Source organism: Capra hircus, chromosome 6 (genome assembly GCF_001704415.2).
Source record: "Capra hircus breed San Clemente chromosome 6, ASM170441v1, whole genome shotgun sequence".
Taxonomy (NCBI): Eukaryota; Metazoa; Chordata; class Mammalia; order Artiodactyla; family Bovidae; genus Capra; species Capra hircus.
Genome location: NC_030813.1, coordinates 68243116 through 68367165, shown reverse-complemented (window position 1 = coordinate 68367165; position 124050 = coordinate 68243116). Strand labels below are relative to the sequence as shown.

The 124050-nt window shown below is 42.1% G+C and overlaps 1 protein-coding gene and 1 long non-coding RNA gene across 6 annotated transcripts; one reads left to right on the top strand and one right to left on the bottom strand.

Annotated features, from left to right (window-relative positions):
• Nucleotides 41441-118066, bottom strand: DCUN1D4 (defective in cullin neddylation 1 domain containing 4). 5 transcript variants are annotated; one of them, XM_018049447.1, is made up of 11 exons: nt 117810-118065; nt 94847-94917; nt 94636-94675; nt 84849-84963; nt 81717-81808; nt 72414-72484; nt 67580-67671; nt 60777-60885; nt 47089-47193; nt 44910-45012; nt 41441-43707 (listed from the first exon to the last, which is right to left on the bottom strand). In XM_018049447.1, exons 1-11 carry the CDS (start codon nt 117832-117834, stop codon nt 43652-43654), a joined length of 879 nt encoding a protein of 292 aa, XP_017904936.1. In that variant the 5' UTR covers nt 117835-118065; the 3' UTR covers nt 41441-43651. The 5 variants fall into 5 exon arrangements, with proteins under 5 accessions (XP_017904936.1, XP_017904935.1, XP_017904939.1 ...); XM_018049446.1 differs by having other exon boundaries at nt 41441-44798; nt 117810-118060; XM_018049450.1 differs by lacking the exon at nt 117810-118065 and adding an exon at nt 117338-117460 and having other exon boundaries at nt 41441-44798.
• LOC108636223 lies at nt 118230-119879 on the top strand. The gene is made up of 2 exons (XR_001918191.1): nt 118230-118560; nt 119456-119879. It is a non-coding gene; the product is annotated as an uncharacterized LOC108636223 (long non-coding RNA).

Sequence of the window (124050 nt, the reverse complement as noted above, 5' to 3'; positions counted from 1 at the left end):
GTTGGATCTCCTTGTAGTCCAAGGGACTATCAAGAGTCTTCTCCAACCCACACTTCAAAAGCATCAATTCTTCCACACTCAGCTTTCTTCATAGTCCAACTCTCACATCCATACATGACCACTGGAAAAACCATAGCCTTGACTAGACGGACCTTTGTTGGCAAAGTAATGTCTCTGCTTTTGAATATGCTGTCTATGTTGGTCATAACTTTCCTTCCAAGGAGTACGTGTCTTTTAATTTCATGGCTGCAATCACCATCTGACTATTTTTAAGATTCACTAATTAATAATATTTGCCATATTTATTTTTTCTCTCATACACTTGTGTGCACACACACTAAAACATATACATGTATTTATATATATTATATAATTATATATTTAATATATATTATTTATTATTATATATATGCATTTCAGAAATGTGGGTGAATATGTCACAAATATCTTCAATATGAAAAAAAAGTAAAACAGTATTATCTATGATTCCAGACTCTATGGACATCTTGTAGATACCAAAATCATAACTACATTTTTGTCTTGCCTCCACATCAATTTATTAATGTGGGTCACATTCAGAATGCCATCCCTCAGCAAGGGGAATGAATTTCTGTTGGCAAATGATGAGAAATAATGTTGGTAATTATGCAGGGAATAAATTCATTTCCCCTCGTTTTTCTTTCTTTCTTTTTTTTTAGCTTTGTCATTTCATTCTTTCTTACAGCTGGTGTAGGTAACTGACCTGACTGGGGAAACTCTGTTCCAACTTGGAGCAGTTTCCAGGAGAATAATGAATCAGAGATGGCAGAGCCCACCATTGATTCTAACCTTATTCTGTAGAGGAAGAAAGTGAAGCAACAGATTAGTAAACTGCTGTGCCCAAGGTCACCCAGCTAGCCCTTGTTTCCAACCAGAATTCACTCTGGATGTCCCCCACCAGTGAGGACGATCCTTATCCTTGCCTCTGTCGCTGGCTGGCTTGTCAGGGAGGCCCTGCCACCCAGGAGATGTAGAAAACATTCTCTTCAGGATGTCACAGTATCTTCCAGGTATTTCTTCTGAAGAAGACTAGTGCCTGCTGCAGCAGACGCCACACCTGGCATCCTCCCTGCCCCATGCACAGGGCTACGGGGTGGTACCCAGGGTGTAGCCCCAGGCTGTTGCAGCCCCATCTTCACCTTCCTGCGTTCTGGGATGGGCTCCACGGAGCTGTCTTCAAGGGTCAAGGCTTCCTTCTTCCTGCTTCCATCACTCCCTCCAGGTCCAGGTGAGCCCTGAGGTTCTCCCTCTGGGGATGAACCCTCACACTGCCCTTCCCACCCTGCTCCTTCCCTCAGGTGAGCTGGCTGTACTTGGCAGCTAGGACCCTACGGGTGGTAGCAGCTAAAACGGCCCTCGGTTGCTCCCCCCACCACCAACTTTTAAAAAAATCTCAAACAGCTGGAGTGCGTTTGTTTGGTCTGGAGTTATTCCTGCTACAGACAGCCGCCACCCAGCTGGCAGAGGCCATTCGCTCTTAGAGCAGCCTCCCTGCCTCCTGCCAGCCCCATGTTAGCTGCACACACCGATTTTTTTTTTCTATTTTTTAAATGACATGTAGTTGATTTACATTGTTGTGCTAATTTCTGCAAAATGACTCACTTAAACACAGATACGCATTCTTTTTTAATCTCCTTTTCCCTTATGGTTTATCCAGGAGATTGGATATAGTTCCTTGCTGTTTATCCATTCTAAGTGTAATAGTTTGTATCTGCCAACCACAAACCCCCCAGTCCATCTCTCTCCCTTCCCCACTGCCGCTGGGCAAACTCAAGTCTGTTTGTTACATGTGTGCACGTGTTTCTGTTTTGTAGACAGGTTCATTTGTGCCATATTTTAGATTCCACACATAAAAGATATCATATGGATAAGGTATTTGTCTTTCTCTTTAATTAACGTTGCCAGGTTTAGCAAATAAAAATACAGGATGCCTAGCTGAGTTTGCCTTTAAGCTAAACAACAAATGTTCACCAACTATGTAGGTATGTCTCATGCAATATTTGAGACTTATTTATACTAAGATATGATTTGTTGTTTAGCTGAAACTTGGACCCAACTGGGTGACCTGTGTTTACCTGTCAACCTTATTTTCATATTGAAATAAGAGGAGCTGAAAAATCTTCTGCAAGGTCCTGAAAGGATCTGCAGCTCCAGCAAGGGTGCAAGGCAGTGCACACTGCGAGCTATGTTTGCTGCCACGAGACAGTGATTAGATGTCTGGTATGTCCTACATGGGGCATTACGCACATGCCACCTGTGCTTGCAAAACTGCCTCCTCAAAGCTAGAAAATGATTTACAAGTAGTAAAAATGGAAATTCACTCACACCCAAATCCAGAGGGCAGAAAACCCAGAACAAGTTCTGCCCGCAGTTGCCAAGGAAAAAAAAAAACAAAATAAACCATGACAAAGCCAAATAGTTGCAAAAACATTCCCTTACACAGAAGCAAAGAGTTACTTGTAGGGAGAGTGGGTTTGTAAACTCTTGCCGTTTCCATAGGAGCCTCTCCTAAGATCTTCCCATTCTGTAAACCCTGCCACTAACGGTCACTCCAAGTATTCCACCAACTCCCCGACCTGCTGGCTTCAAATCGTATCAGCTTTTACTTTGGCTGACTCAGCAGCCTGGAATGACTCACTTTCAGTTAAATCAGTGACACATTTAAAATATTGCCAAATTCAGACTTAAACTGAAGAAAGTAGGGAAAACCACTCAACCATTCAGGTATGACCTAAATCAAATTCCTTATGATTATACAGTGGAAGTGAGAAATAGATTTAACGGACTAGATCTGATAGAGTGCCTGATGAACTATGGACAGAGGTTCATGACATTGTACAGGAGACAGGGATCAAGACCATCCCCATGGAAAAGAAATGCAAAAAAGCAAAATGGCTGTCTGGGGAGGCCTTACAAATAGCTGTGAAAAGAAGAGAAAAGCAAAGGAGAAAAGGAAAGATATAAGCATCTGAATGCAGAGTTCCAAAGTATAGCAAGGAGAGATAAGAAAGACTTCCTCAGCGATCAATGCAAAGAAATAGAGGAAAACAACAGAATGGGAAAGACTAGAGATCTCTTCAAGAAAATTAGAGAAACCAAGGGAACATTTCATGCAAAGATGGGCTTGATAAAGGACAGAAATGGTATGAACCTAATAGAAGCAGAAGATATTAAGAAAAGGTGGCAAGAATACACAGAAGAACTATACCAAAAAGATCTTCATGACCAAGATAACCACAATGGTGTGATCACTCACCTAGAGCCAGACATCCTGGAATGTGAAGTCAAGTGGGCCTTAGAAAGCATCACTACGAACAAAGCTAGTGGAGGTGATGGAATTCCAGTTGAGCTATTTCAAATCCTGGAAGATGATGCTGTGAAAGTGCTACACTCAATATGCCAACAAATTTGGAAAACTCAGCAGTGGCCACAGGACTGGAAAAGGTCAGTTTTCATTCCAATTCCAAAGAAAGGTAATGCCAAAGAATGCTCAAACTACCGCACAATTGCACTCATCTCACATGCTAGTAAAGTAATGCTCAAAATTCTCCAAGCCAGGCTTCAGCAATACGTGAACCATGAACTTCCAAATGTTCAAGCTGGTTTTAGAAAAGGCAGAGGAATCAAAGATCAAATTGCCAACATCTGCTGGATCATGGAAAAAGCAAGAGAGTTCCAGAAAAACATCAACTTCTGCTTTATTGACCATGCCAAAGCCTTTGATTCTGTGGATCACAATAAGCTGGAAAATTCTGAAAGAGATGGGAATACCAGACCACCTGACCTGTCTCTTGAAAAACCTATATGCAGGTCAGGAAGCAACAGTTAGAACTGGACATGGAACAACAGACTGGTTCCAAATAGGAAAAGGAGTATGTCAAGGCTGTATATTGTCACCCTGCTTATTTAACTTCTATGCAGAGTACATCATGAGAAACGCTGGACTGGAAGAAGCACAAACTGGAATCAAGATTGCCGGGAGAAATACCAATAACCTCAGATATGCAGATGACGCCACCCTTATGGCAGAAAGTGAAGAGGAACTAAAAAGCCTCTTGATGAATGTGAAAGAGAGTGAAAAAGTTGGCTTAAAGCTCAACATTCAGAAAACGAAGATCATGGCATCTGGTCCCACCACTTCATGGCAAATAGATGGGGAAACAGTGGAAACAGGGTCAGACTTTATTTTTGGGGGCTCCAAAATCACTTCAGATGGTGATTGCAGCCATGAAACTGAAAGACACTTACTCCTTGGAAGGAAAGTTATGACCAACCTAGATAGCATATTCAAAAGCAGAGACATTACTTTGCTAACAAAGGTCCATCTAGTCAAGGCTATGGTTTTTCCAGTGGTCATGTATGGATGTGAGAGTTGTACTGTGAAGAAAGCTGAGCACCGAAGAATTGATGCTTTTGAAGTGTGGTGTTGGAGAAGACTCTTGAGAGTCCCTTGGACTGCAAGGAGATCCAACCAGTCCATTCTAATGGTGATCAGTCCTGGGTGTTCATTGGAAGGACTGATGCTGAAGCTGAAACTCCAATACTTTGGCCACATGATGTGAAGAGTTGACTCATTGGAAAAGACTCTGATGCTGGGAGGGATTGGAAGTGGGAGGAGAAGGGGACGACAGAGGATGAGATGGCTGGATGACATCACCGACTCATTGTACTTGAGTTTGAGTGAACTCTGGGAGTTGGTGATGGACAGGAGGCCTGGCGTGCTGCAATTCTTGGGGTTGCAAAGAGTTGGGCACGACTGAGCAACTGAACTGAACTCAACTATTTATGGTATTTATGGCAGGGCGACTTTGGCTCCCTAAATTGTACACGCACAGATGTGGAGACGTGCTTAAATTTACCTCTCCATTCAAGGGAAATCTCTCATGTGCAAAATGCCATGAGGGCCACTCCAGGGGCCGGGGCTGGGATGATGGGATGAGAAGCTGGACAGGCAGGAGTGTGAATATTCTGTCCATATCGTGAAGTGACTTATGGGTGTATGCCAGATGAGTGTCAGTGTGTTGTTTAAATCACTTATCTAAATCAGTCAGTTCAGTTCAGTCGTTCAGTCGTGTCCGACTCCTTGCCACCCCATGAATTGGAGCACGCCAGGCCTCCTTGTCCATCACCAACTCCTGGAGTTTACTCAGACTCATGTCCATGGAGTCGGTGATGCCATCCAGCCATCTCATCCTCTGTCGTCCCCTTCTCCTCCTGCCCCCAGTCCCTCCCAGCATCAGAGTCTTTTCCAATGAGTCAACTCTTCGCATCAGGTGGCCAAAGTATTGGAGTTTCAGCTTCAGCACCAGTCCTTCCAATGAATACTGAGGACTGATCTCCTTTAGGATGGGCTGGTTGGATCTCCTTGCAGTCCAAGGGACTCTCAAGAGTCTTCTCCAACACCACACTTCAAAAGCATCAATTCTTCGGCACTCAGCTTTCTTCACAGTCCAACTCTCATATCCATACATGACCCCTGAAAAACCATAGCCTTGACTAGATGGACCTTTGTTGGCAAAGTAATGTCTCTGCTTTTTAACATGCTATTTAGGTTGGTCATAACTTTCCTTCCAAGGAGTAAGCATCTTTTAATTTCATGGTGCAATCACCATCTGCAGTAATTTTGGAGCCCCCCAAAATAAAGTCTGACACTTTTCTAAATAATGTGTGTTAAATTTAATTCAAAAGTGCTAAATGTGATGGGCTCCAGTCCTACGTGGTCATTAGAGGAAAAATCATTTTACAGATTCACAATCAACATTTGATTTACATTTAGTAATGAAGATCCAACCATGCAACCCAGCCTAAACCTAGAGATGGCAGCACCTGGGGATTTTGTCTTCAAGCACGTGATGTTACAAACTGCAATATGTGAGTGAAACTCAGCCCAAGGAGTTGGGGGCTGGGGCTCATTTCCCTGTGCATGGTCACCACTAAACCACCTGAAGGGGTTCTTAAAAAAGGGAATCCTGGCCCAGCCGTGACGGTATAGTTTGCTCTTTTGCTCTTCTCCATTAAACACAGCTGGGACTTGCACAATTTTCATGGGGTGTCCAGATCACGTCATTGTCCTGCAGTTGTTGTTGTGTTAGTTGCTCAGTTGTGTCCAACTCTTTGTGACCCCATGGACTTTAACCCTCCAGGCTCCTCTGTCCATGGGATTCTCCAGGCAAGAATACTGGAGTGGGTTGCCATTTCCTTCTCCAGACTTAGTGGAGTAAGTTCCTGGAAAAGGAACAGTGCCCAGGGTCAGGAGTGAAGCCAGTCTCTGTCTTCTAAGTTTGCTATTAGAGAGTTTCTCCAAGCGAGATGCCAGAACCACAATGTCCAGACCTTCTAGGACAGCAATCCTCAAGTCCCCACTGTGCAAACAAATCACAGAATCACAAGAGACCTGGTTAAGATGCAGAGGTGTCAGGCACCCTAGATTCTGCATTTCTAACTTCGCCCAGGAGGTAGGTAAAGACCACACTTTCAGTAGAAGGACCTCAGCATCGTCCTGTAGAAAACCTACCAAATGGGTTCCCTACTTGGCCCATGTCCCTACTGTGACGTCTGTGCTGCCACCTCCTGGCCACCCCTCACCGAGCTACTCTCCTTTCACTGCTGCAGCCACACTGGCCACTCTTGGTTCCCAGAACACGCAGGGCCTCTTCCCACTGCAGGAATGGGCACTCGGCAGTGCCTCTGTGTGGAGTGTTCCCACCAGGGCTTCTTACTGTCATAAAGATCTTAGCTCAGATCTCACCTCCACAGATAGGTGTTCCCATCTTATCCTATCTAAAGTAGCACACCCCACCCGAAGCATTCTTTATCACATTCATACCTCCTAAAATTATCTACAAAATCATTGCTTATTTAAATATTTCCTTCTATATTATCTCTCTTCTCAATAAGAACAAAAATCATTTTTGTCTTGGTCACTAGAGCACCCCTGTGGACTGGGGACAGTGCCTGGCACACAGTAAGTGTTCAAGAAACATTTTTGACTGAGCAAATAAATTTCAACTGAAGCCCCCAAAAGTGCTTTTCAACATATTTCTGTTAGAAGAGACACACATGTTAGTGATGGGAAGGTGGTCTCAGACTGTTCACTTTCCAGAACTCACTAAAGAAGAATGTAGTTAATCTCTTTTACTAACTTTATGTGATCTCTTGGGAAGCATCGTCATGATCAAGAAAATTTTTAAAGTAGAAAAATGTTAACTATTCCTGACTTTCAGTCTAACTTTCCCTTTACTTAGAACACTTTCATAGAATTTCAGTAGAAAGGGTGACCAATTACTGTCTCTCTGACAGTCTTTACCATTGGAAGCAGGTTGTTTGGATCTAGCTTTTAGATGCTTTGGTAAGTGGAAACCCACTTGCAGATGTATTTTAAAAGGGTTTGGGTAAAGATTCCTGGGATTTCTAGGTCCCTGGCAGTATCTACCCGCATCTCTCTTGAGTCTAACATAATACCTTCCTTAGCCTCGTTTCATGCTTTTACCCAAGCCTTGAACTTGCCCTGGCTTCCCAGGACCCCACCTGTATTTCTGCATGACCCATACGCCTAATGCAGTCATGCTTCAGTGGGAGCCATTTATTATAGTCCGTCTTCAGTCCCATCAGGGAGGATGTGTTGAGCTCCTCCTCAAGGGCCAGGGGCAGATTTCTATAATCCTCCCTGGGTCTCAGCATCTCAGTATTCAAACCTGGCACACTGAGGACAGCCAGCAACCGAGGGCCTCCCTACATCTAATTGTGAGATCTTTCATCTGTCTGCTTACCTTGAAAAATCTTTTCAAGGAAGTATGTATAACCCTGGCATAAAAAAATTATCTTAAAAACTTTAAAAGTAGGGATAGTGAATAATTCATGTTCATCCCACTGCTCTGTTGGAGCTCATATCAAATCACAAACCAGTCTGCAGCCAGGAAGTCAACAAACAGGTCATTGTTTCCAGAAACCTGTAGCCACCTGAAACCCTGTACACCTGTACAAACGTGTAACCTTTGTACACATTCAGGCTCCACAGTGGCCACTGATTGATCGACTGATTGAAGAAAAGTGATTGAAGTTTTCTACGAGAAAAGCCATAAATGCTCCCAATCGCTCCCTCCTCCGAGCTCACCAGGTGCTCACAGGAAGGCTGGGGACGGGATGGTGACCGTGATTGGGGTCATGACTAAGGAACACTGAGCTTCGGGATCGCCTGCTCTTTACCTTCAGGGAGAGGCTGCCCTGTTCCTCGGGCTGCTCCTTGCACGCACACCCCTGACGTGGCCTGAGAAAGGGGCTGAGAGCTGGGGCTCCTGGCACTCCCAGTGGGAACGTGCCAGCACCCGCATGATGGATCACCTCTCCCAACAAGGCCAGGAACAAGTCCTGGAGGCCCCACCCAGAAGGTTCTTCCACGGAACCAGGCCTAGGCCACGGGCCTGCTGTTGAGCAGGAGATGTGAAATAGTGGAACTGAAAGGTCAGAATTGCCCCTCTGGCCCTGAGGGATTGTAGGCGGTGATAAGAGAGGAAACAGGAGGGGAAGAATGAGATGAGGAAGGAGGAACTTAAGCATAAGTCCAGGGAATGCTGAGGGTGTCAGTGAAGACTCTGGGAGGGGGTCCCTCAGATCCTACCCCCTTCCACACACCTGGGGCTGCCAGAGCCCAGGCGCCTCAGCCACGCAGCAAGTCCAGGAGGTAGGGGCTGGAAGCAAGCTTTCCAGAGCTGCTCTCTATACTGCTGTGGTATGGTTCAGATCAGACAATCCTGCAAGGGCCCAGAAGAGGGTGCCCTGGACAAACGTGCCTCCCTGGACTGCTATGGCCACGTGCTCCTGGTCCAGCCATGCTGGACCCTTTCCATTCTTTGCCCAAATCCAGCAGCACGTGCCCACCTGTAAGTCTTGGTGTCTTCACCCGTGGTATAGGGATAAGAGTGGCACTGACCCCACAGGCTTATATAACTTCTTTGCACTTTAGTTTCATCATTTGCAACATGAAGATAATACTACTATCTATTTCAAATGATTGATCTAAGAATTAAATGATTCAGCATTTGTAAAACATTTAAATCATGTCTGGTACCAATAAGCACCATACAGATGTTTATTGTCCTTGTTATTCTACTTCCAAGTTAGATTTGTTTCATGAACGTTCCTGTGTGAAACTTAGGAAAATTTCATTTCTCTCAGGAAATGAAAATATTCCAGGGTCACAGAATCATAGCCTTTCAGAGCTGGAGTGAATTTTTAAAAATTAATCAAGCCCCACCCTTTTGGATTTTAAATGATAAAAGTCATCTCAGTGTAACACAGCCAAGGTGAGCTGGCCCATAATGCAGAGCCCAGACCAGAACCCAGTTCAGAGCTCTTTCCAACACACCACTCTCTGTCTGTGCTTATCAAACCAAGCACCACATGTCAGGGGCCCCAAGCAAGTCAGAGCCTTTATTGCCACAGTCAAGCTTGGTCCAGAGAGCAACACAGAAGCATAAAAGAATTTGGAAATCACTCCCCAGTACCACCACTGCTTCACTGTCTTTGAGATACCTCTAGAAACCTGATCCCCTAATCCTATTAATAGAACCTCTAGAGCTATTGCTGAGTCCCCTCTGGGCTCCACCCACCACAGCTTTCAGTGGAATTCCAGGGATTCAACAGGAATGTTCTTCCAGTTCTTCAAAAATGAGCTGTGTTTATGCTACCTCTTAATTCTCCCTAAAAAGTCTCTTGCCCTGGGGAGAGTTTATGTAACTTTCTGCTAAGGTCAAAGCACTGTTCTCTTTCGGCAGCTGGACATTAATTGGTCATCGATCTTTGAACTATGCTTTTTCAGACTGCTGCACTGAGAAAAATGAATAACATCCGTCTTTTGGAGTGCTTTCTGCAAAAAAAACCTTTCTCAGGCATCCTTTCTCTCCTTTGCCACTACCACCCTCCTCTAGGTGGGCCCTTTTTACACTCCCGGGTGATTTATCACAAGGTGCTCTAGTGTGCTGGTAAGGAGGACAGCTTCAGGGTGAGACCTGGGTTTGAGCCCTGGCTCTGCTGTTAGTGTGCAGGGAATTGCTTTGGGGGTTTAGCTTAAGTCCTTTTAGCAGAGACACAATGGTGCTGGCTCTGGCTCCAGTCTGTGCACACACAGAGCAAATTTTTTGCCTCTCTTCTCAGATGGGGCTTACCACCACCCCCAGGGCAGGAGGATTCTCATGTTTAAACTGTGATGGTTGTCTCTCTGATGGAAGATGCTGCCTACCACCCAGTCTTCATGGATGCTCTCCAGACCTTTCACTGCTTTTTCTATTTCTTATTTGGCTTTCAGCTTTTCTTGTCTGTCAATATCATCACCTCCCAATGGAAGAAGGGAAAGTAGGAAAGTTGTGCCCAGGAAATGCCAAAAGGCTATTAAGCATGATTATATACCAAAGCTAACTTTTCCCTGAACTAACTAGTCATTTATCTGGTTTGCTGGCTTAAAGAAAATCCGCTTTGTGATTTGCTCTGAGCTCCAACAGATTGGAGGAAGGAAGACTGTGAGTTGTCATTACTTTTAGACTTTGCAAAGTTATTCACTTATGCCAAGACTCTGCACATTTCCTTGAAAAGAGAGAAGGGAGAGGTGTTTTTCCACCTGTTCTTTCCAACTTACTCTTTCTGCCCACATCCTTACCACAGCTTACCTGGCTCTTCCATGATTTTCCTGTTGGCCAACTGCTGACCATCCCTCCTCCCTGATCTTCCCTAAACCCATACACCTGATCTGAGCCACTTTGCTTTCCATAGAGAATTTGTTCCAGATACAAACAAATTTCCTCCCTCTTCAGTTCAGTACAGCAGAGTTTGGAAATTTTTTTGAAAGACCTTTATTAAGAACCTAATGGGCAAACTAGTATTGAGCTGGTATTCACCACTGTGATCCAGCTGGTTATAAAGTCACTGAAATATTGCAAATGACATTATTTTATAGAGAGAGAGCCCTAAAGACTCCACTAAAAACTAGAAGTGATCAACAAATTCAGTAAAGTTGCAAGATGCGGAATCAGTATACAAGAAGCAGAAGCATTTCTATACACTAACAACAAAATAGCCAAGAAAGAACTTTAAAAAAAACTCATTTATAATGGCATCAAAACCAGTAAAATATTTAGGAATAAATTTAATAAAAAGGTAAAATATCTGTACACTGAAAACTATAAAACATTGATGAAAGAAACCAAAGAAGACACAACTAAATGGTAAAAGATTCCATGTTCTTAAATTACAAAAATTAATATTATTAAAATATCTATAGTACCCAAAGAAATATAGAGATTAAATGTAATCTCTGTCAAAATTCAAATGACATTTTTCACAGAAATAGAAAAAAAAAATCCTAAAATTTATGTGGAACCACAAAAGACCCCAAATAGCCAAATCAATCTTAAACAAGAACAAAACTAATGTCATCACACTTTCTGGTTTCAAAATACACTACAAAGCTATAGTAAATCAAAACATTATGGTAATGGCATTAAAAACAGACATATAGACCAATGGAACAGAATAGAGATTCTAGAAATAAATCTATGCATTTTCAGGCAATTGATCATTGGCAAAGTTCCCAGAATACACACAGGAAAAGAATAATCTCTTCAATACACAGTGTTGAGAAAACTGGATAGCCACATATGGAAGAATGAAACTAGACCCTTATCTCATACCACATAAAAAATCAACTCAAAATGGATTAAAAACTTAAATATACCTGAAACTGTAGAATTATTAGATGAAAACATAGGGGAAACACTTCTTGAACTGGTCTGGACAATTATTTTTTTGGATATGACACCAAAAATCATAGGCAACAGAAAAAAAATAGACAAATGGGATTCCATCAAGCTGAAAAGCTTTTGCATAGCAAAGGAAACAATCAACAGAGTAAATAGACAACATGAAAGAGGAAAAAATATTTGCAAACTATACCTCTGGTAAGGGGCTAATATTGAAAATATAGGAGGAATTCAAACTACTCAATAGCAAGAAAAAAATAACTCTATTAAAAAGTAGACATATGATTATCTCAATAGATGCAGAGAAAGCCTTTGACAAAATTCAACATCCATTTATGATAAAAACCCTCCAGAAAGCAGGCATAGAAAGAACATACCTCAACATAATAAAAGCCATATATGATAAACCGACAGCAAACATTATCCTCAATGGTGAAAAATTGAAAGCATTTCCTCTAAAGTCAGGAACAAAACAAAGATGCCCACTCTCACCACTACTATTCAACATAGTTTTGGAAGTTTTAGCCACAGCAATCAGAGAAGAAAAAGAAATAAAAGGAATCCAGATTGGAAAAGAAGTAAAACCCTCACTGTTTGCAGATGACATGATCCTCTACATAGAAAACCCTTAAGACTCCACCAGAAAATTACTAGAGCTAATCAATGAATATAGTAAAGTTGCAGAATATAAAATTAACACACAGAAATCCCTTGCATTCCTATACACTAACAACGAGAAAACAGAAAGAGAAATTAAGGAAACAATTCCATTCACCATTGCAATGAAAAGAATAAAATACTTAGGAATAAAGCTACCTAAAGAAACAAAAGACCTATATATAGAAAACTATAAAACATTGATGAAAGAAATCAAAGATGACACAAATAAATGGAGAAATATACTATGTTCATGGATTGGAAGAATCAATATAGTGAAAATGAGTATACTACCCAAAGCAATCTATAGACTCAATCCAATCCCTGTCAAGCTACCAATGATATTTTTCAGAGAACTAGAACAAATCATTTTACAATTTGTATGGAAACACAAAAAAACCTTGAATAGCCAAAGCAATCTTGAGAAAGAAGAATGGAACTGGAGGAATCAATCTGCCTGCCTGGCTATACTATAAAGTTACAATCATCAAGATACTATGGTACTGGCACAAAGACAGAAACATAGATCAGTGGAACAAAATAGAAAGCCCAGAGATAAATCCACGCACCTATGGACACCTTATCTTTGACAAAGCAGGCAAGAATATACAATGGAGAAAAGACAATCTCTTTAACAAGTGGTGCTGGGGAAAATGGTCAACCACTTGTAAAAATGAAACTAGAACATTTTCTAACACCACACACAAAAATAAACTCAAAATGGATTAAAGATCTAAATGTAAGACCAGAAACTATAAAACTCCTAGAGGAAAACATAGGCAAAACACTCTCTGACACAAATCATGATCCTCTATGACCCACCTCCCAGAGTAATGGAAATAAAAGCAAAAATAAACAAATGGGACCTAATTAAACTTAAAACCTTTGTGCAATGAAGGAAACTATAAGCAAGGTGAAAAGACAGCTTTCAGAATGGGAGAAAATAATAGCAAATGAAGCAATTGACAAAGAATTAATCTCAAAAATATACAAGCAATTCATGCAGCTCAATTCCAGAAAAATAAGTGACCCAATCAAAAAATGGGCCAAAGAACTAAACAGATATTTCTCCAAAGAAGACATACAGATGGCTAACAAACACATGAAAAGATGCTCAACATCACTCATTATCAGAGAAATGCAAATCAAAACCACAATGAGGTACCATTTCATGACAGTCAGGATGGCTGCTATCAAAAAGTCTACAAACAATAAATGTTGGAGAGGGTATGGAGAAAAAGGAACCCTCTTACACTAGGGAATGCAAACTAGTACAGCCACTATGGAGAACAGTGTGGAGGTTCCTTAAAAACCTGGAAATAGAACTGCCTTATGACCCAGCAATCCCAGTGCTGGGCATACACACCGAAGAAACCAGAATTGAAAGAGACACGTACCCCAATGTTCATCACAACACTGTTTACAATAGCCAGAACACGGAAGCAACCTAGATGTCCATCGGCAGATGAATGGATAAGAAAGCTGTGGTACATATACACAATGGAATATTACTCAGCTATTAAAAAGAATACATTTGAATCAGTTCTAATGAGGTGGATGAAACTGGAGCCTATTATACAGAGCGAAGTAAGTCAGAAAGAAAAACACCAATATAGTATATTAACACATATATGTGGAATTTAGAAAGATGGTAATGATGACCCTATATGCGAGACAGCAAAAGGGACACAGATGTAAAGAACAGACTTTTGGACTCTGTGGGAGAAGGCAAGAGTGGGATGATTTGAGAGAACAGCATTGAAACATGTATATTATCATATGTGAAATAGATTGCCAGTCCAGGTTCAATGCATGAGACAGGGTGCTCAGGGCTGATGCACTGGGATGACCCTGAGGGATGGGATAGGGAGGGAGGTGGGAGGGGGGTTCAGGATGGGGAATGCATGTACACCCATGGCTGATTTGTGTGAATGTATGGCAAAAACCACCACAACATTGTAAAGCAAATAGCCTCCAATTAAAATAAAATTTTTTTTATAAAGTAGGCAAAGGACCTAAAAAGGCATTTCACAAGAGACATACATGAAAAAATACAACATCCCTAATCATTAGAAAAATACAAACCGTAAACCACAATAAGGTGTAACTTTCATCTGTTAGAATAGCTATTTTCAAAAGACAAGTTTTGGATGCAGAGAAAGGGGAACACACATATACTGTTGGTAGGAATGTAAATTGGTACAGCCATTATGGAAAACAGTATGGAGGTTCCTCAAAAAAATTAAAAATTGAACCACCTGCTGTCGACAGAAAAAAAAATGCACAACATGAGAGTTATAAGTTAAGTTTATTTGGGCACAAAATGAAGACTATAGCCCAAAAGACAGCATTTCAGATAGCTCTGAGAAACTGCTCCAAAGAGGTAGGTGAAAGGTCAGTATAATATACGACTTTAGTGTAGGGGGTTATATGCAGTAAAATGTACACTTTGGTAGAGGCTTGCTGCTAGTCATGAAGAGCAGAGGTCATCATTAATGATTTTAGTGCTTTTCTAGATATGAGGAGGTATAAGAATTGGGCTCATAAAATTGTCTCCTGAAAATATCTAACCATCTGAAGGTTTGTTCTGCTGTTTTTTCCCAGAGAACACATTCCTGATCTCCATCCCCAACTCTGTTCAGAGTGTGTTGAAGATTAGCAGTACAGCAGTTTGTGGCTTAATCCCTGCAGAGGCAGATTGCTTTGCGACCCCATGGACTGTAGCCTGCCAGGCTCCCCTGTCCATGGGATTTCCCAGGCAAGAATACTGGGATGGGTTGCTATTTCCTTCTCCAGAGGACCTTCCCAATCCAGGAATCAAACCCAAATCTGCTGTATTGGTAGAGGTAGATGGCAAGGGCCAATTTTTAGTTGGCACTATGATCCAGAAGTACAACTTCTCGGTATATTTCCAAAGGAAACGAAATTGAGTCTTGAAGAGATATTTGCACTCCCCTGTTCCCTGCAGCATTATTCACAATAGCCAAGATATAGAATCAACCTAAGTGTCCATCAATGGATGAATGAATAAAGAAAATGCGGTGTATGTATACACAGAGGAATATTATTAGGCTTTGAAAAAGAAGGAAATCCTATCTTTTGTGACAACAGGGATGAACCTAGAGGACATTATGTTAAGGGAAATAAACAAGGCACAGAAAGACAAATGCTGCATGATCTCACCGATATGTGGAATCTAAAAAAAGTCAAACTTAGAAGCAGAGAGTAGAATGGTGGTTGCCAGGGAGTGGGGAGGGGGGTAGAGAAAATGAGGTGCTGTTTGTAAAAGGGTACAAAGCTTCAATTCTGCAGGTTGGATAAATAAATTATGGAGATCTAATGTATAGCATGGGCTTCCCTGGTGGTTCAGCTGTAAAGAATCTACCCGCAATGCAGGAGGCTGAGGTTTGATCCCTGGGTCAGGAAGATGCCCTGGAGAAGGAAATGGCAACCCACTCCAGTATTCTTGAGGTTGTAAAAGAGTCAGAGACCACTTAGCGATTCAACAACAACAAATATATAGGATCGTGACCATAAGTAACAATTGTATACTTGAAATCTGGACAGGCAACATGTTCTCATCAGACACACACAAATAGTAATTATGTGAAGAAATGGGTATGTTGAGTTGCCCAAGGTTATCATTTCACAATGTATCCATATATCAAAACATCATAATACACTGTAAATATTTATAATTTTTATTTGTCAATTACACCTTAATAAAGCTAGTGGGGGAGGGTAGGAAATTAAAACACTAGTATCCATTCAGCAGCTTCCCCAAGATTCCTGAAAGTGAAAGTCATTCAGTTGTGTCCTACGCCTTGTGACCCTATGGACTTCAGCCCACTAGGCTCCTCTGTCCATGGAATTCTCCAGGCCAGAATACTGGAGTGGGTAGCCATTCCTTTCTCGGGGGGATCTTCCCAATCCAAGGATTGAACCCAGGTCTCCCCCATTGCAGGTGGACTCTTTACTGACTGAGCCACCAGGGAAGTCCCACCAACAAAGGGAGTTGTTGTTGTTCAGTCTCTAAGTGGTGTCCCACTCCTCGCAACCCCATGGACTGCAGCACACCAGACCCCTCTATCATTCACTATGATAGAGTGAATGGTAGCGTCTGTTCAAATTCACATCCATTAAGCCAGTGATGCTATCTAACCATCTCATACTCTGCCATCCCCTTCTCCTTTTGCCTTCAGTCTTTCCCAGTATCAGGATCTTTTTCAAACAGTCGGCTCTTTGCATCAGGTGGCCAAAATATTGGAGATTCAGATTCAGCAACAGTCCTTCTAATGAATATTCAGTGTTGATTTGATCTCCTTGCTGTACAATCAAAGGCAGAGCACCCACTAAAGCAGCAGGGGGCGCTCCAGATCCCTGCCCCAGCACTCAGCCATTCCACTGATTAATGTTTGTCCTTAAAATAGTTGACTGTTACCCCATGCTAAGAGGAATAAATAAGATTACACATTTCCAGAGTTAGATTCCTCATCTGAAATTGAGTGACCAGAGACGGGCAGGCTCCCACTGCCTAGAGGACATAGCCAAGCTCCTCCTAGAACCCTGCCCTGTCCCAGGTAAACTCCCTGTTGGTTGAGGACAAGGACATTTCACTGTTCCTTCTGTTTCTCGCCTAGAACCTGGGCTCCCTCCTAGAAGTATGAGGCCTCCTGGTCCAGTGATACCCAAACAGCCACTGACGATCAGTGTCCAACTGTGATGAGGTTTTACCAGCCTGCTGAGACATGAGCGAAGCAAGAGACACATCTATATAGAGTGGGGTTTGTTTTGAAGAGGAGAACAATGGTCTCTTTTATTTTTTCACTTTTAACTGTTATAAAATACATAACATATAAATTTTTCCATCTTTCACATTTTTAAGTCTACAGTTCAGTAGTGTTAAGTATACTCACGTTATCATGCAGAGCTTTTTCAATGTGCAAAACTGCCATTCTGTACCTATCAAACAATAACTCCCATATCCCCCTCTCCTTCATCCCTGGCAACCACCATTCTATTTTCTCTAAAAGTCTGATAACTCTAGGTCCCTAATATAAGTGGAATCATACAGTATTTGTCTTTTTGTGACTGGCTTATTTCACTTAGCATAATGTCCTCAAGTTTCATTTACGTTGTTGCATATGTCAGAATTTCATTCTTTCTTGATTTGTACATTATTTGGTATCTATATACCACTTTTTATTCATCCATTGATCTGTCAGTGAACAATTTGGTTGCTTCCACCTTTTGGCTATTGTGAATAGTGCTGCTATGAATATGGGTGTACAAATATCTCTTCAAGACCTTGCTTTCAATTTTTACAGGTATATATATCCAAAAGTAGAAAAGTTGGAGCATATGAAAATTTTAATTTTTTAAATTGTTTTCTAGAACACCACTTTACATTCCCACCAACAGGGAACATGGGTTACAATATCTCCACATTCTTACCTACGCTTGTTATTTTCATTTCATTTCAAGAATGGGTGTGATCATATAGGGTGTGAAGAGAAATTTTCATTTCATCATCTTTTATTATAGGATTGTGTATTTTCTTTTTACTTTTTTAAAGATTAAAATCATCTTTCATCAAATGGCAGCAATCATAGATGGTATTTTTTTAAAAACAAACAGACAAATGTGTTCTCATTTGAAATATTTATACAATAAATATTCCTCTTTTGGTCCAGAATAGCCAATAAAGTTTAGTATAAAAGGCAAACTATGCTACTCTCTGCCACTATACTAATAAACAATTCCCAATCTAGGGAATGTAAAGAGCACATACTAATTTGCACGGCCTGTCCTGTTTTGAAGTACCCTGGCATTGTTTCAGTATCAGGTACATCTATACTCCACATATTTGAACACATTTTAGCAGGCTTTTTTTCCATATTTTAAAAAATTGTTTTACATTATAGTTTATCACAGGCCATTGTTCCCTGTGCTATACATTAGTACCCTGTTGTTTGTTCATTCTAAAAGAAGGTATTCTTTTTAATATCCTTACATGGAAACTTTTAAAATTGACATTACTATGTTAAATCCAGCCATTTTTTAAAAGAAAAACTTCAGATCAAAACATCCAAGTCTAGAAACTATTGGGCAGAAAGAACAATAAATGCACTAATACTTGCTTAGGGTAAGAAGACGATGGATTTAAAATACAGAAAAAAGAAAGAAAATAAGTGGATTGTAAAACATATGCAATAGAGACAGAATAATATTGCTTAGCTGGAAGCCAGTCCTATTCCTGCTAATCTAGGAGGGGGAGCAGATGGTATTGGGGGAGTGCCCAGCCTCCCCACCCCATTTCAGGAAGACTGTGAATTGAGAATGGATGCAACAGAAACAGGATGATCTGTCCAACTGGCTACCATTGATATTCTTCATTTCATATTCCTCTTTAGTTTCTTTCCCCATTGAATTACTTGTGGAAAACTGCCCTCTTTATGTGGCTGGTAACTACACTGGAATTTATTTTACATCCCAGGAACTAAAGGAAAACTGCAGGTGTGTTTAGAAAGGCTATGCTACACAGAGCCACCTTCATACACAGCAAAAAGTCCAGAAAAACTAATCTAGTGCACACTGATCAGCTTTATAAGACCTCACGTATTATCCTATTGTAGACTTAAACTATCTAAATTTCTGTACCCTGTCATAATTTTTAGCACCAAAGAGAGAGAGAGAGAAAGAGATGATTGATTTTATATGGCAGAATTTATAAGGGATAATATCACATCATTGCCCAGAGTATCAACTCAGCTAATATAAATGAGATGAAGCCTGATATCAGAGGCTGGGTTTTTTTAACCAGTAAGAACACGAAGAGATGAATCGGTGTGTCTGCTTAAAAGTTGTTATCTTGAAGGCTATAAATGTATTTTAATGATTTCTGAAATACATTCTTTTGAATGATTCCCCGGGTAGTAAATTGCCATGCACTCGGAATGGATGTGATTTCTGGAAATAACTAGAAGTGATTCAAAGCCACATCTGGTGAAGATGATTGGAATCACACAGGGAAATGCTAGTTTCATCTAAAAAGGAGATATGGTTACAAAATAATATAGCTGGTTTGTAAACCTTTGTGAAGACAATTTCAAAAGAATTCTGGAAATGTGTGGAGCAATGAAAAACATTATCGGTAAAAGTGTAGGTGCCTAGTTTGACTGCTCTGTAGAAAAACCAAGTTTAAACTCTGCCATTACTATCTGGGGGAAAAAACCCAAAAACTTTGCTTTCCAATGATACTGCCTAACTACTGCTCATGGAACGCCAGACACAGGCTGGCAACATAGGCCATGTCTTGGCCTACACTTCTGTTTTCTTTGGCTTGGAGAGTATTTTTAAACTCTGCATATTTAAATTGGGATATTTAAATTTTTTTATTAATTACAAATTTTTATTTTATGTTGTAGTTGATTTACAATGTTGTATGATTTTTGAGTGTACAGCAAAGTGATTCAGTTATACACGTCTATTTTTTTTCAGATTCTTTTCCCATTTAGGTTATTACAGAATATTTAAATAGAGTTCTCTGTGCTATACAGTAGGGCCTTGTTGATGATCTGTTTTACATATGGTAGTGTGTACATGTTAATCCCAAACTCCTAGTTTATCCCTCTCCCTCTCTAAACCTTTCTCCTTTGGTAACCATAAGTTTGTTTTCTAAGTCTGTGAGTCTGTTCCTATTATGTAAATTTTCTGAAAGTTTCTAAAATCTCAGTTTCTGACTAATCATGGGAAATCAGCAGAATCGTGCTATCATTACCAGGCATGCTCTGGCACCAGACTGCTTGTGTCTGAAGCTCAGCTCAGCCACTTTCCTACTTGTTTGGACTTCAAATTATTTAACCTCTCTGTGCTAAGGACTCAAAGCAACTCAAGTTATCATCTTCATCTGAAAAATAGGGATAGTAACAGTAGCTCCTTGTAGGGTTACTGTGAGCTTAAAATGAGATCATCTATCTGCCTCCATAAATGTAAGCTATTCCCTGGGAACACCACACCCTCTTTTCTGCAGTGGCTGCCTGTTCATACGGAGTAAACATTCTCCATTTCACACAGTTCCCGTGAGGTCCACTTCACCCACTCCAGTAACTCCCTGGCCCTTGTGGGCACCTGCAGTTTGCAACCTCTGCCATAGAAACATGGATCTGGCCAAGCAGCCACAGTTCAAGATAAAGAAAGAACTACCTCCTAATCACAAAGTTAGCTGACGGCTGTCCTGGCCAGCTATCTGCCCGTCCATGGCCACTTCGGGTGCTCCTCAGTCCTGTAACCTTGGTTCTCTCCGAGCCCTCCAGCGAGTTACAGGTGGCCCACAAAACTGCTTCAAAGCCATGTGGACTTGCAGAGTTAATTGGATTTTTTTCTTTCACTTGTAACTGATATTCTTCCTAGGTTAGGAGAAACAACTTAGACTTGCCAATAAAAAATATTTATATCTTTCCCAAATCTAAATTGTCTCCTTTCTGAATAAAATTTTAATCTGTTGGAAAGTAATGGAACTCTGTCTGGACTGGTTTGAGCAGCCTCACTAGAATGATTTCATCTCTGATTTTTATCTCCTTTCTTTCCCTCTGGTCAGTGTCTGGGTACATGAGGAACACACTCTGTTTTGGAGGCTTTGGGGAGAAAATGTTCTCAAATTAGGCTTTGCAAGGGGACTTCCCTGGTGGTCCAGTGGCTGAGACTCTGAGCTCCTAATGGTGTGGAGCCAGGTTCGATTCCTGGTTGGGAAAATAGATCCCACATGCCGCAACTAAGACTTGGAGCGGTCAAATAATTAAATGCTAAAATAAATAAATAAATAAAAGACTAGGCTTTGCAGAAGGTGTCACTGGACCGCCCAGTAGCTGCACATCTTATTGTCATTCTCTTGCTGTTCCTCACTGGCCAGACCCTGCCCAGGCTCTCACAAACACTAAGGTTGGCCTGATTTCCCTGCACTTCTAGCCCTAAAGCCCTCCATCAAGGGTCACCCGGCCACATAGTCTGCTTTAGGGCAAGATCTCCAGAAGAAAACCTTAACCACCCTCCACATTTGCTGCCTGATCCTGGGGTCCCGAGAAAAAAGATCCTGTGGTCAAACTTAGAAGCCAGTGTATTATTAGCAGGGAGACCTGTGTGTGTGTGCTAAGTCATTTCAGTCATGTCCGACTCTTTGCAACCCTATGGACCATAGCCTGCCAGGCTCCTCTGTCCATGGGATTCTCCAGGCATGAATACTGGAGTGGGTTGTCATGCCCTCCTCCAGGGGATCTTCCCAACCCAGAGATTGAACCTGCATCTTTTGTCTCCTGCATTGACAGGCAAGTTCTTTACCACTAGCCAGCTGGGAAGCCTAGGGGGGTCTGCAGATGGGGAACAATCCCTGGGAAGCCACAGTGAGAGGAAAAGGTCACTGAACAAGGACAAGGGGGTGCAAATACAAGACGATGCTCGAGGAAACATAGCTGGCTGCCCAGGGTCGTGGATGTCTCTAGAATGGCTGCCCAGATCTTGGAGTAATTAAATAGTCAAGAATGGGGGAGGAAGGGGAGAGGAGGAAGGGCAAGGAATGCATTTGCGGGCTCCTTCCATTTCCTGTCTCCCTGTTCCAACTTTACCCCACAAATCAAAACTTTCCTGCACGTCTGGGTTGCATTCCCCAGACCCGCTGTGCAGCACTCAGAGAAGCCAAACCCCTGTGAAAGCGTGCTGAGCCTGAACTTGAAAATGGTGGGGCTCTGGCTTCAGCTGGAATGGCTTCCACGGGACCCACATTTCACCGTTAGAGGGTGAGGTCCATAGCGGGCCCAGGGCAGTCGCTCGCTCGGGCTGCACATTGCTGGCCCAGGCTGGCTACCATGAGAGAAGAGCTGCAGAGGGTGGACAGGGTCCAGCACAGCTGGCCGCAGCCCTATGACTGGGCCCAGGGGTGGGTGGCCAAGGCAGTGCAGGGAGGCACATAGGTTGGGTCCAGTGCACCCCCTTCTGGGCCCTTGTGGTACTGCCTGGTCTGAGCCACACCACAGCCTACAGATAGCAGCTTGCTTCCAGTCCCAACCTCCTGGACTTGCTGCATGGCTGAGGCGCCTGGGCTCTGGTAGCCCCAGGTGTGTGGGAGGGGGTAGGATCTGAGGGACCCCCTCCCAGAGTCCTCACTGATGCCCTCAGCATTCCCTAGTCTTATCCCTAAGTTCCTCCTTCCTCATCTCATTCTTCCCCTCCTGTTTCCTCTCTTATCACCGCCTACAATCCCTCAGGGCCAGAGGGGCAATTCTGACCTTTCAGTTCCACTATTTCACATCCTCCTGCTCAACAGCAGGCCCATGGCCTAGGCCTGGTTCTGTGGAAGAACCCTCTGGGCGGGGCCTCCAGGACTGGTTCCTGGCCTTGTTGGGAGAGGTGATCCACCATGCGGGTGCTGGCACGTTCCCACTGGGAGTGCCAGGAGCCCCAGCTCTCAGCCCCTTTCCCAGGCCATGTCTCAGGGCTGTGCATGCAAGGAGCAGCCCGAGGAACAGGGCAGCCTCTCCCTGAAGATAAAGAGCAGGTGATCCCGAAGCTCAGCGTTCCTTAGTCATGACCCCAATCACGGTCACCATCCCGTCCCCAGCCCTCCCTTGAGCACCTAGTAAGCTCCAGTGAAGAACTTGTGTGCATGCTAAGTTGCGTCAGCCACGTCTGACTCTGCGACTACATGGACCGTAGCCTGCCAGGCTCTTCTGTCCTTGGGATTCTCCAGGCCAAAATACTAGAGTGGGTTGCCATGCCCTCCTCCAGATGATCTTCCCAACCCAAGAATCGAACACCATCTCTTAGGTCTCCTGAATTGTCAGGTGGGTCCTTTATCACTAGCGCCACCTGGAAAGCCCCAAAGAACCTGCTGCTGCTGCTGCAGCTGCTAAGTCGCTTCAGTCGTGTCCCACTCTGGGCAACCCCATGGAGAGGAGCCCACCAGGTTCTTCTGTCCATGGGATTCTCCAGGCAAGAATACTGGAGTGGTTTGGCATTTCCTTCTCCAAAAGAACCTGCAAATTGGTGCAAATTCTGTAGCTCCAAGGAGTTTTGTATTTTTATTCTAGTCACATTCAGCCCTTAGAAATTCATTAAAAACCTTAGTTGAATTCTTACCAACTTGTATCTAGAAGCATCTGCCCTGGTCAAGCAAGGGCTCACAGCCCATTCCTTCTTGGAGATGCCTGTTTCCCCTCAGATTTTTTTTTCTCTCTTTTTTTTAGCCAAGCAGCTTGTGGGATCTTAGTTCCCCAACTAAGTATTGAACCCAGGCCACGGCAGTGAAGCGTGGAGCCCTAATCACTGGACCACAGGGAATTCCTTAGATTTCAAGTTAGTTGGTTAACACAACCTCAACTCTCTGACAGATTCAAGAGAAATGAATATGCAGATTTTCTGCCCGATCATCATATATTTGATTAAGGTCTAAAACACTAGAGAAAAAGATATGATAAGCCAACTGAATAACACGACTCAGTAGTAAATGGAGAAACTGGAGAACAAACCATCAAACAGCAAGAGAAAGCTCTTGTTTTTGTTTTCTTAAAACCCATATTAACTCTTGTATACTAAGCTGTTAAGAAAATTCTAGCATCTGCAGAGTTTCGCAGTTCAGCTTGAATTGAGCTGGGAATAAGTGAGTGATGTGGATGATGTTTTCATTAGAATCCTCTCTGCATTATATAACTTATAACCATGCTCATTTACCATTTAAAAATATTTTAAAATTAGAGAAGGAACACATTTTGCTAGTAAGTCATGAGCAATAAGCAAAGCATCCCAGCCACATGTTGTTGATTGCTGCTACGATCTGGGGACACAACATGAAAACAATGGAACCGAAATCTGTCTCATTGAGAACACTGGAATTCTCCAAGAAACAGAAATTAGAAGTCTGGGAAGGGCTGGCTCCTTATAAACTTGGCCTTTCTATGCCTCTTCTTAACCTATTTGATGACTAAAAATATTTGAATTGTTTGTGGCACCAAGTAGGCATTTAAAGGAATCCATAAAATTAGTATTCATATAATTAAGCTGTATGAAATGAGACAGGCTAGCAGGTCTCACACATTGAGATCGCTGCCCGGACAAGCAGAAACACCACAACGGTTACCATTCACACTGGCTTCAGTCAGACTTCATCCCAGCAAACCCTTTGCCATCTGTTGACACCCAACAGTTAACCTGGGCTGGAATCAGAGTTCCCAGACAGGCTGGCACCCCTAAACAATCCGAGCCGTGTCAGGGTTGACTTATCTTCTCTGAAGTCACTTTCTTTAATCAACCATTTCCAAAAACACATTTACAAAATGAAATGAGTCATGAGTACATACGTGTAATATTTTAGCTGGTAGTATATTCCTTGGACACATAGTTGCTTAGAACTTAATCTGAAGAAGGAACTAGCTTTCAGTCACTACAAAATTGAGTCAGATTAAGCCAAAATGTGAAACTTTGGAAATGCAGAATGTTCTTAACAGCTTAAAGGAGGTGGTAGAGTGTCAAAATCTAGATTTCTGGTCCCCACATTGACCCAGTTGCTCATTAGTTCAGTTCAGTTCAGTCGCGGCTGACTCTTTGCGACCCCATGAACCGCAGCACGCCAGGCCTCTCTGTCCATCACCAACTCCCGAAGTCCACCCAAACCCATGTCCATTGTGTCAGTGATGCCATCCAACCATCTCATCCGCTGTTGTCCCCTTCTCCTACTGCCTTCAATCTTTCCCAGCATCAGGGCCTTTTCAAATGAGTCAGCTCTTTGTATCAGGTGGCCAAAGTATTGGAGTTTCAGCTTCAACATCAGTCCTTCCAATGAACACCCAGGACTGATCTCCTTTAGGAGGGACTGGCTGGATCTCCTTGCAGACCAAAAGACACTCAAGAGTCTTCTCCAACACCACAGTTGCTCATCAGAGAGACAAAAACCAAATTCATAGAATTTCATGTATTTTCAAATAAAGAGATAAATAAAAACCAAGAAGCCCTGACCAAAAAACAAACAAAAAACTGAATGGTGTCCCAGAGGAAAGTCACTGTTACAAAATGATGTGTGCTGTGCTTAGTCATTGGGTTACAACCAACTCATTGCGACCCCATGGACTAGAGCCCATCAGGCTTCTCTGACCATGGGGATTCTCCAGGTTAAGAATACTGGAGTGAGTTGCCATGCTCTTCTCCAGGGGAATCATCCCAACCCAGAGATCAAACCCAGTTCTCCCTCATTGCAGGCGGATTCTTCACAGTCTCTAATCTGCCCCTTTTCCTGAAGAATTAGGATTGGAAACAGATGGGGTCTTGAGCAGAAGAGGCTTAAAGAGAGAGCTTCTATTGCTTCTAGAAACAGGTAGTTACTTGCTGTCACAGCCAAGCTCTCCTAAGGTCAGAACTTTCTAGCAGCCTCCCCTAATTCTAAGCCTCCCCCTCGACTAGGCAGGAGGAGGAATTATCTATTGTAGAGCTGCCAAAATAAGGGCTTTTCATGCAGATGAGTTTCTAACCACGGCAATGGAGAAAACAAAAATATTTTCTTTGGACGGGAAAAACATTCTACCAGAGCATTAAAAAAAAAAATTGTATTCCTTCCATCACATTACTGAGATGTGTGCAAGACCAGTTTGTAAAGTTGCTAATTAGCCTGGAGCAGCTGTGTGGACAGACGTTAGGAGTTTGGGCCCTGCGGCCAGATTGCCTGGGTTCACATCTTGCTTCTCTACTCCCACACCGTGGGAAATTGCTGCACCAGTCTGTGCCTCTGATATTTTCATCTGTGTAATGATAAAAAGGTTATCGTGAGGATAAAATAAGTTATTGCTTGCAAAGTGGGGCTGGGTCGTAAAAAGAGCTCAGCAGGTATTATGTATAATTATTTTTTTTTTAAAAAGATTTACTTATTCAATTTTTTTGGCTGCTCTGGGTCTTCATTGCTGCATGTGGGCTTTCTCTAGTCATGGCGAGCAGGGGCTACTCTTCGTTGGGGGTTCATGGACTTCTCATTGTGGTGACTTCTCTTGTTGCAGAGCCTGGGCTCTAGGGCTTCAGTAGTTGCAGAGCCTGGGCTCTAGGGCTTCAGTAGTTGCAGAGCATGGGCTCAGAAGTTGCAGCTCGCAGGCTCGGGAGCACTGGCTCATTAGTTGTGGTGCACTGGCTTAGTTGCTCTGCGGCACATGGGATCCTCCAGACCAGGGATCAAACCTGTGTCCCTTGCATTGCAAGGTGGATTCTTAACCACTGGACCACCAGGGAAGCCCCAGGTACAATTACTTTGGTGGCAAACTTCTTTACATGCCTCAACTGCTTGTGATCCATGACTGCCTGTTAGCAGAGGAGGAGAGTTTCCATTGGATATTTGTTAACCTGAGTCTTCTTCAAGGCCCTTGTCCCATAAAGGATTTTCTTTAATTGTCTTCTCATCCTTGCAAGATTCCTGGCAGCCCCATGGCTCAGCTGTGACAGCCGAGGGATCATTTGGATTCTACACATACCACAGACATTGCACCCACTTGCCTGATTCGTGAGTTGTGTTGGGGTTTATACATTCATAGGATGAACTGCTGCTGCCTTTCAGAAAAAGAAACCAGGGCAGTACTTGTATGGCAGTGCAAAAATTTTACAACTTCAGTAAAGTGGACAATTTCCTATTCTATCATGTTAATATAAATTCTTTTACTGAAGCAGAATATATATATAACTAAAAAGGGTACAAATAATGGAGAGCTCCAGGAGCAATTCCAAAGTGAAAAAACCTAAGACATTCTAAGACAAACAAGTCACTACCAGAACCTTAGAACTTCATCCCCACCGCCCACCTACTCTGGCTCCAAATGACGATTCTTCTCTTCCTCAGAGGAAACCTCCTCACTTCTGACCCTGCAGATTCGTTTTCCTGGTTTTGAACCTTATGTAAAGGGAATTACAGAGAATGAACTGCATCTTGTTTCTTTCATCTGGTAGTGGAACGGTAATAATCACACAGCATATAGGGGTGGTTTGCTTCCATTTCAATATCATTTGGCACACAGACTCGAGCATTTCTGATGAGTTATACCTAGGGCGGAAAATGATGAATCACAGGGATTATGTATGTTCAAATTTAGTTTGTATGTTCAAATGACAAACGATTTTCCATAGTATGGATAGCAAAGTGTACTCACAACAGCCACGGATAAGAGTTTCAGTCATTCAATCTCCTCACTAAACTGGGGGTAGTCAGGCATTTTAATTTTCATTGTAGCCCCTCTAGGGGTTCTAATTTATGTTTCCCAGACGATTAACTGTATGGATCATCAGACACTTAATTAGTGAATATCAGATGCTTTTGTTAAATATTTTTTCAACTATTGAGATTATACGATTGTAAATACAGTAGATTGCATTGACTGATTTTCAAAAGTTTAACTTTTCACTCTTGGAATAAATCCAGTTTGATCATTATCAACTTCAATTTAATATTTTGTTTAAGATTTTGCCTATATGACACAAAAGAAACTGATCTAAAGGATTCTTTCTTTTAAAGTCCTTAGGTTGCACTGACATTATAAAACAAGATTCAAAATGTTATCTCTTCCTCAAATGTTGGGACAAATTCATTGATGGGGTTCTCCAGGCTTGAAGTTTTGCCTCATTTTGTTTTGTAGGAAGGTTTTTCTGTTGAGAAACAGATGAATCAGCATCCCAAATGCCCATTTCTTTTCCTCTTCTTGTTATTATCCCCCTTCTCAAGAGTAATCCCCAACATGACTTCTGAGACCATTATTTAGTCTTGCTGTTGGTACCTTATTGGAATCTGTTAAGCAAATCTGAGACTTGTGTTTTGAACCAATATATGGTTACTTTTGGTATTGTTTTACATACACGTGAAAAAAATGCCTATTCTGAAGCTGCTGAAAGCTGTGTGCTACGTAAGGCAATGAAGTTTGACAATTTTGCTCCTCAAATGTTGAATATCCTTAATGTCTATTTATCTGCTTATTCTATCAGTGAGAGATGTGATAAAAGCTCTAACTATGTGGGTTTAATTTTCCTTTTGGTTCTGTCCCTTTTTGTTATATTTTCTTGATATAATAAATTGAATGTATCAATAGATTGATAAAGCAAATTGAATAGATTGAATATATCAATAGATAGACATAACAAACTGATAGATTGAATATTTTACTGTTTTAAAATATCTCTCCTTACGTCAGTAACATCAAAGTAGATTTCAAGGCAATGGATATTACTAAAGATAAGAAGAGATATTTCATAATAGTAAAATATCCAGTCCATCAATCTAGCATGAACTGCTAAATGTACTGCAGAACTGCTGGGAACATATTCTTTTGATTTTCAGTTATCTGAAATTATCTTTATTTTCCCTTTATTCTTAAAGGATATTTTCAATGGAGTAAATGTTCTGGGTTAACAAATTTATTTTTCACTTTGGCACATTTAAAGTATGGTCCATCTTCTCAGCTTCATTATGTTTGATGAGAAGTGGTGGTTCTTGAAATGGCTGTAGCCATTGTTATTGCCACTGAAGCTGTTGTTGCCAAAGAAATGTATTTTTACCCTTACTGCCTTTGCAAATTTTTCCTTTTTTTTTTTTTAATAGCAGTATAGTTGATTTACAATGTGTGTTAATTTCTGGTATATAGCAAAATGATTCAGTCATATATATATATATATGTTTGTTTTTAATTTGTTGATAATATTTTGCTGTTGTTACTTATAGGTCTAGCCATTTTTAAAGACTTTCTGTGTTGTTTTTTTTTCCCTAGAAGTTCTACTTGTATGTACTTAAGTCTTGTTCTTTTATATTTGTCCTGCTTGGGTGTTTGTAGGGCTCTAATTGGGGCTTGTCTTCTTTCATTACTTTTTGGAAATTACTGAACATTACAGTCCATGGGGGTCATGAAAGAGTCAGACACGATTTAATGACTAAACAAAAACATTTCTTTAAATACTGCTTGCTTCTACTTTCTCTCTCCTCTTTTCCCAAGACTCAAATTATGTGTATTTAACAGCTTTTCACTGTGCCACACATCTCTTAACTTGTCTTCATATTTTCTACATTTTGAAAGTTTTTCTGTGCTTTCATCTGGATTTTCTCTGACATATCTTCTCAACACTAATTCTGTCTACATAGTGTTTAATCTTCTGTTAAACCCAATCCACTGAGTTAATTTCATCTAAGTGGGTTTTCCAGTTCCAGAATTTTCATTTTGAATCTTTTTTATAGTTTCCAGTTCTCTGCTGAATTTCCTGTCTTACAAATATTCATTTAATTTAAATTCCATGTCAGATAATCCTAATATCTGAATCTCTTATGGGTCTTTTTTCTACTGATGTTCCCCCTTAAAAAAATCTTGTTCTTTTTATAGGCTTGTTTCTTTTTTTTTTTTTAAGTGATTGCTAACACTGGGAACAAGAAATTATAGACATCACATGAGGTTCTGTATGATATTTTTTAATAAAAGAAAGCTTATGTCAAGGCTTCAATAGTCTTATGCTGCTGCTGCTGCTGCTGCTGCTAAGTCGCTTCAGTCGTGGCTGACTCTGTGCGACCCCACAGACAGCAGCCCACCAGGCTCCCCTGTCCCTGGGATGCTCCAGGCAAAAATACTGGAGTGGGTCACCATTTCCTTCTCCAATGCATGAAAGTGAAAAGTGAAAGTGAAGTCACTCAGTCATGGCCGACTCTCGCAACCCCATGGACAGTAGCCTACCAGGCTCCTCCATCCATGGGATTTTCCAGGCAAGAGTACTGGAGTGGGTTGCCATTGCCTTCTCCCAACAGTCTTATAGATATCCAAAAATAGACATCAAAAAGCTGAGCAAAGGCCTGGGGAAATGGGTTATGGACCTGAAACTGGGGACCAAGCTGTCCCATCCATCTCAGGGAACTGCATGTCCCATATCTGCTTCTTGCTCCTGCTCTTTGCTAATCAGCTTTTATCTCTTATTTATTAGCATATTGTTGTTGTTCAGTTGTTCAGTCAATCCAACTCTTTGTGACCCCATGTACTGCAGCATGCCAGGCTTCCCTGTCCTTCACCATCTCCTGGAGTTTGCTCAAACTTATGTCCATTGAGTCAATAATGCCATCCAATATAAACATCGTAAAATGTCAACCCAAATCTTCATGACATTATAGATCTCATACTCACTTATATCCCCTGGAGAAGGAAATGGCAACCCACTCCAGTACTCTTGCCTGGAAAATTCCATGGACTGAGGAGCCTGGTGGGTTACAGTCCCTGGGGTCGCAGAGTCGGACACGACTGAGCGACTTCATTTCACTTCACTCACTTATATCTTCCTGATGGACTCAGTATCTTAGTTCAAATTTCTGAGGAAGAGGATATAAAAGACTTAGCCAAGTCTGTGGCTGATTGGCACCTGCTGGAACAGGTCCAGTCACCATAGGTGTAGAGGTGTGAACTCACATGTTCCAAAAAGGCAGCAAGATCAAGCTTAAAAGTAAGTCTCAGCAGGGACTTGCCTGGTAGTCCAGTGGTTAAGAATGTGCCTTCCAATGCAGGGGATGTGGGTTCAATCCCCAGTCAGGGAACTAAGACACCACATGCCATGGAGCAACTAATCCCATGTGCACTCATGCCACAGTAGAAGGGCCCACATGCCACAAACAAGACCTCAGGCAGCCAAATAAATAAATAAATAAAATTTAAAAAGAAGTCTCTGTAGAAACCAAAGATACTCATATCTAGTATGAAAACATTAATGTCAGCATCACTAGATTTTGTCATTTTCATTTGGGCTTCCCAGGTGGTTCTAGCGGTGAACCCGCCTGCCAATGCAGGAGAAATGAGAGATATAGGTTCAAGCCCTGGGTCAGGAAGGTCCCCTGGAGGAGGGCATGGCAATCCACTCCAGTATTCTTGCCTGGAGAATCCTATGGACAAAGCAGCTTGGCGGGCTACAGTCCACAGGGTGGCAAAGAGTTGGACACAACTGAAGTGACTTAGCATGCATGCACACACTTAATCTGTTAGCTTTTCTGAAGATAAATTACATCTCTGCTTTTAATTTTAATTTTTCCATGAGTGAATAGAATTTTACTTTATATATGTATCCCTCGTGGATGACATATTTTTCCAAAGAGAATTTACTTCTGGTTCTGTCAGGCTGTTAGAGGCTATTACCTTAATTACATGAGGGACTGAATTGATTTGGAACTGAGTTTAAGTCCTGTGAGTACTGGTCTATTTCTAGATCATCCTTATTCATAGACAGCCTTGACTCTCACAGATTCTCAGGGTCCTAACCTTAGATCTGGTGACCAGGGTCCATCCTCCTTGGCATACTCTAAACTCTGGGAATTTTGTCATCTCCCTCCCCATGAGACCTTTAAAAGGTCTGAGCCCCTCAGCTTCAGCTTTCACTTTCATACTTGGAAACTGCCTGGAGGGAAAAAAGATGAGCCTTGAATACCAGGCTCATTTCTCTTGGCTTCTTTCTTCTTCTAGAGCTTTGCCTAACAAATGTTCACTTCCTTAGTAGCTTTTCAATTCCTTCAAATAGATTTTTAGTATTTTGCCTAACTTGTCTAGTTATTCTTAGGTTGCAGGAGGTTGTCCCAGACAACTTAACCACTACAGGAAGCCAAATTGCATATGTCATCCATGTACTTCCCAAGAATGTTATCATTTTAGAATAAGAATTGGTCTTATTCCGGGGATCTTTGGTCACTCCATATTATGGAAGATCTTATAGCTAACTTTTTTATTAATTGTCTCACCTGATGCTTTTTCTCAGCAGCTTTCTGAAAATATAAGCCCATATGGCACATTTTCTGCTCTTGCCCCTTGTCTCAAAGAGAGATCTCAAGCTCAGGGTGAGCAACCTGTGAATATGGAACAGTGCTATCTAAGCCTCATCCAGCTTGGGTGGCAAGTGGGATAATGATGACAATGCTTCTTAACTGTGTTGTTGTGCCTCTGACAATGTCATAGTCCTGGGGTCAGGCCACAAGATCCATTCTTCCATTTCCTTCCACTCACCATCAGTTCTATTTCTAGATCTTTCCCCACTGGAGTGATTGTCTCCTACCGAGAGTCTTGGTCTTTTACATGCCCTTCCTCTAGGACCTCCTTCAACATCTCTTGTATGCCAGGCAGGAATCTGGCCCTGGAGCTGGACCAGTGGAGCACCTCTGGGTGAGTCCTCTTTACCTAAGTGGACATTAATTGTCCTCTACCTTAGTATATCTCATTCTCTGCCTTGGAAAATTTGACCTCCTCTGATGCTTGTTCCAAATAGTACAGAGTCAACTAGTATTCCTGGTACTGTGATTCTGAGGCACAGCCTACCCTTGTCCCACTTTTCCTTTTTATTCCACCAGCTGATCCCCTCCAGTGCCCCCAAATAATCTCACAGATGCCATCCTCCATTGTGCCTGCAGCTCAAAAGCCATAGAAAGCTCTGGCTGATTACACCACTCCATGAACTTATGAAGTTTCCCATGCCTGCTTCAGTCTTCCCCTGCCACCTTCTTATCAGTCAGTTCAGTCGCTCAGTCATGTCTGATTCTTTGCCACTCCAAGGACTGCAGCATGACAGGCCTCCCTGTCCATCACCAACTCCCAGAGCTTACTCAAACTCATGTCCATCGAGTTGGTGATGCCATCCAACCACCTCATCCTCTGTAATCCCCTTCTCTTCCTGCCTTCAATCTTGCCCAGCATCAGTGTCTTTTCCAATGAGTCAGTTTTTCACATCAGGCGGCCAAAGTATTGGAGTTTCAGCTTCAGCATCAGTCCTTCCAATGAATATTCAGGACTGATTTCCTTTAGGATTGACTGGTTGGATCTCCTTGCAGTCCAAGGGACTCTCAAGAGTCTTTTCCAACACAGTTCAAAAGCATCAGTTCTTCAGTGCTTAGCTTTCCTTATGGTCCAACTCTCACATCCATACGTGACTACTGGAAAAACCATAGCTTTGACTAAACAGACCTTTGTTGGCAAAGTAATGTCTCTGCTTTTTAATACACTGTCTAGGTTTGTCATAGTTTTTCTTCCAAGGAGTAAGCGTCTTTTAGTTTCATGGCTGCAGTCACCATCTGCAGTGATTTTGTAGCCCAAGAAAATGAAGTCTGTCACTGTTTCCATTGTTTCTCCATCTATTTGCCATGAAGTGATAGGACTGGATGCCATGATATTAGTTTTTTGAATGTTTGAGTTTTAAGCTAGCTTTTTCATTCTCCTCTTTCACTTTCATCGAGAGGCTCTTTAGTTCGTCTTTGCTTTTTGCCCTAAGGGTGGTGCCATCTGAGTATCTGAGGTTGATATTTCTCCCAGCAATCTTGATTGCAGCTTGTGCTTCAAGCCTGGCACTTTGCATGATGTACTCTGCATAAAGTTAAATAAGCTGGGTGACAATATATAGCCTTGACGTACTCCTTTTCCAATTTAGAACCAGTCTTATAGCTCAAGTATAACCTTCTTATACTTGAGGTCATCCCACCCCAGTCTAGTGACTATTACACAGGGATGGGGCTGACCGCAGGACTGGTCTGGATTTGAAGGCTGGTAGGAATGGCAACTCAGCTCAGCTATGGAAACTTCCCACTTTGTTTTTTATCATCCCTTCACCTGGAAAACAATGCAACGTATATGCAAGCCTTTGGAGATGTACGATAGTTCAAGATAGGGGAACTGGGTTCGTTGGGTCTCCCTTATTTCTCAAAAGGCATGTCCAGAGATGGGTGGTCTCAGCAGTCTGTAAAGAGAGAGGAGTTTCCTAGGTCAGAGGAGGCTGACTTCCAAATCTTACTGCTTTTCATATCAGTCGGGGGCTGGAACCTGCCAGCCACGTCACCTAGACTGAATGTCCTAGATCCATCACTTCTTGCTGTGCCAGTTACACAGCCTGCTGCTGCTGCTGCTGAGTCGCTGCAGTCATGTCCGACTCTGTGCGACCCCATAGATGGCAGCCCACCAGGTTCCCCCATCCCTGGGATTCTCCAGGCAAGAATACTGCAGTGGGTTTCCATTTTCTTCTCCAATGCATGAAAGTGAAGTCACTCAGCTGTGTCCGACTCCTAGCAACCCCATGGACTGCAGCCTACCAGGCTCCTCTGTCTGTGGGATTTTCCAGGCAAGAGTACTGGAGTGGGGTGCCACTGCCTTCTCTGGTTACACAGCCTAGTCTCATTGTTACTTTTCATTTCTCTCAGGGCAATGAGACCTATTTTTTAATCATCTGTTCTCATTCTGTCCAGGGGCTCTTTCAAACTTTCATCTCTCTACCTCTTCTCTTCCTCTCATTAGAAATCTTTGAATCAGTCCCAGAGAAAATGAAAACCAAAGGCGAGAAACCTTCACGACCGCCTACCCATTTACAAGAATCTTCTGTCTTCTGCTGTCTTGGGAAAATTCGTCCAACTTGTCCCGCTACTAAATCTCCGCCTATGCTTTGGAATCCTTTCTCCTTATTCCTTCAGTCTTTTACTCCAACATCATCTCTTGTCTCTCCTTTATCTTGTCATCTTAAAAAACAGTCACAACATAGAAATTGAGTCAGTCAGTTCAGTTGCTCAGTTATGTCTGACTCTGCGACCCCATGAACTGCATCACGCCAGGCTTCCCTGTCCACCCCCAACTCCCGGAGTTCACCCAAACCCATGTCCATTGAGTCAGTGATGCCATCCAACCACATCATCCTCTGTCATCCCCTTCTCCTCCTGCCTTCAATCTTTCCCAGCATCAGGATCTTTTCAAATGAGTCAGCTCTTCGCATCAAGTGGCCAAAGTACTGGAGTTTCAGCTTCAGCATCAGTCCTTCCAATGAACACCCAGGACTCCTTTAGGATGGACTGATTGGATATCCTTGCAGTCCAAGGGATTCTCAAGAGTCTTCTCCAACACCACACTTCAAAAGCATCAATTCTTCAGCACTCAGCTTTCTTCACAGTCCAACTCTCACATCCATACATAACTACTGGAAAAACCATAGCCTTGACTAGATGGACCTTTGTTGACAAAGTAGTATCTCTGCTTTTTAATATGCTGTCTAGGTTGGTCGTGTTATAACTTTCCTTCCAAGGAGTAAGCGTCTTTTAATTTCATGGCTGCAATCACCATCTGCAGTGATTTTGGAGCCCAAGAAATAAAGTCTGACACCGTTTCCACATCTATTTGCCACAAAGTGATAGGACCAGATACCAAGATCTTAGTTTTCTGAATGTTGAGCTTTAAGCCAACTTTTTCACTCTCCTCTTTCACTTTCATCAAGAGGCTTTTGAGTTCCTCTTCACTTTCTGCCATAAGGGTGGTGTCATCTGCATATCTGAGGTTATTGATATTTCTCCCAGCAATCTTGATTCCAGCTTGTACGTCCTCCAGCCCAGCATTTCTCATGATGTACTCTGCATATAAGTTAAATAAGCAGGGTGACAATATACAGCCTTGACGTACTCCTTTTCCTATTTGGGACCAGTCTGTGGTTCCATGTCTATTTCTAACTGTTGCTTCCTGACCTGCATATAGGTTTCTCAAGAGGCAGTTCAGGTGGTCTGGTATTCCCATCTCCTGCAGAATTTTCCAGAGTTTATGGTGATCCACACAGTCAAAGGCTTTGGCATAGTCAATAAAGCAGAAGTAGATGTTTTTCTGGAATTCTCTTGCTTTTTCCATGATCCAGCAGATGTTGGCAATCTGATCTCTTGTTCCTCTGCTTTTTCTAAAACCAGCTTGAACATCTGTAAGTTCACGGTTCATGTATTGATGAAGCCTGGCTTGGAGAATTTTGAGCATTACTTTACTAGCGTGTGAGATGAGTGCAATTGTGTGGTAGTTTGAACATTCTTTAGCATTGCCTTTCTTTGGGATTGGAATGAAAACTGACCTCTTCCAGTCCTGTGGCCACTGCTGAGTTTTCCAAATTTGCTGGCATATTGAGTGCAGCACTTTCACAGCATCATCTTTTAGGATTTGAAATAGCTCAACTGGAATTCCATCACCTCCACTAGCTTTGTTCATAGTGATGCTTCCTAAGGCCCACTTGACTTCACATTCCAGGATGTCTTGTTCTAGGTGAGTGTGAATGATCACACCATCGTGATTATCTGGGTCATTAAGATCTTTTTGTACAGTTCTTCTGTGTATTCTTGCCACATCTTCTTAACGTCTTCTGCTTCTGTTAGGTCGATACCATTTCTGTCCTTTATTGAGCTCATTTTGCATGAAATGCTCCCAATGGACGGAGGTTTGTGACATTGTACAGGAGACAGGAATCAAGACCATCCCCAAGAAAAAGCAAAAGAGCAAAATGGCTGTCTGAGAAGGCCTTATAAATAGCTGTGAAAAGAAAAGAAACGAAAAGCAAAGGAGAAAAGGAAAGATATACCCATTTGAATGCAGAGTTCCAAAGAATAACAAGGAGAGATAAGAAAGCCTTCCTTAGCAATCAATGCAAAGAAATTGAGGGTTATGTTTTATCTGGCGGGAATTTTTAGGATTTCAAGCCTGGAAGACAGTATCTCAAGTAACCCTGAAATAACTGTTCCAAGCAGGCAGGGGAAGGAGTCAGGTTATATAGAAGTGTGCAACAAACGTCAAAGATTATTGTGAATTAAGGAAAAGCAGGTATCTCAAATTAAGGAATATAGCACTCATCTTTGTATGGGAAGATGCAAATGTCTGGGTACACTGAGATCATTCCTTTCATATGCATCTCAGCTATCTGAGGCCAGCATCCTGCTTTTGGTTTTTCACATCCTTAGTTCCTCATTCACCATTCACTGTAGAGTATCAACAGTCAACAGCTGCTGGATTGCAAGCATTCTTCTCCCTTTTTGAGCACTCTTGGGGCTCAGAAATTCACATCTGGAAACCCAAAATCACCAATGGCTGCGGCATCCTTGTTTACTGATATGGCAGGGAATACTCTATTTCACATCTTGAGAGTATTTCAAATCCAAAAAAGGAGGGAAAAGTGGATTATTCACTGATCATAGGAACATGTAACTGCTAGAACTCATTTTTAAACTCATCTCTATTGATCAATGACAGTTTTGTATCGGGACCCACATGTGGTACTTCGACTTAAAAGTTTTAACCGTATGTTTGGTCTTTGTCCCAGTTCCTGACACAGAGCTCCTAAAATACTTGGGATTTCTCTAAGTGAATAGAAATTATGGTACCTTTTGTTATGTCAATGAGATGCCTTTTAGAAACCCCCTAATGGGGCTGCTTGCCAGGGGAACCAGCCCTATGATTAGAGGGTTGGAATTTCCAGTCTAAACCCCTCATCTCGAGAGAAGAGCTGGAGATTGCATTCAGTCACCAATAGCCACTGATTTAACCAATCAGGGCTGTTATGAAGCCTCTTTAAAAACTCAAAAGACTTCAGAGAGCTTTCACGAACACGTGAAGATTTGGGGAGAGTGGTACACTTAGGAAGCATGGAAGCTCCATGCCCCACATACCTTGCCCTTTGTGTCTCTTCCATTAGGCTGTTTCTGAATTACATTCTTTTATAATAAACTGCTAACGGAAGGAAGGGGTTTCCCAGGTGATGCAGTGGTAAAGAATCCACCAGCCAATGCAGGAGACTCAGGTTCAATCCCTGGGTCAGAGGATCCCCTAGAGAAGAAAATGGCAACCCACTCCAGTATTTTTGCCTGGGAAAACCCATGGACAGAGGAGTCTGGGGGGGATACAGTCCATGGGGTCCCAAAAGAGTCTGGCAAAACTTAGTGACTAAACAACAACATGGGAAGCGACTATTACTCTAAGTTCTATTAATCACTATAGCAAATTAATTGAACCTAATGAACAGTTGTGGGAGATTTAGCAAATTATAGCTGGTTGGTTAGAAGCACAGGTGACAACCTGGACTTGGAATTGGCATCTGAAGCAAAGTAGGGGTGCAGTCTTGCAGGACTGAGCCCTTAACCTGTGGGATCTAACACTCTCTCTGGGTCAGTTCAGTTCAGTCGCTCAGTCGTGTCTGACTCTTCGCAACCCCATGAATCGCAGCACGCCAGGCCTCCCTGTCCATCACCAACTCCCGGAGTTCACTCAGACTCACGTCCATCAAGTCAGTGATGCCATCCAGCCATCTCATCCTCTGTCGTCCCCTTCTTCTCCTGCCCCCAATCTCTCCCAGCATCAAAGTCTTTTCCAATGAGTCAACTCTTCGCATGAGGTGGCCAAAGTACTGGAATTTCAGCTTTAGATCATGTCAAAACTGAATTGCTTGGTACTCTTGGAAAACACCCACACACCAGACCATGCCTTTGGAAGCCAGCCACAAACTTCTGAAATTGGCTAATTAGCAACAAATAGCCTTACTCCAGTGACCTCAATTCCTTGACTGATGCTCAACAAATCCCTAAAATGCTCACTTCTGAAAAAGTGGCCAATCCTGAACTCCAGTTTCTCCCAAACTCTAATAAAATTAGCAGGAGAGCAGCACCAGTAAGTTCATCAGAGAACCCAACAGCGCACAGAGTGCTTACACACCTTCATCCTCCTCCAGGCCAACTCTCTCCACACTGTGTGAGCACCCCAGCAAGTTCTGGGTAGACACATCCACCTGAGTTTACACCACGGCTCCCCTACCTTCCAGCTATGTGACTTAGGACCAGTCACTCAAACGCTCTGAACTGCTGTTTCCTCTACGTATTTCCAGGAGATCAGGATACAGCACATGGTGTGACTGGCCGCCTTCTCTTCCAAAAGGAGCTACATGATGTCATCAAGTCAACAACTGGCCTTCTCGACTACATCCCTTGAATCCTTACAGCCTGCTGATAACCAGATCTCAAAACAAAAATCCACACATAAACACTTAACAATGGTGTGCTAAAGTAATGACAATCATCGTGATGGACTAGAAAGATTCTGCCACCTCCACTGGTATCTTTGTGTACACTGCTGCACCTCCTTAGGGACAGTTCTTGGATGAGTCCCCACAATGCCCAACTCTCCAAAAGGGACACTCAGTTCCAACTGAGTCAGTATCTTTCTGGCCTACCATGTATAACTGATAAGGTGCCACTTACACCCAATCACCATAAGACCTTCCATCCAGAGGTGAGGTGAGGCGAAGTCGCTCAGTTGTGTCCGACTCTTTGCGATCCCGTGGACTGTAACCTGCTAGGCTTCTCCATCCATGGGATTCTCCAGGCAAGAATACTGGAGTGGATTGCCATTTCCGGTCCTCCCTAATTCTTCAGTCTGTTGATTTTCTATTTATTCCAGTCCCCTCTCTGCACGCTTAAAAATTTGATTTTTATGTTCTCAATTTCACATAGGAATTCTGCCTCAACATACAATTCAAGTTAATAAAGACAATGATTAAACAGAATCTGAAAATCAACCTTCATGGGGGAGTAATAAGGTTTGCAAGGATTTATGAGCACTTTAAGACATGCAGAATAGGTTATTCAAAGGTATCTACTATTTTATGGAGTGATTCTGGGAACTTATGCGATGAAGTAATAGCTGCTCAGTCATGCCCAACTCTTTGAGACCCCATGAACTATAGCCCACCAGGCTCCTCTATCATGGAATTCTCCAGGCAAGAATACTGGAGTGGATTGCCATTCCCTTTTCCAGAGGATCTTCCTGACCCAGGGATCAAACCCGGGTCTCCTGCATTGCAGGCAGATTCTTTACCATTTTGAGCTACAGGGAAGTCCTCCATGATAGGATAACCCTTGTCCAAATCCTACTCTCGAGGTAGGATATGTAGGAGCCAACAAGTAATGAAGCCAAAATAAATAATGGGCCATCAAGAGGAAAAAAAACACAGTGGCTTTCAATATACTATTAGAAGTTAGACCAAAACTCTTTGGAGAGTTAGTTCACTGGTAACAAGTACAGCTACAGCTCTCTTTAATCATCATACATTTATCGTAAGACTTCTACAGAACACTAGTTTGAATTTCAGATATTCAGATTAGGCAATTCTGAGATGCCTCTGCTGGAAAGTGTCAGAGGGAAAACCAAACCTCTTCAGCATGCTTTCTCAAGGCCAGAGTTCTTCATAATCCACTCTCCAGGGAGCAACTGCAAAAGAATTTCCTTCAGAGGACTGAATACATTTCTTTGGGAAAAGAGATTTACATTTTAAATGATGTTTAAAAAAAATTTCCATTTAATTACTACAGTCAATTTTTGTTTTTCAGTTTCCAATTATTATTCTCAGCACAGGCTACTTACCATAATTTCTCAGCAAGTACACTTCTATACATGGGATGATTTTATTTTTTGTTAAGGCAATTGAAAATAAATGTTAGGAACAACTGGGGGTGGGGGTTGGGGGCGGGGAACCCAAAGTATTGTCTGTTGAATGTGCCAGAAGCGGTGAACATGCCTTATTTTGGAATACCTCCTGCACCACAAGCTTAGCTTAGGTACACAGGGCCAGAAAGCTTGATGTATTGTTTGCTCACCTGATAGGTTTCTTTTTTCTTTCCTTTCTAGCTATAACAAAGTTCCAAGGGCAATTCTTTTCTAAAGAAATCACACAAGCTTCTCTCTAAGCTTCTGCCTAAAAGTTATTCTTCCCACCAGAATTTGGGAAGAACATTCAAATGAGTCATTTCAGTATGATATAACCACGTCACAGCATCATGGGAACTAGGTCCTACCTTTCTATAGGTTCAAACAAATGAAGAAAGTTCAGAAGGAGATGCTTCCCACCTGACTTTTGTAGCCTTGGGGCCGACTTGATGATACATGAACTACTTTAAAACTACCTTGTGTGCTGTGCTTAGTTGCTCAGTCGTGTCTGACCCTTTGCGACCCCATGGGCTGCAGCCCGCCAGGCTCCTCTGGGGATTCTCCAGGCAATAATACTGAAGTGGGTTGCCATGCCCTTCTCCAGGGGATCTTCCCAACCCAGGGAGAGAACCCAGGTCTCCTGCACTGCAGGCGGATTCTTTACTGTCTGAGCCACCCAGGGAAGTTTAAAACTACCTTAAGGGGTTTTTTAAAGAGAAAGCCACGAAAAGAGAAAAATAAACAGATCAGTTCTGAAACCAAACACAAATAACTTTTTTATTTATGGGGTATCGTTTTACATCAATTCCATTAAAACCTAAAACCAGTTTGCTGTACTCAAGTTAGGTGGCATAACAATATTTCACTTAAGCTGGGAGTCACAGACTTGCACACGTTTATGAAGGTGATGCAAATACTGACGACACGAAGCATTCACAGTTACAGGTTAGCTGCAGTTCACTGACAGTAACCCCCGAGAGAAATGACTTCATGAAAAGAAGCAACCCACATTTTGGTCTCATTTACAGACACCCAACAATTTAGTTGGTCAATGGATTCTATACATTTATTATACAACATATGAAAGAATAAAAGATAAGGCTTACAGAGGTATTTTAGCAGTTGTAAGAGTAAAAACCAAGGGCACAAACTAACTTTTAAAGCTTTCTGTATAAACTTCAAAAGCACTGTTAAGATGGAGACTGAGAGGCAACAGAAGTCTGTTGTTAATCCAGATCCTAGAAGTCTGTCTAGTCAGCTTTATAAAAACTTAGTTCAGAGGTCATGCTTCAAATAAGCTGCACGTAACGTTATAGAGGGTGATTATGGCAAATAAAATAATGCAATTTCTGACCTACCGCAACAGTAAACATCTAAAAGTTGGATTCCATTATCACAGAGTATTGCAACGTGGAGGCCAAAACACGACAGAAAGAGAGAAAGGGTGGAGATGTAGGTGATAAAGAAAAACCAGAAAAAGGCACCCTCATTTACTTAGCATTTGCCCATAAATAAGTGCTTGGTGACTGCTCAACTTATGTAACTTAGGGAGATTTTTATGAAAAAACATCTTATTACTTCTGGCTCTTCTTCCCCTTAAAAATAACTGCATAAAATCACAGAAACCAAGGGCAAGCACGCTGCAGTCACATTTATTTTTCAAGGGAATTCAGAGATTATTTGGCCTTTTCTAAATAGGCAAGATCATCCTTTTGGAATACTTACTTCCATGTTACACATCATGAAATAATTTTTGCTTAGCTTTTCCAAAACCCCTGTCATCAAAATGTTCATTGTGTGTTAAAATGTAACATTTTCCCTGTAGCCACCCTCTTATTTTGGGATTAACTGTGCTTACTGTTAAAAAATTTTCCAGTTTCCTACAGTACCTTTGAAAATAATTTCATTGATGATTTCTATTTGCTTTAAACAAAACTAGAGTTGATCGAATTTAAGAACTGCTGCCTTTAAAGTGTGATTTGTTAACTTCATGGGATCCTTTTGAAAATGAATCAAGTTCTTTACAGGCTGGAACCTGCCTATAGCCAATTGCCAACGGAGTTAACAGGCACCCGTCGGAATGGAAGCCCTTTCAACACGCTGGTCTCAGGAGCTGTGCTTGCGGTCAACGTCTTCTGTTCTTTTCAGGGATGAATTTGTGCAAACTGGTGTGAATGTGTAAAGTAGAAGGGGAGTCTACAGCTTCTAAACAAGGAATGATTAAGTATGCTTAATCACTACAGAGTTTTTCAAACTTCTGGTTTATTTCACAGCAAACCAAACCTTTCTATTTGGTAGAAAAAGGAAGTGGATTTCATTCTACCAGATCATGATTTTGTATATGCACACACACTGTATATACATACAAAATTCCTGTCTTTGGTGGTTCAGTTAGGGAAAAACAAAATATGAAAATCTGAACACTGTTTGCAAAGAAACTATGAAATCGTGGTCAAACAGTAGCATTGTCTGTGTGCTTTACTCATATAATGCCATTTAAAGGTTCACATTTGACCCAAAAGGTTTTGGGGCCAGGTTTTGAAATAATCTGAACCTCTTCCAACTGTCACATGTTCAGTCATGGATTCTGCTCACAACTATGCATTTACTTGCTCAAATGCACCAGTAGCTTTTACTTGGTTCTAAGTCATTAGACTGTCTAATGACGGTCTAAGTCATTAGACTACTGTGTTCTCACAAAACTTTAGGGACTAAATTAAGTCATTCAATAGCACCAGAGAGTTGAGGGAGAAGCATTTTTTTTATACATTTCCTTGAGAAGGGCTAAGACAAGAAAAGAAAAAAAACAAAAACATAAAATACAAACCTAAAAATACCGTCCCGTTTACTCCTGTTTCCTTACCCACATAAATAATGGCTATCACCTCTCTGTACATATTACTCAGGTAATGACGAGCGGCCCCTCCAGGAAAGGTCCTACCGTGTAATAGAGTTTTTAGCTCAATGCTGGTGGTGTCGTGTCCACTGCCTGCAATGGACATTCTGCCAGGAAAAGCCTAGCATGAAAGAAACGAAAAAAGGAAAACAAAACAAAACACCTCTCACTTATAGTATAGTTCTTCCCCCAACCCGCCCCCGCAAAACTAGAAAATCAGACACCATGAAAGCTTAACTAAAAATTCAAGCCACAACTAAAAGTGCTCTGCAGTTATAAATTGCCAGCAAACCATTAGGTTTTCATGGAGGCGGCAAAATAAATTTTACTTGGAATGGCATAGAAAGCATCAGCAGACCAAACACTGACTAGAAGAATGCAAAAGGTGGGGGGGAAGCACTAAAAAAGTGTACAAGGGTTTAAAACCAATGGGAAAAAAGGTGCAATTGTAATTTGTTCATCTGTACCTATATTCAAACTATGACAGCTTTAACATTAGAAAATCAAAACCTATATACTGCATGGTGGAAATGATTTGTGGCATGGTATGGGTCTATATGTTCAATTATTCTAACTTTCATCATTTCAAAATGCTAATATTTAAGTAAACCAAATTAGATTTGGCATAGCGCCTCTGAAAAGTTACGACTCCCACCTCCTTCCAAAGTTGGCCTCTTAAATAATAAGGTTAATTCTGGCAACATTTGCATATGGTAATAGCTGTTCTGTCTTGTGTTCTGAAATGCTACATTTTGAGACCAAAGAAAAGTGTAATTGGGTCATTTGAAAAAAGGGACTAGAAATATGCCACAAAAATTATTTTACAATACATTTTTGCAGAAATAATCTCTAGGTGAAGCTTTGTCTTTTTATACACATATACAAAATTTAAACAGCAATATACACATAATCACAGTGAGGACGTTGGCAAATTCACCAATCTGTAGTGTAAATACAAACTGCAAAGCAGCCTTCCAAGAGAACAATGCTACACAGCAAGCAGAGCTGGCCCATTCAATAGCAAACACCAACACGTCCCTGCCAAAGGGAGACAGTGCAAGAAAAGCAGCATGCGCTTGGATACAAACAGCAATTTATGGCTAATGGTTGACATAACTGTGGTAACAGTGACTCTCTCGCTGCTATGCATAAAGTCCTAGGACATCTGTTTGTCTTTATACCACTCCACAAACTCGTCCAACAAAACTGGCCCTGAAGAGAGAGAGAAGAGAGGGAGGGAACAACACAGCTATGAGACTTCTCAGAGGCTGAGGAGCAAATGCGCGGGAGACAGGGGGAAGACGACACCAACCCAGTACTTACACGCTCCATCTTCATCATAGTTGCTGAGGTCAAGGTTAATTGTTCTGCTAAACTCTAGCACATTGCACCACTGGTCTTTATTAATAACTTTATATTTTGATTGCTGGTGGAGGAAAAATAATATGAATTACTAACACAACAAATCAGACAGTTTCAACTACTGTGACAATCAACTTGATAACAGCTCATGAAGGTCCATTTGAAGGGTGTTAGGCACCATGCTAGGAGAAGGGTGAGAGGTGGCGAGAAGGGAACTTTGGATGACAATTTTAATTACAAAAATATTATGGGGGCTCAACATAAAACAACAAATGCATCAAAGAAACACATCTTTACATCCCTAGAAGTGAAACTGCTAGATGGCAAAAGCCCTTTTATGTAAAAGAGGGATAATATCCATTTCACAGAGATGTGGTAAGGCTTAAGGCAGATAATTTCTATAATTTATGAAAAGCACTTTATTGAGTGTGTGGCACACGGTAAGTGCTAAATAAAGAGTTGCTCCCATTAACAGGCCCTGACATGAACATCATGCTTCCTGTCAAGCTGTCAGCTAACGGCACATGCCACTGTGGGTTTACTCAACGAGACCTTGCTAAGGGCTGCAAGCAGTCTCAGGACTAGGTGGTCCAGCCACTGAAGAGTTATTGTTCTAATAATTAAAAACTTGAGTCTGATCATAAAAGGACTAAGAACAGCCATGAAATAGTTTTTCTCTTCCTCCCAGACAGGAAAAAGGACACATGCATATTTCAAAATACAGTATTCCTGTATAAAAATCTAAAAATAAAACCCAGTCTGATAATTCTTAAATCTTTGCCACTGAAACCGGGAACACTGGAAAACAAGCACATAAAAAGCAAGAGAGTTGAGCGAATGGTTTGGAGGATGCAAACACAAGAAAAGCTCAAATGAAAGGATTACTGGGTCCTTTTAAAAGAAAAATGCAAACTGGTGTGAGAGAGAGAACAAAGCATAGACTATAAGTGTAACTTTCTAAGCAACTAAAAGCAAAACCCAGTCACTGAAACAGTTGATGGTGCTCCTGGAACTGTGTGAAGTCAAATCTGCTGTAGTCTTTTAGCTATAGAAGGACCTTCACACCCAGCCTTAAATTCTTCCCAGCCTCCTGAGATCAGGAGCCCATTGCTACTCACTTTCCAAATAAAGCTAACATTTTTGAGGATTGTCAGAGAAACTGGAAGAGATCACTGGTATACATGGGCTGTCATGTAAACAAGTGCTTCTTATATTAAAAACTTGTTTTCATACCTTTCTTCAGGAATCCCAGTTAATAATGTTAAAAGCAAATTTCAATAACAGTTCTCCAAGGAGCCTGTCAGTTAGAAGTTTTTCTGGACCATTACACCAACAAGTTGTAAGGAAAATTATTTCAAGAGTGAAGCTGGAGTCAGGGTAAAGTCCAGGAATTTCTCCAAGATCCAACACCCTCTTCCTTTCAAGCAAAAAGCAATTTTTAAAGGGGTTTGGGGACTGGAGGGCAAGAAGGAGGCTATATATGACAACCCAAGTAACTCAGACTTTCAGCTCAAGTTCTTCCAGGTCTTAACAGTATTATTACATTGGCATCAGAGCAGTTCCTAATAACCAGCAGCTCAGAATTTCTCTCATTAATACTTAGAGCAAACAAACGATAACAATGGAGGGAAGTGCTGGGTTCTTTCAAAAACAGACATGAAGAAAATTTAAACTGCAGGAGATACCATATGAAGGAACTGGCCACTGAGACTGAAGCTGCTTGGAGATGAGAGTGGGTAAGGACTTGTTACAGACTGAACTTAGTGAGAGAGTGGATGGCTGTTCTCTAACCTTCACTTCATCAAAGTGGAGCTTCATCTAAAGCCACAAAATAAGGTAAAGCTTGTCCCACTCTCGTTATAAAAAGCAGGAAATCTAAACACAAACAAAAGGGGGAAGAGAGAGGAAAGGCCAGAGCTGCGCTGTCTGGAGCATTTGCAGGGGGGCCGGGGGCGTGTGCAGTGCACACATTGGGGACGCTCAGGACTCGGGAATGTGCTCAGTGGCAGCAAGTGTGTTGCCACAGTTCCTACAGGCAGAGAAGTATGACAAAAAGAAAAGTACAGAAAAGGACCAAGTAAAGCACACTTGGTAGTTCTAAGCAAGCAAACATACATTCCATAAAATAACAATTTAGTACCTCTAAGAACTGGTGAAAAACTGGAAAAAGGGGCCAGATTTTTCCTAGTAACAGTCCCAACATGCACTTGGCAGTGTTTATGTCTAGGCTTCGCTGGTCCTTTTCCTGTTTAACAAACAAAAACAAGGATGAGCCAAGTGCCCCCAAATAATCTGTTTCAACAATCCAAATTCCTATTTCACTTCAGTGAGGAATCAGTAAACAGCTCCTGTATCATACACCATAAAAACCCTGAATCAAGACTAGGGTAGGGGGGAGGGGAGGTGGTCAGACATAATGGAAGGATTAAACAGTTTTGTACTATAGAGTTTGACTGTGAGAAAGATTCATATCAATTAAATGATTACCCTAATCTATGATTATTTCATGGGATATGATTGTTACCTGTGATTATTCCTTGGGATAAATAAAAATCCATAACTCAGTCACTAGCTGTTTGACATTTATGATTATTATCGACATCATAATTACTGATCCCCAAAACCTTTAACTTAACTAAATAGAGTTTAAAGGTTTCAAATTTCATGCTTAGGAATCAGGTTTCCTTGAAAAAAAATCTTTCTTCCACCAATTTTATTTCACTGGTAAATGTTTTTTTTGTACCTAAAAATGATGGACTTCAGTGGAGCTCATAATGAACACTGGGGCACTGGAGAATCTTCCATCCCCCACCCTGGGGGAAAGCAGTATATCCACCTGTCTACCAGCCACAGTGCTTCTTACCTTAGATCTGCTGCATGCGACATCTCCTAGCAGAACACCCCTAACTAACAGCCAAGTGAAAGACGACATTGCATGAGGAATCCAGAAAAGACATTTACATAAACCTGAATGTGGGCAGAGTAAGCTCCTTCTACGGATATTTACAATTAAGAATGCTAATTTCTCACTGATCTTTCTTACAAGATTCCATTTGGGAACTAAAAAGTGGGCAGTTTCTATGTAAAAGGACAGAGGACCTGGGACCCTGAGCGGTAACCTTAGACATCAAATGCTAGCTAGCCTCGTCATGGTATCTTAGTTTCAAAGAAAGTTTGCAAAAGTATCTTTCTACAAAGGGAGAAAGTGCCTGGCTGTTTCATGTGGAGTGGAATCTCAATGTTCACCAGATTAAAGGAGGATGCATGACCCCGTGCCAGCCACATATGCAGCCACACATACCTCCTGATAAAACTGTTACCTCAAGGATTCTAACAGTGAAGTGCTCTTGAGTACAAGGAGAATTTCTGGCCCTGACATTGATTTTAAAGTAAAGGACTTAAACAACACAGCAAACGTAAGCGCCTCACTCAATAGCCAAGAATGGAGATGTGCGACGGGTCTGCCTTTTGGCCCCAGTTGTGCGGCACGACGACCACGCAACCACAGGCCGGGTCAGATGGCTCTCAGTCACCCGGCCCTGTCCTGGCCACACAGCTGAAGTCTGAGGCGGGCTCCACAGTTCAGGGCAAGGAGGGGCCTGCCCTCCACAGCCTGTCCTGCCCTCCCCTGGCCACGTGCATGGCCCTGCTCAGGGGTGCAGGGCTCACTCCGAGGAGAGGACAACAGTGGGAAGGGCGCCCTGTGGGGGCCCCGCTTCTGCCCCTGAGCCTCCTGGGGTGTTGCACTGCATGGCTCGTGCTTCCGCAATGCACTGTGCAAGGAAACAGCAGACTTCCTCTTGTCCTGTCACGTGGGTGCAGCAGCAGCAGCATTCCCCGCTATGGAGCACCCTCCACAGTCCCATGGAAGAAACCCAGGGACCTGCTGGAAACGCACACGGCACCACGGGACCGGGCACCAGTTGAACAACAGCTCAGGCAACGCTGGGCTGAGGGCATGGACGCTCTGGAAATGCTCTCCCTCTGAGGAGCCTGTAGTCACTCACTAGACCTAAAGTCGCCAGTCTTGCCCTGATACACACTATGCCTTCTTCCAACACCATCCACGTCCCCATCACAATGGACATACACTAAGGTGACAGAAAAGAAGATACAGAGGACCTGGACAGACTCTTGGAAACAGCGCAACCATCTGACAAACTGGTGATCATGAAGGATTTCAATGCATGTGTTTGGCAGTGATGCCAAAACATGGAGGGAAGGCATCAGACTCACAGGGCCGGAAAGCTGAACAGCACTCACTCACTCCTGCTCTGCCAGGGTGCCAGCCAGCAGCTCGCAATCACTAACACCATCTTCTGCCTAGCAAACAAGAGAGAGATATTATGGAGGCACTCTCAATCTGAACAGTGGCATCTCGCTGATCACCAATGTTGCCTGTGGGGGGATGTGAGGCTACGTGCAAATGACTATGACTGCAAACACTGCAGATTCCTGGGGACAGCACAACTGAGAGATCCCAGAGCAAACATCCACGAAACAGCAAAATGGAGACACGCCCGGGGGTTCTCTGACAGTGATCCTAATGGCATTCTCAAAGGTGTTCCCAACTAAGTGAACTGAATCTCCCAGGATGCTATGAAGCAGCCATCAACACTGAGTGTTGTTTTTTTTTTTTTAAGTCACCTTAACAAATCCAAGGAATACAGCTAAAAACATCTAGAAGCCCTTTGAAGGAAATTCAAATAGTACGCTGTCAACACTGACCCTGTGACTCTGCTTATGGAGCATCAGGGTGCAATAGGCAGACTTCGGCATCTCAAGGTCAGAATCTAAGCAGCAAGTACCTTGAGACAGACTGTCCAGTGTCAACCAGAACCCCCAAAGGCCCATCAAGGCTAAGGGGAAAGCAGCAGAACAGCTCTCCCTGCCACCTCTTGACCCACAATGTGCAGGTATGGATTTCATGAAGTTTCATTTTTCTAAGACAACAAAACAAACAACTTTCATTGTATCTATCAAATACTAATAGGAACCAAGCAGGTTCCACACACACACACCAAAGATCTATTAACCCCCTACAATATACCACTAGATTCTGCTTTGTGGTCTTCCTTAAACACACATTTTTAAAAGCAGTTACAGATGTTATTTGCAGCTGTAAAACCAAAGGATCCTACTCAGAATATTCTAAAAAGCTATGTTTCGTATATGGAATGAGAATGCACTCCTCAAGCTAAAGACTACTAACCACTAATGTAGTGAATAATGAAGTTTTATCAAGTTCTGATTTGACGTTCAACTTTGAAAACAAATAGTGTTTTTGTTTATGTAAGACTGTTCAAATAGAGGTCTTCCTGTAAGATGTGAAAGTTAAGCTTTTTTTTTTTTCTTAAATGGCACAAGTGACACAAACTAAAATAAAATAATCAATTGTAAATATGTAAATATAAATATTACAAAAATGATTCTCCAAACATCTAGGTATTCAGATACGCTATGTCACAGATCTCTGTCAGATGACCAATTTCCAATTTTCCCGAAGTTTTAATAGCTTAAAAACTTGCATTTGAAAAAGGGGAATGCGTAATTACTAAAATTATAAAGAAAAATATCTTTAACGTTAAAAAAGACATCCATAAGATTTCGAGAGAGGCTAGAATATATAAGAAACAATATATAAGTACCCATGATCACAAACATATTAAATGGCGACAACCAAGAAATTGGTGACAATTTACATGAAATCAAAAGACTGTCACTGAAGATCTGTAATACAATTCACAGAATTTTTATTTGAAACCATGGGGATTACAAAACATAAAGAGACAAAGCAGTCTTCCTTATCACAATTCAACAAACATAAGGCAAAAACAGAGTGCTAAAGAACTTGAATCAATGTGGTTGTCTACAAAGCTGAAAACACAGCAAATCAGTTTTTTGAATGGGAGTTGTTTTTTTTTTTTAATTACACATTAGAAACAAGCAAAAGGTCTTAAAACTCATGAGTGCCTTTTCACTGGAAAGCGTAAAACTAAAACAAGATGCTTAGAGAATTCACCCAGGATAGTTCTCAAAAAACAATGTTTGCAAGGCAATTACTCAATTAAGCTCAACTACTGACACTTTCTTTAAAACGTAAAGAGAAACAAAAAAGATCTTTCAACTGGCACAGCTTTTCCACAGTCATTATATTTGGTATAGCTTCTATTACTGTACTCTTGGAAGACAAGATATTATTTGAAACCTGAGGTTTGTGCGTGTTAGTCGCTTCGGTTCAGTTCAGTTCAGTTCAGTCGCTCAGTCGCATCCGACTCTTTGCAACCCCATGAACTGCAGCACACCAGGCCTCCCTGTCCATCACCAACTCCCAGAGTTCACTCAAACTCATGCCCATCGAGTTGGTGATGCCATCCAGCCAACTCATCCTCTGTCGTCCCCTTCTCTTCTTGCCCCCAATCCCTCCCAGCATCAGAGTCTTTTCCAATGAGTCAACTCTTCGCATGAGGTGGCCAAAGTACTGGAGTTTCAGCTTTAGTATCATTCCTTCCAAAGAACACTCAGGACTGATCTCCTTTAGAATGGACTGGTTGGATCTCCTTGCAGTCCAAGGGACTCTCAAGAGTCTTCTCCAACACCACACTTCAAAAGCATCAATTCTTCGGCACTCAGCTTTCTTTACAGTCCAACTCTTGCATCCATACATGACCACTGGAAAAACCATAGCCTTGACTAGATGGACCTTTGTTGGCAAAGTAATGTCTTTCCTTTTTAATATGCTATCTAGGTTGGTCATAATTTTACTTCCAAGGAGTAAGCATCTTTTAATTTCATGGCTGCAATCAATATCTCCAGTGATTTTGGAGCTGCCCAAAATAAAGTCTGACACTATTTCCACTGTTTCCCCATCTATTTGCCATGAAGTGATGAGACCAGATGCCATGATCTTAGTTTCCTGAATGTTGAGCTTTAAGCCAACTTCTTCACTCTCCTCTTTCACTTTCATCAAGAGGCTCTTTAGTTCCTCTTCACTTTCTGCCATAAGGGTAGTGTCATCTGCATATCTGAGGTTATTGAGATTTCTCCCGGCAATCTTGATTCCAGCTTGTGCTTCTTCTAGCCCAGTGTTTCTCATGATGTACTCTGCATAGAAGTTAAATAAGCAGGGTGACAATATACAGCCTTGACGTACTCCTTTTCCTATTTGGAACCAGTCTGTTGTTCCATGTCCAGTTCTAACTGTTGCTTCCTGACCTGCATATAGGTTTCTCAAAAGGCAGGTCAGGTGGTCTGGTATTCCCATCTCTTTCAGAATTTTCCACAGTTTATTGTGATCCACATAGTCAAAGGCTTTGGCATAGTCAATAACGCAGAAATAGATGTTTTTCTGGAATTTTCTTGCTTTTTCCACGATCCATTGGACGTTGGCAATTTCATCTCTGGTTCCTCTGCCTTTTCTAAAACCAGCTTGAACATCTGGAAGTTCACATATTGCTGAAGGCTAGCTTGGAGAATTTTGAGCATTACTTTACTAGCATGTGAGATGAGTGCAATTGTGCGGTAGTTTGAGCATTCTTTGGCATTGCCTTTCTTTGGGATTGGAATGAAAACTGACCTTTTCCCGTCCTGTGGCCACTGCTGAGTTTTCCAAATTTGCTGGCATATTGAGTGCAGCACTTTCACAGCATCATCTTTCAGCATTTGAAATAGCTCAACTGGAATTCCATCACCTCCACTAGCTTTGTTCGTAGTGATGCTTCCTAAAGGCCACTTGACTTCACATTCCAGGATGTCTGGCTCTAGGTGAGTGATCACACCATCGTGATTATCTTGATCGTGAAGATCTTTTTTGTACAGTTCTTCCGTGTATTCTTACCACCTCTTCTTAATATCTTCTGCTTTTTGTTAGTCGCTTAGTTGTGTCCAACTCTGTGACCCCACGGACTGTAGTCTGCCAGGGTCCTCTGTCCCATGGAATTCTCCAGGCAAGAATACCGGAGTGGGTCGCCATTTCCTTCTCCAGGGGACCTTCCCAACCCAGGGATTGAACCCATGTCTCCTGTGTTGCAGGCAGATTCTTTACTGTCTGAGCCACTAGGGGGTTACAAGCACCTAAGTAATGTCAATGAAGAAAAATTCAACCACTATTTCTAATTTTATGGCTAACTTTTATTGAGAACTGAACCAGCAACTGTTTTAAGTGCCTTATACTCAATATTAAAATAATAAGGGAGGCTATTACTATATGCCTATTACGAGAGGCATTATTATAATCCCCAATTTATCAATAAGGAAACGGAGGCACAAGAGTTAAATGACCGCCAATAAGAGCTGGGTCTTGAACCAAGAGTCTGATTCCAAACCTGAGCATTTCACCTTGTACCCATTTGCCTCCTTCTCAGCTCTTCAGAGTTCAATTTACTCTGCAAACAACTGCTGAGCAAATTCAGGCAATAACCAAAGGGTAACCTTAAAGGTAAAGCCAACAAGATGTTCACAGTAACGAACCTGGGATTATATGACCATATTTTCTTCTACTTCTGTCCTCACCCATGTCCGCCTTCTGTTTTCCTCATAATTTACAATAAAAGTATAAGAAGTCGCAAGGAGTGTGTGTCCGTGTATGTCTGGTGTGTTGCGGGTTGTGTGGAGAGGGAAATCAGACAAACACATTGGTTAAGAAATAAGAACTGACTCAAGTTAGAAGAGGAAATGAATCAAATGGTCACAGCAGATCTCAGGTTAAAGTTAGACAGAGTTCTCTGGTAACAGGGTGTTGAACATAAGACCCAACAAAATCTTCCTCAGCAAATTCTATGAGTAACATCCACAACCATTCCACTAAATGGAAGTGACTTAGACATTAGCTCTAACATGTGACCTCTTAGCACCTTCCTGAAACACCTCAAAAACTAAATAAAACCACAGGCAGTTGGAAAAGTTGGGTGCATCACGGGACAGGCTGCGAGGACTAATTTCTAACAACAGATTAACCATCGCAAGATCACCTCTCAAGAAGGCGGGATTCCCACTAGTACCTTCTGCCTCCACAAAACCCTGTGATACAACTTCTTAAAGCTTCACTGCAAGGGCTGAAAAGCCAGGACTCGCCCCTAAAGAAATCTCCCATCCTTCTCTTGCTCACTGCCCTTCTTCTCTTTCACCCCGCCAAAACCCCCCTTCTACCCATCCAGAAGCCTCTCTGCCTCAGTCACTCAGAAGGGCTCCACTCAGCTCCCATCTCTCCACCGAGCCTAGAAACTTCCCTCAGTCCTCCCTGTCATTCTCGCCTTCCTGCACCTAGGCTGTGGGATGCGCTGCTGGAAGACCTCCTCAGTGGGTCATCAATTCATGGTGTCAACTCTCAGCCAGGCTAAGATGCTGTTCTTCTCAGTGCCTCACTCAGCCCAACATTCACCCTTCTCAGAACCCCAAGAGGCAACTCCCTCTATGGCTTTCAGCACAGTACCTTGTCTTTGCCCCAGAGGATACAGAAAAAGCAAATTTAACTGATACATAAGAACTAGCATCAGAGCAACCAAAAATATCACTCTATTTAGTCTTTTATCTCATTTCTTTGTCCCATCTTATTCTCACTAGGTCCTTTTAAAGGAATCAAGACAAAAATGACTGTTTTACTTATAGGAATCCATACAACATGTGTTTATATAATAAAATTTATATTAGGGGAAAAAACACTAAGCATAAAAATATTCAAGGCAAAATTCCACTTGCAGAAGAAATGGCCATTTCAGCCCAAGTCTCTATCCCCCCACCTTCCTGGAACAAGACACCACAGGACGGGGTGGCAGTTTGAGTCAGGAAGGTGGTGTGGCTTGGGGACAGAGCTCAGGCCCTCATGCTGTCCCCTCCTCTCTGGCCCTCAGTCTCACCGTCTGCACAGTGACAAGACTGAACCCAGGTCCTCCATAGTTTCTTTCAACTCTAAAGTGTTGTGCTTCTCTGACATCTGTAAGACTATATGTAAGCTCAAGCCAAAGTAAACTTAGGAGAAAAATAATATAACTTTACAATCAAGTGCTATTTTTAATTGGCTACAAGGTTCTAAGGTGAGGGCGAAAACAAGCAAATCCTTAGGACTATAATTTTGGTGGAGAGATGTTAAAAATGGGCATTTTATCTTTTCCTGGTATTGTACTATAGTTTCTTCCCAGGTATATTAAAGGGTGAAGTCAAAGTGTAAGTTGCTCAGTTGTGTCTGACTCTTTGTGACCCCATGGATTGTAGCCCACCAGGCTCCTTTGTCCATGGGGATTCTCCAAGCAAGAATACTGGAGTGGGTTGCCATAGCCTCCCCACCAGGGGAATCCTCCCAACCCAAGGATTGTACCAGGGTCTCCTGCATTGCAGGCAGAGCCACCAGGGAAGCCCCAAGAATACTGGAGTGGGTTAAAGGGTAATTCAGAAAATTTAACAAATGCTATTGTATGGCCTTTGAGAAAAAGAAATGAGCCCCCCAGTGACACCAGCATACTGTGTGGAGGTGGTTTCCAGGCTACAGCAAGAGAAGGGGGAACCCAAACCCAGCCCGGTGGGACCCCAACTCACTAAGCTGGAAAAGACAGTTTGTGGATTTCGAGGAGGCATATAATTTGTGGGACAAAATACCAGCGAGGTAGAACTGCACAGAGAGACCTGGGGACCCACACTGTCCCCCAGTTGCTGGCTGAGGACTTGTCTGTGCACATGTGAGAGGAAACCGCCTGAGTCTAGGGAAAGAAACATTGCAGAAGAACTTGCAGAAATTCCCAGAGCTCACACATGGCTGGGAACAGCCTGAATTCCCACCAGGCACAGTCGAAAATTCTCAAAATACACAGGGCCTTGGGTGGAATCCTCAGGAGGGTGTTGTCTTCCTGGTAGGGCTACGTCATCCCTAGACTGAGGCTGCTCTGGACTAGTCCTTTCAGAGGAACAACATGATTCCAAGTAACTTAAATACACACCAGGAAAAAAATTTTAATCCAACATTAGTTAAAGGAATACAACAAACTCAAGCAAACAACAACAAAAAACAATCAGCATCCAATCAAAAAACAGAAAAAAAAAAAACCTATCAGGAATGCAAAGAAGCAGTAAAATATGACCCATAACTAAGATAAAAATTTTAACCAGAGAAAGAGATAAAGGCATGACAGATATGACAGAACCACAACACAATGCTGTTAAAACACCTGTCATAAACACATCTGAGAAGTTTAAGATGGTATAAGAAAATATTATCATGATGAGAGAAATGGATATAAAAAGTCACAAACAGAATTTCTAGAGATGAAAAATATAGCATCTGAAATGAAAATATACCAGCTGGGGTGAGCAGAAGAAAAGATTAGTATTAGAAGATACAGTAATAAATATTACCCAAAGGGAAACAAAAAGAGAAAACAAAAACAAAAAAAACCGTAACACAGCATCAGCAGCTTGTGTGACAGGATCCAGCATCTAACACAAGTATAACTGTAGTCCCCCAAGGAAGAGAGAAGGAGAACAGGAGAGCTATTTGAAGAAATAACAGCTGAGAAATTTCCCAATTTAATACAAACTGTTTAAGTTCAAAGGCCTAAAAACTCAACAAATCCTAATCAGAGTAAACATAAGGAAATTATGTTGAGGCACACCATAGTCAACTTGCTGAAAATCAGTGAAAAGAGAATAAAAGCAACCAGAGAGAACAAAAGAAGACACCATGTTCAAAGGAATTATGAATGACATCAGACTTATCATCAGAAACTGCACAAGACAGAAGACAATGAGAGCTAGCATTAAAGCACTAAAAGAAAAAAACGGTCAATCTAGAAATCTTTTATCTAGATAAGTACCTTCTAAATTGAAGGCAAAATAAAAGCTCAGAAACTCATCACCAGAAAATCTGTACTATGAGCAATGCTGAAGGAAATTCTTTAGGCAGAAGATAAATGATACCAGATAGGAATCTGGATCCACACAAAGGGAAGGAAGCACAGACAAGTGGTATATATCTGGGTAAATATAAAAGACATTTTTCCCTGGTGGTCGAGCGGCTAAGACTCTGTGCTCCCCAATGTAGGGGCCCGGGTCCAACCCCTGGTCAGGGAACTAGATCCCATATGCTACAGCTAAAAGCCCATATGCCACAACTAAAGGTCCTGCATGCTGCAACTAACACCCAGTGCAGTCAAATAAATGAACTTTTTTAAAGTTGCTTTAGAAAAAAAAATTTTTTTTTTGCTTATTTAAAGCAAAAACTATATCAATATATGCTATGAACTGAATATTTGTGTTCCCCCCTTCCAAGTGATGGTAATAAGAGGTAGGGACCGCATGACTGTGGAGGAACTCCCCTAAAACAAAGACTGCAGGGAGCTCCCTCCTCCCTTCCACCATGTGAGGTTACAGCAGAGACACACCTACCCTGCTAGCACTATGAGCTTGGACTTTGCAGCCTGAACTGTGAGAAATAAATTTCTGTTATTTATAAGCTTCTGAGTCTCTGGGACTCTGCTAAGCAGCCTGAAGAGACTAAAGCAATCTACCGTGAGATGTGCACACATGCGTAAGTAAAATGTGTGACACAGCAGCCACAAGCACGGAAGGGCAAAATGAAAGTGCCCTGTCACAAAGGCTCTAGCGGTATACGCGAAGTGGTATAATTAGTGGGAGATAGACTGAGAATTTAAAGATGTGTGCTGTACAGCCTGATTAATCACAAAAAACAACACAGAGATGCAGATAATAAGACAATGGTGGAATGGAATGATGAAAATGGAGTCTAAAAAAATCCAAAAGGAGTCATGAAAAGAGGAAAAAAGAAATAAACATAGATGGAACAAAAAGGGAAATGAACAGCAATACAGGAGGTGTAAACTTAACCATATCAATAAACACATTAAATGCAAATGGTTTAAGCATCTCAGGACATATACTGGCAGCCCCAACTATGCCTATGCTACCTAAAAGAAACCCACTTTAAATATAAAGACACAAATAGGTTTATAGAGGATGAAAAAAGACATATCACACAGACTTTACTTAAAAGCAGAAACGGCTATATTTCTATCAGACAAAGTAGACTTCAGAACAAAGAATATTATCAGAGATAAAGAGAAACATTTCATAATGCTAAAAGGTCAATTCTTCAAGAGGACAGAACAATACTACATGTATCTAAATCTAGTCTGAAGCCTTGAAATACGGTGAAACAAGAAAAGACACAAACAACAGAAGTAATTACAGTCAGAGTCCAATATTCGTCTCTCAGCAAATAAGAGAACAGTAGGCAGAAATCAATTAGGATACAGAAGACCTGACCAATCCTACCAACCAACTTGACCTAATTGACATTTATACAACATTCTACTGAACAGCAACAGAATAGTCATTCTTTGCAGGCACACATAAAATATTCATCACAGCAGACCCATTTGGTCCCATTTCAGACCATAAATCAAACCTCCATACCTGATACCTGTTAGTGGACTGAGACTACACAAAGCATGTTCTCTGACCATGGCAGAATTAATGATAGATTATTTGGAAAAATCCTAGTAGTTGGCAAATAACACAACACACTTCTACATAATCAATGGGTCCCAAAACAATCACAAGAGAAACAGGAAAATATTTTGAACTGAATGCAAATGAATATTTAACACCTCAAAACTTGTGGGATACAGCTAAATAAAACAAATTCAGTAACAAATTCATCTTAGGGCATATTTTAGCTGAACTGAATCTATTTGGTAATGATGTGGCTGTTATTCAGCATTACATAATGGGGCTTTACATAATGGGGCTTAATTCACTGATATTTATTGATACTCTCCTTAAAAGGCAAAGATTTTTGCAGGCTGCTACCAGAGACAGGAAGAAAGAAAACACGCAGCCCTTAAACTGTCAGAAAAAATGCAGGCCTGAACCCAAACTCCCAGGCCAAGCTAGAGGGGACACGAGGGCCATGTAAGCAATGATCCTATGTGACGGTGGAGCCAGGCGGCTTGGCCCAGAAGCTGGTGATGGAGCGAGCAGCAGGGATACAGACAAGGCTCAGATAGCGCTTGGCACGGCACAAGGCAGGGGCAGGTGGTAGGTTCAGCAAACAGCTAGTTCACAGTCAGCAGAGCACAGGCATCTTGCAGAAGGGGAAGCCTGGATGGGACTGGACTGCAACGGCCTGGGGGAACCCGGAGATGGGACCTGGAGCCAGAACCCGAGTGTGGTCCTGGACCTACTGCTGCACAACCAGGGGCCCCCAGTTCACCCCACTCCTTGGTGAAGGAGAACAAAGCCATCCCATTCATCACTCAGCTGCTAGGGAAGCAACTGTGACGTCCACATGGTGATTGAAGCGCTATATTCACATGGAGGCGATGGTGCTCATGGCTGAAGGTGGACAAGTGGCCCAAGGCTGCGGAAAGACGAACCAAGCCCTGCTGGTGTGAGTGCCTGGTGAGAAGGGAGAGGGCGTGGACAAGAGGCCGCGGGGGCAGTGCCGGCAACAAGCACGGCCTCAACCCTCAGGATGTAGCAGAGGCACAAGAGAGAGGCAACGGAAGGAGCCTCTGTGCCCGACCGAGATGGGGACAGACAGCGGGTTGAAGGAAAACTGGACCCAGTTCTAAAGCAGCGGATATGTGGGGAAATTTCACTTCCAAACAAGGAAGTTAGAAAATACAGTTGTTCTGGTGAAAAGGCAAGATGCTTCTAAACAAAACTTCACCCATATGATAGGACACCGCTGACTCAGGGAGGAAAAAAATCTTGAGAAGGAAAACATTTAATCCTGGAAACTATGTATCTACTCTAAAAGCATCTGATCGACAGCTTCTAGATATAATTATACAAATGCGATTGAGTGAAACACTGCATCTGAGTTTGACCGTATCACTTCTAACAACTATACATTTTCATGCGTGTCCTAATTTTATCTGAGGCTGCAAAAATTCACATGTGAGGACACCACACTGAACTTACTGCTGTGCTGTAGGTGCACCAGATCTCGACAGCAAATAAATTTTTGGCTAAACTAACAGAGCCAAAGCAAAGAAAAAGTGAAAAGATCCACATGGTGGTAAGAAAAAAAAAAAGCACTGTTAACTGAGTTCTCTGCTTAAAAAAAAGAAATCATTAAAAAAAAATCATCAGTCAAGAAAGCCTAATCACCTGAACCCACCAAGCACATAAACAGAACAGAAAATTACCATCCTGCAATAGAGCATAATCGTTATGTTTGGGCCATGGACAGTGAATGAACACAATGCTAACTGGTGCCCAGGATCTACTCACTACCTGTGGTGACCAGGCTGAAAAATACAGCTTTGTTTCACTCTAGTAGAACCACCGTCCCAAACTTGGCCTGGTTCATTGTGTGACAAACAAGATGATCATTTTTCAAATGATGGCTAGAAACTATATTTGAATCCTGTCCATTGAAATTAGCTTATATTTGCAATTCAAATGATTTTCAGGTTTGATCCAGCACCCCAAGTGAAACCGGCTTCAACCTGACTGCCTTATTCCAGGAAACTCAATGGGCGAAGGTTTGCTGTTTCGTGAGAAGGAAAAGCTTTTCCAAGCTTACCTAAGAGCTGTTTAGAACAATGTCTATGATGTACCCATTTACAATTACTTCTAAGCCAATCACATGAGCTATTAAAGGCCTGTCACTAGAGCTTTTTGTTGACATACTACATTCTTGCCCAGACTCAGCTTGGGTAGAAAGTCTATGTGTAGAGAGAAATTCTAACTAGCATCCTGGGAGTAGCTTACTCAACTTCCTTGCTGTAGCATGTAAAACAAACCTCAAAAGGCAGTGAAAGGGGGGAGGGGGGAGAGAGAGAGAAACATCTGGATAGGATCCAGAGGACTCACCCGTGCAAAGTCAAATGCATATCTGTAAATAAGTTTAAAGTTTGTAGAATCATTTAATAATGATCTTAAGTAATCCAAAGTATTTCTGAGTTTTTCTGTTGTATCACATCTAGAAAAACAGAATAAAGGCAAATTATAACCTGAGTTTTTTCTGACGTGGGGCAGTAATATAAAACACAATCCCAAAAGACAATAAAAACGCTGGAGTTGGAATACGTCCACGATGAGCTTTTTTTCCTATGCTTTTCAAGAAATTTCGAATGTACGGAAAAGCTGAAGGTCCTGTAAATAAGCACCCATGTGCCCATTCCCTGGGTCCACCATGAACACTGTCCCATCTGTGCTCTCACACACAAGCACTTTTTTCTGTGCCTTTTCAAAGTAAGTTGCCAACATAATGCCACTTTACTCCTAAATGCCTCAATGCCATCATCACTCTTAATATCCCAGAAATGTTAACTTTCTTAGCTAATGTATGACTCACGTGCAGATGTCCCAATTTTCCCCCAGCTTCTATTTGCCATCAGAGATCCAATCAAGGCTTATGCACTGCTCCCAGGTGTCTATCTCCTTAGTCTCTAGAAGGTAGAGACTTTTTCCTGCCTTTTTTCTGTCTTTCTTGACAATCTCATTTTTGAAGGGACCAGACTAGTTGTTTTGCAGAATCTCAGTTTGTCAGATAATTTCCCTATGATTACACTTAGATTAAGCACTCATGGTAAGAACACTCCACGCTATGTGCTTCTCCTCCCACGAGGACAGTCCGTTCCATTACTGGTGATACTAAGATGACTCATTTGGTGAAGGTAGTACCCGCCCATCTCCACTTAAAGGTACTCTTGGCCCCTCTAAATGGTGTGTAACCTCGAGGATGATACCTTGAGACTGACAATCCTGTTCCTCAACAACCTATCACCAGGTGGGTTCACCATCTGTTATGATCCCTGCCTAAAGGAGTTTTACGTTTGAGGATGCAAAATGGTGATTTTTCTAATTCTATCATGCTCTTACACTTACAGGCCAGAACTTTTCTATAAAGTTCCACTCACCACCTTTCTTAGTTCTGGACTAAAGGACTTTTGCCTTTTACTCAGGGTTATAATCTGTTACTGTCCTCATTCTTTATGGTGCACAACTGTCCCTCCAGTGTCGTTCTGACACGTCCCCACCATCAGTCTCTGAGCGCATCCTCGCTTTCTGACACAAGATATTCTAGTTCACCTTGTACTAGTCTCTCTACCCTAGACTTGAAATCAGTTATTTCTCCAGGAAGCCCTGGTGATGACAACCTGTTTTCACAGGTGACACACTTTATTTTCCTCATTCAGTCACTGTGTTGTGTTCAACTCTTTGCAACCCCATGGACTGCAGCACGCCAGGCTTCCCTATCCTTCACCACCTCCCGGAGCTTGCTCAAACTCGTGTCCACTGAGTCAGTGATGCCATCCAACCACCTCGGCCTCTGTCATCCCCTTCTCCTCCTGCCTTCAATCTTTCTTAGTATCAGGGTCTTTTTCTTAAGTAGCATCACAGTCTTTTTCCTAAGTAGACTATTTGGCTATTTTTACAAGCTAACTTTCTGTTCCTAATACTAGCCTTTAAAATTGAGAACCAAGAGTCATCATTTTCACTGGCAATATTAAAGATGTTCTATGCTGGATGTGTTTCTTTGTGTTTCCCTATAGAGCTTTTACCTCCTACCAAGTACAGATAATACATATTACAAGTATTAACAATGCAATGATTTTACATACTTTATTAAACCAAAATATAGTTCATTATAGAACACACTGATTTATTTTCAGCACTAAAATTGTGAAATTTCTGCAATTTTTTGTAGCCATCTACAAAAAGCTTCCCACGATCTACTGAGATGATAAAATATCTAAAAGTCGAAAGTTACAGTAAATGTTTCACTTCTGAGTTTACAAGAATTTAGAATATCCTTGACTTCTTTGAAAACTAAAAAAAGATTAAAATTAGGCTAACTTTAGAAGTCAGAAAAGGCTTCTTTAAGGAACTGACTTGTAGGGTGAGAGCTGAAAGATAAATGGAAAATAGATGTTTTTGGAGAGGAGAACCTTCTAGATTAAAGGAATAGTATGCATAAAGGTCTAGCAGCATGCCAAACCTAAAGACTAAAAGAAAATCATGTGACTAGACTGGGTAGAGTAAAAGGGAACATGGTCCAAAAAAAAGCTGAAAGAGAAGTAGGGCCAGACCATAAAGTTTTTGTGGTCCACAGTGGGTTTGCTTGTTTGGAGTTTTTTTTTGAATACCTAGAAACAACAGAAGCTACCTCCTATCACGAGGGTTACCATGATCAGGCTTCCATCTTGAAAAGCCTACTCCGAATCTCTGTGGAACAAGGTTAGGGATGGGGGGGAGGGGTGGAGACACTGAGTGATAGCCTAGTTAGACAGTTAGTGCCAGAACCCATAGGGTTCACAGAGGCTAGAAGGATGCATGAGAAGGCAGTACATGGGAACCTGCAAAGCAGGAGTAGGAGCAGAGCTTACTGTGTATTGGGCTCTCTGCTCTACGTTTTGATTTTCTTACCACAGATATATGAGTAATATTTTCTAAGTAGTAATATGGGGGAGGAGTAAAGACAAGGGAAACAGCTAACCCCAAAACACCTAAGGCTGGAATTCCCCTCTTCATTTGGAAAAAAGGTTAAGGACCAAAACCACAAGAAAGTGGCCAGATTTGGGCCAGTTGGTTTAGTTTAGCTCTGCCCAATGAAAGGAAGAAGAGTAGCTGCTTGTTTCAGCAGATTCTAGAGCAGGAACCACTGCATAGCTGAAAGAATATAACGCAGCTGCAAGGTGAACGTGAAGTTCTACAGCAAGCTGGGGAGTAAGTCCAGCCAACACTGGCAAAGATGTCCTGACACTGCAAGACACACAGAGCTGGCCTGGAGAGTCACACATAAAACGCCCAAAGTAAACTTTCACTTCATGTGTCTATTAAAGAGAGGTTAGAGATGATGCTGTCAATAAAGAGTTTAGTGCTAGTATTAGTCGTTTAGTCGTGTCCAACTCGTTGCGACCCCACGGACTGTAGCTCACCAGGCTCCTCTGTCCACGGGATTCTCCAGGCAAGAATACTGGAGTGGGTTGCCATTTCCTTCTCCAAATAAAGAGTTTAATCTGCTTTAAAAGGGGCCTGGTCCCATAGAGCCCGTGGACTAACCCCCACCAGGGATCCAGGCCGCTGAGTCACCCTGTCTGAACCATACATTGCCATCTAGTGGCCACTCAACAAGGTCATCTGCAGACAGCTCTGTTCCAACAAAGATGTGAAGCAACAGGCTTGGCCTGAGACTTCGGAGAGCAGCCACATCATTCAGCCCATTTCCCCCAGCTTTCCTGTGTACCACATACAAGAATGAGGTTGTCACAGAGTGATAGTGCCGCGCTGCTAAGGGGCATCATATGCCACAAGATAATATGCACATATTGTGGAATCACTGCTTATTTCAACTGTGCTGCTGAAACATAATCAGAAGTAACAAGAATGAGAATAATCTTCAAAGGTTGTAAACTCAAAGGTAGTTCTCTTCTATTACTCAGGGACAGCCTTCACCCCTTCACTTAAGTCAGCCCAGAGGTATTTTTCCAGCCCATCATCAGTTCTATGCAGTTAGCTACAAGGCTAACATACTTTTTTGGTTTTGTTTTGTTTAGCTTAAATGCTCTATAAGCTTAATTCATCAGAGGTAACCTTAAACCCACATGCTGGAACAAGACAAAAAATAAAACAGTCAATTAAAACAAGAGCTGGGAATTTCCTGGCAGTCCAGTGGTTAGTACTCTGTACTTTCACTGCCTGGGGTATGGGTTCAATCCCTGGTCAGGGAACTAAGACCCCCCCCCCCCCACCAAGTAACATGGCAGGGCCAAAATAAAATAAGAGCTGTGCCTTCTTTAAGAACCATCGCAAGAGCCTGGAGATAAATGTTCCCTTCCCCAACAGCTGCTGTCGCTTCTTCCAAGAATCACGAAACACAGCCCTGGAGAGGCCAAGCATGCAGCTCCTCCAGACAGCGTCCAGGAGACTGATTTCTGGGTGCCCCATATTCCATCGCGTCAACCTTCTTGGTTTTAGGGACACTACCAGAGACATCCAGGAAGTGGCAGATTCAAAACTCCCTGGTTCTAAAACCCCTGGGCTTCCTATTTCTAGCATGCACCCACAGTACAGTAACTTCAAACAAAAAAAGTCTTTTTTTTTTAACTTTAATTTCCACTTGAGTCCAAAAAAGTTCACTTGACAGGTTTAATAAACCCAAAATGAGAAAAAAGGAAAAAATTCCAAATAGAAGACAAAATAGATCATTCAAAAGATGGACTATTTTCCATCTTTAGAAGATATAAAAGACTGGCCTCTGAGTTTTCTTATTTATTGGGTGCAAATACCTTATAAATACAAGTAGCATAAACAGAAATGACCTTATTACTATTGGATGTTTTGGCTGAACATTGCTTCCAAGCTCCTGCCTCAAATGGACTTTGTCTTGTTCCTGGCTTTTGTTTCCCCAGGACCTAGAATTCCGTGCTTGGCACATCACTGCCACTCAAATATTTGCTGAACAAATGACGGATCTAGGGAGGCAGGAGGGAGAGGGGGGTGGAAATTCATAAAACTTGAAATTGCACTATTTTTGAACTACAAAGAACCTTAGAGGTTATTGTGAGTAATCATCTTCACCTCACTGATGAGGAAACTTACTCTCGAGTTTCACATCACAAAAAGAAAGAAGATTCCTCATTTTTTTTTTTTTTTGCAGTGGATCAGGTTTGTTACTACACATTAAACCTCAAGGACTAAGCGGCAGCATTCTCTGGGAATCCACCTGCCACCACTTGTGTCACACAAAGTGTCAAGCAGAGTCCCAGCAAAGAGCTTGTGGAGCACCCCCTACCCCGAGAGCATACATGCAAGGCCTCTTTCAGGAAACTGCAAAGTTCAGTTCCCAGACAACGTGATCCTCAAAACATGAGCAAGGCCTTGCACTGGGTAATATTCTTCTGTAAAGGCAAATGTAAAAACGAACCTAGAACTATATAAAAATGGGATATTATACCCTCTTAAGACAAATGAAAATGTGCCTGAAAAAATGCTGATGATACCTCCTCTAAAGCCTTGAATAAAATCTTGATTTAACCTTGCATTCATCATTACAATGGTACTTAAAAAGGACCAGCCATCCTGTGTTCTATCCGGAAAGCAACAGAGAGAGGCAGCGAGGAAAATGATGCAAGAGTTAGTAGGCTTAACATCACGGAAGATGTTTCCCAACAGGATGAACACAATCCTATGAGATCCCAGAGACGTAACCCCAAAATTCTAGAGCATGCTGAGGAAAGTGTATTTGCAAAAGGGTGATTTGGCTTTTACCTAAAATGCATGTGTCATGAGATAATAGCTGTTAGAGGAAGAATGTGACTGAAGAATCAGAAGTCCTAGGTTTTCTTCCTACCCCTAATCCCATCGCAAATCACCTATCCCTTTGAAGCCTCTGTCTCCTCACTTGTAAAATGGGCAGGATGAAGTCTGATCTGTCAAGGTAGGTGTGAGGATCAAATAAGAGAACAGTGAAAAGGCCTCATAAAAGTGTACTAAAGCACAGCGAAAATAAAGTATTGTTACCAACAACAAAGGGACAATGATATTAAAAGTTGACAAATTTCTAAATTATTTAAATAAAACCATTAAGCCACTCAATTCCAATTTTAATACAAGTCTATTATTCCTACTTAAAGTAAAAAGAAAAAGCCATTCCAAGTACTTTAGATCAGTTATTCAATACTATCCTAAGAATTAGCACTTCCTCTTTTAATACCATTTGAAATGTTTCATCATTCACCTCATTTGTATCTTTCAGTGGATAAAAGAATGACAATTTACGTTTTCCTGAGTGAAACTCTTAGCAAACACACACACATGAACACACACACAGAGACACACATGCATGTAAGCACCAAGTGAATACATAAAACCACCGATTTTTTCCTCAACTCTGCACCAAGTAACATAAACGGAATCTTTATTATTGCTAATATTTAATCACTAGAGTAATGAAATTTTAAATTTTCACAAAGCTAATGTGAGAATATATTGAATAAAAGATAAATGTCTTCACTTGTAAGTTATACTTCACTCAACTGTTCTCACTAACTATAAACCAGATGCTAACACTATGATTTTAAACCTATGCTGTCGAACATGGTAGCCACTAAACATACACAGCAACGGAGCACCTGAAATGCAGCTAATGAAGACTGAGATGCATCATAAATGTAAAATATACACCAGATTTCAAAGATTCAATACGAAAAAAAAATTAAAATAGCTCAGTGATTTTTAAAATATTGATTAATGTTAGGATGATAGTATTTTGGATATTCTGGGTTAAGTAAAATACATTAAAACAAATTTTACCTGTTTCTTTTTCCTTTTTTAAATGTGGCTATTAGAAAATTTTAAATTATATATGTGGCTCACATATATGAGAAAAGGATGATCCATTTCTATTGAGCTGCTTTTGAAGAATACTAAAATACACAGTGTACATTATATAAAAACTTCAATTGCTAAAATTTATCCATAATAGCCCTCCTCCACATATGAAAACGGGGCTTGGTCTTCACACCTGTGACCACAGGTGAAGCTTGCCCAGACCCCCAGGCTTTCCTCCAGTCACCCAACCCAGATGAGGTACCAGAGGGAGGCCATCACCCAGGGGAGAGCAAGGACCCCCACTCCCACTCCCATCCCAGGGCAGCCTCGGGACTTACTGTAGAGAAGTCATTCCTTTTAACCATTCCTGTAGAGTAAAATAACCCATATTTTGTGCATCCAATTTCCAAGCTAGGACAAGCATAACTACCTGTTTAAAATAAAACAAAGCAGAAAGACCAATCAAATCAGGAGAACATATCTCAGCAATTAAATACATTAACATCACACCAAATGTTCACAGTAGTTTAGTCACTGAAATATGAACAGGGTAACTTGAAAATGAGTTTTAGTTTGGCAAACATCTAGAAGTTTGATAATTCAGTCTGCTGATAAGGGTTTGGACAAACATGACTTCTGTTGATGCCTGATGGTGAAAAGTATAAAGGGATTAACCTCTCCAAAGGGTGGCTCTGCAGTATCAAAACTGGAACCAGCAGTTCCACTTACGGAAGTTATCTCATAGATACACCTACACATGTAAACAAAGCTGAACAGGCATCAAGACTTACTACAGGACCACCTGTAGTAGTAAGAGACTGAGAACAACCAAATACCTGCTAGTAAGGGACGACTTAATACACCTTTGCTAAACACATTCTATACAAAGGAAAACAATGTCACTATGGAGACAAATGAAGTGGGGCCATCAACACAAATACGGAATAGTTTCCAAGATTTAAGTGAAAATGAAGAGAGATGTGCAGAATAGAGTGTTAAAACCCAAAAGGTAGGTGGTGGGACAGACAGTGGACATATCTGTAAATTCAACTCTAAAAGGGGGTAGATGATTTTAATGTAGCCCAACATTCCCTGGTGGCTCAGACGGTAAAGCGTCTGCTGCAATACGGGAGACTTGGGTTCGATTCCTGGGTTGGGAAGATCCCCTGGAGAAGGAAATGGCAATCCACTCCAGCACTCTTGCCTGGAAAATCCCATGGACGGAAGAGCCTGATAGGCTGCAGTCCATGGGGTCACAAAGAGTCGGACACGACTGAGCGACTTCACTTTCACTTTCCCAACATTCCACGTCTATGGCGCTGTGCCTGCAACAAGCTCAGGTTGAACAGACTGCCACTCAGTCACTTCTCAGTGGGCACCATCCTTGCTTTTAGTGGATCTTCTGAAACTCTGCTGATGTGAGCAACTGTGGCAACTGGTTTGCGGCACTGCTCACCACTTTTTCACTTAGATGTTTTAGAGAAAAGGGTGGCACCAAGACAGTTATGGTGAGTTTAATAAATACCTGAAGGTATAAAAGACAAAATTACATTTTGAAGATGCCTCCAGCTGCAAGCTCTCTGGGGTTCTTACACAAGGACAGAGCTGAGGCCTTCTAGATTAGGGAGAGAGGAGGAGGCCCTCCCCCCTCATCTACCTCAAGACCCAAGGCAAGATGAGGAGTAACTGAAAAACAAAGCATGCCATTCCTGGAGAGGTGACGAAGCAGGACGGGGCCTTCCTAGGACCAGCCTGCCACTCTGCAAGGCTGGCAATCTCTGGACAGTCACTCATAGAGAAGGGAACTCAAGTTCTCAACTGGAGATCACACATACCCTGAATGGCTGTATGTCTGTTTGTTGCAATAAAAAAAAGGGTAATGGGAAGAAAATACATGTCCCTATAATACAGTTGGCTGGGGACAAGCAGACGTGGCATTTGGCAGGTAATCTCATTTCTTTACACCAGAAGAACTGCCCCACACCATTAAACTGCAATCTGGGTCAGATGGTGCCCAACTGGGTCAGATGATGGTGATAGTGAGAGGAAATCAGGGTGATATAACATAAAAAAAATGAGGCAAGCCAGGACATGGAAGCAACCTAAATGTCCACAGACAAGGGAATGGACAAAGAAGACATGGTACATATACACTTTCTAATTCAAACTTGATATGTTCTCAAACAGTATCTATACGCAATCCTCTATTAGAAAAATTAAATATTCCACATAAACACTTGTTAAGTTAAAAAAAAACAAAACAGTTATGGCAAAGGAACACACACACACAGTATGCCTGTCATGTGGCCAAACAGCCAAAGCAGTTACCACACGGGAATTTCTTTACACAAAACAGACCTTTCCCCAGGACAGCCAATAAGAAGCTAACTAAAGAACTTTATTGTTACCTTAGTAAATGAAAGCTGACCTGAATTTTACAAGCCTGCTTAAATTTCATAAGCTATAAATATCAGGCAAGGGGAAGATTTTAAATACTTTGAAGTGCTCACTTATCAATACAGATAAGCCTTTAAAAAAAACTATTTCAATGTTTGTTTTTCAAATAATTTCTAAAACTGGGATGCATCCATACCTGATGGCTTATCAGATTTACTTAATACTTTTCCCTTTAAGTGAATAAAATAATAAAATTTCTATTAGTGGCATCTTAAATTGAAATACAATAATAAGTACTTGGGAATAATAGTCTGAATTGGGTCTTTTAGTCTTCTATGCGATTCAACATTTCAAGATTATTTCTATTCCTACAGAAATGGAGAACCAAAGACTCATAATTACCAGAAAAGATAATAATAGCAACTATTTTTTTACTGAGTACTGGAATTTGGGAGCTTCCCAGGTGGTACCACTGGTAAAAGAATCCACCTGCTAATGCAGGAGATCAGGGTTTGATACCTGGGTTGGGAAGATCCTCTAGAGGAGGAAATGGCAACCCACTCCAGTGTTCTTGCCTGGAAAATTCCACGGACATAGGAGCGTGGCGGGCTACAGTCCAATGGGGCTACAAAGAGTCGGACATGACTGAGTGACTGACACACACACACACACACACACACACTGGTATTTGGGGGTGAGGAACTTTAAAGAGCTGGGCCTCGCTAGTTTTTTTGCTTAGAAACAGCTGCAGCACTCCTCTCACCCAACAGGCCTTTCTCCCCTGAGAGCAGATGCCCACTTAATCCCTCTGACACCTGTGGCCTGACACCTCCCAATCTCCCCACCATCAGGCCCTGCTGCCCATCCCCCTGATTACATGCTGACTGCCGTTCCTTGGGTAGAAACTTGGGACTCCTCTCAGAGCCAGCTCACTCTCACCCCTCTTACACTACCCTCCAGAAAATACTTGTCAACCTTAGACCATTCCCTGTCAGGAAACTTCCTTCTTAAAGACAGTGAAATGTTCTTTTCTGGCTATGTTCTTTTCTGGCTAAGGACCAGATTAAGCAAAACACTACTGACCCAGCTGTCCCCAAACCTCTGCACCAATCTGAATAATGTATCAAGACATCTGAACTAGAAAGATGGCTTAATACACAAAGTTCAAAAAATTAAGATCATGGTATCCAGTCCCATCACTCCATGGCAAACAGGTGAGGGGAAACTGAAAGCAATGACAGATTTTACTTCCTTAGGCTCCAAAACCACTGTGGACAGTGACTGCAGCCATGAAATTAAGACATTTGCTCACAGGATGGAAAGCTGTGACAAACCTAGACAGCATATTAAAAAGCAAAGACATCACTTTGCTAACAAAGTTCTGAATAGACAAAGCTATGGTTTTCCCAGTAGTCATGTATGGATGTGAGCTGGACCATAAAGAAGGCTGAGCACCAAAGAATTGATGCCTTCAAATTGTGGTGCTGGAGAAGACTCTTGAGAGTCCCTTGGACTACAAGATCAAACCAGTCAATCTTAAAGGAAATCAACCCAGAATATTCATTGGAAGGACTAAAGCTCCAAAACTCTGGCCACCTGATGCAAAGAGCCAACTCACTGGAAAAGACCCTGATGCTAGGAAAGACAGCAAAAGGAGAAGAGGGCAGCAGAGGATGTGATGGTTAGATAAGCATCACCAACCCGACAGACATATATCTGAGCAAACTCCAGGCGATAGTGAAGGACAGGGAAGCCTGCCATGCTGCAGTCCGTGGTGTCGCAAAGAGTTGGTCATGACTTAGCAACTGAACACCACCAACCCGAACCAGATCAATATTAAAATTAAAAATACAAGGCAGAAATCAGTCCAAAGGCTCTTTAGAAAATTTAAAGTGTTACTGGGAGGAAGTGGGGAAGATGTAGGCATAGAAATGGTAACAAAAAAATTTTAATAAAATTTCTTTGTGAAATCTCTAGGAGCATGACATATCAGCATGGGTACCAGGTTATCTCACCAATACTCTGATGAAAGGGATGATCCCTTGGGAGCTCTACCAACATATAAATTCATTGAGGATGAAAGAAGTATTTGTTAAACTGGGGGCTGTAATATTAAACTGTATAGCTAACGAGCCAGGGCATTTGTATAATTTTTTATTTTACAGTAAGACAGATGTGGGAATAGGAAAAATATTCAATAATAACATGATGATAAGAATTAGGCAAAAATAATTAATCATGTAAAAAACTTCTAATTGAATTTTTTAAGGGAAATACTTAGCACTTTTACACTAAAAATCAATCACTTTCCAAGCTAAATTCAACTGGAAGTGAAGGAGCTATGAAAAATCCTTGATAATTACAACCTATTCAAAACTCTTATAAATAATTAATTATTCAAAGTCCTGGGCAAATTCTGTATTAGTCTGGAACAACTACAGAGGAGGACAAAGATACACAATGCCATCAGTCCCCTAGTTATCTGTCATCAGAGGTACACACGCACACTCCACTTTTTAAACGTCTAGTTTAGTTACCTGATTAGTGAAATTAAAGAAATTAAGAAATTAAATGAGAAAAAAAAAAAAAGACTAACTATAGTTATACCATATCAACTGCAAAAAAAGTTTTGCTTTACAAACCAATTCAGAATGGAACTTATTTCTTAGATTGCCTCATAAAAACTAACATATCCTTACTTCTTTACTGTTGCATTATTTGTTGAGAGACAAAATCAGATCAACTGAGTTGCCCAAATTAGTAAGTTAGACTTACATTTTCTGGCTCAACACCAATGTCTTCACAGAATTTCTCCATGCCCTCAGGACCTACAACATCATCAGTACCTGTGATGAAATGCAATTTATATAAAGTAAATCTAACCATGTACAGATACTATTACTACTACTGTAGCATTATACTGTTAAAATACTTATTATTAAGATCAAATAACACCTAAAGACCATAAACCCTTTCTGAAGGAAGAAATTACCAAGCGTAAGTTGAAAAATATTCTGGAATTTAAGTTCTATCTTTAAAGGATTCTGCTTTGCACAATCATTTACATCAATTTATGGCCAAGTCCTTCAACCTACAAATAGATGTACATATAATTGATATCTAAAGATAAGGTTATAGGTATTCAATTTCTATTCTTTAAAGTAGCTTATAAATCTCTATCCTTATTTTGATAATAATTTCAACACATAAAATAAATTTTGGAAACACAGTAAAAAACCACCTAATATTCTTTATAAAATTAACTGGGAAGTAATATAATTGTTTCTTTTACACAGAAAAAAAAAAAAATCAAGCAGTCTTTTTGTTCTACACAAGGCAATAGCCCTTTCTTCACACTCCATGTTACTCTCTCTTCCTGAAAGAAATGTCCACACATCCCAGCTCTATCGCATCCCCACTCATTCTTCAACCACAGCAACTGTTTTCTGTTCCTCTCCCTCCATGGAAACTCCCCTTGCCAAGGCCACCAATCAGCTCCTATTACCACATCCAATAGACACAGTCCGTCTCTGTTTTATGCGGCTTCCCTGGAGTAGCTGGGATTATCCTTCCATAGTGTCTCAACCCGGGTCACCACCTGAAACAGAAGGCCTCATCCCGCAGCTCCCTCTTCTACATTCTCAAGAGTCAATCAATGGTCCAGTGTGTTGCCAATTTTACTTTCCAAATATTTCTTAACTGCTGACTTATTATTCAGACATCATTCTCTTACTTAGATGACCATAGCAGTACCCTCAGGGTCTCCCTATTTCCAGAGCCTCACCCTGCTCTGACTCACCCTGCACACAGCCACCTGGAGGGTCCACCTCAAACATAAACTCCATCCTGCCTTAAAATCCTTAGATTTTAAGTTCCCTGCTATCTATGGATGAAGTCCAAAGTCTCTGGCATATCAAATAAGGTTCTTTATGATCTATTGCCACCCTTCCTCTTCAGCCTCGTAACTTTCCACCTTCAAATCAAGTTTCCCAGAAATAAAAGAATCAAATAAATATTGCTGAATGAATAAAAATTAGGATCCAGAAATACTGATCCATGGTTTGCTCTGCACACATACGCTGACATGTGGTACTAATACATGGTACTACACGTGGTACTGCTCTTGGGGCCTCAGTCCATCTCCCTCTCCCCTCTTCTCATGTGAGCTCCTTCCATCTTGAAAATGGGAACCATACAGGCAGTCCTCCCAATTTCCCCACCAATGGAGGTCGGGTCACGCAGTCCCCATGCAATGCTAGGAATACTGTATCCACATATGCATCAAGTCCCAGCTCATCTACCTTTCCTTCTAAATTCCAACAGAGTAAGAGCTATTTATTCTTCTTATAACCTCAACTTACTACCCTGGCATGAAGTAGTTGCTCCATAAATTTTATTGAATGAATGGAGGGATATCAGAATGCAAAAACCACTCTACAATCTTCCACAGCCTTCAGATGTACCAAGCTGCCAAGATCAGCAGAATCCATCTAAATGCCTTTGTTATTCAAATATTATCAACTGGGCACATCCTGGAGCTATTCACTGTAGAAGTAGCTGATGAGGAATAATACATGGTCCCTGTCCACCAAGACTGGAAATAAAGCACAAGAGTAATTTTAATACAAAGTAATACCTAGATCACCAAGTATAAGGGGGTTAGTCTCAACACAGAGTTACAATTAAAACCACCTTGCACACTTGTTGGTCAGTTCTGTGTCACTTTTCTCCCTTCTAGTCCTTGGCTTCTCTTAAAATCCAGACTCAGGCTCTTCCACATAACCTAGCTGGAGCAAATACTTTTTCTGCCTGCTTTATTTGCCTTTTAATCACAAATGTGTTATTTCATGACAAATAATTTCCTTTCACATAGTTCAAATCTGTTACCTTTTTGGGGACTTTCAGTTTTTTTCTCCTTTTATTTTACATGTTTTTCAATGTATCCTTCATTTTGTCTTATTACAGGAAAATCAAATAAAACTTTACTTAATTTTTAATTTAGATTTTTGGGCAACATTAATACATACAATGATATGAAATTTCAATTAAAACTGAAAATAAAAGTGCTGAAAAAGCAAAAGTTTTCTTTCTAACCTTTCCCTACACCCCAGAATTTCTTTAAAAATCCTTCCTCAAATAAGCTATTTTATAGAATTTTAGCTACAGTAAATAAATATATACATATTTCTGTAAGTTTTTCAGGCAATTCTCTTTGGCCTCCAGGTGCACAACAATCATTTCATCTTCAATGAATCATTGTTTTTGCCTCCTCCTTTCCTGTATTTATGCCCCTTCTTTCTTTCTCTTATCTAACAGGATTAGCTAATAATCTCCCAAAACAATGGCAAATAAGAAAGAGTGAGAATAGGCACTCTAATCTCAGTCTTGACTCAAATGGGAATACAGTTAGCATTTTATCATTTGGGTCTGTGTGTGCACATGGGCTTCCCAGGTATCTCAGTGGTAAAGAATCTGCCTGCCAAGGCAGAAGACCCCCTGGAGGAGGAAATAGCAACTCACTCCAGCATCTTTGCCTGGAAAATCCCATGGACAGAGGAGCCTGGTGGGCAACAGTCCATGAGGTCACAAACAGTCAGACATAACTGAGTGACTATGCACACACACGTGTGTGCATATACCTACATGTGCACACTCGTGTGTATTACACAAATGATACATGAATACATTCATATGGTGAAACGTTCAAACAGAGAAGTCCAAGTGAAATAAAGAGAAAGCCTGCCTTCCTCTTCTCCTTACCAGGCAGGCATGTATACTCTTGGGCCATTTTGCTATGTATTTGTGTATGTGCAAATATATAGTGAGATGTGGTTCTGAACTTGTTTATCTGCACGCATGGTTCAGACCGTATCCTGCTTTATTTCACCATCTGGTAATTTTCCTGTGTAAACACCCAGCTGATATTCTGTACACTGCTCCACTGTAGGTCACTGTGTGTGTGAATTCCATGTTTCGTAGTCCTTATCCTCATTCCACTACCATAAAGTATTTGGGCTACGAGATTAAAGAGCAATGATATCCGATGGAAGTATTCATCTATTTCTAGCCTGCTAAGAGGTTCCGTTTGTAGGAACAGATGAGTTTTTAGTATCTACTGAAAGGACTCATTGGGAGGTGGTTACACAAAGCTGAGGAAAAAAAAGGCACTTCATAATCTTAAAAAATTTTTGTCTTTGGTTTCTATACTTTTGTGATCTAAAAAAAACCCTCTGCTACCGATTCCTGAGCCTGGCAAGCCACCTGCCCTTCCCCTGCCTGGGCACAGGGCCTGGGGGTCTCCCAGCTGGCTGTCCCACTCACACGCCCTCCAACCCCACCTCCCCTCCCTGTCAGTGCTCATCACAGTGACGGTGCTTCTCCACTTGTCTGTTTACCACACAACAAAATGAGCTCCAAGCACAGCACTTCGGCCGTCCACACACACTCCACAGCCTGGCATGCAGCAGGCCCTCAGAGGTTTGCTGAGGTACACTGGGCAGTGGTGACATTAAGTTTCCCATGCTTTTTTCTTTTTTTTATATTTTATGCAATGCCATATGCATCTGTGTATTTTATAAAAAGCAAGGTTTTAACAGCATGGTTTGCAATGGCACGACTTATATTACTTTAATATTTTATCCTAAAAAAATTAAAACAGAGCTTATCAGTCAACATTACTTAAAGGCTACCCATAATCCTGTTATCTCCAATAACTTTTCCTTTTTTCTCATTATCATTCCCATGCACATTTAGATCTATTTGTAATCACATTGTTCATTGGGCTTATGGGTGTACTGACACTAGACTTATCATTTATTGGTAGAATTGAGCAATCTTAATCTAACAAAAGGGCTTCCCAGGTGGCTCAGCGGTAAAGAATCCTCCTGCAATGCAGGAGATGCAGGTTCAGTCCCTGGGTTGGGAAGATCCCCTGGAGAAGGAAATGGCAACACATTCCAGCATTCTTGCCTGGGAAATCCCATGGACAGAGAAGCCTGGCGGGGTACAGTTCGTGGGATCACAAAAGAATCAGACATGACTTAGCAACTAAACAACAATCTAACAAATAGGCCACTCGCTAACACAAAGTAGATTAAAAGTAGGTTTGAGGGAGATGGTTTAAAAGCTATGGAATGCCCTGGTGATATGATACTAGAGGTCCATTTAGAAGGTAGATATACTGACAATAATCTAGAAAACAATAGTCCTCCCACTTTCACTGCTATTTTAAGCAGGGGCTCCTAATTAAATATATTTAACTATTCCATGAGGGCCCAAGACCATCATGGTACAGTTTCCGTAATCGCACCAGGCTGCATCACTGGGGCGAAAGGGGCCACTCTGTCTCCTTCACCGACAGCCCACTGCTCCTGATCCCTAGCCTCACTTTGCTAAACCAAAACACAGCTCTGCTATAGGATCTAATTCAAAGTAGAGATGAAGAGCCTACAATCAGGACTTGCCGAACTTTTAAAACTCACATGTGTGAGCTTCAGTGTGACTTAAATGTTGGCATTTGGGTACCTGCTCTCACCTCTTATTCTTAGATATATTTCAGAAGGTGAAAGCCATCAGATCAATTATTTATGTATAGCTGGGTATTTAATGAGATTCCAGCTTCAGACAGAGGTCTAAACAAGACACTCCCCCAATCTCGCCCTCAGCAACACTGTCTAAAGTCAGAGGACTAGAGTACCACAGCACCAAAGTCAGTAAACCTATAACCACAAAGAAGAGGACAAGAGCCCCAGTCAAGGAAGTTTCATTTATCAAATCTCTGAGAATCAGAAACTGAGTTGGCAGGAATTTTAAAAGGCAAGAGGTTTCATTCTTTTACAAGTGGTTGACCAGTTTTCCCAGCACCACTTGTTAAAGAGATTGTCTTTACTCCATTGTATATTCTTGCCTCCTTTGTCAAAGATAAGGTGTCCATATGTGTGTGGATTTATCTCTGGGCTTTCTATTTTGTTCCATTGATCTATATGTCTGTCTTTGTGCCAGTACCATACTGTCTTGATGACTGTGGCTTTGTAGTAGAGCCTGAAGTCAGGCAAGTTGATTCCTCCAGTTCCATTCTTCTTTCTCAAGATTGTTTTGGCTATTCGAGGTTTTTTGTATTTCCATACAAATCTTGAAATTATTTGTTCTAGTTCTGTGAAAAATGTTGCTGGTAGCTTGATAGGGATTGCATTGAATTTGTAAATTGCTTTGGGTAGTATACTCATTTTCACTATATTGATTCTTCCGATCCATGAACATGGTATATTTCTCCATCTATTAGTGTCCTCTTTGATTTCTTTCATCAGTGTTTTATAGTTTTCTATATATAGGTCTTTAGTTTCTTTAGGTAGATATATTCCTAAGTATTTTATTCTTTTCGTTGCAATGGTGAATGGAATTGTTTCCTTAATTTCTTTTTCTACTTTCTCATTATTTTCTAACACCCCACACAAAAATAAACTCAAAATGGATTAAAGATCTAAATGTAAGACCAGAAACTATAAAACTCCTAGAGGAGAACATAGGCAAAACACTCTCAGACATAAATCACAGCAGGATCCTCTATGATCCACCTCCCAGAATTCTGGAAATAAAAGCAAAAATAAACAAATGGGATCTAATTAAAATTAAAAGCTTCTGCACAACAAAGGAAAATATAAGCAAGGTGAAAAGACAGCCTTCTGAATGGGAGAAAATAATAGCAAATGAAGCAACTGACAAACAACTAATCTCAAAAATATACAAACAACTTCTGCAGCTCAATTCCAGAAAAATAAACGACCCAATCAAAAAATGGGCCAAAGAACTAAATAGACATTTCTCCAAAGAAGACATACGGATGGCTAACAAACACATGAAAAGATGCTCAACATCACTCATTATTAGAGAAATGCAAATCAAAACCACAATGAGGTACCACTTCACACCAGTCAGAATGGCTGCGATCCAAAAATCTGCAAGCAATAAATGCTGGAGAGGGTGTGGAGAAAAGGGAACCCTCCTACACTGTTGGTGGGAATGCAAATGAGTACAGCCACTATGGAGAACAGTGTGGAGATTCCTTAAAAAATTGCAAATAGAACTGCCTTATGACCCAGCAATCCCACTGCTGGGCATACACACTGAGGAAACCAGAATTGAAAGAGACACATGTACCCCAATGTTCATCGCAGCACTGTTTATAATAGCTAGGACATGGAAACAACCTAGATGTCCATCAGCAGATGAATGGATAAGAAAGCTGTGGTACATATACACAATGGAGTATTACTCAGCCGTTAAAAAGAATTCATTTGAATCACTTCTGATGAGATGGATGAAACTGGAGCCGATTATACAGAGTGAAGTAAGCCAGAAAGAAAAACACCAATACAGTATACTAACACATATATATGGAATTTAGGAAGATGGCAATGACGACCCTGTATGCAAGACAGGGAAAGAGACACAGATGTGTAAAATGGACTTTTGGACTCAGAGGGAGAGGGAGAGGGTGGGATGATTTGGGAGAATGACATTCTAACATGTATACTATCATGTAAGAATTGAATCGCCAGTCTATGTCTGATGCAGGATACAGCATGCTTGGAGCTGGTGCATGGGGATGACCCAGAGAGATGTTATGGGGAGGGAGGTGGGAGGGGGATTCATGTTTGGGAACGCATGTAAGAATTAAAGATTTTAAAATTTAAAAAAATTAAAAAATTAAAAAATTAAAAAAAAAAAAAAAAACAAAGACAACTTGGGAAACACCTGGAAAAAAAAAAATAAAAGGCAAGAGGTTGTATCCTAAGAGGTGCAAAGGAGGGCTAGGCTCAGGCTACGGGAGGGCAGAGGGCAGAGGTCAGGGCAAGAGTGGAACTGAGAGCTCTGGGAAGAATGCAGTTCCATCTGTGTCGTGGGACTGCACTGCCAAGGCCCCCTACCGCCCTCCACTCCACTCTGCTCAGGTGTTCAGCCTCCACAGCAGGGGGCTATCTCCCAGGGAACACAATAACCCCACAGGGTAGGGCCCTCCTCCGGGCACCGGGCCTGCAGCCTCACCCTCTGCTCCCAGACTGGCCCGGAGCACAGCCTGTTAAGCCTCCCGGGGACCCTCATGTGCTTTTCCTGAATAATACTGATCTACAGTTTTTATTCATGTGGTTGGGATATTAAGAAATGACAGAAGGTGCCAGGTGGGGCTTTTAGTTACTCCCAATTTCAAGCCATTTTTCCTGATGAGATACAAAAGAAAAGGGGGGGGGGGTATAAAAATAGGGAGAGGCATACCACAGAAACTTCTTGAAGTAATGAACCCCACAACAAACCACCTGGCAGGGGTCTCAAGGAACCTAAAGAATGCGGCTTAATCTTCATCCCAAATGTCACCTTTTTGAACCAGAGAAGAGCAATCAAGAAGGAAAAACTGTACTGTGTTTCCTTTTAAAGGAAAACAGAAGTGTGGCTTTTACTATGGAAAAATTTATATTTGCTTATAAAGGAGGACACAACGGTATCAAAATGGCTGTGCGATGGTGGTGGGATTAAGTGTACTTTTTCTGTTTAAACTTTCCTTCTTATAATACATGTCATAACAATAAATGTGAACCAATATAAGAAAGCAAGAGATTTTCATAATCAAAGTGACAGAAACACGAGAAAAAGCTCACCACTCAGACCCAAGCACTGAACACCTGGAAACGTGCTGACTGCTTTCACTAGGAACAAAGTGTCTTCAAGAGAGTCATGCTTTCAAGATGTAAACATGAAAAACATATAAATTCTAATACTATGTAAGTGTTTACACTATGTGTCCATCCCTGCAAGTAAAAACCAGCTCAAATTAGTTCAAGTGACGAAAGAGAATTCACTAGAAAGACACTGGGGCAGCTCACAAAAATCCAAAAGACTACAGGAAATCAGGATCACATCCTTTCAAGTCTACCACCAGAAGAGAAAGAGGCTCTTCTTCCAGTTTCAATCTGAAAACCCCAGGACATTTTATCTGATGGTCCTGATCTGGGTTACCTGCCAGCCCCAGGAACAATCTTTGTGGCCAAAGAGGGCAAGACTTTTATCAGAAAAGGGTGGGGTAGGAGCAAAACACTGGCCTCCGGGAGAATTCTCATTCTGATACCCAAGAAAAGGGCATCGAAACCAGTTATGATTTATCAGAATGTCCTTCCTGTAAGAGTACAAAGAAGGTTATTAAGCTAATGAAGTTAAGAGATGTACCATTTGCTTGTCAAATGGAAAAGTGGAGAAAAACACGCCAGGCAAAGGGACCACTGTGAGTTAGCTGTCTTTTCTCCCGCAGGTTGGGGTTAAGGGTGTAATGGATTGTTAGGGAATGACACGTGTGATCTGGACATTTTTTTTTCTTCTTCAAATTAGACAACAGGCAACCCATAGACCCTGATTGGGAGTAGAGACTGATATTAAGTAAATCGATTTGAAGGTCATTGGAACTGTCAAGTGGATACGTTATGATAGAAATCTGGTGGGGAAGAGGAAGAGTAAAATAGCCTTCAGTTCAAACTTGTCTGAAAGTTTTTTTCCCCCCTTTTTTTACACCATACACAGCCACAAAAACAAACAAACCTTTTATTTCAATATTATTCAACCAGTTATAATAAACTGCAAAAATGGGATTGGTTTTAAGATATTTTAAACAACAAAACCAACACTGTCTGCCAAATAATCTTTCAAAATAGAGACACAATGTAAGAAATTCCACTGCGCTACATAAAGGTTCAAAGCAACAAAGCCTATTTTAAATTGGACGCGTGAACCAAGCAGCCACCCATTACCAGCATTTTCAACAGGTTTCCTAGCAATCCAGAGTATTTCTCCCAAGTACATTTCATCTTTTCAGTTCCCTTCTAGTGTTCTGAATTCTTTGGCTTAGCTGCTGGCTATAAATAGAACCTTTGGTGATTTGTTTCAACTGTGCTCCCTCTTGAAAACAGGAAGACACACATACACACAGACACACACACACCAAATTCGAAAAGTACTCATTTTTTAATTCTTTAGTTTCCTCTAAAGTACTCTGTATTTTTATTAGGCTCAGCCTTAGGTGATATGATTACCTACCTGCATATTCATAGAACCATTCTAAGCACCTCTTACTTGAAAAGGCTTCTTCTTCAGTCTTTATTCTAGTTGAATCATATTTTCTATACATGCTAGAAATTGAGAAAGGAGTTTCAGAAGTTATTTAAAGAGACTGAGTTTTTTAAGTAACAAATAGTTTTTATTCTTTTACCCAGTCAGATACCTAGTTAACAGGTATTTCACATACATTTAGAATATTCCACTTCTTGCATCTGGAAGCGTCACCTTTAATAACTATAGTTTTAAACACAGTCATACCTAGTATAGAATTAAATGGTAAGCTCTTAATACAGGTTTTTATCTGATGAACAAATAGCTAGTAAAAACCGAACAGAACAAGTATCTGATATACACCTTTCTACCTCTCCAGCCAGAACCAACTACAGAACAATAGTGAGATGCAGCAAGAAATGTCGCTGGTGTTTTCTTCAACTGAAGACCCTAGAATTCAATTGTGTTCCTGAATTAAGTTCTCCTAATGCCGATGTCATCTGAGTCAGGCTGGGCACAGACCACGGTCTAATGAAGAACCTGGCAATAGGAGAGACCTCCAAGGAACTTGTTAAGCAAATGAAAAGAAACATCAAATTATGAACAAGCCTCCAGGGGAAAAGAACCTCAGGAAAAAGAAATACAGAGAAATCCTGGCTCCTGCCCTTCTCCTGGCGTGTCCCATGTGGAACCAGTGCGTAAGCTGGAGAACTGAGTCAGCAAGCACAGGGCCTCCTCCTGCACTGCTGTGACCCTCGTCAGGAATTCCTTATCTCATGATGACATGGGGCTGAGGAGCCAGACATTCCCTACTTGGGGAGGGGAAAAGAAGCAGTATCATTACAAATAGTGATTTCAATAGAAAAGTTATAAGCTTTATCCCTTATTTATATATGAACATTTATGAATACAGCTTTTATTTACGTAACACATAATATCACACATAATTCTTTTGAAGTGAGCATTTATTCATGATCAAGACTTTCACCAGGGATATCTGTATATACTGCTAATTAGAGATTCTGGGTTTTTGTACCCAAAAAACCCCCAAATATGTTATAGAGTATTAAGACACTGAAACCACAAACCACTAGTTTTGCATTTCCTCTATAAAAAGCAGCCATACCACCTGGAAACAAAGGTGGGTACCGGGCAGGGGTTCAAACAGACTTGCTCTAGTCCTGGGTTTGGACATTTCTATCTCAGCTCAAAGTCTATAACTGGTCAATTAACTGGAGATCTATATAAGACTGTAATGTCTGAGTTACTTGACAATATTCTACCTAAAAAAGGACACTGGAATAACACTCAGAAAAAAATAAATAATACATGCTACTACATGGAAGAATCTCAAAAAAAACCAATGCTAAGTTAAAAAAAAAAAAAAGGCATTTCACATAAAGGTTCATTTATGTGAAATGTTCAGAAAAGGCAAATATGAAGACGTAGAAAGTGAATTTGTGGTTCCCTGGGGCTGGGAATAAGGACAGACAGACTGTTTACGTGGGTATCAAGGATCTAACTGGGGTGAGAGAAATCTTATAAAACTGGTTTGTAGCGATGGTTGTAAAACTCTAACTTAGTAAAAATTACTGAGCTGTACACTTAAAACTGTACACATTGTGGTATGTAAATAAAGTTTTTCCAAAAAAGACCAAGAATGAAACTCAACTAAATCATCCAGCTGTAAAATTAGCTCCCCATGCCCTGGGTGACCAATGAAATGCTATCAATGAGAGTACCTCACACCTTTCTGCAACTCAACTAACCAGTTTTTTTGTGTGCATTCAAACACTATATTTTAATGAAACATAATTCTAGTTTTAAAAATAGTAAGTGAGAAGAGGGGTGTTATTTTACATTTTTGCAAATGCTTTAAAAATATGGCTTTATATTAGACTGTCCAGTTCTCATTATCTGTTTCTACATTCAGACTGTTGAGATATACTGTTCTGGTTGAATTAGTGAAGAAAATTCAGCCTTGTACAGACTTGAAACTGGCTTTATCACGCTAAAAGAATTTAGACAGTGAAAAAATAGTAAGTGCTACATATAGCCATGCTATGTGATAACTAGAATTTAACAATTCCTTGATAATCATATCTGTACCACCAAACGGTCAAGGAGCTTGGCTTCATAAAGCTGAATTACTGGTCTAAACGGTGCTGGTGATTATTGATTATCTTCTAAATCACGGCTATAGTTTTTTCAGATAATACTTTCCACTCATGTGAGATAGGAACAGTGACACGATTTTCATGTTCTCAGAGTCCATCTCTCTAACCCTCTAAGAGTTGCAGTATATGAAACATCACAACGAGAAAGAAGCAGAAAGATCTCATCTGATCCCTCTGATTATCAATATGGCAATTCAGGCCACATCAGTGAAGTGAAATGACCTACACAGCCAGAATGGAGGAAGATAGGAAAAGGCAGAAAAGATTGAAACTATGTTGTTTGTTCATTGTTTAAAAAGAGAGAGAGAACAAAAGTGGCCATTAAAATCTGGCTGAAACAGTAAAAATGTCTAAAATAAGCAAACCTAACAGACCTTGGGAGTTACCAAAATTAGCAGGTCACTTGTCTGAAAGAGAAGTGGTTTCAACAGTCTTATTTTTCATGGTTCCTAACAAATCCTCACTCTTCAGGGAAGGAACATCAGCTCAGCTAATATTCCAGGCAGGCTCAGAGCACTGAGGACAGGCAGCTCCCTTCAGCCACGTGGCTCAGGTCCTTGCAAAACCAGCTACGGGAATCCTGCTCCTGTTGCAGGTAGGGAAACCCTCTTAAAGAACAGATACACACCTATCCTGAGGTCCTCAACGGGCACAGACAGCAAGCCCTTAAAAGGAAAGAAACTCTATACCAGTTTTGGTGGATCAATGGCCTAAGATAAAACTTGAAATTTCTAAGAACCCAGATTACCTAACTCGTTTTTATTTCATGAACCCACACATTAAGTATCATGAAATAATTACACTGTGAAAGTTTGCCTGGCAGAACCAAAACGACATTCCAGTCGGTGTTCGTGTACCTGGAAGGCCCACACTGGGCTCACGCATCAGTGTGCCTCTTTGGCACGTATGCCATCAACGTGGATCCACTGTCTCTGCTACGTACCTATCGTGTCTACTTTTCTTGGCAGAGAGATCATCTCCAGAAGCAGGTCTCCTCTTTTTCCTCGGCGGCATCACTTTACTAAAGCAGTCTGAAGAACTGCAAGACCGCAGACTTCCTACAAGACACAGTGAAGAGCACAAAAGTAAGGACTGCCATGTCAAAACTCTGCTGAAACACCACCACTGAATGAAGAGCTCTCACGGTTTATGCTACAAAGGGTTTATATGTTACCTGAAAATGCTATAAGGTGAAAATATGGTTTTTAGTTCCTCTTTGAGAAAATGTTACACATACAATTTGGATCTTGGGCAAAAGCCTGACATGATCTTCAGCAAAACTTCCATAGAACTTTTTAGCTTGTTTTGCCACTTGAAGAAGATTCTGGTCTTATGGTCAGGGTTTTCTGAGACATAACTTCAATTTGGTAAAAGATATTAAAAATGTAACACCATCACAGAACACCTGTTGAGACTTTACCATGTACCAGGCCCTGCTCTTAACACTTATATGTCTGAACTCACTTAACCTCATGACAAGTTTATGAAAACAGAATAATAATGCCTACGTAGATAAGAAAATGGAGGCAGAAAGAGGTCAGGTAAGTGGCAAAACTGGAATTCAAACCCAGACACTCTCACTTCAGACTGTTTTAAATCACTGTAAATTAAAAGACAATTACAACCCTATCTTGGCACAAGTACTAGCAGAGATATTATGTCATTGGTTCCCACAATAATCCTGCATGACACGCAGGGCAAAGACAATGATCTCTACTGACAGATGGGAAAAGCTAAGGATCAGGCACTCAAGAGACGTTCCCAAGGTCTTGGAAATGCTAAGCGGTGAGCTCTGGATGGCATCCTGCTCATCCGCTAGGGCCTTGGTGAGAGGCCTGGCCCTCAGAGAGCAGGCACTAGGGGCCGAGTGCTCTGCACTCTGGGCAGGAGCTACAGCTCCTCACCTGTCATGTGGCTTGGGCAGCCAATGACCTATCCTGGGTCTCTGGTTCACCATCTGAAAATGAGACCTTCTCAGCAGTGTTCTGAGGTAACTCTTTCTCAGGAGTTTTCTGAGGGGAAAACATCCACTCAGCAAGGGCTCAGGTGCCAAGAGTCACGTGTAGACAGATGCTGGGAGCTGAGTTTCACAAGAGAGGTATGTGCTCAGGCCAGAGCTCCACATTTACCTGATCCTTACAACCACCCTACAATGGAGGGCATCCTTAGCACCCCTGTTCCTACAAATAAGGAAACTCAGGCAGAGAGATGAAGCAGTGGTTGGAAAGCAGCAGGTGGCATCAAGGATGGAACCCAGGCAGGCCCTGGCTCCCTGCCACCACTCCCTGTCACTCCCACACGGCCACAGCAGCAGAGGCTGAGAAGCAGGGGACTGAGGCCAGAGCCTGGGAAAAACGAAAGTACCTCAGTTGTGTCCGACTCTTTGCAACCCCGTGGACTGTAGCCTGCCAAGCTCCTCTATCCATGGAATTCTCCAGGCCAGGACACTGGAGTGGGTACCTGTTCGCTTCTCCAAGGGATCTTCCCAACCCAGGGATCAAACCCAGGTCTCCTGCATTACAGGCAAATTCTTTACCATGTGAGACACCAAGGAAGCCCAAGGATCTGGAGTGGGTAGTCTATCCCTTTTCCAGGAGATCTTCCCGACCCAGGAATCGAACTGGGGTCGCCTGCATTGCAGGCAGAGTCTTCACCAGCTGAGCTACCAGGGAAGTCCTTAGAGCCTGGGGGAGTCTGGATGTTGGGGACTTGGAAAAGAAGATGAGGACCTGGGTGGGGAGAAAACCTGGGTGAGTGCACTGTCCTCCCAGAGGCTTGAGGAGGAGGAGTGCGCTAGGCAGTGGGTGGCGGCGGGGGAGGCAGCAGCAAGGGGCAGAGGCGGAGGGGCTAAGGCTGGGGAACAAACCCAGCAAGCTGCAAAGCATGGACAGCTCTTTGCAGAAGGCTGTTCAGAAGGCAGGGAGAGAGATATCAGTAGCTAACGGTTCCAACATGAAAAGAACAAGGGCAGGGACTGGAACCTAAATCCTGGACACACTCAGGCTTCCACCTCCAGGCGATGTACTTTCAGAAGAGGCCAGCCAAAAGCACCTCTCCTGAAACAAACCAGGACAATGGCGCCAGCGAGGCGTGGGTCCAGCACTGGCTATTGGACCAGGCTGGCTCCTCAGTGCACAGGTAGAGCCCACTAGGCTGGAAAGGTGACCCTCGACCACCCTTCCCAGAGCTCAACCAGGGTTGGGGTAGAAGGATCTTCAGAGACACCAGACACCTCACATCTAGCTCACAACAGCAGCAAGAACAGGAAGCAGAAGAGCCGGAGCAAGTGCTGCCACCATACATACCCGTCCATCCTCCCTGCGAAACCCAGTCCTGTTTACACTGACGCACAAAGAGGTCTGAGAGGGGCAGAGACCCAAGCTTTTGCAGATCGCCAACAGACAAGATTTATTCTTGTCCAGTAATGCCTCAGGGTGGGGCTCGCAGAATAAAAAAGTGTGACCCAACTTGCCGGAAAGCCTGCCACGCTTCTCGGAAAGGAGCAACCTTGAGGCTTGCTTCTCCCTTCGGATGTGCACGTGTGAAGGAGACACTGTCTCCCGGCTCTGGTCACAGTCAGGTTCTGAGCTTCTAGTCCGGCACTGACCTCTTCCTCCCACCAGTGTTTGCAGAGCACAGAGGAAATGCACCCCTCTCCCCAGCCCGTGGGAAGATGACCATCATTTAAAACAATGTTTCCACCAATATTCACCAGTAAGATCTGATCACCACCAGCTCCTCTACGGTTGCCTCTTCCTGCAAACACTGCCATCATCCGTTAACTAACTTTTTCAACTTTCTTTTTTCTTACTAATGAACGCTTTCTGTTAAAGTTTCACAAATCACTTTTCCCGGCATAAAACGTATTCATATTTTAGCCCCAAAGCATCTCAAATTTTGTATTTTGTTCTTTTATTTATTCACGTGGCCCCTGTTCAGATGTCTCTGCTCTAATCATCGGCATAAGTAAGTGACTATCGGGGCCATCCTTCACAATGAAACAGTGTCTGTTCAGTCCCAACGCCTGCTACAGTTCAGGCACCCACTGGCTCCTCGACCCTCTCACCTCCACCTCACAGGAAGAACGTGTCCAACTCACATTCCAGAGAAGTCGCAGAGCACAGCTCTACAGGCAGAATCCTGGAACTCAATGACTTAAGTTTCAGGCTAACTCAAAAGCAAGTGTTCAATGCTGAGGAAAACAAGTTGACCTAAAATAATTTAGTGACATGAACCAAGTCAACAAAAACTTATAGAGTGCATACAACTCAAGGTGTGGTAGCCCCAACCCCCCACTATGGCTTCAGGGATCCTACCCAAGCAAAAGCAACAACTCAAGAGTTTTAAGTCCATGCACAAAAGTACACCTTGGTTTGCAAGGTTCTGTCTGGTTCACCTGTGTAGACACAGCAACTAATACAGTATCATTATATGGTAATAAGGTATATATATATATCCTATAGTAGACTCTCAAGAAATATTTGTTAAATAAATGTGTTCCTAAAAAATTTATAAATCAACTTCTGCTAAGACATCAGTACATTTCTAGAGATTTGAAACACCTAGGAATAGGTAATGGGCTTCCCTGGTAGCTCAGAGGTTAAAGCGTCTGCCCGCAATGTGGGAGACCTGGGTTCGATCCCTGGGTTGGGAAGATTCCCCTGGAGAAGGAAATGGCAACCCACTCCAGTATTCTTGCCTGGAGAATCCCATGGACAGAGGAGCCTGGTGGGCTACAGTCCACGGGGTAGCAGGTAATACACCACCATTTCAGACTTTTTCCCCCCATTTATCAGTTAAGACAAGCACTTGACTCAAGTATCCTGGCAGGCAGGATTTTTTTTTTTTTTAAACACAAATATTTGAGAATGTTTGCTTCTTAAAATCAAGACACTTAAACCCAAATGAATGTTTCACAAATTTGTATTTATCTGTATCATTAAATTTAGACTTTATTGCCTCAGAACTTGAATCACTTAATCTACCTGAATTACACTTATTTTTACACTGAAAATTTAGCAAGCAAATAATATAAACAAGAATCTTATGGAATGTTTATCTGTTTTAAAGAAGCTTTAGCTATTTTAACCTGCTACAAGTATCCACTTAGGTACAAATAATCTGCTATTATAGGTCAAGAGGCAAAATATTAAGGCTGAAGTTTTCAATTAATAACTACAAAGCACTTTCAAAGTTATCATCACAAATCTAACAGGTATTATTACCACCCCAATTCGACATATAAGAAAACTGGCCGGTAAGTTGAGCTCCTAAAAGTTCCTATTCAATAAATAATTAACAAATAAAAGCTAACTAACGCACAAGTTCATTTGAAATGATTAGAGTTAATACTCTGGTTTCTCTTCCAATCATATTATAGCCTTCTGGGGGGAAAATGATCAGAGTTACAAATTTCCCATGTTTGCCAATCACGCATCATTGACTCAGTGGACATGAATTTGAGCAAACTTCAGATCATGAAGGACAGGGAAGCCTGGCGTGCTGCAGTCCATGGAGTAAAGAAAAGTCGGGCACGAATGAGCAACTGAACAACAACAAAGAAAAAAGAAGAAAGAAAAAGATTCTAGGAATCCATCCTAAATCTCATTAGAAACGTTTGGCAGGTACTTACAAAAAAGGAAAGGCCTTCTTATTACAATAATAAAGAAGTAGGAAGACGAAGGGATGGATAATCTCAACTAGTAGTCCCAAACCATGATTCAGGCTCCTTCACATTACAGCGACAGACATTCTGGCGTTCAGTCTGCACATCTCTCCATTAGATGGACAGTGACTCTGAAACCCTCCCTCATTAGAAACACTTTTGATGCTGAAGTGTTTGTATGATCCTTAGGAAGAAAACAAAATTGTTTCCATTTTTTAACCAAAGGTTATGAGTGAGTTCAGGTTCATTTCTTTTTGGTTCAGTGTTTAACGAGAACAAATAAATTAGTCTATTAACTGACCATATTTTCAAATAAATCTGACCGTATTTTCAAATAAATCAGTCAATGAATGTAGCTCTTCTTCTTACATTAAACAATTAGAAATATTGCAACATTTTAAACATATCTAATAGTTGGTCCCAGAAAAATCAATTTTAAACAGCAAATTGAGTTCACCTGGATCAAACCACAAAGCCTTTTAATGGCTATGCAGCTGGCTGTTTTCATAATAATTTAACTAAGTATGTTATTCCTAATAAATGGTATCTAAGTAGCTACTCCGCTACTTTTTAAAATTTAATCATTTTGCTTGTGGGCCTCAAGTTAAAAAGAGGTCCTATTCAGGAATTAATTCTCCTACGACATATTAAATTGTGCACCCAGTTGCATCCTCAAATAAGAGCTCTATACAATTAGAGATCTTTTTCTGACTTTTCCAAACTTAGTATAAATGCTTGTTCCAATACAAAAATCTCACTATCGAATTTTCATTATGTTTGTTGCATCATATAGCCTTGACTCACTTAGTAACATTTTGTATGTTCATTCTGCCACTTCCATCATTTTTATATAGCTTTTTCACAGAACAGTGTCACAAAGGTACAGTCATTTAAGTTGATAAATGCAAGCGTGCTCAGTCGTGTCCGACTCTTTGCAACCCCACCGACTAGCCCACCAGGCTCCTCTGTCCGTGGAATTTTTCAGGCAATACTGGAGTGGGTTGCCATTTCCTCTCCAAAGTTAATAAACAGGTTGTATTTTAAGACATCTTATCAGTATCAAAATATTTTATTTCATTTTCTTGAACACATCATTGAACTACTTACTTGCTTGAGTAAAACTATTAGTGTCCAAATGTGCAATTTTTATCCTACTATTAAAAACCAAAAAATTCCCTTTCCTTTCTCTCTAAACAATACAACTTCCAACATCTATCATCCTCCTTCACTATTATTATTGCTATTGGTCCTCTCTGGCTTTTTAAATTCAGGCCCACTATTTTGGGCTATTTCTCTAATATTAATGTACACGCTCTCTCCTCTTTTTCTTTCTTTGGTGGCAGGAAGACTGAAAGAACCGAAGAAAAGTATTAAAAGAAAGAGAGGAGAAAGATACTGGCCTCTCACACTTGGTTTCACTCTCTCATATACAGTTGGTATAGAAATTGCTCTACCACTGAACGAAGAGATTCAAAGAAGCACTACAGTGATTAACTTTCTCAGATTTCCAAACATTACAGATTTTATGTTGTTTAATTTTTCAAGTACGCTCTGTCAGATATGATAATCACAAGTGATGCTATAACCAGATGGGGAAATGTTAATGAAATGGACTACTCTAAGAAATTACTAATGCTAATCGACACTGACTGGCACGTGTAAGGTACCAGGCACTGCACCAGCAAGTCATATACCAAACATCAGACACACCCACTGTCCCCAAGGACAAAAGAGGACGTATGAGGCCAAACACACTCTCCACTTCAATATTCCTGAATTATAGCCCCCAGTTATTAAACTCCCACATTCAGGTTAAATATTTAAATGTGACATTACTATAATAACAATACTCACTTAAATCCAAAGTTCAACATTAACTAAATACTGTACAAGGGGAAAACTTAGATGTTTCTTTTTTTTTTTTCCTATGCCTATTTTTATTTATTTTTTTTTACTTTACAATATTGTATTGGTTTTGCCATACATCAACATGAATCCGCCACGGGTATACACATGTTCCCCATCCTGAACCCCCCTCCCTCCTCCCTCCTCGTACCATCCCTCTGGGTCATCCCAGTGCACCAGCCCCAAGCATCCTGTATCCTGCATCGAACCTAGACTGGCGATTCATTTCTTATATGATATTATACATGTTTTAATGCCATTCTCCCAAATCATCCCACCCTCTCCCTCTCTCACAGAATCCAAAAGACTGTTCTATACATCTGTGTCTCTTTTGCTGTCTCACATACAGGGTTATCATTACCATCTTTCTAAATTCCATATATATGCGTTAGTATACTGTATTGGGGAGAAGGCAATGGCACCCCACTCCAGTACTCTTGCCTGGAAAATCTCATGGACAGAGGAGCTTGGTAGGCTGCGGTCCATGGGGTCGCAAAGAGTCGGACACGACTGAGTGACTTCCCTTTCACTTTTCACTTTCATGCATTGGAGAAGGAAATGGCAACCCACTCCAGTGTTCTTGCCTGGAGAATCCCAGGGACGTGGGAGACTGGTGGGCTGCCATCTATGGGGTCACACAGAGTTGGACACTACTGAAGTGACTTAGCAACAGCAGCATACTGTATTGGTGTTTTTCTTTCTGGCTTACTTCACTCTGTATAATCGGCTCCAGTTTCATCCACCTCATTAGAATTGATTCAAATATATTCTTTTTAATGGCTGAGTAATACTCCATTGTGTATATGTACCACAGCTTTCTTATCCATTCATCTGCTGATGGACATCTATAGATGTTTCATTACCGTAGCCAAGGGAAAGATAGCCGAAAGACTCTACCAACAAAAAATTAAGTTTAAAAAAATCAAAACAACTAACTATCAAGTTTAAAAAATCTCCAGTGCCTACCAATGTATTTTTCCAGAGTAAGAAAACAGAAATGTGCTTTTTCTTAACTATTAGAACTGGCCCTGAAAATTATTTTCAGCATTATTGGTAGTAGCTAAAAGTTAAACACACTTAAGTGTGCATCAACAGAAACACATTATGATATATTCTCAAGACAGAAAATCATGCAGTCATTAAAAATAAAGCTTCATAAATGTGCTATAAAAAGATCTCCAGGATACACTGAGTGACAAAAGCAAGAGGCATATATAAATGTATACTTGTATTTCGGGGAAAATATATCCTCGTCATCATTTGGGAAACAAATACAGGAATTTAAGAGTTATCTCTGGAGAGTCAAGGGTGTAGTATTAGCAGAGGGTGGGAGCTGGCGCTCATAAAACTGGACGGCAACCTTTGCTTTTTTACACCTTTTTGACACTTCTTTTAAAATCATGTGCATACACTGCTTTTAAAATTATTAAGGAAACTGTTTTTGACTGTCCTGACCTATGTTTACTAAAACAGAAAGATCAGGTGAAGGGACCCTCTGTGGCCTGGCCTTCTAAAACACACCTCCCCTTCTCTCACTCCTTTCCCTGGAAGGAGGAATGTCTAATCTAATTGGTAATGGGGGGCAGGAGGCCCTGTGCAGAGGGGCCCAGCCCCTTCTGGACTCCCTTTCAGCCCAGCCTGCCAGCAGAAGCTGCTACCCCGCACTGCCGTAAGTGGGGGTTAGAGGTGGGCCAGGTGTGCGGTGCTCTACTGCCTATGGCAGTGATTGTGTGTAAAGCTGTCTAATTAAGGTGAAATACTGAAAAGCTTCTGCATTTCTGCTGTTCATCTAAGCTGTGTTTTCCAACACAACTGTTAGTTCAATATCCATCTTATTATGCCTAGTTTTCAACTGATCCTGAACCAATCTGGAGGAGAAGGGTAGGGAGTTCTAAATCCTAACAACCTCCAAGGTAATTTTTTTAATAAAAAAATTAAATGAAAAAGAAAAACACGATGCTATATAGTATATACAATATGAGCTCACCAATGCTAAAAAAAATCAACAAAACACTACTATAAAAACATATGCAGGTACAAAAATACCCGAAAGAATAAGTATTAAAACAGCATACTAAAGGAGGGTTATGGCTTTTTCCTTCATTTGTTTTTGTGCTATTCTCTAACAAGCTAACAGTTCTCTAAACAATTCTCTAACAAGCATGTGTTCATATATTACTGTGGTAACTTTCAAAAACTTTAAAATATATTTTAATGACTTTCACTGAAGTTATCATAACTATAGATCAAGTGCAAGTTTCTGAACTCTGTGGTCATCACAGTTTAGAGAAGTGGTTCTCAAAGTGTGATCTCCAGACCAGCTCCATCAGGATCACATGGGAGCTGGTCAGAAATGCAAATTATGGGGCCCTACCCCAGAGCTCTGGAGGTGGAGCCGAGCAATCCGTTGAAACTAGCCCCTCCTTCCACCATGATTATAATGCCAGCTAGGGTTGGAGAACCAAAGGGCTAGAGAATTGTTTACAATAATCCACTTTCAATTTTCCCAGTCATAAATCCTCAAAGTGAAAGAAAGTGTTAGTTGCTCAGCTGTGTCCAACTCTTTCGCAACCCCATGGACTGTACCCCGTCAGGCTCCTCTATCCATGGGATTTCCCAGGCAAGAATACTGGAGTGGGTTGCCATTCCCTTCTCCAGGAGATCCTCCCCACCCAGGGATCAAAACCAGGTTCCCCACACTGCAGGCAGATTCTTTACTGTCTGAGCTACCAGGGAACCCCATAAATCCTCGGGACCCATACAAAACACACAGATATACTCCCGTCTCCCTATCAATCAACTCATTTTGTATCTCAAGTCAACAAGCATTTATGGAAAACCTTTCAAACTGCACTACTTTTTAGTATAAGCTGAAACACTTTAGTAAAGGAATGATTATCTTCAAACCACTGGGGAGAACCCCCAACCCCGTTAAAGGAACTAAAGTACTCGGTTATAAACCGGAGCCCTAGAACAGATTTCCTCCTGGGAAGGAGCTGTGGCATGCTGCCTCTATACACCCTGAGAAAGATCCTCAACCAAGGAACAACTTGCTAATGGGATGTATTATAATAACATGGAGCGGTCTCAGCTAGTATTTCTCCTTCATAACTATTAGAAAGTTTATTGAAAATTAAGTAGGGATAGCATTTATAGATACCTGTTTGGTGATCGTCTTGGCCAACGTCTTCTGTTAGATTCTGCAAGAAATATTTTCATTATTACCAAGAAATCACACACCATACAGCAAGTTTTAAAATTCAGTATTTTCATAAACAGCTGATATCTTAATATCCATAATCTAAATTCTTATCAAATACACTTAAAACAACTGAACAGCTGGTAGTTTTGTCTTTAAAAAATTGACTTACTAGCTTATTAAGGGTGTGGTAGATCTTATGAATATTTGCCAGTGTTGAGAGATGAGAGTTCAGCTGAAAGTCTTTAAAAGAAAAAGGGGAAAATTCAGTGTCATTTATTTCCCATACTGTAAAAAGACTATTAAAAAATAAAGCTCAAAAGTGGAAATAAATGTTTTGATACAACTGAATACTATCGCCATTATATTTGATACTTATTAAATAAGATACAACATGCAACTACCAACCTATCTGCTAGAAATAGTCTGACAATAAAACTAAATTCCCAACCAAATGTTAAAATACAGTTCATGAAATTTTCATGTGAATTGTAAGACAAAACAAAAATACTTATACTTGTAGTTATAACATCCTATCAGCAATGAATTTAAGCTTAATAGAAAAATATCACTGATGCTGGCAAATTAAGTAACACAAATAGACGACGGATCTCAAATGAACCATATTCACTTTCTCTTTCTCCTCCCAGAATTACCAGCACAATACAAGCTCTTGGCAAGAAAATAAACAGGAAAGCATCTCAATCACTTGACATTTCTTACAATATACGTATTTTGTTGACTCTTACACAACATAGAGCAGAAATGGAATCTAAGCCCCTCCCCCTCCTGTTTAACAAATACAGATAAATCAAAGGGCTGGCCTGAAAGTGGCCTGTCTGAGAGGCCAGGGCCCTGGGATGGAGTCTATAGTTCCTGGCACTGCAACAGTAAAATGTGCCACAGAGCCAGTAACACAGAGGCAGAACTCGCACTCACAGAGAATCGAAGACTGTCTCCACCCGCCATCTCTAACAACTTCAGGACTGCACACTAAATCACCCACAAAAGACAAAATCAAGCTGCTCTACCACACAATACCGCACAACATAAAACTCTATGCTCGGCTTTTGAATCTCCAATTTCAAATGCTTCTCATAAAAAGTATGCTTGCCTCCATAGTGGGTTATATGAATGTGAGTTAAAAGTCGACGGCTATTTTCATATTTGAATAAGCATCAATAGAAGCAGTTTCATAAAACATCAAGATTTACATTAGTTCCTTTTCTTTACTATCATCACAATTAGTAAATGTTAGTCTGAAAGTAACCTTGAAAAGATACTGTAACTTTCCAAGTTAGGCCATTCTGATATAAAAAAGAGAGAGAGAGAAAAAAATCACCCTTTCCTGGAATATTTATTTAGGATGCATGTCAGATGCAAGGAGCCAACACTACAACACAAATTGTCTCTGCTGAGCTGGACTCTGGGCTGGAAAGCAAGCTGACCTGCCTGCCAGTATTTAGAAAGCTTCACTTTTCTCTTCTAAATCGTGCCAGGAATCCAGGTCTGGGCTGGCCTGGAGGGCAGAGGGGCTAGCAGGCAGCAGAGTCCCTGACATACACACACCACTGTCAGGAGCAGCAGGCTGTAAGTGCACATGTACACGTGCACGCGCTGGCCCAACCAACAGCAGCCCCCGGCCTGACACCACACGCACAGCCATCGAGAGTGGGCCAAAGAATCAGAGGGCTTGGCTGAGAGACAACCAGAGAAGGACCTCAAATACAGACAAGTGTTAATTATTTAGCATCTGAATGGTTGAGCCATATTTAAGGTAAATGATGATATAAATATGTGCAGATCTTGATTTTCCATCTTCATTAGTGCAACTGCACAGAAAAAGATTTTAAAATATTTGGGGTGTTTAAATATATATATATATATATATATATACACACGTGTGTGTATGTATGTACTTACACTTCTATTTCATAAACCTCGGTAGGAGGCTCTAAAGCTAGGAGCAGTAGCAAAGGCTTTGGGGAACTTAATCTTACCCCATCCCTCTCCCCTGGCATCTATGACCAAGCCTTAAGCTCCCTTTTTGTACTCTTTCAATTTAAAATTTGGAAGACAAACGATACACTACAGTAATATCTTGATATATAAATTAAACTTCTGGACTCGCAAAAAAAAAAAAAAAAAAAAAAACAGAAAACTTAAGGATCTAGATTCTGTCTTCACTGGGGATACACAGGGTCTGCCAAAGATCACCAAAGCAATAAGGTCTCCAGACCTGCTGATTCAACTGCCAAAATTCACACAGGAGAATCTAAACAAATTAAAATTGCTAAATCCGTCTTTACACACACGCACACAGTTTCTGCCAAAATAACACTCTGAGCTTTACAACCTGACTCTGGAGTCTAACAATTAGTTTGAATCTCAGATCCACCAGTTATTTAACCTAAATTTCAATGTCCGCAGTTGTGAATGAGACTACAATGCCTGGATGGGGCAGAGAGTCAGAGTAATGTGTGGATCACAGTGAGTGCCCAATAAAAGATATTATCACTGTTAGATTATATATACCATTTTCCACACCAACCACCTACAATGGTTTCTACTTCTGTAGATCCAAGTCAAGCCCCACATCAAAGATCTCAAAGCTGCAGCTGCCTCTGTAACAGAGGCATACGGCCTGATACATCTCTACAGCCTATGATGGTATGTCTACATTCATATACCACCAACTGATTTCATAACGATGGTGGAAGAATATCTCAGCAGTGGAAAAAAATATACAAGAGCATTTAAGGTTCTTTACATGAAGTTTCACTTTACAGACGATGCAAGTAACAAGGTTCATTTCACAAGTCACATAATATATGTCAGCAAGTCTCTATTTCCATATCCAGTGTCTACTATCATAACCACCTCATCATCACCTCATCAAAAAAAAGGAGAAAGAAAAGGAACCAGCAGCATGAAGAGAACAGTTTTTCTTTAGTTTCATCAAGGTAAAAAGCTAAGGAGTAGACACAAAATCGGGGGGGGGGGGGGCGGTGGAGACCAAAATGGCATTAAAAGATAAATCCACAAAGGTTAACACTATTGAATTCATGGTTCATCTGTTCACTGCTCAGGGCAAGTAACAGACCTTGAAATCTAAAATAGATTTCACATCCTTAAGGAATAGATGTTAAGGGTGAAGATCGCATGCTTTACAGAAGCGCATTTAGGAAAGCACTAACTGACATAAAATCTCCTCTGGCTCCTATTTCAATTCTGAAGGCTAAATGCTCAGTTAAGTCAACTTTAGTCCATGATCAAAAGGCTCTCCACTATCACTGGGTTAGACTCTCATGTGTGACATGCAAACCTAACATTCTGTATTAAAAGTGACAAATGGCTCTGCAGAAAAATACAGCATGCTTGATAAACGGCTTGCCTAAATTATCTTCTGAGTATTCTTTAAAATGATCAAAAAATCCTGATGCAGCATAAAGTTTTCTGGGAGTTTTGGGTTTGTTTTTATTTTTTTAATAATTATCACTTGTTGTGACCTATATAACAGAAAAAAGTGAATGCCACTGAGAGGGTTAAAATTCACTTCCTCCAAACTACTCTTTGTATACAGAATCCCACAATATAGAGAGACGTAAGTAATAAAACAAAAACTGGTAAGTTCAGACAATGACCATCATCAACCAAAAGAATCAACTTTAAGAATTAACAGTGGTGGCTCAGAGGTTAAAGCGTCTGCCCACAATGCGGGAGACCCGGGTTCGATCCCTGGGTCGGGAAGATCCCCTGGAGAAGGAAATGGCAATCCACTCCAGTATTCTTGCCTGGAGAATCCCATGGATGGAGAAGTCTAGTAGGTTATAGTCCACGGGGTCACAAAGAGTCGGACACGACTGAGCGACTTCACCACCACCACCAACAGGAATTTACTTCCATAAGAGGGTCAGAAACAACTGAAATAGATAAAAATTCAAATCCTTCTTTTATGCCATAAATAATCACTTGTTAAATATACCTGGGAGGTGATCTCAATTATAATAGCAACGAAAAGTGACAGTACATGTAGGAATAAACTTAAATGTGCAACATTCAAGTGAAGAAACAATAAAAGTTTACAGATGCAGAGATATACTCCTAGAATGAAAAGACCCGGTATTGTAAGACGATCACTTCACCCTGTACTGAACTACAAAACTTAACGCAATCAAATTCCTATTCTCCCTGCTTCCCACTTCCCCATCCCAAAAAAGAGGTGAGGGAAAGGGAAGGGAGTCAGGCAAGCTTAGCAGATTGATTCCAAAGTTCACCTGAAAAAAACAAACACACTTGACTTGCCAAGAAATTGTTGTAAACAAAGAATGAAGAAGAACAGGCCCTATCAGACCATACATAATATAAAGCAGAGGTTGGTAAACTCTCTGCAAGAGTGCCAGATCTTAAATATTTTAGGCTTTGTGGACCATCTCTGCTGCAGCTACTTTGCCACTGGAGCTCAAAAGCAGCCATAAACAGTACACAAGCAAATGAGTGTGGCCGTGCTCCAATAAAACTTTATTTCTAGACACTAGGTAGTGGGCCTGGTTCGGACCATGAGCTGTAGTTTGCCAAGGCCTGGTGCAGACGTACAGTGCTATAAAATAGGGTACAGGAGCAGTAAGACAAATCACTGAGAGTTAATAAACATGTCTATGCACGTCTGTATGGTTACGTGTATGTATAAGCACATAGAATTAACATGATTAAATGGTATTTCAAATCAATAGGGAAGAGATAATTATTCAGCAAGCAGAGGTCAACTAGCTACCATGTGGAACAAATTAAAATTAATCCCAACCTCAGAAGTTACAGATAGATGGGAAAGGCACTCAAGGCTAAAGAAAAGTTATGGCCTCAGGGCCCTGCACGTTCTCTGCCTCTTCTACCCAGTCTCATCTCTTACCTATCTTCCCCTCACTCACTCTTCTTGGTCACAGAGAGCTTCCTGCTATCCTGTGAATACTCCATCCAAGCTCTTACCTCAGGGCCTTTGAACACACTGTTCTCTCTGCACTGAGCCCTCTTTCCTCTAATAATAACATGGCTTGCTCTCACACTTCATCAGGTTGCCACTGAAATATCACCTTCTTACAGAACCTTGCCAGACCCAACAAACAGGACCCGTTCTTCACTATCCCATTACCATGTTTGACTTTTCTTTATGGCATTAGTGCCACCAGACTTTATGTCATATTTGGGCGCAATCTTCCTCTAGCATTAGAATATAAGCTTCACGAAGGCCAGAACCTGCTCTTGTCCACTGCTATAGCCCTAGTACCAAAAGCAATACCTGGCGCACTTCAGGTGCTCAATAAATACTCAAGGAATAAATGACTGTAGGGACCAAGGCATCAAGACTTAAATTCAGCATGCTTTGGTATTTCAGGGCATTCACGTCTCTAGATCCTCACATGTGAGAAGCAGCATGGTAACAGAAGAGACTCAAAGGCAGGGCAGGACAGAAAAAAGGGTGGCTCTGAACCCTGTTTAAGAGGTTAGTCTAAGGACGAGTATTTCCACTGGGCTGTCGGAGGGTATGCAAATGCAACAGATGAACACGGCACGCTCCGGCATGCCTACTCAAAGGTGACTCGTGCACAGCTGTTTCACATGAAAGCGACAAAACGGCCGTGGCACGAGATCTGAACGAAATTTCACCAGACCAAGTTACGCTCCCAGCATCCAGAGAGAGCAGTTAATTCTGCACAGCAGAATGCGGGAAGCACTGCCATGAGCCTGGCTGCCACGGGAGTGTTTAAATCACCGTTTTTAGAAAGACTGCCCAACGGCAAGTGTGGCCTGGATTCAGAGTGGTGTTTCATGAAGGCTGCTGGTAGTGAGCAAGGCGGGAAATGATTAGGGCCTTCAGGTGGTCTGTGGCAGCAAAAGTGGAGAGTACAATGGGACCGCAGGACACCCACATTTAACTCACACCAATTCATGGCAACAGCTTGGCAAAAAGAAGAGGGAGAGAGAAGAAAAGTCAACTGTCCTAGCAACTGCCCTGAGGCCTCTACTTAATGACAGGGAGATGGGCAACAGGACTCTGACAGTCGCTGGGTCCGCTCAGTCTCCACACGCATCTCAGAACACTGTATGAGCCAAGTATTTAGGAGATATATTTTTCATAAAACACAGTCCCTAAACATAAGCCAGCTGCTTCAACTGGTGCTCAGCTGAAGAAGAGCTGGTGACCTGTCCTAATACTGGAGGTAAAAACCGATGAGCTAGAGACAATCTGCAATGAGGGGGCACCTTCTGAAAGTATTTCCAGCAATTTCTTTTTTGTATATTTTTATTAATTTGACTGCTCAAGGTCTTAGTTGCAGCATGTGGGATCTAGTTTCCTGACCAGAGATCGAACCTGGGCCTCCTGTATTGGGAGTGTTAAGTCCCAACCGCTGGACCACCAGGGAAATCCCTCCAGTGATATTTTTAATACTGGTGATTTTCACCTTAGATATTGACTTTAGAACTCATCTCTATATAAAATGGATTGCACTAGGAGGAAGACCAACAAGACTGCTTTCAGGAGCTGTGAGGGAAGCTCACGTCCTTTCGTCCAAGTCCCCAAAATTCTCCTTGAGCTATGAAAACTAGCACAAGCAGAGTCAGGTAACTAGTTGTGGCCAAGCTGGGGAGAATTCACATTCCAAAGCCCCTTCCTCCGTTCTAACTCATCTCTGATGGGAGCATCAGGGAGTAAAAAGCAGCAGCATGTTCCACCAAAGTTGTCAATTAGTAGTCAACAATCAGTTCTCACAAAGTTAGAGAACCTTAATATTAAATAAAAAGATACTGGTGAAATCAAAATAATCTACCAACTTAAAAAAAAACACAGATGGTGCAGAAAAGACATAACATCCATGTTATTTCTATTTCAAATACACCTCTTTCTTCTTGTCACCAAGAATTCACAAAAGTATTTTATTATTAGCTAAACTCCAGCTGGTCAATCAGTAAGCAATGCTCTCAGGTACAAAACTTTTAATATAGCACTATGCACATACATGTGCTGATAAATGCATGCTGCTGCTGCTGCTGTCACTTCAGTCGTGTCCGACTCTGTGCAACCCCACAGACGGCAGCCCACCAGGCTCCACCGTCCCTGGGATTCTCCAGGCAAGAACACTGGAGTGGGTTAATGCATTCTGAGGACAATGAAAATGACGAACTAAACCAGTAATGGCTTTGGGGGTGGAGGCAGAGGACAGAACATGGGGTCGTTACCATGTCACTGCCAAAAAAGTGAAACAAAATTAAAGGTTATCAAAATCAGCATTCATCCTACATGTTTCTGGAACAGAACAAGAGCAAGAGGCAGCGGTGCAGGGCTGGGCCTCTCTAAAGGCGATTCCACAGGGAAGGCTGAGGGCTGCTCCACGCCACTGGTTACATGGCCCACCCTCCTGAAACCTTAGTTTTACTCAGTGATGTGGAAAAAGTATATAATAGTGTATGTAACTAAGACTCACTGTTTAGGTCTGTCCTTTCTTCTAGAGAGCTTCCCTGGTAGCTCAGCTGGTAAAGAATCCACCAGCAATGTGGAAGACCTGGGTTCAATCCCTAGGTCAGGAAGATCCCTTGGAAAAGGGAATGGCTACCCACTCCAGTATTCTGGCCTGGAGAATTCCACAGGCAGAGGAGCCTGGCCGGCTACAGTCCATGGGGTCATAAAGTGTCAGACACAACTGAGTGACTTTCACTTTCTTTTTCCTTCTAGAAACAGGAGCCCATTTTCCTACAGGTTTCAGGTACACTGAGGATATGAATGTCACTGAGGGGAAAACAGACCCCTGCCAAGGGGGTCCTACAAGTGACAAGTAACAATGTAAGGTTGTAGAGATTTTGGATTTGTGACTACCACACAAAAGGAAAAACTCCAACAAGTCCAGGCAAGACCCTACACGACCTGACCTAAGTCATCCCATTTCATTATCCTGCTCACTCCATTCCAGCCACACTCTTCCTGACTACTCAAGTGAACTCCTGGCTCAGGGTCTATTTTATTTAATATACCCTCCTCCTCTTTCCCATCTCTGTTGTCACTGGCCTGACATTGACATCACTGAAATGTCTGTTCAGACGTCACCTCATCCAGAGGCCTCCCTCCCCTGACTTCCCTATCCAAACCAGCACCTCCATCCCCACTAGCGTTACCAGCTGAGCTACCAGATTAGGGTTTACACTTTCATTTTTTGACCTTTTTTAAAAAGCTTTATTGAAATAGAAATCATCCACCATACAATTGATCCATCTAAAGTGCACAAGTCAATGCTTTTTAGTGTATTCACAGCTGCACAACCATCACAATGTTATTTAACAACATTTTTATCACCCCATCAGCAATCACTCCTCACTTTTCCCCTCACCCCTACGTCATCAGGCAACCACTAACCCTACAGTTTGCCTCTGTACATTTTCTATCAATAGAATCGTAACATATGAGGTCCTTTGTGAGCCAGACATTATATTTTATATATATTTACAACTTTATCCTTTGTCACACTCCCTGGAGCCCAAGCTCCATGATTACAGGCATTTTCTTTAGCTGTGTTCACCACTTTATCCCAATACCTAGAAGAGCACAAGCTGTCTATGGGGTCGCACAGAGTCAGACACGACTGAAGCGACTTAGCAGCAGCAGCAGCTCATGACCAATAAACAGAGGAAAAATGCTTTTAAAGTACCCACTGGGGACTTCCCTGGTGGTCAGGACTCTGAGCTCCCAATGCAGAGGACCTGGCTTGGATCCCGGGGCAGGGAACTAAATCCTGAATGCTGCAACTAAGACCCGGCGCAGCCAAATAAATAAATAAACTTAGAAAAAAAGAGGAGCCACGGGATTGAGCAACGTGCAAGTTACTCTATAACTGTGGTGAAGAATGAAATGAGGCATGGTTGGAGCAAGAAGTGAGGGATCAGTCTATCATCAGGCATAAACAACTTGTTGCAGAAGTTTTACCATGAAGAGAAAGAGAAAGGACAGAGTGGGTACTGAGTTTGGGCTTAACAATGATGAGACTGGAGCACATTTTTAAAACACTGAGATTCAACTTGCTTCGTACCCTAGAAGGTTACAGAAGGCACAGCGCATAGAGTGGGTCAGATTACAAGTCAGGGTGGATCTATAATATGAGCACAAATATACGCAGCATATGTGATTTTAAAAAATTACAAAATGCACTTTTAAGTTTAAAAATTCATTAAAAACCAGTTTCACTTCAAAATGACTTAAAATACAAAGTCTACCATAAAATGAAGTCTACTTTTGACCCTATAAACAGTAGTGTTTTCAACTGGTATTCTAGAACCAACTTACGCTTCTGCACACCAACTGGTAAGTCATTGAGCTATGTGAGAAGGCACAAGCACGTGTCTCACTTGTAAAACCTATTTTCACATTTGAGGCCAAATTATTAAAACACACAGATCTGAAACGAGTTTTCCACACCACAAAACTAGGAAAAACCAAAAGCCAGGTTTGTGGGTCAGCTTCATACCGCACATTTGTCGAACTTGTTAGAAACAGGAAGCTCTTGGTCTAACAGCACCTGTCTCATGAGAACACTGAGGATCAAACGAGCCCCTGCTGCAGTGTGCCCAGCACAGTGCTCAGCGCAGAGCGGGCGCCACCTGAGCGGGGCTCTGTGCCACTCGGTGTCACCTGCATGCTGAGCAGCGTGGCCTGTACAGGGGAGGGCTGGCCGCAGCCCTGGCACCCTCCCCGCCATAGTCCAAACCAAACCCCGGGTACACACTGAGCTACTGAACACTGATCCAGAGGCTGCACATCAGAATCGCCTGGGGAGTCTGAATAACTGCCACTGCTGGGGCCCCATCCAGGCCAATCAAACAAAAATAGGAGTGGACTTGTCAGAGCTTCTCAAGCAGCCCAGGTGACTCTACACGCAACCAGAGAGGAGCGTGCGTCCCCACCCTCTCTTCAATCCCCAGTCCACATCCAGTTCACAGTCTCAGCCAGGCCAGAGGGGAGTCCAACCCATTCATGGCAACCCTCGCAGTGTGAAGACAAGATCAAGATCCAAGCTGTTCAAGGTCAAAAACTTAGGTGCAAACCGAAAGGAACCAAGGGGCAGTGAGGAGGAAGGCATGAACATCACTCTCCTCATCAATAAATACTTGTTATTTACAAGACACAAAGTCAGGAAAGTGAGCGTGGGAAGGAGGAAACTGACGAGGTGGGACCAGGTCATGGTGGGTGACTCGGAGCTTTCACTGAACACAAGATCTGAAGCTAAGGCCATCCAAGCACACCACCACTTCTGGCTTTTTCCTCCTAACTCTCACAGGACCTGAAAAAGTGGCTGGGAGGTGAAGCCCCCATCCAGGACAGGTGGCGTGCCACCCAGCACCCGTCACCAACCGCACAGCCTGCGCCTGCTGGTGCCACCATCTTAAAGGAGCCAGCCACGTCAGGATAGCCAGACTGGCTGCTCTCCCACCTTGACTGGATACAAAGGGCCCTGGACTCACTGGCTTCACCCCACCCTACCCACTGAAGAACACAGATCCATTTCATCTCACTCATGTTAGAAGAGGCCCGATTTGGGGTAGAGAGTACAGCTCTGGCCTCGGAAAGCCCTGGGTAAGAGTCCCTGCTCTGCCGTGTCCTAGCTGAAGGACCTTCCGGTTACCCAGCCTCACTAAATCAAACAGCAGGCCCCTCCTCACCAGGCTCTTAGGGTGTGTGCCAAGCACTCAGCACAGCACTGGCCCATACTGTGAACCAACAAAGGTTCATTATTTTAATCCCTATTATTATTATTCAACATGGAAGAGACTAAGGCAGACAGAACCCAGAAGATCAAAAAGACAGGGCAGAAGAATGACACGGGGACAGGTCTTTAAAACTCTCACGTCAATAGCCAGCTGTCTGGACTTGAATGTTCAACACTCCTCCTCAAGCTTCCTGTTTAATTAAGAACAAATAATCTGTGGTCTAATTTTGGGAATGGAATCTATAGAAAGAGATCTTAAAGGGGAAAAAGACTTAAACTCACCCTCAACCACAGAAAAAGATAAGAAATCAGTTCAAAGATGTTACACAAAAACAACATTAGCAGCTCTATAAGTTTTCTGGCTTTTCGGCAGTGATGTTAGGTATCTCCTATATTCAAAAAGTATATGCTTAAAAGGTACGTAATACAAATGTCTGTTTAAAATAAAATCTTTAAGACTAAAAAATGACTATTTCATTAGTGATAAGAAAAAGTATGGAAATACTCTTCTTTGCCATAATCAGCTGCCCAGCTAGAATGCATTTTTACATAAATGACTAGTTTCACTGTGAAATGGCAATAATGAAAGAAGAGGAGTGGGAAAGAAGGAATTCATCCCAGACCCTGTTGGGATCCATTCCAAGAAGAAAAGAACCAAGTGCAAAACAAAGACAATCGTAACAACAGGCTCTGCCATCAACATTCATAGGCCAGTGACAAAACACAGAATTCCAGTATACCTGCCAGGTTACCAAAGGAGTAAATGAAATGCACAAATAAAATAGTATTATTTCAGAGTATTCTTGCCTGGAAAATCCCACGGACAGAGGAGCCTGGCGGGCTACAGTCCATTGGGTTCCAAAGAGTCGGACGCAACTAAGCACACACATTATTTCATAGGCAGTCGCGGGCACCTAAACACCAGTGTCAGAATGCCTGAGTTAGCATCTCAACTCACCACTTACAGCTGTGTGACCTTCAAAAGGTCACATTCTGTACCTCAGCTTCCTCTCCTATAAAATGGGGATGATAACAGTACATTCATATTCCTACCTTCAAGGGCTGGGGTGAGGATTAAATGAATGAAAGCAGGCAAGGCAATTGGAACAGCCCATGATTAACCACTGTGTATAAACATGTTGTCAGTCCCTCTCCTCCCCTGCCCCCCGCTTTGTTCCTCCTTTCTCCCTGCATCCCACATCTTCTGATTTCTCTCTTACCACTCACCTCCTTTCCACTCCCTGGAGCCTCTTTCCAGCCCTCTCCATGTGGCTCCTGCCCACCCCTCCACCTGATTCCCCTTAGCTCTGGCTTATCCAACTCCTTTGCTACTGCCAGGCTGCTCCCTCTACTTGGAAAGCACCCTTCCACCTCAGCCCCAGAGGCACACACCCATCTTTTCCTTCACATACTAGAACTTCAAAAGCTAAGCTTACACAATAATAGCTAACTTCCCTGAAGGGCTTCCCTGGTGACTCAGATGGTAAAAGAATCTGCCTGCAATCCAAGTGACCAGGGTTCAGTTCCTGGGTCTAGAAGATCCCTTGGAGAAGGGAATGGTAACCCACTCCAACAATCTTGCCTGGAGAACTCTATGGACAGAGGACCTTGGCAGGCTACACAGTCCACGGGGTCACAAAGATTTGGACACGGCTGATCAACTAACATGTCACTTCACTTCCCTGAAGTCTAATTTTAATGACTACCTATTTGTTTCTAAGCATGCTGGGCATCCATCTAACCTTCCCTGCCCCATATTTCAACTGTCCAGGACTTCTCTGCCTCCACCACTAAGCACTGGAAGGAAGCTCCTTAAACACAAGGGCCAGGCTCATCTGTCTTTGTCGCAGGAGCACCCAGCTATAGAAAAAACCGCAAAGGTTTGGTGCGTGACCAAGTGAGGCATTGCCTCTTTCTTATGACCTCTGTTCCTCTCCACGGTCTCCTTTCATTTATTTATTTGGCTGCTCTGGGTCTTAGCTGAGTCACACGGGATCTTGAATTGTGGCATGTAAGCTCTTGTTCCCTGACCAGGGATAGAACCTGGGCCCCCTGCCCTGGGAGAGTCTTAGCCACTGGACCACCAGGGAAGTCCCTCGAGGGGCTCTTTTTAAAGCCTAATAAGAAAACTGTCATTACACAGTAATCATCAGCAACAAAAACAGAAAAGTGCCAAGCATTTCTCTAAACATTTTGTCTTCTATTCAATTTAATTCTCAGGATCACCCCTCATCTTGCCTCCTACTCTTCCTCTCTGCCCAAGCCCCAACTCCACTCCAAGCACAGTTTGCCTATTTGCCATTCCTCAAACACAGGTCTGCTCCCCTCCTCAGAGTCTCTGAATTTGTATTCCCTCCCCCTAGAATGCCCCCTTCACCTCCTCCGGCCTTCCCTGACCAAGCCATGTAAGCTACAACATCCTCTGCTCTTGTTCCCCTCCCCTGCACACATGGGGCATGGGTGTGCTCCCCTTCCCTGCTTGGTTCTTCTCTAATGAGCTGATCACCACGGAACACACTCTTATTATCCACTTCTTTCCCCCTTCTTTTCATTTTCTGGAATGAAAACTTCATGACAGGTGAAGAATGGGGCCTAGTACACAGTAGGTGTTCAATAAACACCACTGACTGAACAACTCCATACCCTACAGCAGGTGGCTTTATGCATGAGGAACCTGAAGCTTACACAGAGTAGCTGAGTAATTTATCCACGGTCACACAGCTAACAGGGGCAGAACCCAGATATTCTGACTCTAAGGCCCACACTTAACTACTCTACTACTCTGCTTCCCTGCCTCCTGACCTGACCCAGAAAACACATCATCTCATCCAAGGAACTAATCCTAGAACTGTATGCCTTTGGTCCACAGAAAAGCCATCCACCAGGAAAATCTTTCAAGGGAACAAGTCAACTAAGACAAGTCAATTCTATGTGTAAAGATTTATAATTTATGCAGCACTGTTAGTTTTTCTTTGGATTTAATAGTTCAGTAAGAAGAGATGCTGGGAGGGACTGGGGGCAGGAGGAGAAGGGGACGACAGAGGATGAGATGGCTGGATGGCATCACCGACTCGATGGACGTGAGTCTGAGTGAACTGCGGGAGATGGTGATGGACAGGGAGGCCTGGCGTGCTGCGATTCATGGGGTCGCAAAGAGTCGGACACGACTGAGCGACTGAACTGAAGAAGAGATTATTATATCTTTTTACACTGTAATATCCTCACAAACAGCAAAATGACAAATCATCAAATAACATGGAGGAGGCCTAAGCTGATATATATTAAAAGCCAAAAATTGTGGTGGAAAGTACAGAAGTACAGACTGCAAGGGAATATAAGGGTATTTTGAGGGACAACAAAATCATTCCATATCTTAATTATTGTGGTGGTTACACACACACATGTATTTATCAAATGGGTAAAATTTTATAGAATTAATTACATTCAATAAAGTCAACTAAACAGCAATTAGGACTATTAGATATGATTTTTGGCTAAACAAAATAAATATTCTACCAGTATTATTTCCATACCTAATACTCTCAACAATTTGGGGGTGGGGGAGAGGACACAGATGTGACTAACAGAAGACAGCAGTAAAGAGCTCTACACAGTGAGATCAGTGGGGTGACTGCATGCCTCAGAGTCCAGCATGACCACTGACAAAGGCAGCTCCTACCACGAACACTGCCTCAGTACCCGCTTCAGTCTTTTGGATCACCTCAAGTCAGGGCTCTTGGACTCTGAACAGAGTCCAGGCAGAGTGGAAAGGCAGATCACTGCTCTTCTCCACAACGGCCTCTGCCATGTATCGACCAGTGATCGGTCTGGATGTTGAATTTGCCAGAATTCTTAGTTGCAAGCATCACAAACAAACTAGCTAACTTAAACAGAACAGCAATTTTTCTTTTTTAAGGTTATTAGATAGTTCCCACAATCTCCAGGAAAACCAGCAGACCAATCATACCAGCTGTACAACCAAAACATCCAAGGGCAGAGTGCACCACTGACATAACCTGGACCAGCCTTCAGCTTCAGAATCACACTCTGGTGTGGCTGTGTCTGGGCAGCTCTGCTTTGACAGTCAGAATTCCCCAATCAGAGGAAGAACCAGGGCCCCAAAGACTGGCAAAAGCCATCACAGATACAAAGGGATGACACACCATCTTTGCAAATACTACTGACACGGACAGCAGCTAATGAAAGGTTTTCAAAAAATATTCACAAGGAAAACAATCCTTAAAGATGGAACTAGAAAGAATCATACTCAGAGGTAATGTGATCTGGGGAGGGGTCTTTCGGCACATTATTTAATGTTTTACAGTGGTTCAGTTGATAAAGAATTCGCCTGCGATGCAGGAGACACAAGTTCAATCCCTGGGTTGGGAAGATACCCCGGAGAAGGAAATGGCAACTCACACCAGTATTCGTGCCTGCAAAATCCCATGGACAGAGGAGCCTGGTGGGCTACAGTCCTTGGGGGTCGCAAAGAGTCGGACATGACTTAGCGACTAAACCACCACCACCACCAGTATATTAATTAGTAGTTTCAAAAACTACAAAGCCTACCTTCCTAGATTGAAAATAACTCATTAACAGCATCTTCGGATTAAAACAAAAACAATTCAAATCTAAAGCAGCAAATACTTTGTCTACCAGAATACTGGACATGATAGAGAAAAGATCCTTAGATCTGAACAGTCATGCAACAATTGTTAAAATATATGATTCTATTCAAGATGCACTTCGGTATTTTTTTCTATTTGAAACATAAGCCAAAAGTTGTAGCCTCTTTTATAGCCACCAATATAATAGCCTCTCTTATAGCCACCAAGGGTCCATCTAATCAAAGCTATGGTTTTCCCAGCAGTCATGTACGGATGTGGAAGTTGGACTATAAAGAAAGCTGAGTGCTGAAGAAGTGATGCTTTTGAACTGTGGTGTTGGACAAGACTCTTGAGGGTCCCTTGGACTGCAAGGAGATCCAACCACTCAATCCTAAAGGAAATCAGTCCTGAATATTTATTGGAAAGACTGATGCTGAAGCAGAAACTCCAATACTTTGCCCACCTGATGAGAAGAACTGACTCATTGGAAAAGACCCTGATGCTGGGAACGATGAAGGCAGGAGGAGACGGGGATGACAGAGGGTGAGATGTTTGGATGGCGTCACCGACTTGATGGACAGGAGTTTGAATAAGCTCAAACAGGAGTTTTGAGTTGGTGATGGACAGGGTACCCTGGTGTGCTGCAGTCCATGGGTTCGCAAAGAGTTGGACACGAATGAGCGACTGAACTGAACTGATAGCCACTAATATTTTTTTAGTACTTTTTTGTTTGTTTTGTTTTTATTTTTTGTGGCTACACACCATGCAGGATCTTAGTTTCCCAATCAGGGATCAAACTTGGGCTCTCTGCAGTGGAAGTGTGGTGTTTTAACCGTTGAACCACCAGGGAAGTCCCAGCCACAAATATCTTTACATGTATGTTCTGCTTAAACAAATAATTCTCAAGAGGTACTTCTGCTAACCTGAATCTCAGAATTAAAAAAAGAATATGCTATGAAAGGCAACTGACTGTCATTTAAGCTGGTTACCTAAACAGAGATGTGAGCATTACTGTCAGAGGCTCAGAAAACTCACCTCCAACTAACACAATTTACTTCCTAAATAAAGACAGACTTTGGTGAGCTTAATGTATTCTTAACATTAAAAAAACAACAACAACAAAAAACCCTTAGGACCAGACTCTGGTCATAAAACAAAATAGGAAGGGAGACAGACACTTCCAGGCTCTTTACCATCAGACCTGCCAAGCCCTGCCCAAGCCTTCCCCACCACGGCCCATTACACACCAGGTCAGAAGTGGACACACGTACTGTTACATGCACACTCTTGCCCCTCAGCACATCACCAGTGTGCTGCTCCCTTCTGGAGAACTTCTCCATGCCACAGACATTCTTCAAAACTGATATCTGCATGTATTTAAAAATACATATTATTTAAATTGGTTTGCATAGGACAACTCTGTCCAAAAAAAAAATGGCAGAGAATGAATAAGTGAAAATAAGTGTATTCCTGGAAGAAAAACCTAAAGATAACAAAAGACATCTCAGAAGCAGAATTGCAGGAGGAAGCATGAAAATCTTTCAGATAATTCACTAACTGCTCAAGAGTTCATCTAAGTTCATCTAAGAGACCATCTAAGTTCAGTTCATTACATATTTGAGGTTCTAAGCCATGCAATGCACAGGACCACAGCATGGATACTAAGGCAGAGTCCCAGATCTCAAGAGAGAGTTATTGTCCAACTGGAAAAGGGACAAGTAAGTAAACACATAGCTACTGTTAAATAAGATAAAACCGTTAAATAAGATAAAACCGAGAATAAAAGTCAACAGTCCTTGGAGATTCGGTGGAGGCAAGGAGTCTGCTAGAGTGGGAAAAAGGAACAATTAAGAGAAGCGGCACTGAGAGCAGAGGGGGGAGAAGAGTTCAGAGGAAAGAAACTAAGCTTAAACTACAGAACCAGTTCAATCCCAGCTCCTGAGACATCTGTAAGCAACTGGGAGCCTTTGAGGTTTGGGGGTAGAGGGGTCATAAGGACAAAGATATTCAACTGATGATGAAGAGGATAAATAGGAGGCTGAGCCTGGCAAAAAGATTACTTACTGGTTATTATAAGAAAGGATGGCTCAGACCTAGGGCGATGGCAATCAGTATGGAACAGAGAGGACAGGCATAGGAAGAGAGATGCAAGCTTGCAATCGCTACCAACCAAGAAAAGAGAGGATGAGCAATGTCTAAGCTTCCAGCCTGGATTATTAAATGAACTGCAGTTTCATTCACCAAATGAAAAAAAATGAATTGGTCTTGTTCTCATCTTTATTTTGGCCACTAGGAAGCTGAGAGCCAAAATACATGGCCCATTTCTAACATACAGCAAGCATTTATGTGTAGCCTATAAATCCGTATTTTCTTTCTCTTGACAGAATTTTATTTATATTTATTAAGTCACCTCTAATCATTTTAGAATGTGGCAGAAAATAAATCAACAGATAAAAATGATTGAGACCAAGTCAAAGACAGTTGGACAAAGTAGCTGATTCAGGCTGCCAACTCATAGCATTCTCCTCACCCTTCTTGGGCCCTAGGGAAGTCTGGAACCCACAACAGAAGCTAAAAATGCCAGACTTTCACCTTCTCCACCTCCCTTACAACTAGTAGTGGCATGATGTCAATTCTACCCAATGAAACTAAAGGGAAAGTCTCCAAGGTGACCTTCCAGAAAAGATTCTCTCTGGAAGGGAGGGAACTATAAGGAAATATACTGCTTTCACCCTTTTCTTACATAAGCATTATGTCTGGTGCTACAGCAACCACATTGCAAACATGAGGCAACGAGCTTAAGGCTCCTGATAAACCAAAATACTAAAAATAAAGGAAAAAAGTATACAAAGAGCCTAGATTCTTAAAAGACATACTGAGACTCTGTACCAGCCTTAGAACCATCCATCTCTAAACTTCTTGTTACTGAACAAAAATAAGCTCTATTACTTAAGCCACTTTTGATTGAGTATTTATTTGCCAGAGGCATCCTAAATCATACAACAAAAGTTATCAGGAGGTCAGTTTCTGAAACCATGATTTTTTTACACCGCTGACTACACAAGACTACTACTACTGAGATGAGAGCTGCTGCTGCTACGTCACTTCAGTCGTGTCCGACTCTGTGTGACCCCATAGACGGCAGCCCACCAGGTTCCTCCGTCCCTGGGATTCTCCAGGCAAGAACACTGGAGTGGGTTGCCATGTCCTTCTCCAATGCATGAAAGTGAAAAGTGAAAGGGAAGTCGCTCACTCATGTTCGACTCTTAGCAACCCCATGGACTACAGCCTACCAGGCTCCTCTATCCATGGGATTTTCCAGGCAAGAGTACTGGAGTGGGTTGCCATTGCCTTCTCCACTACTGAGATGAGAGCAATGCAAACATATATGATAGGAAAAAAGCAATAAATAAGAGCTTCTGGGAGCAGTTAAAGAGAAATGGATATAATAATAAATAACATTGAAAACGTGATCAAGTGTTAATAGGGGTACTTCTTGGGAACAATAAGAGAGGAATAAAAAACAAAAATACAGAAATTCTCAGAAGTGGAAAATTGTCCTATTCTTTGCAACCCCATGGACTGTGGCCCACCAGGCTCCTCTGTCCATGGGATTTTTCAGACAAGAATACTGGAGAGGGTTACCATTTTCTCTTCCAAGGGAGAAAATGAGGGGTTCTTTCTTTTCTGGCAATGTTACTGGTAAAACAACCTGAAAATATTCCCATTATAGATCTTTCTCTACTTATGATGGGGTTATGCCCTGAGTAAACCCACTATTTAACTGAGAATATCCTATGTCGAAAGTACATTTAATAAACCTAACCTACAGATAATAGCTTAGCCTAGCCCATCCTAAACATGCTCAGAACGCTTATGTTAACACACAGCTGGGCAAAATTATCTCGAAACTTCAAGCCTATTTTATAACAAAATATTGACTATCTCAGGTAATTTTTTTTTTTGGCCATGCTATGTGGCAGGCAGGATCTTAGTTCCCCAACCAGGGATGGAATCAGTGCTCTCAGCATTGGGAGCGCAGGGTCTTAACTGCTGGACCACCAGGGAAGTCCCCTCAGGTAATTTACAGAAAACTGTACTGAAAGTGAAAAACAGGATGGTGGTCTGGGTACAAAATGGTTATAACTGTACTGGTTGTTTACCCTCCTGATTACGTGTCTGACTGGGAGTTGCCGAGGCCACTGCTCAAGCATCAGGAAACTATAATACCATACATCACTAACTTGAGAAAAGATCAAAATCCAAAATTCAAGGTACAGTTTTTATCAAATGCATATTGATTGAGCACCACTGTAAAGTCACACATTCTTAAGCTGGAACCATCTGCTTGAAACAGTCGCAAAAGTTCTGGGAAAAGTTTAAGAAACATTTGTTTAAATGCATAACTAAGCTCATAAGAAAATAAAACAACCTCCCCAAAGGCCAAAAATCAAAGAGGAACCTAAAAACCATAGCAGAAAGTGCTACGATAACAATGTATAGGAATCTGGGGTTTGCGTTCTGGGGAAGAGAGAGCGTCATGTGTATCTATAGGGCACCTGCCCTTTGGGATGAAACTGAAAAAGAGAAAAGGGAACAAAATGACTGGCCTAATATTTTCTTTAAAAACACCACCTTAAAGACAGTTACAGGTCTTGTTTTCAACCTCATACACTTCACCCTTTACAAGAGCAAATTTCATGACACATGCACATTAAAAAAAAAAAAGGAAAACATAACCAGGTTAAATATTTACATGTCACAAAGGAGTTCCTGGATATGTCACCTTAAGCTTAAGTAAAATATAAAACAGATATAAATCTTTTCCTGATAAAATCACACATTGCCCAATTTTTCAGCCATTATTAAATGAACCATATGAGTTCACTGAATCAAGCACTCAAGTTCAATATATTTGTAACCATACTAGATAGTTTCCAAATCTTTGGACTTCTTGGTAAAATTTTTATCATCTGGGTCATCACAATAATCTTCTAGTGACCATGCTACCAATGGTTTCATAGTACTTTATACATCACATTAAAAAACTCTGTCACTTCTGAGCTAACCTGATAGCCCTCCACATTACACGTTTTGGAGTCCTCATTGCATATCAATGGTAAAGGGAACTGGCAAAGGATGTGATGTCTGCAGTCTACAGGCTGAAAGGATGGTTTCTAATACTAAAGAAAAACACATGAAAACCTAAGGTTCTCTCCAATGAGTTTACCTTCCTCTAGTCTCATTTGCTTTCCATGCTTCTTTGAAAACCAAAGACATCAAATATTCCCTTTGCTCATCTTCACGCTGGCTTAAATAAATGAGATCATTTTCACCGCAATTCCATTAAGCCACCTCCAGCTCTCAATTGGTGGCACAGTGGTAAAGACTACGCCTGCCATTGCAGGAGACGCAAGAGATCTGAGTTCGATCCCTGGGTCAGGAGGATCCTCTGGAGTATAAATGGCAACGCACTCCAGTATTCTTGCCTGGGAAATCCCATGGACAGAGGAGCCTGGCGGATTATCGTCTGCTGCTGCTGCTGCTAAATCGCTTCAGTCGTGCCCGACTCTGTGCGACCCCAGGGACTGCAGCTCCCCCATCCATGGGATTTTCCAGGCAAGAGTACTGGAGTGGGGTGCCATTGCCTTCTCCGGATTATAGTCTACGGGCTCACAAATGAGTCCAGACAGGACTGAAGAGACTAAGCACGCACACGTACGTGCACACACACCAAATTCAAGAACATCTTTTCCCCAAAAGTCCCCTTATCCTTTGGCAATCTACACGGCCCAAGAACTGCAAACACAATTTATACTATCTTCACAACGTTTTTACGTGTCTCCACCGCATTCTTAGATTTAACTAAGACGGAATCTTTTAACTTGGTGTTTATACACACAGGAAGCCACAAATACACACTATTCTAAACGCTGCTTTAAACTGCGTCGCATCTTCAATGTTTTTCCACAACCTATGTACTAAATGGTTCAAGACGAAGCATTTATTCTACAAGTAAGGGCAACAAATGCAAGTGGGAAATATTCAACTTGGAGATAAAGAACCCAAGTGTGAAAGGACTGCGCTTGGCTTGGTTCTCGCCCACCCGCTGACACGGGGAGAAGGTCCCAGGGGACAGGAACGCCTCCCTGGAGTGCGCTAGGGTCCGCGGGGAATAAAGCACGAGTTAGCGGAGCTGGGAGGCTCCGAGAGGCGCGCTGCATTCTGGGACTCGTTTCCACAGTTACCCACGTGCACCCAACCCAACCGCGGTCCGGACTACAAGTCCCAGAATTCCGCGGGACCGCCTTTCCCCTTCACGCCCGGCGACTGGTGCCAGACCCTAAAGGAAACCCCTAAAGCGCCCTCTCCGCAAGGCTGGAAGAGGTCGCGCCCCGAGGGCGCTACGCTGGGTTTGTGGTCCGGCCCTCCCGGCAGGGAAGCGGATCCCGAAGCACCAGCCTCCACACCTGACGATCAGAAATTAGACAACTGCGTCACAGACTGCCAAATCCTCGGACCGTCAGGGACCCCCCCCCCCGCCGCCCCGCCCCTGGACTCCAGGGCCCGACCCCTCCGGCACCCACAGCGGAAAACCCGCAGCCTGCTCCCCTGCCCCGCCTCCCAGTCCCGCAGCCATAGCCCGCGCCAGCGTTGACCTCGCTTCCCGCCGATCAGGGGTAACCGCGGCAAGCGCCAACCTCAGGGCACCTCCCCCGCCCCCTCCACCCCAGCCCCGCCCCCCCTTATACCCTGAAGCTCAAGGCTCCCCTTCAAGGGACCCAACCTTAATCCAGGGAACGATACATCTCCCCCAAACACATAGTCCGACACCTTCCTCCCCGAGCCCCACGCGGACAGAATCTGGACAAGTGTTCCCCCTGCCCTGGCCCCTCCCAACCTCTCTTCCCTCACAACTAGCTCTTCACCCCCACAGCACCTCCTCTACCCCTGGCCCCATTATGTCACCCCAAACCACCTTCTGCCTCTCCTCTCACTCCCAATTTCCTTATGTTCCCAACACCTGCTCCATCCTATTACCCCAACCTCGGCCCCCTCTCACCACTCCCAGTTCTATCCCTCCACGCTTCCTATGGCCCTCCTGCTCGCCGGACTCCCCAACTATCCCATCACACCCCAATCCCTCCCACCATCTCCCTTTCCCATTACATCAGCCCTCATCTCCTTGCCTGCCCTCCTGCCCCGCACGGCCGCTGCCCCCAATCCTCCACCCCATTGTTCCCCCCCACCCCCGCCATCCAGCCCTTCTTCCCATTGTCCCCGCCCCCGCGCTCCCCTAGCACTCACCCGCCTTTCTCACGGAGCCGCCCGCACCGCTCAGCCCCTAGGAAATCCTCACCCCTGCGCCCCGCTCGCTCGCTCGCTCCCTCTCTCCCTCCCCCCGTCGGTGCCAACCCCCAACCCTGCTCGCTAGCGCCCGCCGCCGCCTCCACCTCCATTCACCCGGGACACTCTGGTCCCGGCCCTTCATCGCACGTCCCGCCCCCCCCCCCTTCCCCCAACACTGAAATGGAGCCAGTCCCCACCCCCCTCACCTCCGCCCTCCCCGGCAGGCCGGCCCCTTCCCCCCACGCCCGCCCCCGCCCCGCGCCGCCCGCAGCGTCACCGCCCGCCCCGGCCCCGGGAGGGGAAGGGGTGGCTCCGGAGCAGGGGATCCCGGCGTGTTTCGGGACAGGAGGCGCGGGGCGGGGACTGCGGGAGATGAGCGGAGAGTGTTGGCAGCCGCCCGCTCCCAGCCGGCTGGTTCTCTGTTACTCACTGACAGCGGCGGCATCCGAGTGCATTTTCGGGCAGCTCACACCGCTCTCGCCGCCCAAGCTCCCGCGCTCGCCTCGCGGTCCCCCCACCGGCTCGCCGCACCTCGGCTGGGAGCTAAGGACCCGCCGCCGGGCACTCTCGGCCCGCCCATCTCGCCTCCTCCATTGGCTGAACTTCGGCTGAGGGGCCGCCCACCCGCGTCTCTCATTTGACAAAAGGAGTGCAGAGAGAGCTGGTCTGGAGCTGGCAAAGAGGCCCCGCCCCCTAAAGTCCAATACGATTGGCCCCGGCGCCTCGTCCCCGTACCGCCCCTGGCGGGGGCTATGCTCCGGAATAGCAGGTTGGACCTGGCCGCTGTCACTCAGCCCCGGGGGTCCAAAAGCGCGTGTAGGGGCGAGGCTGGGGAATTGGTCCACCTTGACCCTGGAGCCCCGCCCTCTGGTGGGCGGGACTGGTGGAGCTGTAGACCAACCAAGGAAGATAGGTCGGCGTCTGAAACAAAGCAAGCGAAGTGTCTCCCAAAGAACGAAGAAGGGGAAGAGCTGTTGGTGCGGCTTGTTCCCGCTGCACTGAGTGGGGGAACCGCCGACTCGACGTGTCGGAGTCTCCTGCTTGTCTCTCACGCCTCCGAGCGGCTCTCTACGGGAGCCCAGTCCGCGACGAAGTTGGACTGGGACTTCTCTTGCTGGCTGTTTCCTGCAGCTAGAGACTGATAAAGAGTCGCCGCGTCTTTATTTCCAGCAAACCCTCTGGTGAGGAACAAATTCTTTCTTGCACAAGTCACGACAATCCACTCTGTCCTCATTTTCGAAATGCGCTTCTTTTCCAGCGACAACACATTTCCTCCTCCTTCGTCACAAATGGTCTGTTCTGAAGGCTTCGACTGCTCCATGGTCGGTGATACACATTTGTGCGCCCGCAGACCACACGCAGAAAACCAAGGGCCACTCTCTGAGCTTCGGGCTTAGGCTGGCACCTGAGCAAGTCCAAGGCTCAGGTCACCAGCCCTTGAAGGACAGTATGCGTCAGCTAAGTGAATCTAAGTCAATGACGGCAAGAAGCGGTCCAGAAAACTGTTGTTTGGCTGTTATTTGGCAGAGGAAGGAGTTAGTTTAGATGACTTCTGACCCTTGTTTCCTCAGTCAAGAATTCTCAACATTTTCCATAGTTCCGACGAGTTTTTCGCAAGGCTTTCAAACCAACTCAGCACACTCACCATATTAATGTAGCGGAATAATATTTTGAGATATTAGTGGAGGACCGCTTCTCCTATCCCAGCCACAACACACAAACACTACTTCCCTGTGTGCAGAAGCCTTGCCCCATCCTGCAGCTAGGCCATTCCACCCTCCCGCCTTAGAGAATGGGTGACACTAAGAACAGCTGGTAACAAATGAGTCGTTTTGGTTTTAGACTTATACAGCCAAAGCTTTTGAGTTTCAGGGTTCTGAAATTTTTGTTTCAAATCAGGGCATAAATATTAAGACCAAAAACAGCCTATTTGAAAGAACAAGATGAAGCCAGTTCCTACGTCCCACACCACTCCCCTTGTAATGTACTCCATCTTTCTTAATCCCTAATGTCTCATTTTGTATCTATCATGCTTCTATCATTCAAATACTTATGAATCACTCCATCTAATCATAGATTCTCAGAATTGAACCTGAATTTATCCACTTCAATTCAGACAAGACAAGAATCTCATCTCTTCATTCGTGACCTTTAACCTAACAGAGCATCAGCTGGGCCCTGCACAGATGGGTAGGTACCTCTGTGCTCTGAAATGAGGCATCCTTTGGGGGCACATCTAATAGTAAGAATGTCTGTCCTTAGCCTGAGCAGAGAAACTGCTCCTGCATTCTTTATACCATTTGTGTTTTCAACTTACTCTACACATCTAAGAAGTACTTACAGTTCATCCAAGTTTATAATATTTTGAATATGTGATATTTGTATGGCTTTTTACTGCTTATCATGGTACTTCAAGGGCTGAAACACGTTTGTTTGTTTGTTTTTTACAATAATGGACTTGTTACTTGACACCTCTAAATTAAAATAAGACCAAAATTAATTTGTTGTAGATAGTCATTTGCTATATCGATTTATTTGCAGCCAACTATATAATAATATATTGATATATTAATCTGCATGAGGCACCTGCCAGCTGCTTTGCCCCAACACCCAACATTGTCCTCTGGCACATAAAAATGTACAGAATATACAGCCTTTGTTGTATTCCAGCATCACTTTCAGTCGGGTCCGTATGATTGTTTTTAAAGAAAAAACAGATCTAGAGAGTAATTTACACAGATGTCTATAGTGAGTCAGCTGTAGCCTGAGGATTGGGAGGCAAAGCTCACAGCCTGCTAAGCCTCTCTGGCCCACAAGTCTTATGAATAATAAAACAGATATAATGAAGTGACTGCATAGTGAAAATGTTAGTTGCTTAGTCGTGTCTGAATCTTTGCAACCCCAAGGGCTATAGTCCACTAGACTCTGTGGGATTCTCCAGGCAAGAATACTGGAGTAGGTAGCCATTCTCTTCTCCAGGGGATCTTCCCAGCCCAGGGATCGAACCCAGGTCTCTATCGTTGCAAGCTGACTCTTTGCTATCTGAGCCACCAGGGAAGCTCAAGTGACTGCATAGTATTCTGTATATATTACCCTGTCATTTTAACAATCCCCAAGATTATAAACCTTTGATGGTAGAAAGCTTGTTTTTAATCTTTATGTCCCCAGCACCAGCTACAGTGCATTCAGAGTAGGCACTAATTAACTCTTCCTCAGAGTGAACTGCACGTTGACTGTAAGATGTAATTTTAGATGTGGAAGGAACCCTGCAGATAATCAAATCCAGCTTCCTCATTTAAGAATATGAGGCTTGAGGTCCAAAAGAATTAAACATAAAGTCATTCAGCTAGTTAATAGCATTAAACTCAAGTATCCCAACTCCTAAACTAGGTCTTTTCCTAAACCACACTGTCTAATAACAAATCTTCAAATTCCAAAGATGGATAAACCAGTCTCCTTTTCCATTAGAAAGTTATCAGTCTACTTCAAATTCTGTACTTCAGAGTTAGAATATTGCCTTCTTTTTTATGAAGTTCCATAAGGAATTTTTAAAATATATAATACATTTCCACTTTTTCTCATTGGTAGCGTTCCCAAATCACTCAATTCCTGTGGGGATGTTTACTGAGATAATGTTATTCTGTGCATTTATACTCATGTCCTTGGAGAACCACAGTCGGTGGTTAGAGATATTTGGGAATGTAGTCTCTGCCATTTTGCTTCACCCAATTACTGCTTTAAGGTAATATTAAAGCAAGTTACTTTGTTTTAAATGATAATTTAATTGGAATTTTTCTATTTGTTGTACAACATTAATTTTAATCAGCTTCTTTACCATCTGAGCCACCAGGGAAGCCTCCTTAATTTAAATCATTTTTTTTAAATACCTTAAGCCTAGATTGAAATTTAGTATGGAAAAGTCAAGTGAGAAAGAACAACAATGCTCTTTAATAAAATTTTAAAACTTCTCCCCAAATTCCACTATAGCATGCTTTTCTTGCATTTAGGGTTGGGGTTACAGAATGGAAAATAGCATAGTCCTCAGGACTGAAATAAAGTTGGGCCTGCTCAGACAAATAAGAGCCATAGTAACTTGCCACTGATGAGTAATGGTGCCCCTGAGAAGTCAAACTCCCTATGTTGTCGTGTTCCCATACTGGGGGCAGGTATATGCCCTCATACCTGAGAGGTTTATTTACAAGGCTATAATAATATGGATATGAATGTGATTTTCAAAAATAGTGTATGAAACCTGGCCTCTTTCTAGAGTATCTAGCCACTCCAGCTGCCTTTGTAGATATGTATTATGAAAAATATTAGTCAGAAAGATTATTTGCAGGTTACTACAGCTTTCTTATCTATTTGATCCTTTTGATCTTGTTTCAAAAGCATCTATCTACTTCATGCTATGTCATTAATGAGGTTATTTATCCAGAGTAGCTAATGAGGTTCTGCTGAATGTAATAAATACTCTCGGACTGAGCATACATTCACGCTGTATCAGTAAGAGAGGAAAGCCTCTTCAGCCTACCGGAATTAACCTTCTAACCACTGAGGCCTGTGTTATTGGGAACCAGTTTCAGCTCTTAATTTAATTACGTATGTCAGAGTAAGATACATTTCTTTTCACATATATACATAGAACAGTTTTGCAAATAGCAATTTGCCAGATGCTACTAGGATAATAAAAATGTTGGTCTCATTTTTCAAACCTGCATCATAGTCAGGTCTCAATGATTAGGTTGTTAAAGGAAAAAGCATAGAAGTAGACATTTTCCTCACTGGCACCAGAAAGGACGGCCTCTCCTCAAAACTGGGAGTAATCAACAAGCCAAAAATATAGCATCATTTGCCTTCTGTCTTACTTTACTACCCTTTTCCCTTCATCAGCTTCCTTTTCCCCCTGCCTCTCTTACACTAGAGGTCAGAACACTGGATATTAAACACAAGCAAGTAACAGTGACCACAGATTATTTCATAAAATTGATCTGCTCTGGTCATGTCGGCTTGTAGTGCACATTCAAGACCCTTCCATTTTTTCATCAGCCTCCACTGGGGCTATATCATGTCTCCCAATATACAAAAACACTTAGCAGATGGAACTGTCTGGAACCACCTCTACATTGGACATTATTTAGCCTCCAGAGCACTTATGCCATCTTTTTTTGAAGCAGAATTTAGGCTTTCTGCAGCCAGATTGCCTGGACTAAAATTCTGTTGGTTGTTTACCTGCAAAATAGTGAAAATAGTAGAACCTACCTCATAGCAATGTTGTAAGGATTACATGAATGAGTAAACACAAGTAAGCACTTAAATGTACCTGGCATAGAGTAATGTTCAATAAACATTAGCTGCTGTGATCAGTGTGACACTCTCCAGGACTCAACACATTCTGGAATAAACTTTCCCCCCTCATGTCCAGCTTTTCATCCCAAGCTTGTTTTTTGTCTAATCTAGTCCCTAACTCCATAGTCCCTATTTTCTATTAGCTGGACTTCTTTCTTCCCTTCTAGAGTTCACAGTGAAACATATAGTTAGTATTCAGGAACATCCTTCACTAGGACCTAGGACATGCCACCGATGTGAAATTAGTTTGAACTGACGTAAGACTTCATACAGTAGAGATAAAAAGTGAGTACCCAACATCAATGTCCATTGTTCAAATTATTTAAAAACTTGTGTAATGAAAATTGATTGATACTGGAAGTTCAAATGGATATAGGAAATTCCTGTGGCTATAGAAAGATGGTATACCCCAAAGGAGTAAACAGATCGTCATCAGTTACAGGGGATTCTGCCTGAATAGAGACACATGTTATGTTCCATAATGAATAATTTCTCTTACTTGTACTTTGATGTACTACTACTGCCTTTTCCCAAGAGCCACAGGAACTGGTATAAAAAAAAAACAGTTTAAATCTTCTGTACTAGAGGCAGGGCTTCCCTGGTGGCTCAGATGCTAAAGAATCTGCCTGCAATGCAGGAGACCCAGGTTCAATCCCTAGGTCAGGAAGATCCCCTGGAGAAGGGAATGGCAACCCACTCCAGTATTCTTGCCTGGAGAATTCCATGGGCGGAGGAGCCTGGCGGATTACTGACCATGGGGTCGCAAAGAGTCAGACACGACTGAGCGGCATGTTAGAGGCAAAGGCAAAATGTCTTTTAAGTATTGCCCTTGGGCCAGCCTGAATTAAGACTTAAACCCTACCTACCGCTTAAACTCTTGAACAGGCATTAAACAGGCCTCAGTTCCTTCAACTATAAAAATGGGACTAATACCTTCAAGGGAGAAACAAGGACTAATATATAAAAGCATTTTATAAAAGTCAGAGGAAAACACGAATGAATGAATGCTTGAGCACCAATTATGTGATGGGATCACATATTTCCGTGTGAACCTGATGCAGTCTTATGAGATGCAGTTGGCTAATTGTTATGCTTGGGACTATTTCAAGTAAAAATGAGTCTATTTTTGAATTCTAGAAGAGCCTGATTTCTTTATGAAGCAGCCATCTTAGGCTTCTCTCAGAAGAGCTAAGAATTTTTCAATTACACTGAGATTTGACATCAGTGTGTCAGTTTTTAATTTCATTTAGCACTAAATTTTTTGCCTGTCCTCAATGTAGAGAAAATTTCATTTATTTTTAAAAACTATTTCTAACCTGCAAGAT

Coding starts and splice junctions, on each gene's coding strand:
- DCUN1D4 (XM_018049447.1), bottom strand. CDS start 117,834: ATGCACTCGGATGCCGCCGCTGTCA. Junction 72,485..81,716: donor ATGGTTCTATGAATATGCAG/GTAGGTAATCAT, acceptor ATTTCATCACAG/GTACTGATGATGTTGTAGGT. Junction 47,194..60,776: donor ATGCATTTGACTTTGCACGG/GTGAGTCCTCTG, acceptor TTTGTTAAACAG/GAAAAGGACCAGCGAAGCCT.